The 144,179-nt window shown below is 40.3% G+C and overlaps 2 protein-coding genes across 10 annotated transcripts; one reads left to right on the forward strand and one right to left on the reverse strand.

Moving 5' to 3' along the window:
* The first annotated feature begins 7,931 nt into the window (after positions 1-7,931).
* Positions 7,932-68,447, forward strand: SLC6A2 (solute carrier family 6 member 2). The gene is made up of 14 exons (XM_038148293.1): positions 7,932-8,426; positions 29,426-29,557; positions 33,301-33,538; positions 41,067-41,205; positions 41,937-42,071; positions 45,792-45,895; positions 46,602-46,726; positions 47,460-47,572; positions 50,121-50,249; positions 52,958-53,057; positions 56,411-56,511; positions 58,487-58,654; positions 60,382-60,453; positions 62,038-68,447. Exons 1-14 carry the CDS (start codon positions 8,117-8,119, stop codon positions 62,059-62,061), a joined length of 1,890 nt encoding a protein of 629 aa, XP_038004221.1. The 5' UTR covers positions 7,932-8,116; the 3' UTR covers positions 62,062-68,447.
* A 28,986-nt stretch (positions 68,448-97,433) lies between these two features.
* SLC12A4 (solute carrier family 12 member 4) lies at positions 97,434-143,526 on the reverse strand. Of its 9 annotated transcripts, none has more exons than XM_038147969.1 (26): positions 142,408-142,846; positions 126,529-126,804; positions 123,119-123,213; positions 121,675-121,806; positions 115,822-115,968; positions 115,189-115,243; positions 114,726-114,856; positions 114,071-114,312; positions 112,018-112,232; positions 110,933-111,097; positions 110,755-110,853; positions 109,093-109,150; positions 108,322-108,496; positions 107,818-107,936; positions 107,242-107,340; positions 106,801-106,920; positions 105,952-106,056; positions 104,820-104,988; positions 104,167-104,362; positions 103,317-103,486; positions 103,009-103,140; positions 102,805-102,912; positions 101,947-102,131; positions 101,207-101,221; positions 98,898-99,031; positions 97,434-98,589 (listed from the first exon to the last, which is right to left on the reverse strand). In XM_038147969.1, exons 2-26 carry the CDS (start codon positions 126,698-126,700, stop codon positions 98,498-98,500), a joined length of 3,330 nt encoding a protein of 1,109 aa, XP_038003897.1. In that variant the 5' UTR covers positions 126,701-126,804; positions 142,408-142,846; the 3' UTR covers positions 97,434-98,497. The 9 variants fall into 9 exon arrangements, with proteins under 9 accessions (XP_038003897.1, XP_038003900.1, XP_038003896.1 ...); XM_038147972.1 differs by lacking the exon at positions 126,529-126,804 and adding an exon at positions 141,382-141,510 and having other exon boundaries at positions 142,408-142,845; XM_038147968.1 differs by lacking the exon at positions 142,408-142,846 and adding an exon at positions 141,382-142,179.
* Between the last annotated feature and the right edge of the window lie 653 nt (positions 143,527-144,179).

Here is a 144,179-nt window from a genome sequence, read left to right on the forward strand (position 1 = left end):
GGAGAAATTGAATTAGGAGTTAAGTGAGTCACAACAGGGGGATCCTGTCTTCTACTACCCTGCAGTATTTCCAGCTTTATTAAATACATACACATGTTTATTTGAAGTTGCTTGCACCTTGTAAAGTTTTCCTCTGACTTTTAAAAAGACACTTTTAACTACAAAAGTACATTGTTCTTCATTTGACAGCCTCCTCCTCCAGTACCTCTGCATTTGTTAATGTTCAGGCACTGGGTGTCTCCAGAAGGAATTTAGTGTCTCCTACGTTACTGGCCAACATTTTGGGATTGCCTGCTTCTTTGAACACACATGCACGCACACACTGCACTCCAAAAACCTCACCAGCTGGGTGAAATGTGGTTTTTACACTGCAGCCATCCCTTTGAATCCTTGAGCTGAACAACAGACAGATACAGGTACATGTGAGCAGTCCCTGTGGGTCACCTGTGGTTTTCAGTGATAAATGACTGTAGATGCACAAATTAACACAGAGGAGGTTAATTATAATTTTCTGCTTCTCACATAGACAATGCAACCCCTCCTTCATGTCCCCCAACACTCCCCAGGGCTTTGCTGATTTGAAAATTTGTAGCCACTGTGCCTAGAGAAATCAAGTGTCCATAGACCCTACCATATTTAGGACATAAAAGTTAACTTGTTTTACTTAGAGTTGCTTTTTTCCAAGTCCACCTTCCTTCAATTCAGCTTCTTGCTTCTAACCTTTCAGCTTATCAGCATTGATTTATTTAATATAAAGTAGTGAGGTTACCTTAGATCAATTATACCTTTTTTTCTGTGCAATTTCCAATGCTTAATACATCTGTTACTGCTCAGCCGCAGGGACAACTTGTCCAGCTGGATCCTAAATTATTTCAATCCTTAATTCAATTGTATTTTTGCCACAGCCCAGCCAATGAGCATAATTCTTTTATGGCTAAGAAGCCTCTTTAGAAATAATCCAATAGCCCATATTAAAATATAGGTCATTGTGAAAACTGCCAAGTGCCTGACTTGTCATAACTTTGAGGATAGGCTCTGAGTCTCCTTTGGCATTGCTGATTCTTTCAGTGCTTGGAGGCTTAATTTTAAAACAATCAGCTCAACAAAAACAATTTACTTAGAACTGTCCAAACTACTCAATGTTAGTTGGAAAGCTAAATTGCTACTTGGTTCTGCACTTGGACAAATGCTACAACTAAGGGCAACTGGAGGTTTCCAAGCACTAAATCAGTTCACAGCTTGATGTGCCTGTTGCTGTAGAACTGCGAAGGTTTTGGACAGTAAAAGCAAGTAAAACCCACTCAAACCTATACATGAGATGAAGACACCTGTAAGATGAATGTGTAAACTTTCAGAAGGCAAAACATATGAAAGGTTCTTAAGCTTTGGGGAGAAACTGTTTTTTGCTCTTCAGCTAATACCCATTATGAGACTTGAATCCTTTCAAAAGTTTACACTTTTAGAGATTCACTTTCTTCTTAAGACAAATAAATTGGTCTTTTCAGTGTTTTTGAGGAGACTATTTTTAATTAGCTGCTAGATTTTTGCTTTTCTGTCTCAAAGACATGGAATGACAGTATCAAAAGCTTAAGGAAATTAGTTGCCTTAGGACCACTAACAGCCACAATGGTCTTTTAAGTAACAGCAATGGAAAGCTCACTGCTTCTGAGTAGATTAGGTGAATCTAACTTTTTTCTGTCCTTGTGGATGTCCACCACCTAGCTCAACAGAATTCTGATTTGGATATAGCCATAGTGCAAACCTTGGGCAACTGTGGTGTGAACCTCTGCTTGCACACATTCTCTTAGTGAAAAAGCAACTTTAACTTTATTTAGCATAATTTGATTGTTTCTGAGTATTTTTAGAAAATGAGATTTCTCAAAAATGAGAAACAGAACTGAGATAAGTGAGGCTTTTATTTCCACATATCATTCTCACTGGCCACAGAGGGTCTGGTTCTGCACTAAAGGAAGAAATTTGATCCCAAATATTTGGCCCAGTAGAAAGCACCAACCATTAGTAATTGAAATGTTTTCACTCTTTATTTGGACTTTATTCTAATCAATGAAATTGGCTGCTTTGCATTTGGAAAAAGAATTTATCCTATTGGGCCTTCAGATACAGGTGCATGATCCCTCTTAAGCTGAATGAGGCTACATGAAGATTGGCCTTGAATGTTCAATGATCAGTACAGTACACAATACAGTACTTAAAATCAGTAGCCTGTATTAAGGTACTTATTTTTAGTTAAACAAGATATCAAGCTCATTCTCAGTTTTTTGGGTTTTTTTTGCAGCCTGCACAATTGGACATATTTTATTTGCTGTACAAGCAGCAATATCAGCAAGAGACTGGCAGCAAAAGAAAGGAGAGGTCCTCCCAGCAAGTAAGAACAGATTGCTTCTGGCTTTTTGTTTAGTCTTTTCAACAGGAGGAAAATAATACCCAGCACCTTGCCATCAGCAGTGCAGTTTAAAATCACCTTAGGATCATATGAAATTCAGCAAATTTTTATATCTCTGGATATTTTGGGTAATCTCCCAGCCTAGCTTTGGACATTAAGCGAGGTGTCTTGTTCAGGGTCTGCAGATGACAGAAATGATGAAGCATCTCACAAAAACCTTGATTTAGGCAGATGCAAATAATGCTATAACCACATGGAGCTCCCAAGTTAAAACACTTTTCACCAATTCTACCCACAGGTGTATAAGCACAGAAAACTCCTACATGCGAAACCAGCTTCCCAAAGGAAGACAGATTAATCTGGTGCCTTTTTCTCATAACTGCCTTTTATAAAAGCAAGGAAAACGGGGTAGATATTAATCTATCACGACTTTACAAAAAGTAGCTGTTACAATGACATTTGTAATTGTTAGTCTGAGCAGAAGACATGGAGATAAGTAGAATTGTTAAGACAGGAAAGGAACTGACTAAAGAGGATATAATACTATGTTGTGCTGTAAGGATAATTACAGGCTTGGAGTGAGATTACCCATCTTGAAAGATCTGTTAGTGGGAATGATTTTATTAAATATTTGCATTAATAATATGCACCCCAAAGTTTGTGTTTGCTAATGAAATTTGGAGATGATGAGGTTGGCAGGCAACATTTAATCAGTGAAGAATGAGACTCACACAGGGAAAAAAAGGAAACCTAGTATAACAGAGATGGGATGGAAGCAAACAGAATAAAATGGTAAATCTGATCTTGAAGCATTAGAGAAGTGACAGAGAAGAATGACTTGGGTGTTTATAGCCTGTCTGTGGACAGACATTTAGTACAGATGTGAAAAAGGCAAGTGAGATCTCCTTCTCATTAAAATCTTTGCTGATAGTCCTGGGAATTATTATTATTATTTCACTAAAGTTTGGTAAGACTTCATCTAAAATCTAGGCCATTTTTGCTCAAGAAAGGTTTATTCCAATCAGAAAAGAGAAAGATTACACAGATATATAACCTGGTGAACCTAGAGGAAGGACTACAGCACTGGTTCACCTACTGTTCAAAGCAGAGACGAGGTCAGTGTGTGCCCTTGCTCCCTTTTGGACCCTTGCACCCTTTGGGCCTTGCACCCTGCACTTCTCTCTTGCACAAGCCAAGATAAGGGAGGAGTGCCCCTCATGCACAGTCAGACTGAAACTGGGAGTGCTCCCAGTTCCACCTCACTTATGTGCAGCTTTGCAAATTGCTCTCATACAACTGTCTCTGAGACAGAAATGAGCCTGGTGCTAAAGCAGCAGCAGGAGCTAGAGACCCAAAACAGGTAGCAAGAAAGAATATGCTGAAGCTGAAACTTAACTACTGTGTGAAATATTCCAAACGAGATTTAAATCTTTAAAAGACACTGAGTGCTAGCAAACTGGAAAGAGGTCAAAGGGAAGTGAAAAAGTTATGCCTATGGAGAAGGAGCGGTGGTGTAATTATGAGGGATAAAAACTCCTGGACTTGAACGTGAGCCTCTCCACACACACATATTCTATACATTAGAAAATGAAGACGCCACGGGACAGCTTGCTTTGGTGACACTGATGGTCTCATGAAGGTCATCTGGTGCTGGAGGTGCTGGTAGGTAAAAGGTGCTTTGAAGGTGTGTATTTGTGACAATCTCAAGCAATTTGATAAGGAAGTTACAAAAGCTGCTATCATGAGAAACAGGGAGAAGCCTTGTCTTCCCCTAGAACTTGGCATTCTTGCATGAACAGAATACCAAAATACTGTGAAGTGTTTCTGTAATATTTCTTTTCAGTCTGAAGACAGTTTGTAACATGACAGACACTGTCAAAATGCGGGGTAGGACCAACCCAAACAAGCCCTTCTCAGTGAAAGAGATGCATTTCTTTAGCTCTAGGGAAGAGATACTATGATAGCAGCCTGCAAACAGTAAAACACAGAAGTCTTAAATACTAAATAAACATTACATTTAGAATGGCATTGTGATTTTAGAGACACTGTGAAGCAAACCTGCCCAACCCACTCTTTAAAAGTCCAAGAAGCTGGGGCTGATATATCTCCTGTCATTAAAAGGTGCCCAGTAAAGTCCACGGCATGGCATCCTTTACCTGCTAACCTAGAAAGATGGGCACCCCTGCCATGTTCCTATCACTGTGAAATCCTTTTACCATTGATTTAGTCAGAAGGCTTTGTTCCCTGTTCCCGCAGCAACTGCCTATTCCTCAAGTTTCTTCTATTACAGGATAACCAAACCTAACTTCATTCAACTCATGCACTTTGTTTGAAAAATGCTTAGTCTTTTTAGTGCTGCTGAGCCTCAAGGCCAGAACAGGTTTCTATGGATTTACCAGGACATGGAATTAAATACTCGATGTATATATCCATTGTCCCTTTTACTTTTTTCACTGTATCTTGGATTATAATCAGAAACTGATGCCCCGAGTCTTCAAGTCCGAACCAACTTTGTCATACAAATCTACTCATAAAAAAAATATCCCAAACCCCAAGTCTTTAGTTCCCATTGCATTCACTGCTTTGATAGCTAGAACTCTTTTCATTTTCCCACTAAATTTATTGTGATTCTTTTGGTTTAAATAGTGGTGGGGTTTTTTTCTGTGACATTTACCTCAATTTACTTGCAAAACAATTATATCCTCTCTCAGTTACTGTTTTGCTTGGCTCAACTGCCAAGCTCTTGCACCAAGTGTATCAGACACTTCATGAAGCAAGACTCTTACAGATGCACCAACAGTAAAGTGCAAGTTCCAGCGTATTTGAACACTGTTTGTTTGGTACCACCCTTTGTTCTCTGAAGATGTTCCTAGGTTCATGGGAAGGACTGTAGGCAGCTCCTCTAGTTCTGTAGAGTCAGTGGCAGAGGGCTGTGCTGCCAGCACTGGAGAATTCAAGCCCTGCTGCCAACAAGCACAGTGAGCCTTCACACCACCAGCAAATGGAGCTCTGAAAGCACACACAGAATTGTTGTTCATTGGGCTTCTTTTTCTCACTAGACACTAATGTGTGAGTGGCAGCCTCAGTTCACTGTTACAGCACTCAGTATATTCTCCCATACATGGCAAGGAATGACAGACAAGAATTTGAATAATTGATTACCAACCTATCAATACCTGACTGTTTTCTGAAGTAAATTACAACCTGCTTCCCAGCCAAAAGTGGCATATTGCTAACACCCTGCCATCTTGCCTGGCCCCATTGAGGCTTCTAAATACAATAGTCTCTTCGCTGACTTCAACTCTACCTACTGTCAGGCTACATTAGGCATAACAAGATCCAGACAGATTCAAGATTAAGCAACTTTTTCATAAAATCCAATTGAGGACTTTCTTACCTTGAGGGTGCAGTGGATATTACATTAACCAGATTGTGCACACTTTCCACGCAAGAACTAAAGGCATATATATGTGTGTGTATATATATATGTGTGTGTGTGTATATATATATATATATATATATATATATATATATATATATATATATATATATATATATGCAGAGTGACTTAATTCTCTTAGGAAATGAGCGGGGGCTTTCTAGATTCCTCCCACCACAGACATCATGATCAAGCTCAGCTAATTGAGACCTTGTGGGGAAAAGGGTGTTCCTTAGCAAGGCCCTATTTTTCCAGAAGCAATACGGGAGTGCTGCTGCCTAGCGTAGGAAGTCTGTGCAGATCATCAAGGCAGTAATAGTCACGTGGAGAGAGGGGAACCAGGTTTAAAAAGCTCCTTACTGGCTAGGATGCATCTTCAGCTCCCAGAGAGACTGCAGTCCCTGAGTGGTGGAACCAAGAAGGAGCAATCCCCCCTTCACTCATCTTCCCCCTCCCAGGGGGAACCATAGGTACCGGGGAATGGGACAGAGGCACCCCCAGTGCTATCTGGTGAGTTTGTCAACAAAATGCCTTCAGGGCTGTGCAGCTGAGAGCAGAGGCTGCCTTGGTGTCTGAAACAGAGCGTGTCCTTTATTTGCTGTGGGAGAAGGGAGGGTGCAGACTCAAACTCAGGTGAGCCGGGCATATCTGGGGGCAGTGCATGGCACAGGGTCTGTATTTGGTGTATTTGGTGCATGTGGTGGAGTGGCTGATGGGTGGTGCAGGGAGGAGGCAGCTGCGCACTAGCACGATCCCGTGGGCTGCACTGCTCAGGAAAACAGCAACTGCTCAGAGGGCACCATGGGACAGTCATAGAGACATACAGCACGTATGGCATGGAGTGTCAAAAAGCAGAGAAAGTCTTGTGTGGTGTATTGGAAAGAGATGAGGATAGGAAATCACAGAGTGACCAAAAGAGAACGTATGAGCTGCATGGTCTAAGCATCTAAGTGCTCTGGAACTGGATAGCCACTGCTCACATACTTCTCCCAAATGAAAGCTTTAGGATTCAAGTCAGAGCTTGGATGTTGGAGCTTGAAGCAAGTGCTTTTTGTGAAGGCATAAAATTTGTATATTGTAGCTGTCTTGCTAGCATCTTTTTAGTCTGTGACCTAAAGAAAGATGGGGAGGATACCAATATGTGACTTTTAACTCTGAGGTGATATTCCTTTTCACATTCCAAGTTTGCAGACAAACCTGACGTTCTTCATGAACTCTGACTAGCGCCTCTTTATGTATTACAATATATGTAATAGTGTTTTATCAGCCCTAGCAGAATAAATAAGTATGGTAGGCTACTAACACCTGCAAGAATCCTCTGTGACTTGACCTGCTCTCACTGATGCCAGGCAGAAGGGAAACTATTTAATACTGGGGAGGGAAAGCTGTTTTCTGTTTTTTGTGGGCAAATTTTATTCCCTTAACTGACACGGAATGTAGAATTACTCTTCACAGCTGTAACAAGAAGAGTCCCCGAAAACCCCTTACTGCAGCTGTATTTAGCCAACTTCTGGCACCAATCACTGTTCTGCCAGATAATTCTTTGTCCATTTTACATGCAAAAGACTCGGGTTCCGTCTGGAATAGCAGCAAATAGCTAATGTCCCACAAATGCCTCGACCTGACAACTGAATTCTACCAGCCTCATATTTGCCATGAAAGAAGCTGGGCATCCATCAGCCCCAGCACAGGAGCATTAGCAGTGCCCAGCTCTGCCGTGCAGCCCGCATCCCTCCGGGTTCTGATGTCAAAAGCCAAAAATCCTGCTGTTTAACTAAAGCCTCACTAGCGGACAGGGGTGATCAGCCGAGAAAGAAGGGAAGTGGGCGATCCAAGCAGGCTCTACCTGTTGCCCGCTAACGGCAATTCCAGCTGCCTGGACTAGGGATGCGCGGTTTGCCTGGCGGGAAGCAGCAGCTCCGGGCGCGCCGTAGTCTACGGCAGGACGGAGCCGACCCGAGTAACTCGGCGGGGAACCAGGGGCCGTGCGGGGCTCCGGGCGGTGCGGGGCGCGGGTCGGGGCCGGGCGGCGGCCCCAGGTGCGGCCGCTCCCCGCGGCAGGAGGCGCGGGCAGCCCCGCTCCCCGGGGGCGCCCCGGCGGGCGCGGGCGCCGCGGTCCCCCCTCTCCCGCCTCATTTGCATGGCTCTTATTACGGCCGTGCCTCGCTCCCGCCGCGCTGACACCGCCGGGCTGAGCGCGGAGTCGCCTCCAGCGGGAAGCGCGCTTCCGTTATCTGCGCGCCCGCGCCCCCTCCTCAGCTCGCTCTCTCTGGATGTTTAAGGCGAGGATGAACAAACAGGTCCAGCCCGAGCGCAAAGTGTCGGTGGTGGCCCCCTTGCCGGACCGCGCGGGGCCGCCGCCGCCGCCGAAGAAGGACGTGGAGCTGATCCTGGTGAAGGAGCACAACGGGGTGCAGTACACCAGCAGCAGCCTCCTGCCCGCCGCCCCCGCGCCGCGCTACGGCACCCAGGACAGGGAGACCTGGGGCAAGAAGATCGACTTCCTCCTCTCCGTCATCGGCTTCGCCGTGGACCTGGCCAACGTCTGGCGATTTCCATACCTCTGCTACAAAAATGGAGGGGGTAAGAGAACCGCTTGCGAGGTGTTTTTCCCCGGCCCCACCGCCGCCAGAGCGGCATCCCGCTCTCGCTGGCGGAGTTTCTGCGGGAAGCCGGGAGCCGGGGCTCACCCCGCGGTGCCCGATGGCCAAGGAGGAGCGGCGGCACCGCCGCGCTCCCCGGCGCTCCCCGCTCCTCCCGGGCAGCCGGGACACGCCGCGGCCCCCAGGGCACCGCTCAGCCCCTTCCCGGGAACGATTGCTCGCACACTCCTCGAAGTTTAACTTAGTTTTTGAGTACAGGCGTATTTGCCTTCTGCTGCCACTCCAGGCTGCTTGACACTTGTTTTCGTTCGCAAAAAATAGCACCAAGAGGAGGGGGGGGAAAGGCCAAACTAAAAACGCTCAAGCAGAAAAACAGCATCTAGAAGAGCTAGTGCCAGGCCACTGAAATGTTTCATGGGGGCAGTTTTAATGTAGATTGTGATTTCTGCCCTCGGTTCTGGAGTGTGGGGGTTCTCCCCGCCTCCGAAGTAGGTAGGAGACTTGTTACAAACAAAACCTCACCTCCTGCGCAGTTTGGCAGTGACAGAAACAAAAAATTACACACAGTAATTATAGTTGGCTCAGATTGTCTGGCATGTCTTCAGTAAGACCTTAACTCCATCATCCTCTTTCATCTGCCTGAAGTACACTGTGTTGTCAGTGATGACTCCAGACTGTGATGGAGTAACACCATCTGCAAGCCGGGCAGGTGCCTGGGGTGCTCTCAAATCACACACAGAAAGAACAGACCCTGCCTGGCAGATGGAGAACTGTGTGTGAACGGTGAACCACACAGATAGAACCGACAGGGAGAAAAAGCACATTCTGAAAGATATTTATGTATGTATATAGTGATGGTGTGGTTGCCTGGTGATAAAGGCTAATAGGTCACACTTGTAGCATAAAATAGTTGCTTCCGGTGAAAATAGGAATGCAGGATGAATGGAAAAATCCCTATCAAATAACATGGAATTATACCTGTCCTTGGAAGTTAATAGGATATTGGTGCTAATGAAACACTCAGTCAAGCTTGGTAGCTCCAAAACTTCTGAGAGGAGTAAGAAAAACTCTCTGCTCACCACCCAGACAGACTGAAGAAAGTAGTTAGTACTGAAAAATAACCTCCATCCTTATTTCGTTATGTCCAAAAATAGCCCTAGCCATTCACACTACAGCAGCACAATGCACCAGGAGCCCAGCAGGCTCCTGCTGGGTCAGGTGCAGGTGGGGCAGCATCATTCATACCACTTAGGACAGATGCACCACTGCCACACCTCCACATCATCTGGCAATTTTCAGGAAAAGAGATTATTCTCCTATCTCACATTGCACAAGGTGACACTCAGAGTGTCTGAACTCTTTTCTATTGTAATTTGGGTCACTTAATTTCCTAACCTGCTTCCTTCATAATTCACTGCCAGCTCAGGCACAGAAGGTAACAGTCTGCAAACCCTTGCATTTTGTTTAGCCACCATGTATTATCTTATGTCAGTTCAGCTAGAAAAAACTGTGTCTTCATTAGCATCTTCTGATTCAAATACTTCCAAAGGGCCGTGAAGAGAAAGCCAACAGCTACAAGAGGCACATTTCAGTGAAAAGTTTGCAGTAATTCTTCCATATCATCAAAGGTAGAGAGGCCCTTTGCTACCAAAGTCTATAGAATGGCCAAGAACTGTTTACTGCTACAGAGACCAAACACTCTGGTATCTCAAAATTTTTCCATCCATTGCCTCTTATGTTGGACACACATATCAGTTTTAGTAGAAAATCTTACAAGAGTTTCAGGCTCTAGAAGAACTTTACTGAGTTTCAAGCCGACTCAGTCCCTTCTTTCTTTCAAACAGTGCTTGGGAGCTTGTTTGCTTTATGCATAAATTTTCCTACAAGACCAAAAAACTTAAGGCAACAGGCAGAGCTGTGGGATATTGTAGGATTTTGTTGAGATGTCTCCAGTCATAAATCATGGATATTCTTAAATATCTCACCCCCTGCCCCCCACTGCTATTGCATGAGGGAACCTTTCCAGCACCAATTTAACTTCTGCTGCCTCAAAAGGATAACAAAATGGGTTTCATATAATTGCTATGTATCCCCATGCAAAAGCTGGAATGTGGATATAGACATGGGGAAAACTTAATTTCACTATCTTAGTAGTTTTTCTGGACTGCTGAACAAATTAAAGGGTGAAATCAGAAGTTGTTTATATACTTGTCCAGACTTTTACCTATAAAAAAAAAATTACAGGATGCTCATGTAGTTTGCCTTTTGATATTTATAAGGAGCTGCTAGGTAAAGAAAAAACCAACAGAACAGATTAAACTTGAATTGGATGGTGTGCATAAAGTAAAGCAGTGGAAGATAAAAGGTTTCCTTTCCTCTTCTTCCTGCTGTTTCTCTTTGTTCTGAAAGCCTCAGCAATTACTCAGCCTCGGTGAGTAGAGCTTAACTAGAGCTGGCTTTGGACAGTCAAACCTGTGGGTTATGAACAGGTTATCAGCCTATTGATACAAAGCACTTGGTGAAACAGAAGCACAAGCAGCTTACAATGCCCTGAGTCCTGGCTCAGCACAGCTTGTGCTGCCTAACAAAAGAAATTCTGCTATCCTACCAAAAGCTACCACAAAGGTTCTACAAATGTTCTTACAATTTGAACAACAACATCAAGGACATGGAAGTGGTAGAAAATGGCATCTTCCTTTACATTAAAAAAAAAAAAAGGTAAGGTGGTTGACACATGGACTATGTCTTAAAGCTGACTGTGATTAATTCAAGATGCCTGCAGACACACTAAGGGCCTTTGCATGTTTGTAAAAGTAGGTGGCTCTCAAGAAAGCATAAAAACTTACAGGAACTGAGAAGGAAAATATAAACACACACTGTATTCCCCCATTCAAAGTTGAATTTTACAAGGACATGGATGTATATAAACCCCCTTCTTTTTACTAGCCAAGTCCTGGAGTTTCTTTCTTTGATAAACTCCAGGGAAATTTTCTGGAAAAAAAAAACCAGACATGGAGGCTTTTGGGTTGGATCTGGAAGTTCCACTTATACAAAACTGACAGTTTACTTTAGTGAGTTTTACTTACACAAGGCATACACCACCCAGTGGCAGATATACAGACTTTTTTTTTAGGTAACTTGGAGACAGCACTGGTGGTGGTAACAAAAAGAAACATTTATATTTTAACAAGCTCCCAGTAACAAAAAGCTAGAGAGTAAGAAGCATCCAGCAGAACTAAAACACTGAATGAATAGCCAGAAACATCTGTGTTTTGGGAGTAGCCTGCTGAGAGACCGCAATGGGACTTCTGCACAAAGATAGATGGCAGAATGTAACCCTTCTGTAAACAACTGTAACTTTTGGAATCATTCTTCTGCTATTAAAAAATCCCCAGTCTTTAGTAAGACCTAAAAATCTAGAGCATTTATTTTTCTATATCAGTTACCTACTTTCTTAGGACTTGCCTGCCTTACAAGGGCAGACAGATCCAGTGAATGTATTGTAATGAAATGTGCCACAGAAAGCTTACAGGACAGTTTAGTATGAACAGACTGGAGGAGTTCTTGCCCTTACTGACTTCTTGGAAGCAGGATATGTCCACTGTGTGCTCTAAAGTATTTATCAGGTGATAGGGTAGACCCTGAACAGATGGGGAAAATCTGCAAGCTCCCACTAAGTAGATATGGCAACACTCCAAAAGAGGGAATTCTCAAACATCACCTTGTCAGTCCAGCTGAAAAAAAAGACCACAGCTTACATGTATTTGACTGCTGCTTGCAGCACAGAGGAAAAGCACTGTTTGCAGCAGATGGAATACTTTTAGCGCAGTGCATTTGTCAGAATTGCAAAGGAGAAGGGCTTGTCACTGGAGAAATCATCAGCTATGGTCATTTCTACTGGTTAATCTTACAAGAGCTATATCCTTGTTATAACCTTTCTGGCAAGAGCACTTTTTAAAAATATATTTTTAAGGAAAAGATTCCCTAGCTGTTTAATTTTCTCTGTAAGTGGTCAACATCAATGTAGTCCAAAAAATTATTTACAACACAACCAACATTTTAATTGTTCCTCAGCTCTACAAGAGGCTATGGTGAATTAAAGAAGACTGCTATTAAAATTATACTCTCATCAAATTAGGGAAAGATTTACCCTGATATTTGGATAATATCTGAAATTTTACTGATGCCAAATAAAGTTGAGTAATGCCTACTATGATTAACTGATGTGCTCACAGTGGGGGAGGATGATGCTCAGTCTTAGTTAGCAAGCTATTGTAGTTTTTGTGCAAGACACTTTCAGTATTAATGTTCATTTTTTGTTTCCTGTTCCTGCATAGTCATAGGCAGAACTAATATTTCCCACTGAAATTTGGGGAAAAGGAATTTACCAACATAAAGTACTTCTTTTGTGAGCCAAAGTATTTGCAAGGTCAGTCATGTTCAGACTACTCATTAGGAAGCATGTAATTGTCGGATTAGTCACTGGAGACTTACTGTATCATAAGAATCAGATTAAGTTTTTAATGAATTTAAGAATAGCGGCAGATAAATATTTTAACTTTACTCTAGCCATCATAATGCACACTTTAATCTCCCCTGCAGCATTATTTTAAAGTGTTTTTAGACCACATTCTTTCCAGAAGAAATTGTTTGTTTCAACAGTTTGCCAGCAATCAATATACTTCAGAAGTATCTTACAATTTTTATCCTAACACTCCCTGTCCTACTCGTAGTTCCATAAGCTGTAATGCAGGAGCAATCCACAGCACAGGTACCAAAGACAGCATAAACCACGTCCAAATATCCCTGAACAGGCCCAGCACAAAGTCAGGAGCCCAGAGCTGTCACACATCGTGAAGGACACGGTGGAGCTGTCACCTCCCTCAGAGCTGGGAGCCTGGCCACCACACATTCCACTGAGAGCAAGCTCTGCTGCTGACAGCACCACCTTGTCTTTCTGCTGCTCTCTGCCTCCTCAGTTTTGCAAAGTGTCTGCCACCAAATTTAATCACTATTTTGGGGAAGAATATAACCCGGCACTTTGCAGTTCAAAGGTGGACGACCTTTGCCTTACAATATCAGAGTTTATACTTCAAAATAGCATTGATGATGATAATAATAAATCAACTTCGAAGTAATCTCACTGCAAAGCCTACGCCAAGAGTTTGACTCATCAGTCAATCAAAGCTCAGATGCAAATCTAGTGATTTTGGTTTCCTAAAAAGGGGTTTTCAATTCCCATTAGCACATCAAACCACTGACCTCAGATAGGTTAAACTGTTATTCTCATCTCTTCACCATGAGCTCTGGGTTCTCAGCCATAGTGTGACATTAGGGACAATGCTCAGTTGTGCAGCGTGGCAATACCTCCTTTCCCAGATCCGGAGTCAGTGTCCAGCTCACAGATGCTCTCTTCCCTTTCCCACTCCATCTCTTTTCTTTCCCTTCCTTGATCAGGCACTAATCACCTGCTGCATGCAGGGCATGGATTCACACAGACTCATCAGCACTGGAGCTCACATGCCAGTTGCCAGCTGCTCCTCTGAAATTCCCTGTTCTGCTCTGCATGTCTTGTTGGCTCCACAAAATAAATCTTCAGAACAAGAATTTCTGCAGGGTTATAAGCTACTGCATCATACACCTACGACACATGAAGTATTAAGAATAGCTGAGAGGGAAGGACTGAATCTCTCAGCCAAATTGTTCATCAATTGTAAATTTCTTGTTTCTGACTCTGAGGTATTCTACCATAAAATAGTGTATAAATGGCACACTGTATAGACCCTCAGCTAAACACTTGCCTGTGCAGAGATTTTATTTGTCCCTGAACAATTCTAGCAACTCCTAGCTTGACAAACTTACAAAGCTCTAGAGATACACTAGCATAGAAAGGTTGTAGATGAGATCTATAATGTTTAGCTTGATGTTACACATTAAGAGGACCATCCTGTGGCTGATGCACGGCAAGTATTGAGAACTGATCTAAAGGGTGCTGCAATCAATTACCAAAACTGATTTCTCAGCTTTACTGACAGTAAAAGAGCTGGTGTGGACCAGCTGACAAAAGCAAAGGTACATCTTTCCAAGTACAGCGGGTGCACATTTGAGTACCACTTGGAGTACTTTATTCTAAATTAAGAGTCAGAAAATACTTCAAGAACTAAACTTAGGTCTGTTTTTAAAAATTTAGGATCTTCCCATCCCCTGCCTCCCCCTCAAGCCCTCTTCATTCCTGTAGACCCTTCTCAATTTTGCCAAGGAATGGAAGTACTGAAATATCCCTAGTAAGCCATTTCTGCACAAGTAAATTCTGCAAGTCACATCAGGGAGCCTTCAAAGCTCACATTAACTCCTACTGAAACAAATACAGGACTTTCTTACAGTTTGACATGGAGACCTGGGTTTGGATACTCCTTCAAACTGAAATAGCAGGGACCTGAGCTTTGTGTGTCTGCTTTCTCACTCACATCATCCTAAGCTCTGGGAGAAATAGAAAAGAGAAAGGCCAGCCTAGGAGTGCAGCAGCCAACAATCCTTCTTTACTGAAGAAACCAAAATATCTCTAAAGACACTGAGACATGGTCTACATGGTTTGGAGATAGAATTTCACTTTCATTTTTAGGCAAAATACTACAAACCTGTCTGTCAGTTCGGTGAATATGTGAATACAGCTCCAGCAGTCTAAATATGTTATTTCCAGACAGATAATTCTTCCCCATGTTTAGACCAATATTAAACAGAATGTTAATACAACTACTTACACATAAGATCAGGAGGAACATACATCTTTAGTGAGAGTTTAGATACGCTGTGAGGGCAACGATGGATTAAAATCAGGCCATAAATTACTGAACCTCTTGCTGTGTATTAAAATGGAAATGAATGGTTTAAAGAATTTTGAGTACTTCTGAGAAGCAACATCAAATAGTCCATGTCTTCATTTTTGCTATGTCTGATGGTAAGCACATCAGCACCCCCCAGTTGTAAAGCCTTTGTCCCAGTTTAACCAATTGATTAAATATTGAAGAACTGTAGTATGGTTCTCTGATATCAGTCTGTACTGTAAACTCCATAACATTTACATGTATTGCAGTTATTACATATAGTTTTTATTAGACACTGTTTTGCCCAACTGCTCTCAACATCATTACAAAACAGTAAATCACAACCAAATAATTCTACACTTGGAGATATACTAAAGCATTGTAATTTAGGAGTCAGAACACAAATTTAAATGATGCATCTTTGTAAAACAGTTCTGGATTTTTCACTACTACCTCACTCTTAGTACTTTCCATTTTCTTTGTACATATAGAATCATAGAATTATTTGGGTTGGAAGGGACCTTAAGGATTGTCCAACCCCTCCTGGAATCCTGCATCTGACTCTCAACTTCTTGACTTGTGGCAACAAGAAAAAAAGTCATTATTGTTATTGTTGTTCCTATAATCATCATCATCATAATTTTTAAAGTTGAAATAAATTTTATTAAGGACAAATCCACTGTCCCAACCCATTTTCAATGAAGAGTATGTAAGGAATACAGGAATATCACACTGGTTATAAACCTTGAATTTTCCTTCCTCAAGGCTTTTGGAGACAAAGGATTTGTGTTAGCAGCACATTAGCCATGTCTTGACAACCTGTGATTGCCTCCTCCAACCACAACTCCTTAACCACCTGCTTTCCTTCTCCCTACCTTCCTATTAAGTCTTGAACCATGGATGGAAAGGTTTCATCCTAATTGTGCAGATCTTACATACTGATGCCAAGTCAGAATAGTTTCAAATGCAAGGTTTTATTTACATTCAAAACTTGATTTCCTATGGATGGATATCTGAGTCCTTCAGGAAATCAGCACCAAAAGTGCCTAGATCCCCAGGACTGTTGAGTAATTCCTGTTCTCATGGAAATCCTGGGTAACTGTAGTATAATCCAGCATCTTAATTTCTGTATACATTCAACATACTTAATTTTAGCCACAGAGCTTTTGAAACTATTAATCCTTTGAGAAGGGAAAAGGAGGTGAGAGGCATGGAAGGAAAACAGCTGATTTCCTTGCTTTGTGACATATTCTTCAACAAAACCATAGGGAAGAACCTCTAAACTACTTATGAAAACTATCCTTGGTTTAATTTTCACTCCTCCTTTCCCCTATTCTCTATTCAAACAAGTTTTGCAATCTTTCCTGAAGCATGACAAAGGTGACAGCACAGAGCAGCACTTTGGGAACCAGGGTTTACCATTCAGAAGCAGAAACTATCAGCAGGGAGGTCTGGCTGTGTAAGCTACATCCTTCTCTACACTCATATTCATCTAAAGCACACTACCAACTTTTCAGTGAACAGAATTCTGTGATAACACATTGCTAACCAAAATTCAGGCAGGATCGGGCAGGCAGTTGTCTGTTGTCAGTCCATAAATGTTTTTTTATGACGAACATTCTGACTGCTGGTATGTAGTAAGACAAGCTGCCCTTATTATACAATAAGTCTTTTTATAGAAGATGGTAATTTTTCCAGTGCTCCTACTCCTTAAGGCTTTATGAACACAACCACTCACTTCCAAAAGCACAAGTGATTGCAGAAGCTGTGTTCTTAATATGGGTATTAACTGATTGCTACAGTTTGGCTATTATAATTGTCTAAGAATATATGCTAGGTGTCCAAAATAGGGTCCAACCCTCCCAGACAGGTGGTGTTAGACCACACAGACGTGAAGTCTTTCTTAGAATGCTTTGTTATACGCTGCTTCCCTAGAACAAACCCAGCATCAGGAAAGCAGTACTGGTTTGATCCCACCCCACTGAAGTACACAGGAATTGTGATTTCAACAGCAGAAGAATATTACTCCTTTTTCAGAGCTGGAGAAAGTTATTGCATCGTTTCCAAGCCCTGGGTGTCCTGTCTTGCTACAGCACTCTTGCTAGTCTGAGAAACAGCTTTTGTGGCTTTGATGTAGGGGAAGGATTGTGGCTAGGCAATTGCACAGAATCCATCTTTACTGAAGCCTGCAGGACTGTGGGAATGAGCTGATTTTCTGGCCCAAGAGCAGCATGGAAGAATGAACCCTCCCCTCTGCGACTGCCTCATTGACCATCCAAACCACTGTTTCCTTGGGCCCAGTGTATGTACTGAAAAAAGCATCTGAGTATCGTGCATCTTGGTTTTCGCCAGCTATTTTAAATTTATTCTGCACCTCCTGACCTATGTGGGTATGTGTGCACAGCACTCTCCTCTTTACTGATATTTTAATTTCTATTTTTCTCTTCTGTAATGAAAGACCTCTTGCAATGTCTACCCTGAAGCATGCTAGAGGTGACAGCACTTTACTTGCCCTTAAGATCCATATCTCGAGGGGAAATATGATCCTGATTCCAGTCAAATTCCAGTTAAATTAAAAAAGAGGAAGAGGCTGGACTTGTGCACAGCACTCTCTACAGAGAGTGCACAGCACTCTCTACAGAGTAACGGGAAGCGTTTTTCAGACCACAAGGTGGAGCAGTAGATCCTCACAGGTCTTGGGAGATCCCCACCTGATAATTAATGTCACAGCATCTATAGGAAAAAAATAATCTCATGGTGGCTCATTACTAAATACAGAGCTGCCCAGTCATAACAAATATTATTAGCAGACCATTCTGGGATTTCCCACTTTATTTTATTCATTAGGATATTATAGTGGCAGCTCTCAGTGATGCCTAATTCATGTGTAGGATCTCACTTGTCAGCATGGCCACAATGGCAGCAAGGACACAATCCATTGATAACAAGAGGTTAGCCCTGAACACACGTTTTTTGAAGAGAGTGCAACAATAAAATGGAGATACAGTCTCTTCTCCCCAAGGATTGATACAGGAGGAAACAATTTCTCAAATCCTAAATTTAGAAGGTGCTCCAAATACCCTCAAAAGATTTGCCTTTGGGAAAACAAACGAGCTCCACACAGACTTTCATGGATACTTTCATGGACTTTCTACAGTTGAAAGATTTCTTTTTTCTTCTTCAATGTTAATGTAACCCACATTTCAGGAGGTCTCAGCATCTTTCCTTCTTGGCAGAGGAATCCTTATTTCACAACACAGTAATTCCACAATTAAGCATATTGTACTTACTATGATATTAGAGAGTTCAAGGCCAAACGTTACCAAAACATCGAGTTACAGCTCAGAAGCCACTCTCAGAAGTGGCTTGACTCTTCATCATCATGCAGGGCTGTATCTGCCTACTGATGTGCAGTAAGACTGATGTTTGAAGAAAGCTCCCAGGCTCATGCCCTCTAACTGAGGGGAGCTTAGAGCTGTACAAGGCAGCTTAGTTCTACAGTTTACCACCAAACTATGGAATAGTTTGTGCTGTGCAGTGCTTTGTCTCTTTTCAGAAGAGAAATTCAGATGTGGAAATGAGATTATGAGACAGGTGTTGGTGAGAATAACAACAGCCCAGGACTTTGTTTTGGGGAAGAGTTTGATCATTTGCTTCTTTTCTACAGTTTGTTTCTCATGTATGTATGGCTGTACAGCTTTAGTTAAAATCAATAGATTCCTAAACCACATGGGAGGAATCCTGACCCAGCTGAAGTCAATGGGTGATTTTTTTCCATTGACGTCACCAGAGCCAGGATTTAAACCCAAATAACAGACGTCTCTCTTAAGGGCTCCTAAGTAGACAGAATTTCCAGACTAAGAATTATGTGAGAAGAAAAACACAGTAAAGTAATAAAAAACTATTCCGACTAAATTGATACACAAGACTTCCGCTGAGTAGTAACTGATCTTCACTCAGTGCAATAGCTCAGTACTTTACCTAAAAAGCAAACTGTCAGGATTACATAGATGATGGTGATTATTACACAAAATAGATTTACTCTGTGAGAGTTCGACTATGACCTCAGCATTCTCCTATGCCGGGCTCAAGCAATAAAAAAAAAAGTTCTATTTTAAGAAGTGCCTTTTACTCTCACAGTTTCATAGGGACAAATGATTTAGGCAAGAATCTCTTTCTAGTTTTCAAGGCTGAAAAGAAAAGCTGGGAAAGTACAAAGTAAATTCAAAACTAAAAGCAAGCAGGCAAATAAAAGGATTGTAGTCGAAGATCATGCATTTTAAAGAATTCTTGGGCCTGCTTCATGGTTTTTGAACTTTTGAAATTGGTGTCTGTAAGAATACAGTTACTCTCTGGCATAAGTTACTGTCTTGACTTTACCCAAACAGGAGTCAGAAACCAGCTGCCAGGGTCTTCCTAAACAGCCAGTTAATCCTTCATTGACTCATACAGAAGCTGATGACAAAATCACTGTATTTGACCCTAAATTATGAGATTTTAAGATCTTCAAGATCACCTATATGTTTCCTACTAAATACCATTTTACAGTCATGATGTATTATGTGTTTAAAGGAGTTTAGAAATACAAAAATAAAAAATTGCTGTGTGACAAGTTGAAAACACCAGACTCAGCCACACTGATTTATCATAAGGTCTGAGTAATCAGTGAACAAAAATGCCCTGCAATCTGCCCAAGCAAAAGTTTGCCCTGTGATGAAACAAGAAGGATTTTGCTTCAAACTGTTAGTAGGCCTCTGCTTCATCTTGGCAGGGAGCTATGATGGCCCCTGGGGTAATTTTCACATTCTTCCATGCCATATCAAGGTAGGAAGCCCTTGCAGAATGGCAGTGACAAAGCATGTACTGGACAGCTTGGACTGAGGGGAAAATTTCATTGCTTGAAGCCTATTAGGAAAACAGTCCACTAAGAACAAACATAAGGCTCAAGTTGCAAACTTTAAGAAAAACTTTTGTCTTATTAATTTCCACAGAAGAAGCTGAGTAGCTGGAGGATGAAAAATGGAAGAAGGGTGTTGCTAGCCAGAACAGGTTGTTTTATGCAGCACTCTTGTGATTTTATACTGGTCTAAATAAGACTCAGTTTACCCCTCCAAGCAAATTGATGTCAAGAGAATTAGTTCTTACAGTCCTCTTACTGCATGAAGGATGATATGGAGAGGTTTCACTTTGTGCTCACAATGCCCAAATTCTCAGAGACCCCACCTAATGGCTGGGACACAGAATATTACCAGCACCACCCTGTGCCAAGTACAGATTTTTCCCAAAGGGAAAAGATTTCTGTGAAGAACTTGGTGACAGTTTTTGTGAAATTCCTGTGTTCAGTGCGAAGAGAAAGGTACAAAGTAAAGAAGCCACACCCACTTGGAAAATACCATTGTCCAGGCCTTCAAAAATATTAGCACAATCCAACAGTAACTATAATCTTTGATAAGAGAGCAATTTCAGTTTTTCTAGGCAATTATGCAAACAGTAGCCATGACCGTAATGGTAAATTTGCCAATGTCATTGTTAATAACACCACACACAGGCATTGAAGTTTACAAATGAATTTAAATGGTGCAGCGTTTGTCTTCTCTAAGAAAATATCCTTTATGGCTAGATAACATACTACTATAAATACAGTATTCATTTCAAACATGTCTGATATCTGTACTTCATAATCTAGAAAGCATGTCTAAGAAATATCAGAAAACTGCACAAAGCAGGTTTTCAGAAAACATGGAGAATGGCTTTATAGGGTATGTAACTTTTTGCCTTCTGCTTTAAAGCCCTGTTTAAGCCTGCACTATATGTAATTTACAGTACAGTTACTCTGCTTCCTTTAGTGGAGCCAGAAAGAACATTCATCCTGAAGGCTTCATTTCTAATGACTGAGAGTAAAAGTTAGAATTCTTATAGATAGGAGTGTTGACTGTCTTACACTTCTGTAATAGAAATAACCCTTTACTGAGAAAAAGAGTTTAGGAGACTCTGTTAGGCAAGAGTTTGTGAAGATTAAGATAGCACAGAAAGTATAACACTAATAAAATAAATCTCTAATGAAGACTGGAAGGAAAAGGAGCGGTTTGCTTTTGTCTTTGAGTCCAAACATTGAAGTTACAATTTAGAATTGGATTAATCACTAAATGGTGTAAGGCAAGTTTTTAAGAGTATCACAGATTGTTGTGCTTGGTTCTTGTTTAGCAGAATGTCAAGGCATTTTCCTCCTATTGGTTTGTACATTAATCCTCTTGAAAGCTGCTTGGCACTTGTCTGGAGCTGATTTAAGATGTCTTGGCCACTTTGTTTTACCCTGGCACAGTTATGAATCTCATGCCGCCTAAAATGGTTACTGCATCCTCCCCAGAGGGTGCTTCACTTGGAAGCTGCTGGCTGGTTTTTGTTTTGACAACGTGCAAAAGAAAAGCAGTCCTTAAGAGCAACACCCTCCATCCCAGATTGCTGAGAACCAGGAATTGCCCTGCTATATGCACAGCACAAAGCGTATTTCACACAGGGGCAGTCCTGAGAATTAGAGAGAGTAGAAAGCAAGGACCAACCAATACTGCCTAAAAATGAGGGACTCAACTTCAGAGGACTCATCCCAGGCTCTTTTTCATTAGGGTGGAAAAACATTTCAGAGATATAAACTTGGCATTCCTGACTCTGAGCTGTTAAAAGCACAGCTCAGAAAGCAGGTATCATTACCGAATGTAGGTACCAAAAGTGACTGCACAGCTCTTCAACCTGCCAACACCAAAAAGTACCTGCACGGTGGCAATTTCAGATAGAGAAGCAGATATCACTATTGCACTGTAATTAGTAAGTTTAGTTCACTCCATCTCTATAGATTATAAAAAGAAGACCAACACTTGATTCAAAACAGAAACACAAACAACACAACACCAAAAAAACCCTCCAAAACAGAACAACCGAATAGTAAAGGATCTGTCTAGTATCTTCCAATCAGGTATATAGGTTTTTTCTGTCTTAAACTCTGGTCTGTGCTAGACAGCAGGTTAGATCAAAGCATCTCACAAGCCATTCTGGCATCAAATTCAGATTAATCCATTAATTTTGAAAACAATCATTTTAGTTTACAGCTGACTGGGGAAAAGAAAACCCAACACAAATGAACATACAAGTTCTCTGAGAAGATCAGAAAACTATGACTAACAGTCTACATCTGAACCAAAGTAGAACTGTAGTTGCCAAAATCTCCCTGGCACCAACTCTCCCTGCATTTAAGAGACAGCTACGCTGATGAAGTAGTATTTCCTTTTGTGTACATGATGATGTTTCACATATCACAGAAAATATCTTTTCAGTACTTAACAGTTCAAGGAAAACTTATCACAAGAGGTTATGCTGTTATGGATCTAGTGCTGGAATCTAGGAAAACCTGCTTATCTTGATCCACAAGCTCACAGAAAATACCTTCTGATATCTTAATTCAAAAGTATTTTTAGCCATGGATGTTCTGCCACCAATAAATCAGGGTACATTTTGACAGGCACCTTGCTCTTGTACATCTGAAGTACAGCCTACACCTCACCTGGGTGGTTTTGTTGATATGCAATTGCAGGTGAATATATCCTTGTGTCACCCCTAATAGCTGCAAGGTTGGAGAAAAAAAGCACGAATAGAACATTCCTATTAATCAAACACTAGAATAGTATTTTTTCCTCTTAGTTTAATATCCCTTAAGCTTCCAGTCATGTCTGTTGTGAAGCAGCTGTGTTGTCCAGGGAGGCATCTGCATGCTGACCCAGTAGTCCAGTACTACACGTCTCCCCTGACTAGGAGCTTTTGAAGAGTTTGTGAACTATAAAGTTTGCTGGTTTTGGGTCCCAACAGTGTTACCTGTTCAGGAAAGGATACTACCACTCCTACAACCCCTATTCTATTGAGCATTAGCAACAGGGATGGCATAAATAACAGAACAATCTACAAGCTGGCTCCACCGTCCAGCTCATTTACTCTCTCTTTTCTTGTTTAAGCCAGCCATGTAGTTAAAAGAGAAAAAGGGACAAAACCAAGATGGTGGATTTAGGCAGGAATGTTAGTAGCTAGGCTTTCATATTGTTACAAATTCCAAGTATTTACTTACCAAACTACAGCTAACACTCACCTTATTGCCTTGATCTAGAAACAAAAGATCCAACTGCAATAGTACCTCTGCTAAAGCAGCACAATGTTGAAAGCTATCAGTGCCACCTGTAAAGCAGATCTTTGGGTTTTCTGTGGTCACACTCATGGCAAATTATGGGAATTGCTCTTTTCCTAAGCCAGCCACAGTGAGTGTTGTGAAGGTCAGCAGCAGGAAGCCCCTGCAAATCTCCAGAGCTCCCGCTGCCCCACTGTCCATCTTGGATCAACCTGATTTATATTCTCTCATACCCACCATATCTCTTCATTTATTTCTTAATTTCCTACCAAAAAACACAGGCCTGAGTCCTGTTCTTGTATGTGCCTGCAATTATCTTTAAACTCCACATTGTTGTAAATGTGAACATTTCATTAATTTATGTAAATAGGATGGTGGCCAATGACTTGGCTGTTATTTATGAATGAATCATGCTGCTCTGAGTGGCTGGATATATTTAGCTCTCATTAATTTGTTCAAAATAGCTACTAATGGGTTTCTTTAGCTCATGACTCTTGTAACAAAAGGCAAAAGGATGATTGGATTTGCGTGGGGAGGGCCTACGTAACCCTTTCAGTTACTCATCAGTGACCCCCTTCTCAATACACTGCTCTTCAAGTTACTTCAAGTGATTTTAAGGCAGGAGCAGGTTAACAGCTCAAGACAAAAAGTGCAGGCTTCAGCTGGCCTCAGCCAACAGCACTGAACCATTTCTGGAAACTATTTGTTTTCACTTTCTTTTGAGTGAAAGGAATGCTGTTAAAATTGCGATTCTGAAAAAATGGAAGGCTCGGAGCTCAAACTGAGAGTAGTAATAAAATAAGCTCAAATCCAGCAAAAATTTGTTAGAGCGAGTAGCTAAATGTAAAGGCTTCAAGAGAAACATGCCACTCACCATGGTATAGACCCACTGGTGTTATGATTCAGAAATACTTTCCATTAAAAAAGGTTGCATACTTGGAAGATTTCCTTGTATACCTGGAGAATTTTACATGTGTAAAGTGCTGCTGAAGTTTTTATAGAATGTCATGCAATCTGTTTTGCAGAAAAATGTTATTTTTTACAACTAGAATATCTTGCTAGCTGCTGTCAACATCATCACACAGCTGCTGTTATCATCATCATCTTGTCTTTGACCTGAGGTTCCCTCATGCTCCTTTGGAGCTCTGCCATTTCTTTGCTGTACCACACAGACCCTCATTGCTTTTAATCTCAGGTCAGTAAAGTCTCAGTGCTCCATCCCTTCTTCCCAGTTGTCAGCAGCAGGCTCCAGCTCCTCTCCTTCAGAGGTGCCCTTGGAGGCTGTGCAAGCTTGGTGGCCTGTCTGCTGAAGAGCCAGATAACATCCATGTACTAGAAACAGCTGCTTTTCCAATTACCATTTCTACCCATGGTGATCTTGTACAATCTGGATTTCAAGAACTCTGCATCAGTGACTTTGTTTTTCATTCACAAGAGTCTGCACGGATCAGAGTTTCCACCCATTTTCCTTGTTGTCCAAGCAAATGTGCTACGTCCTATCAACTTTTTGTTGATATTGTTTGGATTACTATTTATTCTGAATGAAAAAAACACAGTGTTGATCAATGTTAATAGAGATATTAGCTTGTATTTCTGTTCACCATTTGGGAGATCTCTGCTTTTAGACTTTTCCTGCACAAATACTGGAAACAATCCTATTGGAAAATATACTGCCATATTTGCTCAGAGTTTGTTGTTTTAGCAGACACCCCTGCCAGTATAACATTTTGACTAGAAATAACCATGGTAACAAATGCAGAAGGCTAACAAGCACAAAGAGTTCAAAATTGTTTCAACTCTCCCTGTCCTGGCCTACTTCTTGTATATGCATCAAAAATCCTTTTAGGATAACCACAGCTGTTTAAATTCTCTTTTTTCAGCCATTAGTAAATTAATGCTTCTTCCTTTCTGGGATTTAAAAGTGAGATGAGACCTCCTGGTAGGACTGAGGACTGGTAGGACTATTTAGAGCTTTTGCTTCCCATCCCTTAGGATGCTGGGAATGCTTACGAAGAGAGGAAACACTCCATGTGAATTCTGGTATACCAAATTTAAGAAGTTGTTTTGGCACTGAATACAGGAATGCAAAGTCTGTCTTGTATTTTGTCTTTCATTAATTAAATGCAATAGTTTTTTTCAAAAAAAAAATCTGTGTAAGTTTCCACTTGAAGTTTCACATAGATGGTTCTTGTAGAAGCTGAGGGTTTGACCTAACCTAGTTCTGCATAAGACACATGCTGTCTTAACCCCATATTTGCACTGGTACCTTAAAGGGACATGTCTGGATCTTGTGAGACTGTCAGGAGAGAGATGTAGCAGTTCCCAACAGTCTGAGGCCAGCCTGTGGCTTTCGAGCTGCATGTGACTCCGTGGAGTGTCAAGTATGGCTCTTGCACCAGAGCTGTACTACAGATGTCAATGACTTCAGCTTTTTAGCTGTGGAGAGAAATTAGGAACCATTGCTGAAACCAGTGCTGCCTTGTGGGATGCAGCTGTGCTCTCACTCCGAGGGGGAGTGCAATGCCCTGGAGTGCGATCAGCGCGTTGCTGCCAAGGCAGCGATCGATCGCGCAGATTGCGCTCCCTCGGCTCGCCGAGGTAGGGAGGTCTTGGCAAGCTTGAATGAAGTGTTAGCCAAGCTCTGCTTCCTCAGAGTTCAGCTGTCTGGCCTATCCAAATGTGACACTGGATTCATGCAATTGAAGCACTGCAGTTTCTGTGGCCGGTGGCACGGGCAGGAGTGGCACACGGTGCCACCCTTCCTAACACGCTCTGCCTTCCAGACCGGGCAGGCATTAACAGCAAGTGCTCCTGCAGAGGAGGCTGGGCTGGTGCTTCAATTCACACCACTGGATCTAAAGCACGAGGACGACCAGGACTGCCTTGCCTCTGGCCCACAGAATGTTCACACAAACAGGACTGTAAAATTCTTCCAAACAACATGTCATGTTCATAGGACACTGCTCCTAAACAGCCCTAAGACAGAGCCCCTGTGCAGGCCCAGAGTGACAGTGGTCAGCTCTCACACATAGGCTGTTCACAAGCATTTGCAGACCATTTAATTATGTATCTATTTCATATGAAAATTTGAATGATATTTTGAACATAAGTTATTTTTCTTCAAAGGGGCCTTGATCCCAGAAGGCTTGAGTGAACACCGTGAAAATTGATTCTGGATATTGGCAAGGAAATTAAAAGCAAATATAAAGATACTTACGAAAGTACCTGACTTTTTGTTATTTTTTTTACTTAACCAGAAGCTGCTAAACAAGTTTCTAGAAGACTCCAAAACATTAAGTCAAACTAATATGACTAAGCACCCTTACTTTGGTATTTATCTCAATTTCAAAATACTTCAATCACTTAGCACCTGAAAAGTAACCCAGCTACGAAACCCTGCCATACTGTGTAACTGCTCTTTGATGAAAATTACACCACACCTTATTAATCCCTTGCGGGGGCAGGGCGGGGGAAGAAAAAAAAGAGAGAAACCTCCTATAACTAAAGCCTGGAATGACTGGCAGCCAAACAGATGACACTTGAGCAAGTATGCCTAAGTACAGTACACTTCACAGTTCATCTTGGGATTAGTCATACTTTTAAAAACTGTGTGTTTTAAACTAGCATTTAATACACATGTCCACTACACATCTCCAGGATTAATCTTCCCAAATACAAATTTCCCTGAACAGGCATCATGTTTTCCACAGTCTCATGACATTAATCAAACATCACTCCCTGCAAACTCCATACCTCCCAAATACAAGCCAGGTTTGTGAGTCAGCTCCACACACTGTAATACGATCAAAGCAAGACAAATATGGCACTTCAAAAGCTCACTTGCAGGAAATCTGACAGTAAAACCACCTAAAATAATTTTTCCAGATACTAGATGTAGTGAAAGCAATATATAGTATCCCAGACTGATTTTGCTGAGTATGTTTCAACATCGAACAGAGCTCAGAACTGCAGGGTATTAAGCATCTGTTGAATACAAATTTTTTTTTTTTTTTGCATAGTATTCAAACGTACAACAGTTGAACATGGCAATGATAGAAAACAGATTATTATCAACACTAAAATATTACCAAAGCCATGTATCACTGATACTGTAGTAGCTTATGCAAATACAAGTTGCATTTATATTACACTCCATCATGAAGAAGATTCTTGCCCCCAAGGTGATACATCCAATATATTTCAATTTTAATATGCATTCTCAAAGGTTTAAGCTGTTTTTTCATTCTGTTGATATACCTTGTCTGTTTCATTGCAAGGTTTCAACTTTCAAATGACTAAACTTATGACTGAATGCTGAATACATTGTCCTTACCATTATGTTACAGCACGTTACTTTTAGAAGTAGATTGGTGGTATGACTAAGAGAGTCATTTTCCATTCTATTCCCCAGTATATAGTCAAAATTCCCTTTTGGCAGTCATGCAAGGCAGCTTACACCAGTAATATCTATGAAAAGTAAGTACAAAAGGTAAAGAAACAACTATTCAGACTTTTAAAAGCATAACAATAGTTTCAAACATACTTTTTAAACATGTAATTCATTCTGCTTACTGGCACGTTTTAAAAAGCTACAGTCATGCTTCCAGATTTTTACCTCCTGTAAGTGTATAAACTTAGAAGCAATGCAAATTTACTTCCTTTTAGAAAGGAAGTTTTCAAATTACTAAATTTGAATACAAAACATTTGAAAGGTTTGCAAAAGTTTGTACTACTTGCTATTAGGAGAAGTAATCAAGCTACTGCTGTTTTTTTCCTTTTGCTGCAAAACTGAACCATGATATTCACAATCTAGTTTCCTTTTCCTAGGCAACTCCTAAGGACACTAGTCAGTTATTCAGTGTACGTAATTACTCTGTCAGCTCTCTAGTTATTGAAGCAATCCAATAATGTTTTTCACACAGGCAAGTTTAGTATTAATTGAACTCTTCTTGACCAAGCAAGCTGTGCAATATAATAAAAGCCACCCTTTGCTTGTACCACAAAGCAGAGATGTGTCAGAACCCACAGTTATTAAACATGACAGCAGCTATAATTGCTTTATAGTATCACATGTGGCCATGCACTGGGGTAATCTCTCTGTGATCTGGATCATATGAAATAGCTGAGGAATTTTCAGGTAGTTTCTACATTAGATGATCCTTTTGTATTTCAGCAGGCAATACTTTTCATGCTACAACAGCTCACACACCAGGATTTTTCCAAAGGTGAGTTTCTCAGTGACAGTACAGACTCCCAGGAGAATGCTCAGCCTTGTGAAGTGCTCCAGGAACTTCCAGCAGCCCCAGCATTGTCCTGCTGCAGTATCAAGATGCTGTGCTGGGGCTAGCAGGAACCTCCACATCCTCCACGGTATTGCCACGGGCATCACAAGGGATGGAAAGGGATGTGTTGTCTAACCCAGTTAATAAGAATAAGAACATTTATTATAGCAAAATCCAAAATACATCATGGAAGTCCAAATTCTATATAATTAGCCAGCAGTAATTAATTTTCAAGCTAGAGGTTCCTGCAGACACTTCAATAGTTGTTTAAGCTGCACTTACAGGATTTCACATTTTTCTGTTGCTGGATCTGTGCTCCCTTCTGAAAATACTACACTAAAAATAAAACCTAAAAAAATGTTTCATAGTCCCTTTCCCTTTCAGCTGTGCAAGTGTGTTCAGCTTTTTTTCCTTCTTCAGTTAGGGATTAATTTTCAGAGACACATTTGCTTTGTCTTTAAAAACTAAAAGCAGAGGGAAACATTAAGGGGAAATAGGAGTTAAAGCCTATAGCTTCTTTCAGGGATTCTGTCTCTGAGACCTTTAAAAAATGCGGAACAGGGATGAGAATACATGGCTTCTTCCTTCCTGATATTTGTATTTCCCATAAGCAGTGGTTTTATCTTTCAGCTGGTAAAAGTAAGCAATAGAGAAAGAAAAATGTGAGCAATACAAAGACTGCAGTGTCTCTTTACTGTCTTTTCAGGTGCTTTTCTCATTCCCTACATCCTCTTCTTAATCATTGCTGGAATGCCCCTGTTCTATATGGAATTAGCACTGGGACAATATAACAGAGAAGGGGCTGCCACTGTTTGGAAAATCTGTCCAGTGTTCAAAGGTGAGTGTTCCTCTGCCACCCTGAGCAGCACCTGAGGGTGCCACACAGGTGTGATCACAAACTATGTAAGGATCTCTCATCTTTCAAAGACAAGGTGGCATTTGGTGACCTTCCCCCAACCCTTGAAGTCAAAACTCTGTGTTATCCAAGGTGAAACACAAAATGGTAAAAGCCACAGAAATCATCTTCAGAATGATTGCTGGCTGGGTGTAACAGAGGACAATGAGCAGGAGCAGCTCAGCCCTGCCCTCCCTTTCCCCTGCGTACTGGGGGTTGGGAGGAACTGGGAATCTCTAGGTGGAGGGGGGGTGGTTTGCCAATCCAAACGTTGGAAATACCAAATCCCCTCCAGGTTAGTTCAGCCCTGTCTTCCCCATTGACTAAGGTAACCACTACCCCGGTCAGGGCATGGAGCTTTCTCTGCAGAAGCCAACATACCCCAGTGGCTACAACAGCAGAATGGAGTTGTGAAGACTGTGGGTTTGGCCACTAGACTTATAACAGCACAGGAGTTTTCTGTGGTATCTCTGTACCTCAGTTTTCCTGCCTGTGAAGTGGGAGCAATGATTCTGATAGTCTTTGTAAAGGGTCTTTCAGGTTTAGCAATGAAAAACACTTATTAAATCTGGACATTATTACTATTGAGTGTTTACCACTTGGATTAACTCTCCAGCGTCACTGAATAAAAGGCTGTGGAGAGTTGTTTGTGCACAGCATCAATCTGCAAGGATAAAATAGGTTAGGTGCTTCAGGGTGTTTGGCTTTGATCAGGAAATGATCAATGTGTGAAAGAAGCCATATGTGTTCTGTACATGAAACAAGTATTTGTTAAGGAACCTCAAGAATTTTTTAATCATTGCTTTCCAGCAAAAATATAATTTCCTTTATATGTATACCAGACTGCATCTAAAATCTTACACAAAAACCTTTTCAAAACAGACATATCTGAAATTAAACCAGGCAAGCTCAGCTGACCTTAGAACCTTAAAATTCAGATCATGTTCACCCTGGGACTGACAAAAGCTGAGGAGCTTAACAACAGCAATCCAAACTTGATGGATCTGCTGCCTGGATATAGGCTACACTGAGTAAATGTTAGTCTTCTTTCTCAAAATACAGCTTTCCTCTTCAAGCAGTCTAGTGCCACACAGTAAGAAATGTGGAGGGGGTTTTTCCTACCAGTCAAACCCAAAACTCACAGCAAAATCAGCAATGTAACAAAAAATAAGTAAGCGAGCTAATAAAATAATGTGCCTCAAAATTTTAAAATTAATTCATATATATTTACATAGCCTTTCTATAATCCTGTCATGGGAGATAAAATTCACCCCAGCACCCAGGTACCTGAATACCCTTGCTCAATAAAAATTCCTGTTGGTATTATTTATATACCTTTGGATGACAGTGAGGATTTTGAAAACCTAAATGCAAAAATTAGACCTTCAGGATCTCACAGCATTTCAGCCAAATACCACTGTGCTCAGAGGTATTCTGTGTTGACTTCAGGATTGAAAAAGATTATGAGAAAGGAAAATAGTACTTATTTCATGTATATTCTTGTTGACATTCCAGCTGTGTTTTTAAGCTGACATTTTCAAGGTGGACTAAACATACATTACTGTTGATTTTTAAGTTTCTTATTACAAGAATGTAGAATAGCATAAGTTATTTGATTCTCAAAAAGTAATAAGCATTGAGACATTTACAACTCAGTATAAACTCAGTACTTTTAAAGTTTTGACTAAAAACCTCTGATAACATGCAAAGACATTTTACTGCTAGGGCTTTGGAGTTGTTTCTGGGACAACTGAAATCTCTTGCTCAAAGGAAAAGTACACAGTCTACACAAATTCATAATAGCTTCTCTAAATGAACAGCACTATAGTTCTAATTTTAGCTAGGAATATTATTGTGATGAACTCTAAGCACTCTACTTCTAATGAGATGCTATCATAGCACATGCAATTACAAATATACCCTGTAACCTTTGTAACACAGTCTGTTTTCCTCTCTGCATTTTTTTCCAGAGTCTATTTTAGACTATGGGTGGTGCAGCGTTACTTTTAAGAAAACCTAGAAACATAAGAGCAAATCCATTCCTGAACATTCTTAAGATCACAGAGAAGAGCTATTTAAAACCTATTGGTTTCAGTATTTTTTAGTCTTGATATTAAACATCTCTCACCCTCCTGGACTGGAGGACTTTCAGGAATACTTTTTTAAACAACAATAATCTAATTTTAATATTTCATATATTACCAATACTTAGTGTTTTAGCATACACCTTAATTCTTAAGAATAATTCTTTTGGGGGATTCCTCCCTCCTCTCCATTCTATTGATCATGGTGTACCACTAGATTTCGAGTGTTCAAGTGCTAGATTCATTTAAGCACAAAGGATTTGAAAATACTGTTTCATCTTTACTTTCACAATTATTTCCCCATTGTTAGGGATGAGCAAACTGGTTTACAGATTAAAAGCCTCCTGCAGAGCAAAGAGTAACTTTTGTACATGCAGCAGTCTTTGTACTGCCAACTCCTTCAGGGTCAGCATCTGTTCCTTATGCAAATTTTAAACCCGGATTAATACTCACAGTGTTTGCTACTTCCTTCCTTTATAAAGAAATAAGAAAGCTTAATAATCTCCAGCTATTAGGCCTCCAATGCCAAAAATTAAACAGAAGAAAAATAGAAGTAAAGGTTTGCACTTAGTTGCTGTGACAGTACCCACTGGGACAGTGATGGCATTGATAAAATAACTCTACTCCCTACATTTTATATGCAGTACATACGACTTTGAGAGAGGATTCAGAGAACAAAGCTGCACACACAATAAGAATGATTGAAGTCAAGGCAAAGCAAGATTCCTGAACAATTCTGCCAACCAGCCTTTACTGGGCTCCAACATCTGTATCAAAACTTCCTCCCAAACTGTTAGCAAATGTCCATTTTCATGAAGAGAACGTGCACTTTCTGGGGTGCTTTTGCTAAAGAGACCCTCCAGCCACACGTCATGACATACAAAAACACAAAGCAAATGTTCAAAGTCAAAAGAGAATGCTTACACTCTGAATTCTGTAATCCTAGTAAAAGGGGTTGAATGTCACACACAGTTTAGCCTCAACCTGATATTCACCAAGCTTTACTGGCATGCCCAAAACGACCTGGAGACCTCAGTGGAGCAGCACAGACTGTTTCATGCATGATTTGGAGCCAGTTACACGCTGATGGAAGCCAATCTAGAGAGTAGTAATGGGAAAGAAACAAGAGAGGGATCAGTGTCTGTTCCAAACTAGTTCAGGGCAGGAACATGAAGCACAGGGAAACGTCATTTAAGTGTCGAGCTTTACTTTTCCAAGAGAAGTTGCCAAGGTCCCTGACGTCACAAAGATGAAGTGAGTTTCGCTCCTAACATGGGCTTGCAATCTTCTGCATTGGAAGGAAATCAGCAATGGAGTTGTACAAGGACAAATTTTGACATTGCACTGCTTAATTTCTTTTTCTGACAAACAACAGGATTTGATAAAAGCCAGTCATTTTCCAGAACCATTTCTGTAATTTTTTGTTTAGAGGTCAGGTACATCGTGTCCGCATATGTGTATGCAAATATCAAAAATTCCTTTTTATTGGTGTGAAGACCTAAAATGAATTTGCAATCATGTATCATTGAGTTTAACTCCAGTGTTTGTGTACACTGTTGCATGTCAAATGCAATGTGTAATCTGGTTTTCCTTTGTCTTTAGGTGTAGGCTATGCAGTGATACTCATAGCGCTTTACGTGGGTTTCTACTACAACGTTATCATAGCTTGGTCTCTGTATTATCTGTTTTCATCATTCACATTTGAGCTCCCCTGGACAAACTGCCACAACAGCTGGAACAGCCCAAACTGTACAGATCCAAAACTCTTCAATGCATCAGTGCTTGGCAATGGTACTAAATACTCCAAGTACAAGCTCACTCCTGCAGCTGAATTTTATGAGTAAGTGTTGACCTAACTTCACTATTTATTCAAAATTCTATGTCTAAGGGAGTTTCCTCTTGAAGGTAAAATAGTTTATATCCAGCCTCTAGAACAAGCATCAGAAGACTAAGGTTAAAATGGAGCTGTAATGTTGGTCTGTATGCCTGGGTGACTGATTTTTTTCTCTGTGATCCTTGGTTTCTCCTGTACTAATGCGCTGCTTGCTACTGAGCAAAATGGAATTGGACAAGACACAATTGTTCTCTATGTGCCACTTTAGCTTGCACCAGCTTTGCTAGGGCAAGGAAACACAGCAATATTCTGACAGAGGTGACTGCATGCCAAACTAAGATGAGTTTAAGGTTTTAAAATAACCATTTGTTCACAGATTTAGACTGCTGCTCTACTCACAAATTTTCAGAGAAACAGCAGACCCCTGTTTGTTCTACTGCTTCAATAGTTCAGTGAAGTGAGATAAAACACTGAGCAGGAGGAAAGAGCCAGGTTATAGAAAGAGAGGCTTTTACCAATGCCTAAGCAAAAGAGTGTTCTGCAACCTGGGCTGAGACAGGCAAAGGCAGGCTTAAATCAAACAGCTGGAATCAAACCCCAAAAGGTATATAAATTAAAAACTGAAATATAAAACAAAGACACCAATCTCTGTATAAATATTTTCATTATGGACTTATGGGGGAAAATGGGATTTGATTAAGAGAAAGGGGATGAGCATCAAACTATTGAATCAGCTGTTGAATTAATCTGAATAATGAATCAATTAATATTTCTGTGTTTGGAGTAGAAAGATATTAGGGCACACACCTACTAAGCAGTCAGTCCAACCTTGTAGAAACAAAGGGAAAACACTGTTACCATAAATAACCAGTAGGGATCTTGGGGTCACTGTTTATAGCTCTTGAACATTTGTGACCACTGTTTCTTCTCTGAAGACAGCACAGTGAAAGATCAGTAGTGATACACAAACTGCTGGCTGGAGTTCGGGAAAACGACACTCAGTGCTTTGAAAACAAGGTGAGGGCTTGAGTTCAAAGGAGCTTACTGAAATGGCAAATAATGACAGCTGTGAAATCTACTGCCCTTACAATAAGAGGCTTAAGTCTTAGTAAAGTAAAATGCAATTCCTACCTTCTTGCTTTGCCTTTTTATTATTTAAAATGGTTCTGAGAAACTTATGCTCTCATCTTATGCTTGGGTAATAATTTTGACTTTGTAGTGGGTGAGGCTGTGGTAGAATAAATTCATGATATTTTGATTTAGTTCCACTGATCTGGGGAACAGCTCAATTAATGATTGTCTGTACACTGAAACTTGAAATATTATGGTCCTTTCCTCATCATGAATAAGATTCAAGGTGCAATATTCAGAAAGTAAGAACAAAAAGGGAATTTGACATTTCATTATGCTTTAATCCCTGAATTTTGGGGCTGTAATTAGGTCACTAGGCCCTGTACTTATTAATGACTAGATTACATTGCAAAAATGAGAAGGGTAACCACTTAACTAAAACACTCTATAACATCTGTTTTCCCAGCTGTAAAAACAGGGAATCACAAGGGGCATTATATTCACTTATCCAGTATTTGGATGAGCTCATCAGGTCCAGCTGTACAGCTCAGGTGTCGACCCAAACTTGTACAAAGTCTCAGTGTATTCAGATCCAACCTATAAACTAAATCAGAAAGCAGCTTCTTTCTTATATCAAATAACCCAATTCATGCTCATGGTCTTCTTACAACAAGGAGAGTTGAATCTTTAGATTACAAAGTTTCGTAATTTGTACCGGAGTCACAAAAGGAAGTGGGAAGTGATACAGCTTCACCTCGGTTCTCTAGGTTGTATAGTTAGATCAGAACACTCACACACAAAGGTTTGGTCATGGTGAGCAGGCTGAGGGGGAAGCAGGGAGACCAGAAACACCAAACATTTATCTTGCAGCTGGAGAGTGACTGAAAAGAGGTACTTCCAAGACAGGACTCAAGCATGAGAGCTAGTATGATTATTCTAAAGAGACACAGACACTTTTTTTGGGACATAATTCTTCCACACTAAGCTGGCCTGACCAAGAATTTAGTGTTGATTATTTCCTAAAGCCCTGTAACTGCCAGAGCTGACTGCCTCTATCTCCACCAGCACAGGAATAAACTGTAGGAGGAAGTGGGAGTGCTGTGATGTGACAGTTCATCAAATATACAAGAAAGGTACATCAAATTCAGCAGAAATATGCTGGTTGTCACTACTCATATTGAGTGAGAAAAGGGAAAACTTGCAGTCTAGGCCAAATCTATCAGCTGTCCAGTATCTGGCCAGGAGGAAAAGCAGAGAGAAACCTCTAAGCCTCAGACTTGGAAGAAATCATTTCAAGTTGCAAATTCCATGCCAAGTCAATGACAGGAGAACCTTGAAGAACATATTTGGCTTTTGTTTTCAAGCCTCAAGAGCTGGGCAGGACTTAAGTTTAAAATGCTTCTACACTGAGGCCTTCTGGAGAGTTTCATTTTACAAAGTCTGGTTTCAGTTGTAGAGGCTTAATTCAGGCCAAGGCACCACTGATGTCATGGGGACAACTTCTAACAACAGGAAGGAGCAGGACCTCTACAATACTTCATTAAAGATGCTTAAAATCAAATATAAAGTATTTGTACACTGTAAACTTGGCAAATCAAGCTAAAATCCCATATCAACTGGTGCCTTTCTGCTAAGTAATAGCCAGTAATATTCTAGTTGGGAATAAAATGTCAACTCCACATTTCTTTAGGGATACACATTACTTTAATTCCTTCCTTCTTCAGTGGTTTGGAATTAAACATAGAAAATTAAAAGAACCTTCTATCCTTTCCACATATTAAAATAATTCAAGATAAACCTTTCTCCTTTTTTGGAAGAACAGAAGTACATCACAAATAAAGTTCCCCTATTGCTCCTATTTTAATACTTTATCTGAACACAGGCATACTTTATATTTGTTCTCTCCATTCTTGTGTGTGCAAAAAGTCTGTTACCATCCTGCTTTCATTTATGCTGACAATTAAAAAATACCAGTTTGGAGGAACAAAAGCACTACTCTTCTCAGAAGGTACTGTGCCTGCAAAAAAACACAATCTGTTGTGGAAACAAATCTTGGCAATTTTTAAAGAAAAAAACAGTGAAAATGTCAACAAACATTGAGCTTCAGCTATTTCCCTCTACCAGTACTTTTTCTCAGGCCTGTTATCCATTCTTTCTGCATGAGAAATTTCACAGGAAAATTTTCATGCCAGATTCAGTAAAGGAAATTCACAGAATTCACAAGTCTGCCCAGCTGTGAGCAATTGCAAAACCTACCTTAGAACAAGGAATAAAACCAAGATTCACTCACAGCAGTCTACATTCGTCATATTTGTGAACATCATTTTAATGAAATTTATGAGAAGTGTGTGAACCAAGAACATCCTGAAAAAAACCCTCACCCTATACAACAAAGGTTACTTTTCTAGACCAATAGGTTTGTGCTTTAGGGTACAGCTCTTCACTGGAAATGCCATCCCAGGGAAAGGCTCCACATGGTTCAGTATCACAGCAAATGGAGTGAGCAATGCTGTGGACCCCAAAGATGCAGGAACCCATCCCCATTAAACAACTGGGAAGCAACTTCTCCCAAAAGAGAAAACACCACTTCAAAAGTCAGCACAAGCAATTCTGCCTAAAAATGCTTATAAAATCTGCCTATAAATGCTTATAAAAACTTAATCAGGCAGTAAGAACTAATGAGGGTGGATAGCCCTACATTCTGCTAATCACATCTGGTCCTTCCATTCAGCTCTTCTGAAAATTTTGGAGTCATGAATGTGCTGAAGTGGGGCACAGTAGCAAAGGAAGTCAGAATTGCTAAGTTAGTGGGAGAAAAAGGTTTCCAGTGCATTGAGATAAACATTCTCTCTATTGTCATGATCCAGAAAGAAATTTCACCTGCAATGGGGCAACCCCAGATGTACAGACAGACAAGGAATGAGATCCTGGAAAGCAGTGCCCTGAAAAGGGTCCGTGGCAAGTTGATCGTGAGTCAGCAGGGCCCTGGCAGCCAGGAGGGACATCCCTGTCCTGGGGACATCAGGCCATCACGGGACCAGCTGGCACAGAGGGGATTGTCCTCCTCTGCCCTGGGGTGGCCTCACCTCAAGTGCTGGGGGCAGTTTTGGGCACCACAATATAAGAAAGATAATAAGATATTATAGAGTGTCTAAAGGAAGGCTGTGAGGATGATGAAGGGCTTTGAGCTGTGTGAGGAACAGCTGAGGCCACTTGGTCTGTTCAGCCTGGAGCAGAGACTGAGGGGAGACCTCAGCACAGTTACAGCTTCCTTGTGAGGGCAAGAGGAGAGACAGGCACTGATCTCTCTTTGTGGTGACAGTGACAGCACCCAAGGGAGTGGCCTGAAGTTATGTCACGAGAGGTTTATGTCAGATATCAGGAAAAGGTTCTTCACCCAGAGGGTGACTGGCCACTGGAACAGGCTCCCCAAGGAACTGGTCACAGCTCCAAGCCTGACAGAGTTCAAGAAGTGACTGGATAATGCTCTCAGGCATGGGAGATGTGGACATTTCTTAGAGAAGTCCTGTGCAGATGTAACAATCGCACTCAACGATCCTTGAGGGTCCCTTCCAACTTAGTATATTCTGGGGTTAAGTACAAACGATAACTTATGATAAGCCAGCCAGGATGCCACTTAGAAATTATGCAATTCCCAAAATCTAGCTTGCAGTCCATTACACAGCTCCATTCTCCAACACAAGAGGGAGCTGAAATATCTAGAGAAGTACCCAGATGCTGCCGCATCCCCCTGACATCCCCCTGGATTGTGCCCAGCACTCCAGGGTGGGGGTGAGGCACACAGGGCACAAGCACTGCACCTCAAATGGCTCAGCTGCTCTCCTGTGCTCTGGGCTGTAGGACAGCACTGTCCCAGAGCCAGGATACCCTTCAGCATTGCAGCTGTGCTAGTCAGAGCTCTTTACAAAGCATCCAGAGACACCCAAGCAGCTCAGAGAGCAGCCCTGGGTGTGGCAGAGCTGGGCCTGAGCCAGGCTACCCCTGTGGCACTTCATGAGAGCCACTCTGCTCTCTCTGCACTGCACCCCCAACCCAGTTACAGACACCCTGGTGTCCAGCCTGCATGCAGCCAGCTCAGCTCTACAGGTTTTCTCCCACAAGCTCTGCCTCACTGCTGTGTGGGCACAAACTGCCATGAAAACCACAGGTGAATGCAAGCTGAATATGAGCAGTGCTATTTGTGAAATAAAAATACCTGGAGCCTGGCAAACTCTGCAAAGAGGGCTCTATCCACACCATGCAGATATAGCCTAACCTTCCACGGGTAAAGGAAAACCACATTTCATGCTCTGAAGGAAACTGGCAGCAATGATGACTGAACTGTGGCTGCCCAAATGTATAACACAGAAGATGCATGTAGAAGAGCTTTCTAATTGAGCACAATTATCATGCTTCAAATTGCCTTCTAAATTGAGGATGCAATTCAATTTCTATAGATTGCACATTGTATACACTGACAGTTCTTTTAGCATCTTCAGTCTACAATTTGCATTAAGTTTTAAATCATAAAAACATCATCTAACTACCAGATTAGGGAATATAGCCTGGGACACCTGATCCATTTTGCTGATTCCCAGTTTATGCAAGTCATTTGGGTTTGATCTCACAAATATGATTACTAATTTTTAGAAGTACTTAGGTGTTCCTAGAAGTGCTTATTAACTAACAAATACATATGTTAGTTAACATAGTAATTTACTGATAAGTGATGACATTATTGAATTCTGAGTCAACCTGATCCAACATATCTAAAATTTAGATGAATGACACCTGTCTATTGAGCACACTAAATTTAGACAAGTAACTTTTGCCTCCAATCAAAAGAGAAATAATGAGCTTATAGAGCTGGGTAAACATATTTGGAGAGAAAATGAAAATTATGATGGATTTTAGATTGAAAAAAAGAGGCCTACTCCAAGACCTTAAACTTGATCTATTTATGCAAAATTTTCTAAATTTCTAGAAGACAATCACATAAAACTGTCCAGGGATGAATAATACATAAAGCTGCCTAGAAAGTACCAGTCTGACAAAAACATTCCAGAGAATTCTACACCTAAAACACTTAAATCCTATTTTCTGGCTATAGCTTAAATGTGTTGGAGTGAAAATTATAGAGTAATTTTCAGATCACAACCCTTGGCATTTCTTTATTTCCTGGTTTGGTTCCCTGTTTATGAGCAAATATTCACCACTTCCATAATAAATATGTTGTGACTTGCTCAGAGTAGAGACAAAGCACACATTTTACAGATGGGAAAGCCGAGACACAGAAGAATTTATTGGTTCCCACATTTCCTGTTATTAAAACTATGACTGGGTCCTTCATTTATTGAGTCCTACGGAGCAGCTGCCCCACTGCCTCTGCAATAATTTGTTTTTAGTAGGGTTTATGTGTGAGTACCAAGCAGCTGAGCTGCCTGTTGGCTGTTCAGGGTCTGATGCCAAATTAAAGGGAACCCGAGTGCTGCACAAAGACTAAACAGAGTCAGTGATACTAACAAACAAATCACTCTTGGCAGATTTCTGTGCAGGTTTCCCTTTAGCTGAATGCGCAGAGTGGAAGTAAGGCAGGGACTGTGCCAGAGTTCTTGGGTGACTAGGAGAATCTTCCCAGAAGAGAGCACAGGGAAGGAGAGAATGAGAAGAAATTTCCCTTGGGAGGAACCAGAATGTCTGAACGCAGCTTCAAATTGAGAGCCCTTCACATTCTGCCCCTCCTGCAGATAGATGGACAGACTCTGGGAACCAGGGTGTACCATCTCAAAGTCATTGCACATGCAATTTACCCTCCCTTACATGGGATGCAGTCTTACAATAAACCAAGTTCCTTTGCACAAATCCCTGATTTCTAGTGCAAGTAGTTTGACTCTTGATACTGTTTTAATGAAATATTTCTAGAGCTCTGACTAGACTATCAGAAAGCTTAAACAATTTGTTTCTCTTGCATTTTGTCCAGCCTAATAAAATAGATCCCTATTCTACTGTCAGCTCCATCTGTTCATGTTGGTTCTCAGTCTTTCCCCCCACAATATTCTCGTCTCATTTTTGTACGTATTTCTCATCTACTTTCATTCTTTTCTCAATAACAACAATCTGCAAGCAAAACACTCATTCTAGTTGTCTTACTACCAATGGTTTTCCCTTTCTTTTTGACTCATTTGAATTCTGAGAGTTTATTTTGTAAGCAGAATTGGACAAACATCTCTCTATTTACAAAGCAAGGATTGCTTTCAGAAACTTTTACTTAAGACATGGTTTGGACATAGTTTGAAGGAGTTGGTGGAGAACAGAGGCTTCACAAAGCACCTCCACTGACTGCCAGCGATGCCAGCAGGGCTTCTAGTGCTGCCATTCCCATTCCTGCTGCCCACAGCATGAGAAGTGCAAAAGCCTTTTTCCCCCAGTGACTTCACTTTGTTTCTGTCTATCTGGTGTGTAGGCGAGGAGTTCTGCACCTACACGAGAGCCGTGGAATCCATGACCTTGGCTTGCCTCGCTGGCAACTCTCCCTCTGCCTCTTGGTGGTGGTAATCATTCTTTTCTTTAGTCTGTGGAAAGGCGTGAAGACTTCAGGAAAGGTAGAGCTAATATTGTCCTTCTGTCCTGACTACATTCTTTTTCTACTTTAAGAAGCCTCCTAATTTTAGAAAGCAAGAAAATAAATCACTGATTTTGAGGCCTCCTCAGGGACCAAACTATCACATTTCCTGAGTAATGTTCCAACTGAAAATTTTATAAATGTATTATTTTCAATTCAACATTGGTGGTTGCATCCAGAAAATGTCTTTAAATAAACAAAATTGTCTTAAATGTGCATCTTCTTCTTAGCCAAATGTACTAATACTTCAATGGTATAAGAGGCCTTGGTTTTATTATATAAAATGCCATGTCAAGAGAAATATCTGATGAAAGTAAATTGAAATCACTGTTTGACATCCCTCACAAAATATCTCAACAGAAATTCTACAGTTGGATACATCTGAGAGCTTTTTGTACATTTTCATGAAAGTATCACATAACATCAGGCAATGACTGCACTTTTTAGTAAACAACAGAGAGATAATGAGTAATCAGCAGTGTAAGACACACTGACACTGTCTTCTGTTTGTCAAAACTGTCTCCTGCTGGTATCTGTAAACTTACATATGAAAAGATTCATGACATGTAACAGCATTTCCCCTCATGTCCTAAAATGAGCTTCTCCATCGAACTGAATGGACTAAACCAAGAAAATGCCAGCTGTACTTATTACATATTCTTTAATCTTCTGTAGCAGCTGATTAACCTTTGGGATCTCTGTTGTCTGCAGGTTGTTTGGATAACAGCCACTTTGCCTTATGTTGTATTATTTGTCTTATTAATACATGGAATAACCCTGCCTGGTGCATACAACGGAATAAACGCATACCTGCATATAGATTTCAGAAGATTAAAAGAAGCCACAGTAAGTGTATTCTTCTGTTCTCATTCCCTAATTGTTAAACCTATCGCCCTTGCTATTGGAACTGAAAATATTACAACTAACCTGAAATTAAATAGCCATGCTTCTGCCTAAGCACTGGTCCCCTTTCTCTGACAGTTTAACTTTCCAATACTCTCCAAAACAGAACTATCTCACACTGAACCCAAACAATGCAGATCACAAAACACCTCTGTGAAGGCACTTCAGATGTAGCAGACCCCTAAAAAACTCCATGCTTTGCCTGTGCACCCAGTAAACTGCAATATCCTTTATACAGGAAATTGGAGTCATGCAAAAATTTAGTTCTCAAAAGGCTAGGAATTTCCTCAAGAAGAAAATCTTGCTTTCTGAATCACTAGCTTAAATATTAACCTAGAAAACAAAAATCCTGGCCTATGCAAACCTTGCTAAACATACAAAATCAGGACTAACTCACCTAATCAAACCATGGTTCTTCATATAAATAAGATTTTCAAAAGCATGATGTTCTTATATTGCTATTGAAAGTGATGTACGTTTCACTCTATCGTTGAAATTATACAAACCAACCCAATTTGAGGAGTAACTTGGAACTAAGACTTATTTCATACATTACAAAGCAAAATCTACACCTACAGTCACTGATACATGAAATTGGCAGCATTTTAGACCTACAAAGACTACAGAGACATTTACTCCCCTCTACTAAACCAAAACCAGCATAAAATATTTATAAGACAGTAGTATCTCTATGGATGGGTCACAAGGCCATTCCAATGGTTATAAATCTGAAGAGAGGCGACATCATTTTACTAGAAGGAAATGCATCATCTTGAAAAATCACAGCTTTCAGAAATGTCTGCAGTCTGCCCATAGTTCCACTGTACCTTTCCTATAAATCCTATCTTGGTTTTTCTGTTTTTTTTAAGAGTGTTACAATACAGACATATTTTTAATATTCTTAGCCAAAAAATACATTTCTGGCTTTGTAATACTAAATTTGAAGGCAGGCATTTCTTCAAAAACAGACCCAGAAGCCATGTCTGCTTTGGAATAATCCAATCAAACTTCAAATATGGGATTTTCACCCACCTGTGTCACAAGGCAGTAGCCACCCCAGTAATTCACATTTATGCATGCACATAAATACAAAGATGTCAAGATGAACAAAGCTGGTGCTTATATTTTTCTTATGTATTTTAAGTGCTGTTTGGAAATAAATATCACAATTTCAACTAGATGTCTATGGAGCTGTACTAGCTGTACCAGGCCTCCATAATCGTATCTACCTTCTGCTTCTGGAAGGACATTCTGTGTGCTGCCCTTTCTTGGCTTAATATTTCTGCAGCTGCTATTTAGATGACCCTAAAGTTATACCTAAGACTAAATTTTTCAGACAACAGAAAAAGTTACACTAGAATAATAAAAGACTAAAGATCACTTATGCTGAGAAGTGTCACTAACTGCTTTGTCATGTCAGCTCTTCCCCCTTGGAGACTGATCCTTGCTGCTGCAATAGCCTTGTGGGTTTAATCTTTGTCCTCAGGCTCCAAAGAATAGAATCCCACTTCGTTTCAATGTCAGTGCATCCCTGCATGCCATACACGATTTTATTTCTTCCAAATGAAGAATCTGACGAAGAAACATCCTAAGTCACAAACAGTGATGACCCACAGAGGTCTCTGCCAGGGCTCTTCTAAGAGCCCTTAGAGTACCCTGACCACTGTCAAGGTGGGGCCCATTTTGTGGAGCCACAAACTGCACTGCACAGAAGTTATAACAGCATAAACACTGAAGAAGGCTAGAAAGACTGATGACTATCTACTGTAAAATGTTCCTATCTGTAGATCTCTAATACAAACAAAAACAATGTTCTATCATAAAATATATTAGATCACACATTGATCAGAAGCTGTGAAAATGACAAACATGAGCATGAACTGCAGAACAAGCCCTGCTCTCTTACATCCTGCTTGGTTAGAACAAAGAGAATATTTTGCATTTAATCTTGATTGTAAAGGAATTTCTGGTTTCTGCTCTTCTTTCCCTTCACCTTGATCTTCTCAATTTGTTTCCTAACCAGCTGCTATGAGCCAAGACTCTTACTCAACAGCTACTTCAGCATGTGCTTAAATCTTTTGGGGGGCAGCAGGTGCTAATCTCTAAGCAGTGTACAGATCTGGTTAGAGTTCAACAAAATCCATTAACAAGAAAAGTTATCTGAATTTTTCAAAACACAAGAACAAACATAGGAGACTGCATCCCTCTTTCTGCATTCCTTGTCACATAAATGCTCTTCAGAGAGAACAACCCCATATGACCTCAACCTTTGTGTGAAAATAGAATATTAAGATCTAACTAGTATATCAAAAGAATGAGTAAGGAATTAAGGTTACAGGATTGTTTTGTTATTCATTGAAAGAAATTCATAAAACCCTGCCTGAACTACAGTTTGAGAAAATCATATCCTCATCCACTGGCTAGCAATAAACACTCCATAGACTGCTCTTCATGTTATCTTTTAAGTAATCAGCTCTCCACTGTTCATAAAATCAAGTTTTTCTACAAGCCCAGAGCACCCAGAGTACCATAAGTGGCTCAGAGTGTCCAGCAGGCAGCAGTTGAAAGCATCTATCATCTATGTTGAGAAAAAAAGACATCACCAGCCTAAGTGCTTTCATATATCATGTCAGCATGGGAGAAGGCACTCTCTTCCTTTCCACTAGGCCAAATATAAAAGTGTAGCACTCAACTCCCAATGCAGAGAGAGCTCATAAGCTGCTTAGATCTGTTAGAAAGCTCCTGCTGAATAGATAGATTAGATCTGATTTTGTAGAGATGGATGAATGATGAAATCCAGTGCTTTTCATAGCTCTTTCAGAGTTCTTGGCAGATTTAATCAAACGTTGCAGATCTCATTTGGAGAAATGTTGAGTATTATTCACACCACTGACTTCACTACTTCTGTTGAAGATTTTCATTTAAAAATCTGTGTAACAACAGAAGAGGGTTAACCAAGGCTATTTTCAGGGAACCAGGACTGTGGCATTGTTCCTGACTGGATATTGGTAGAAGTGACACTTTAGAAAATATTATACTTTTAAGATGTTTTCCCTGGTGGACAAGCCTTAAAATTATCAAGCTGCATCTAAACTGAAATTTAATGACTATCACAGAAATAACTCTTTCTCCAACTAAGTGAGAAAGCTGAGATAAATCTGCATGCTTCTGTTCACAGCACATCAGTCATGTTTCAGCTCCTGAACCAAAAATGTATCATGTAGAGTGCAGCAACAGTCACACAAAGGAAGCTCTGGTATGGGAAAGAAAATGTCCTGTAACTCTTGACCCATTAACTATTTTTAGATTTCTGGTTGTACATTCCAAACTAACTTGGAACAAGAGCTGTTGGAAGAGTATTTCTGTCACTCAGGAGAAAAATCCTGCAATCATTTCAGTGCTGGGTAGAACCCCAGCAGTTCCCTGTCCCACTGCACAGCCCACCAGGACAGCAGTGTGTGCGTGCTCTGAGGACTTTTCCCCTGCTCCTGCTCCCCCCTCACCACCTCAGGTGAGGCCATTCCAGACCAGGGCCATGCTCCATGTGGCACTTACACTCCTCTTGGCATGAACACCAGCTGTTTTCCAAAAGCCCTTCCTTGCTTTTGTGCTGCTGTGTCCCTGTGGCTGAACTGACCTGGCACTGTTGGTGTCATTATGCAGGTATGGATTGATGCAGCCACTCAGATATTTTACTCCTTAGGAGCTGGGTTTGGAGTTTTAATTGCATTTGCCAGTTACAATAAGTTTGACAACAACTGCTACAGGTAAGAGCCTATTCTTCCATTACTGCTGCAAAATGGTTTTATTTTACTCTGACTGCAGCTGAAAGAAGTTTTAAGCTCTCTTTTTATCTTCAGTCATATATTAATGATGGTGAGTTTTGTGTAGACATAGCAACCAACCCAAATCTTGAAATACTGTCTTCCTGAGTGAAATTTTAGTAACAGGAACCTGCCAAGATATCTGCTGCTCTCCAAAGCAGAATGGGATTAGGTTTGGACTTTAGACAGCTGTGTAAACTGTGCTGGTGTTTGCCTTTCAAAAGTACCATTAAGCGCAACAGTGAACACAGGATGAAACCTTATTGGTGCAGGAACTAAAAGCAGAAAGATTCCAGCTTCCAGAAGTGTTTCTGTGCTTTGGGATTATATTTCTGATATTTTACATCACACTCCAGTTAAGAATGCACTTTAAATCAAGTCAGTTTGTAAGTGTTTTGCTGAATCACCACCATGGAAATTCAACTAGAATCACTCTGCACCTTCTGAGAAATTCCAACATTTAGATGTTTTGTTAACATTAAATTTTGGAATAAAAACAAGCATCACTTTTCCAATTAAATATAAATTCAGCAAGTACATATGTTATAAACGCATTGTGAACTGAAGGATGGGAGGAAAAGGTTAAAGAAAATCCCCATCTAGTTCTTAACATTTTTTCTCACTGGGCTGTTCTTCTCTCCATGTTTAGGGATGCTTTGTTGACTAGCACCATTAACTGTGTCACAAGCTTCATCTCAGGATTTGCAATTTTCTCCATATTGGGGTACATGGCTCATGAGCACAAAGTTAAAATTGAGGATGTAGCTACTGAAGGTAGGAAGCTAATGCTATATTAATTCTCCCTCACCATTTCTCTGCAAATATGCTTATATTTGTTTCCAACAAGTGTGTGATAATCTCATGGAAGTGAACTGCATTAACTTACTTGGAATTAGAGCTCTGTGTTTAAATCCCTTGTTGAAATGTGAACTCTAAATATTATTGCTTCACCTCACCTCTACTGAATCGAGATTCCCCAGAATCTTGCCCCAAAGGTTTTTTCCATTCAACAAACAGGTGTTAACCACTGGACAGAATCTTACAAAAGTACTGCTGTTCAGTGCCCCAGGTGACTGGTTTTGATGGTTTTGCTGAGCTCAGCTCTATAGTCCTTCCACTGGGAGCAGGTCACCCATGGTCTCAGCTCCCGCACCTCTCATCACATCCAAGAGTTCTCTTGCCAAACAGAGGCAATGCATGCACATAATTCCTTCTCCACTACATAGCTGAAAAAATAACTAGTAAGGTTGCAAATCCAATAAAATATTATTCAAAGTGGAAAACAATGGGATAGGATTTTTTCAATACCAAACAGTCATGAGTAAGTAAATAAAGCATTTTAGATATATTTTGGTATAATGCAAATTTTGTTTTAACAATACTCAGAGCATGACAAGGACTGAAATGAAAGTCAACTTAGTCATAATTTATCTTATTAAAATGAGCACTTTTGTGAAGATAAGAAACATAATAAAGTGACACCTCCTTTTCCCCTTTTCTATTCCAGGAGCTGGTTTAGTTTTCATCCTGTACCCAGAGGCAATTTCCACTCTTTCAGGATCTACATTTTGGGCTGTGGTGTTCTTCATCATGCTCCTTACACTTGGCATTGACAGTTCTGTAAGTATTTTTTCCTTCTAGCCTTGACATTGTTCTTTTCCTGTAATATTCTGTAACTAAAGAGGCATTTGCATTTAGCAGGAGGTTACATTTCAAGTAAACATTCTGTACATTTCCTAAATATGTTTCCACAGTCATTGACAGCATAGCAATACTATTACTCACTGTATTATAAAGACTATCCATCATTAAGAGGTTTAGGAAAAGATTAAATCTTTGACAAGACAGTAAATATTTATTCCCTGCTACTTTTTTATGACTTTACAGAGGGGCTGTTCATCAACAGTTATTATTATGTAAAGGTCCAACAACTACTACTGCTATGAACCTGCAAAAAGGTTTTGGAACCCTGCTTGCTAAACACAAATAAGACATTCAGTAGAGTGGTTTCTAGAAGGGATTCTTTTATGTGCTGAAATCCACTAATCTGCTCTAGACAGACAATGCCTGCAGGTACTTCCATTGTTTTTCTACAAGCCATAATACAGAATTTCCTGTAAATTTAATCACAATTTAAAAATCATGCCAGAATATTTCCATAGTGGTTTCATTTTCCTATATTCTTACTGTAAAATGTCTGGTCTAACAAGTGTATTTGCTCTTTGATAAGTTTTACAACATGATATTCAGGATCACAGAAACTTCATCCCAGAAAATATTCCAAGTCTCAAACAACTTTTGTACTGCTTTTTTTCTGCCAAAGAGGTCTCAAGGCATCCTGTTATATTTAGCTTAAATGTTGATAAATTTCTGCAGAACCAAATAGGGTTTTTAAGGAACAGTGAATCATGGACAAACTTTCATTCTCTTTAGTAGGGTAGGGGATTCTTACTATTCCAAAGCATAGAAGTTTCTTTTGAAATTTAGAAGGTACAAAGTTGATCCAGGAATTTCTTGCTGGAAATGGCAAAGCACTGTTTCCATTGCTTACAACTTCAGGAAAATTCATTCATTTTCAAGGGCAAGAAAGGGAAAGAATGAATTGATATGGAAAAGAGCAAAACTGAAAAAAATAAAAAAAAGGGGGGCAGGAGGTTGCAGCACGAAGCTTGGATAATCATTGGCAAATAGCTGAATGAGATCTGGTGGAGTGAAGGCTGAGCTGTAAAGGTCAGATTCAGGTCTAAATATTTCCAGAGTGTTTGGATTTTTGGATTCCAGCTGAGGCCCAATGAAGTTTGTCTATATAGACTAAGATCTGCATCTGTAGATGAAAGCTTGAGGGAAGATTATATCTGGGATTGTAGCTTGGCCATTTTTCAATGGTAAGCAAATAAAAAGGATTGAAATGAAGGGTTTATCACAGTGAAAGGACATCAATGACCAGTAGGAAAAGGATGAAGAATGAAAAGAATGAAGAAGAAAATTTATGCTCAGAAGCGTCTAGATCCAAACCAGTTAACTTTGCAGCAGCAGTAAATGTAGGGCAATGTAAAGAAACACAGAAGTGACAAAGACACTTTAGATAGCAGAGCATACACTTTTCCTACAAAGAGAGAAAAGTCTTTCTGCTGGGGCTAATTAAAATACAGTCAACTAGTTAACTGTGGCCAAGTTTGGTTCTTTCCTTCAAAAGGGGGAAGGATTTACTGGCTCAAGATTTGTCATGATTTCCCAAAGAAAACTTAAGTCCTGCAGTACTTTTTATGGTGATAATTCTCTCTGATTTCAACCAGGAATATTTTAATCAAAGGCTTATAGGAAAGGAACTGGCTATGTCAGCACCTGCTAGCCAACTATTGTATTGCACCAGGCACTTCAGGTCTTGCCTTGGTCTTTTAGCATCACAAAAAGCATAGAATTAAGCCTTTCCAAAATATTAAATAAATTTGTTTACTATGATAAAGTATTGAAATTTATTTTCATAGCTTTTTGTTGGAATTTGAGGGCAAAATGTTTTCATTAATGGAAAGAAATTAAAATTCATAACCACCTACATAATCCAGCAATTTAAATGAAAATTTGGAAAGTACCTTTCCTGTATTGCAAAACAATGGCTAATGTTCCTTATTACCTTCTAGAAAGCAAAGAAAAATTCTTTCATGTCGTGAACAAAAAAAATTACATCAAGCTTCCTTTGTAGTAATTCTTCCAAACTGGATTTCAATCCAAAACTGGATTTCATTAATCAATGGCTAATGCAAATCTTTGTTCAGTACATTTCCTTTAGGTGCTTGTCGTGCCTGTCTTTATTTAAGAAATATCTTAAGAAGCTTAGCTACTAAAGCTAGCAGTTTTTGCCCCAGAGTATATTCAAATGCATATTATTTTCCCCAAAGCACTGTCTGCTTATTGTTCTGTTGAGTCAGCTAAGAGTCCTCCGAGGATACAGCTATGGAGGTGGCAACCTCCCCTCTTGATGTCCAGTTCCCTGACCCAGTCCTTTACCAGAAGGAAATAAATTCTCATATCACCAGTGACTTACAGGGGAAATATCAGAAATCACAGAGTGGTTGGGTATTATTTTCACAAACTGCTTTACATTCTTCAGTCTGTATTTCCAACAGCCAGAAGTGTTTCACCAGAGTTTTTTCCTTCCCCTTCTCAGATGGGTGGGATGGAGGCTGTCATCACTGGCTTGGCAGATGATTTCCACCTTCTGAAGCAGCACAGAAAGCTCTTCACCTTTGGTGTTTCTTTTGGCACTTTCCTACTTGCTCTTTTTTGCATTACCAATGTAAGTACAACAGAAGTTTCCATCAAAACATTACCTAAAATACGCCATTAACCTTGTTGGATGAAATATGGATAGGTTCAGATGACTATATTGCATTATAAATTTTAGTTCTCAAACAACTTCTGTTCAGAACATCACTTTTAACCTAACATATGAAGCTTTTCTGGTTTTTGGCACAAGATCATTTGCTATCAACCAAGCCTATAAGTCTTTGTTCCAACCAACTCTCTCTGCTGCTGCTGGGTTTACTTGGTTCTGTGTGCTTTCCTTTGCATTTGTTTGGGGTTTTTTTTTGTTTGGTTTGGTTTTGGATTTTTTAGTCACATTACATGGAATTGTGTAGAGCCCTTATTCCTCTATGAGGAACTAAGTATTTCAAGTGACCAGACCATCTGGCTGTTCTCTTCTGAAGAAAGTAAAAGACACTCACTTCTTGTGGAAAGAGTGTAGAATGACCTCCTCCTCTCCCCACCTTGTTTCTTCATGTACATGCACAGATCTTGACATCTTTTACTGTTAACACCACATAAAGCACCAAAAAAACCTTATCCTGAACACTTAGTAACCCGTATTTATCACTACCAGCAGGCTGAATGTTTTGTCTCATCTGGCTTTTTACAACTAATTAAATAATGAGAATCACCGTGTTCTAGGCAGGAGAGAATTTTCTTCTTTTTTGGCCATAAAAATAGACAAAGGAGACCTGTGAACTAAGATGCCAAAACTCTCAGAAAACAACTGAAACTTCAGGAAACCACATGAAAACAGACGTGCTGAACCTCTCTCCATCCCTAGAAATGGTTTCCACATCTATTATTAAGATTACTGAAATGGCATAAGTTTATAAATAACAAACTTTTTTACATTAAAAACCCCAATATTTTCACTCCAGTTTCCTCAAACTGAGAAATATTTGAGACTCTAAAAATATTTAAAATATCTATCCTTTTAATACTGTGCTATTTCTATTGATACCTAAAAACTGAACATGCTCCTGTTTATTCAAAGTTGCAACTGGAATAAAATTTCCTGAAGTACAATATCAGAAGAAATTCAGTGTTAAGAACCAGAACAGGTGCTAGTGGGTGCAACTCCACTGCCTCCAAGTGAGCTGAAGCTATTCAAGATAACGACCTAACTCTAGTTTTTAAATAATGGCCCCTATTTAGGCTGAAGTTCACCCCTCCAGCTGGAATTCACAAGCTGTCCAGAGTAGCCCAAATGTATTGGTTCGTGTAACCAAAGAACAACACTTCTGATGTATAAAAAATAAAAAGGAAAACCCTTGTGAGAACATCACATGAAATTGTTTGATTTTTCCCCCTGAATTTTTAAGGCTTTATTTTCAAAAGTAGCTGTATCTGAAACAAGCATGTTTCTTACAAACCATATTAGTAATTCACTTTGCTAAGTTTGATTGCAAATGCATTCATTTGGAGCAGGTGTAGAGCAAAAACAAGAGGTCAAACTCAAATGTCATCCAATAAGTAACATTTTCTAACACAACAACCAAACTTCATTCCATTTCCAGACAAGTCCCCACAGAATTAAAAACCTACATGAGGCCTGAGTACTGCTCTCCCTATTTTTGTAAATATGCACAGCTGTTTCAGAAAAAACATCTTTTAAAAAAATAAAAGGCAACTGATTACAGAGACTAAAATCACCTGCAGGTTTAAACAATACAAGTGCTCTTTATACCATTGGTGGTAAAAACACAGAAAATAATTCCTTTGTTCCCCCCCTTCTGAACAGGCATAATCAGATTAGGTTGGTTGTAAAAAGATATTTTAACAAAAATTTACTGCAACTGCAAACACTTCAGTTGTTTATGAGTGACAAAGAGTTTCCTTGATCTGGGTTCATTTTGAAACAAATCTGGATCTCATGGTTTTCCATTCCTCTTTAGCTGAAACTCAGAAAAACGAGCAGTAATTTGCACAAACACACCCCATTGTAAAACACAGCAAAAAGTAGTCAAATTGCAGCTAAAAAAAAGAAAGAAAAAAAAAAAACAAGACTTCAGTCAATGCATTTCCTGTTCTCAGTAATAAACCACTGAAGCACAAAATGTGCTGTTGTGAAGGAAGACAAGGTTTGTTGTCTCCACTGAGCAAAGGTTTGCAAATACCACAGCCCAGAGACTGAACAGGGCACAGCAGCTTCTCACTGAGCTGGTGACAGAATTAATGTCACCTTCTGCCTTAGGAGGAGCAGTGGGTGAGAGATGCAGGCAGCCAGGGAAAAGGGAAATCAGACCAACACTTCAGACTCACTGGCCTGCAGAGCAAGTGGCATTAGGATAAAGTGAGCCTATGGAAACTCTTGGAGTGCTCCATTCCTGCCATTAATTTAGGAAGTTCTTCATTAACTGCTGCAGACAGGCCCTGCCCTACAAGCTGCTGATCATTTCCCCAAAGCTCCACTGAACAGGAGTGCCAAGAGATCCCATTAATCGCAGCTGAGGTTTCTGTTTCCCAGTGAAGTGAGGACATAGGTGAAAAACAGCCTCTCTAGAAGAGTTGCAAGTCTGACTGACTATTTTGTATGCAAATACGAACCTGTGTCTGATGCATCAGATCCATACTAAAATACTTGGCTTAAGATAATGCTTCAAGTAAAGCAGGTTTCTGTTAAGTGGATACTAAACTCTGAGATGATTTTATTTGTGATTTCATGTCCTTGCATCTTTCAACTCCCTGTTGCAGGGTGGAATTTATGTGCTCACACTTCTGGACACATTTGCAGCTGGGACTTCAATATTGTTTGCTGTTCTAATGGAGGCAATTGGAGTTTCCTGGTTTTATGGTAAGCTCCTCCTTCTGCATGTGCAAAAGCTTTTCTGAAATTCCAAGTGCCCGTGACAGGCTTACACATCATTTTAAGGGAAAACAGCATAGCCTTGTATACACAAAACCATGACAAGTCAGGTTTCATAGACTGATTTGCATTCCTGTCACTGCTCATAAATCAAAGGACATTCGGTGGACCAAGCTTTGAGACCCTGCATAAAGCCAAAGCAAACAGACTTGTGAAAGGGACTGTGATGGGATGGAAAAGTTACTCCTTTTGCCAGTATTTTATAACTCTTGGTATTGCTGATGACTTGCAGCAGCAGATTTAGACTTAGCACTTTCAAAGCAAGTAGATGAGCCTAAATACAGACTCACCTGTTTTCACTTTTCATTAGTCCCCCAGGGCCAATCTCAAGCACTCTCCACACAGCACAAATAAAGGTGGTGCTTAGAGAGTTACAATAATTCTTACATCAATCCCTTTTGTTTGTGACAATATTCTACTTCATTATGAAACACTAGCAGTTTATTTTATTTCATAGAATGGTATAAAATACCCAACATACTAGATACCAGAAATTATATTTCTAATATTTGATACAAATTTATGCCACCAAAAGGGACTAGTGATTTACTTTGGCCCAAATATGTCAATCTTTAGGAGTATTTAGTTGACCTCTGGCACTAGACTGAAATCACTCTATGCCAATCAGAGTACAGTGATATGCCATAACCACCTAAAAAAATGGCCTTTTCTTTTCCTTCTTAATCTTATTCTCATGCTTTAGTTCCTGGCTGATCACAACTCTTTTCACTATTACCAGGTTTCAATGTCATAGCAGCCTGCAAATCATCTTCCCTTTAGGTCTGTATTGAATGAGTTGCCCTGACTCCCAGTAAGACTGTTCTTCCTCTGAAAGCCCTCTTCATTTTTATTCAGACATAGTGTTCACAGCTAATGCATGATGCAGAGGGTTCTTAGAGATTGTGATTCTTATGGCTATTTACCTCACTCAGTACCTTATTTATCCATCCATTCTGCATTAGCATGTTCTTCTATTCTAACAAACTTTATCTTGCAGTTAAAGAACTGTTGGAGAGTGAGTGGAGTGAAAGAATGGCATCCATGCATAAAGCTCTTCAGTCTATCAAAGGAATAGTTTCTAGTTTTAATGCACTAATTCTGCCACCCAACATCAGCATGGAGCAAGCAGCACATAGGCTGTTGTCTCTCAAAACAACGGAGTCACTTTATTTCACAGACAGCTGTCTTCAATCCCTGTAAAAGAGCTGAATGTGGACCAGTGATCACAGCTTAGCTTGGAAGCAGAGGCTTCTTTTGTTTCTAAGGGCAAGTTACTTCCTGCTACTATTAAAACAGGATTACTGCACTTTACAGTAGCTAAGCTTTATAGGTGGTTCACAAACCAGCCCAAAGTTAGTAAAATTTTATTTTACACCCTCTGCCTTGAACATTTTTTCCTTTCTTCCTGCAGCCTCCCCATAATTGGGAAAATATCTTTTCATTTTTCTTGAGCAGCTGACAGATGCTTCTAGTGACACAGCATGACCTGTTGCTTTATAAAGAACTTATTACAGCCCCAGGTGCTATTTAAACTTATTAAATCTGGCGTGATCTTGTCTGCCTCTTTTTTCTGATAGACCCCTCTTGCCTTAATGACCTAGCTGAATATTAAGCCAGCCTGAAGGCAAGCATTGACATTTTGGCACAGACTAAAAACACAGAAATTTAGTTCAAATTGCATCTATGACAATTTACTGTGAAGTTTTTTCTTGCAAAGGCCAACTGTGTATGTAAGACAAGGGAGAGCTAGTTTGCTTGACTGTGCTGTTGTACCTTAGTTATGACAGCTAAGTTGTTACCAATTTTCCTCGTGTGCAACCCTGATATCATCTTTCTGGTGAATATTCTATTTTGGGTATTTAACCAGCTCCTGATAATAAATTCTAAGTATCACTGAAACCAAGCCCAGGTACCATCATCTGTAGCTATAGATGTGTTCTACTTAAAAGTTGATTCTTAGAACAATTATTTGATGACAGTACTGAAAAAGCAAATTGTGGAAAAGTGCAGTCTGAGAGCATGGCCTAGTCATCCCCCATCTCCAGCAGAAATTGAGCACCAAGCACTGTCTGAGCTCCAAGTGCATCTGTCTGGAAACATATGAATAAAATTCTGATATACGTAGACCTTGTCTTTGACCTTCTCCACAATGATAAATTTCAGTCAGTGTTCATAGCAGTTAAAATTCAGTCACTTTAAAGTTCACAGAAAGCACTGCAAATAGAATCAGATTAAGTTTAAAGAGCATTCGCAGATCCTTCTTGGCTATTTCTCTTCACCTGGACATAATATTGGGGCTGGAAATTGTTTTGAGACATTTACACTCAAGTTCCACACCCTGAAAATATTATGTACAATGGACTAATTCAAGCTACCCCAATTATTTACATTAAATGAATTGTGCTGAACTGATCCACATAAAGAGAAACAATCTTTCTGGAAAGCTACATATGCTCTCTAATAAACAAATATTCATAGAAAAAAGCTGCATTTCTACTGTTTACGTAATGGGTTCATGATTATAAGTAAACTTTCTGAACACATTGAGCAAAATAAATTATAAACAAATAGTCTGACATGACAGAATACACAGAGACATCATGTAAAGTCAGATTGCTTTCTTTTTACAGAAAACAGAGAAGGATACTTTTTTCCCCTATTTTATATCAGTGTTAATCATCCCATTCTAAAGTGGTGTCATTTTGTATATATTTACAATAAACAGAAGAAGAATTGCCCGAGTTTTCTGCAAAAGTCATAAATATGAAATTATATTTGTATAATTGTGAAATTATATTTGTGATTGAACATTCTGTGGTGTTCAATAAAACACTGAAAAGTAAGTATGCCTTAAGTGGAACAAAGAAATCTCCTTTGATAAATTAAGAATCACATGAATCTACCTCATTATCAGCAGGCAGTTTGTGTGAGTAAGGATCTACATTTTCCTGCAGTGTACTCATAATAACAGAGGAATTAGGTTACAATAATCCCTAAATATTTTTAAAATTGTGTCCTATTTACAACTTAAATTCTAGATATTTGTGAAATGCCTCTCTTCAGTGGTAATGCTGTTGTCTGCAACAGGACTTAAGTCAGATACAGTGATGTCAAAGACACATCTAGACATTGAAAAGAGATTAATGCTGTTATTTCTTATGTCTTCTAATTTAGAAGTCATTCATGTCTGGTTTCTGAAAAAGATACTTTGGGTGTGCCAGCATCTCATCAGTTTAGACTGAAGTCAGTCTCATGCTTGCAACTGTTCACATCCATTCTAGGTGTGGACAGGTTCAGTGAAGACATCCAACAAATGATGGGCTTCAAACCAGGCCTCTACTGGAGACTGTGCTGGAAGTTTGTTAGTCCTGCTTTTTTATTGGTAAGTGTTGATAATTATTCCATCATGAAGAGAATACCAGTGCACTGCTTCCCAGAATATACAATAGATACCAAGAGCAAGATACCTATTGCTGCACCAGATATTGTTGGGACATTCCAGTTTAATTGTTTTTTCTCCTTGAAATTATACATTGGGTGTATTTTTTATAACACATTTCAGTTGTGGGAGAGAAGCTAATGGTGGTTGTGGTCTTCTGTTCCTTCCTTTTAGCAGGATTTTAAGAAGGCAGCTTCTCTTAGGGAACACTTGGGCAGTGTCCTCCCTGTCCCTGCAGCATTGCAGCATATTAAACACAAAACGTTCCCTTGGGAAAATAAGCTAGCCAGGGACAAGAGATTGTGTTAGCAAAAATATATTTTTGATTGGAGGATACCAGGATCTCCAATTTGTGAAATGACACCATAATAAAATTAATATACAACTGCAACTGTAGTTAGCTGTGTGAAACACTGAAGAATTGCTTAAAACACACCTTGTAAGCTGCCTGTTGGAAGAAACAAGTGTTCCATTGCATGAGGGAAAAAAAAATCCCAAAGTGTGAATTTAGTTGCTTTGTGTAAAGGTTAGATTCAGTACTAACCTCGAGCTTTATATTGGAATCTCTTCCTATGCATATTTGTAAATCAAAAAGTCAGGATAATAATACAGAAATTTGATCTTGTTGTGATTTTAGGAGACAATAATTGCATTAAAGCTGTGCAATCTTAAAGCATTTCTGGTATTGCAAATACACACTGGGTAGGCTTTTAGAACAGGTCCACATTTCTGTAAATATAAAAGCTATGACCCCAATTCATCCCTAAGCACCTACAAAGCCTGTATTAATTATCCTTTTAAACACAGTTCTATAAAGCAACTTTTATGGAACTATATCCTGCAGCACTTTAAGCAGGCTGACTCGAGCAGAATGGGAAAATTCTGGAGCAAGCATCCTTTGATTTTGCACACAAGGAGCCAGTTGAAAATTTACATTTTATCCTGAGTGTTGTAACAATCTAGCTAAAGGTGAAGATCCCACCAGTTCAACCTTCAAGTAGTTTAAGATGTCTTGGTGAAAGAGCCTCAATACCTTCCTAGAAAAGCCTCAAAACATAAGGGTCAGAATAAATCTGTAAATAACATCTCTCGGCCATCAAAATGCACACTTCTTTTTTTCCATCTGGAAGTTCTTGAAGCTCTTTCTCCATGTTGTCTGCAGCAATGAACATAATCCCAAGAAAATTCACAAAACAGAATTAGTATTTTTCTAACCAGATTCTACACTATGATCTCCCTTTAACCCACACTATCCTGGTGTAGTCTTTGAAACCCTAAGCTCAAAATATTTTCATTGAGAATTGAAATATAGAGCAGAATATAGCCCCAAAGAACCAAATCAAGGATATCTGCATGTTATACAACCCACATGGATTTAACAGGACAGAAGTAGGGTGGTACACCACTCTTTCCTTCTTGCATCTGGCCCTGGTCAGGGAAGCACAGGAAGAAAAAAGCAACTTTGTTTTCCAGGCCATAGGGCTGCTCTACCTTTCCTCAGTACATGTATCATGCTGAAAAATGGGTACAAAGCTCTTAAAGGAACTTGAATATTCCTGGAAAACAAAGAAAGTAAAAACAATAGATTCTGCAGAGTTTTTTCTTGACTACAGAATCCCTTTTCTACATCTGAAACACTAGTTTAAATGAGGCAGTAATGGACAGTCACCTGATCTTCCCATCAAAATTTCCAATAATCTCCATCCACAGTAGCTAAAATGAGCTGTTAATACTGGGAAACACATCAAGAACTTCAACAGCTTAAGCAGTAAGAGGCACAAAGTAAACAGGCTGAAGGTAAAGCATAAAGCTGGTTTGAAATATGCTTTAGGGTGGCTGCCTAATAGAACACCTGGAATCACTTCCAGTAAGGTTCTTCATCTTAAACCTCTGGTTCATTTTATACTTTCTTCTCTAGTTTGTTGTGATAGTCAGCATAATAAATTTCAAACCTCTGACCTATGATGACTACACCTTCCCTCTGTGGGCAAACCGCATTGGCTGGGGAATAGCATTATCCTCCATGATCCTTGTGCCTGCCTATATCATCTATAAATTTATGAATGTGCGTGGGACCTTTAAAGAAGTAAGTGCAACGCTAATCAAATGTCATGAAATGTTGCTGGGAAATGAAATGGCTGGGTCTAGGTTGGCAGTTTATTTCTCTCCCAAAACTTATTACTTATGAGTGACCTTTTGAATCTGTCAGGTGGATCTGTGGTTTGAGGTAGGATTACTGCATTCTGTTTGAGCCCCTAGACAGAAATTAGGTTTCCAGACAGCAGCATAATAATTGTGAAAAGATATTTTTAATGCATGCAATTGATCCAATTGATGAGATTAGCTTTTGGTTTATTGACAAAGACTGTACAAACTATGCTATCTCCATATTCAGCTATGAGGTGTGGTCTCCAAACTGTTCTGTACTTTTCTTGATTTATCAGTTCAAAATGGCACATGATTAAGGTTGACTAGCCAATCAATCATTTTTACCATCCTGTTCACTTTACTTTCACTGTCTATATACTCTCACTATTGTCTGTAGTCCTAAAACCTCTAACAATGCTCAGAAGCCTCCTTACCATTATACAGCACCGATTTTTTCCCATCACATCATAATTTTATAACCTTATCTAGACCCACTGACTTACACCTAGCTCTACTGCTCTCCTTTCCTACAGCTACACTTACACAATGGTGTAACAAGATTTTGGTGCTCTGAGGCAAATCACTGAACCAACACCACACACAGAATTAAGCAGAAAATAGGACCTCAACCTTTACATACATAGGTCACATCCCCCTCACACTGACCCAGCAAACTCAAAGGAACAAATTGTTTCTGAATAATTACAGTCATCTCGTGTAACATTCACCTCAGAAAGGTGCCCCAAAGATGGAACCCCTCAGCTGCCCTGTTTTCTTCAGCTCTGATACCTCCCTGTTGTGCACAATTTCTCGATCTCATTTCCAGCAATTCTATAAACCCTTTGTTTTGTTCCATCCTGGGGAGGGCTATAAACACATTTTTCTAGGAGAATTTAAGTCTCAAAGAATCATTTGTACTGGCCCATCAGGCTTTTGCCCTCTTGCTCAGGTTTACTGACAGGGGGATGCAGAAGCCTCAAGCCAAAACCACATTCTCTCACTCATCTGCATTGTTAGCAAGCTCTGGTTTGTCTCTTAGTGCTCCTGCAAAGAGCAGCTCCCCAGTTTCCCCACGAGCATTATGGCAAAAGGATAATACATGACATCCAAGTCACTAGCTCCAATATGATGCCCCAAATTGAGGCTCTTAAGGGATGGGGAAAGGTACGAACCTAATCTAATGGGAACTCCTTAAATTGGTTGAAAGTTCATAATAAACCAAAATCTACATTGATCTCAAAGGGCACAGCACAGGGTAGACAAGGGAGATGAGCTGAGAAATACCAATTCCTCCTTCCTCTCCCACTCTGGGACTGGCCAACCCTCTTACAGCACTAACAGAAAAACAGGAATTTAGGGGATCTAAGGCCTGTGATACCAACTTGTTCCTGATATTTTTTTTCTATATGCACTCACTAAATATTTGGACTTACTATTTGCATAAACTTTCTACTGTTGCTTCTTATATTAAAGGCTAACACCCAAGGGCTTATAATAGGCTTATTCTCTCAGTGACTGAGCAAAGGCACATGATGCAGTGATATTAAAGATTTAAGTTACCATTTTAAATAAAGTTCATGCTACTTGCCCACTATAGGTTGGGGATTACATAGATAATCCCACTTCATATGGCTGACTTTTTCCTCTTCTTCCTGTCTGGTTCAGAGACTAGCTTACTGCATCACACCTGAAAATGAGCACCAACTCGTGGCCCAAGGAAATGTCAGGCAGTTTAAGGTTAGTACAACTTTCACATGCTTCTTCCGCTGATACCAACCCTGTCTTCAGCAACAACTACAGTTTTGCACCCATCTCCCCATGCTGAATGCCTTAACAGGTCTGTAGTTCTTTATTCCTTCTAGCATGACAAGACACAGGAGGCTCAGTACCACATGCATCAATCCTTTTGGAAAGCTTTTGGGACCTTCCTCCTTTGATTAAGGAGAGCTCTCAATTTTACAGATCACCTGAATCTCATATTTTAGGTTGTGTTTAAATACAGTGATATGTCACCAATAAACAAAGGAATTTCCAAACCAATAAACAAAGGAATTTCCAAACTATCATGTGCATTTGAAGAGGTCATGGCCGGTCACTCAGCGACTGCACAGCAAGCTGAAGTCATGTTTCTGAAACTGCAATTCTGTCCCACAAAACATAGTAAACAGCAAAAAAATATCCAGTGTCAGAGATTGCCTATAAAGTCATGAAATTATGTACCAGGTTACACAGAATTGGCTTTCCCCACAGGACTAGAGTTGATTGAAAACTCTGCTGGAGAAAGGAAAAATGTGCCATAGGTTTCCAAATACTGCTTTCCTTTTAGCAAATAAAATTAGCTGATTGAAATAAACTCCTTTATGTAGAAGATTAAAAGGATGCAAATGTGAAGCTTGTTACACTTATCAGCATTCAAGCTGGACCACTTTCTGTCTTCAAAGTTGAGAGCAACTAGAATTATGCACACCTCCACAGAATGTGACCCAGATTTTATAGTGGTGTTTTGTGTGAAGATACTTAAAAAATAAATCTGGCTTTTGCTTATTCTGAAAGATATTGTTTGAAGTAAATTTTGGCTTTTAAAGGAAGTAATCTGTGTAGATTTATGGGATGCAGAATGAAAGCACAAATAGGCTTCCTTTTTCATGACCACAATTTATTTGATGTGGCCAAGAATATAAAATAGCACAACACCTCTTCCTGCCTTCTCTTTCTTCTGTTTCTGCCCCCAGTTGTCAGGCGATTTACTGCTCCTGCTGTTACTCAGTGTTTCCAGGGGCAGATGTTCCTGTGTGAAAGGGCTATAAACAGCCACTCCACAGTGCTGGTCTTCTGAACACAAATCTATGACCAAAAGTCAGCAAATTAACTTCACATAAATTAATAAAGGCTGTCCTCAGAAGGAAACTACCAAAGTTACCTCAAACCACGCTAAATATAAGAGCATTTTAATTTGCTGCCATCTTCAATGAACAGGTAGGCATGTCTTCGTTAGTGCTAAAGCAGACTTAGTGATTTGCTCACAATGTTTAAGAATATTAAAAACACTGCCGACTGTAACCAAACAAATACAAATATTTTATTCCCATATATGTCTGGCAGTTCTGAACTCATAAAACTGAATTGAGATCTCACTGAGTAGCCTTTACATTCAGCACATTTCTCACTGCAAACTGTAACTAAATTTCTATGTGGTCTAGAGTGGATATCCATCCACTATTTTGAAACATTTTTTGACAAATCCAGAATTACAAAGGAATCTGTCAGAATCATAATTTGAATCAATGATGTAATTTAAGAACCACTTCTGTTTCCTTTCAGCTCCAACACTGGCTAACAATATGACAACCAAGAGACCAAGGAAAAAGCCCACGTTCAGCTAAACTGAGAAAACAGAAAAGTCAAGTTCAAAGCTCCCTCACTTCTGTTTGGACCAGGCTGGCCCAGAGCTTACCTACTGACTCTATGAGGGAAGACATCTGCTCTCTGTTGTCAATGCCTCCCTTCTATTACTTGGCTTCAAATGATCTTTAAAGACTCCATTTAAGTTTTCTTGCATCCTTTGGTGCCATGAGATCCCTACATGACCAAAACTTGTGAGTTTTGCTATAGGCGGAAGTGGAGGTGGGGGGAGCAGAGGAAAAGAACAATCAGCCTAAGTTAAGTGCTTTTTTATTGTGAAGAAGTGAATTAAACTTTTCTGACACTAATAACTTCTTCAGATATTCATGCCACAACCTATTTTAAACCAACAACACCTGAGCACTCTTAGATCTAAGGAAAGAGTACACCTCCATTAAGACAAAAGAGCAATTTTAACTATGCCCTCATATCATTAGCTTTCTTGCCATACTGTCCTTTGGGATGTGAGCTTGCATCCTTCTGAAGTGAAGACTCAGTGCTTCATTTTCAGTGGTTTGTTATTAGTTCCTTCTCTTGGTGAAGAACATTGTCTTTGCTGTAGATGTCCATGCCATTTTCTGAGCAGTTTAATTCCACTGAAGCGGAAGAGCAGCAGGAAGAGAATTCCTGTTACAGTTACTAGTGCAGAACAGAGCTTAATATCACAGTGTACTTCATGAAAGAGATATTCCCTTATATCAACAGTTGGAATGGCTTTATCATATGATCCACACTCTGCAGACTTTTCCAGCTAAGCATGAAAGTTACATCCAAATAGACTTTCATCTTTTTTGTTGTATTTTGTTCCAAATAAAGAATGTAAAATACATAAGGGACAATTTAAAAATTGTATAATTACCATGTGGCACAAAAAAACAATCTGGCTTTATTCCCCTGCTGTGAACATATTATAATTTAACCATGATTCACCTACCAACACATAATAAGATTGTTAAATAATTTAAAAGTATATCTTAGCTCTCTAAACCTATTCCAGCTCTGTTCTCTAGTGGTATTATGCAAAGTAGGAGATAGAGAACAAACTCTGCATTTGGGTGCTGTTCTTATTCTGTGGTCACTTGTCACTGTAGTACCTTTCAAGTGATCACTACATTCAGTAGCTTTGAGTTAGTTCTTGTGATTATTTATCACTAGGTCTACAGTAATTTGCAGAGGCAATAGCTTCTCTGGTGGATCCAAGCCAGAGCTACCTCTGGACATTACCTCTGATTTTTGTCTCTATACATTCAGTTGAGCTTGTCTTTTAAATGTATGTAGTGCTTCCTCTTTAAAAAAAAAAAAAAAAGTCCTTTTAAATAGATGGGCCTTTTTTTTATTTCTAAAACAATTCTTGTTGAGTTGTTTTCTTTTTTAAAATAGCCAAGTTCTAAAGTGCCAAGTGCTTTTGGGCTTTTTCTATTTAACATTGATTTCTGTTCAAAATAATGAAAGGGAAATTTCTCTCCTTATTCATTCTCTTCCTCCAACATATTCAATACTTCAGAACAAATCAAGTGTCGTCCTTCTCTTGAAGAATCTCTGTGACAAACAGTTTTATTTAAATAGGGATTTAAACCCAAAGAATACTTTCTTCTAATTAGAAAGGAAGTCTTATTTTCTGGCTCAGCTGATGGCCAATAGCTGCTTAAACCCTGTTATTAAATATATTTCAATAATAAAGGAACTCCAAATGTTGCAGTTCTAATGCTGTAATTACACAAGAGGCTAAATATGTTGAAAATACATTGAAGGCTTCAAAAAAGTAATCCCACCAACTTCTCAGTTAATCTCATTTTTATTGTTTGCCAAACTTGATGAGAATCCATTGTTTTAAATCCTATATTTCAACAATACAGCTGCTTCAGTCACTGTCTTGGCATGGCTCAATAGCTTCTCAGCATAGATGTAACTATCAAGTTTAGAAACTTCTAGGGGCTGTTTAAGGTGGAGCTTTAATAGGTTATCACTTTACACATCGTTTGGTTGGTTCATGATTGGAAATGCTAAAAACCTCCGCCAATGTTCAGTTGTGATACAGTCCATCAGCACCATTCCATCCAGGAAAAGTTACATTTCCTCACCACTCTGCTCTGACACAGGAGCAAAGCTACCATACGAGGGAATAGATCAGCTTTAGCCAGTGTGTTCGGGGTTGATTGTATTTTTAATACTGACTCCCAAGACAATTACCTACTGCATTATTTTTATTTCTGTTACTGTATAACTTCTTGGGTTTAATGTAGTATTTATAGCTCAGGACTACATTGCACTATTGCCACCTTTTTCTGAGGTTTTCTAGGTAAAGAACTTCTTGCAATCTACACAGAAGACAAAAGTCTTACCAAAGGAAGTAGGGATCTTATCACCAGAATTAGCCTGAATGAAAAAGACAATACACAGTGCATGACTGCATAGGTAGACTTTAAACTCAAGATGTTGCCCAAAGAAAGTCTCTTCCCAAATAATGACTTCTGTCCTAGAGATAAATGTCTTCAATTCTCCACAGAATAAGATAATGAACTACCTCATGCCTCTCAGATGATGAATGATGCCATTAGACACAAACTAGCATCTATACAAATGACAAATAGTTCTGCAAAGACCAGGTTATGTTCATTTCCTCCACTCAGTGATATGGTACAGACAGTCCAATAAGAAGCCATAGCATGGGCACTCACCTCCTCTTACCCACCTGTTTTGGGCTCCAAGTACATTTTCAATATGGAAAATATCAAACGCCATGAAGATACTCACCTCCCTTCAGCTAAAACACTTGTATTTAAAAAACAAGACCAAAGCTTCCAGTCATGTCTTTATCATCCATGTCAGTTAACTGCAAGTCTTCCCCTAACTCTATGTTGACTTTTCAACCCAGCAGCTCACCCTGCCCTCAGCTGCACCTGTTTCAAGAGCAGACCCTTGGGGAATTCTCTGGGGAATGCCACTCTCCCAGATGTCCCCATGGAACTGTGTGTATATTCTGTCTGAATAGGCAGCCCACTTTTTAAAGAAGAAAATTGTTGGTACAAGTAGCAGAATTATCTGCTTGCTAATTATGTTGGCTGTTTGGGTAACAAGCCCATGGGAAGAATTCAGTGAAGCAGTTAAAGAGCTCACTTGACAGTTCTAGAAAATATTTCCTCAAAAGCCTTTTCTTAATCTGATAAAGGAAGCAACTGTCATATATCAGTACCTGTCTTCTGACCTTTCTTTTGATCAGGGAAAAAGACCTGCCTGTGATCCATAATGTTTCATCAATTGGCAGAAAGTCAGTTAGCACCAAGGAAAGAGACCCTCCATTATCTCTTTGTACCTTTCCCTGCCATCATTCAGCCAGATAATTCTTCATATCCTTGGAACTACTCTAAAGCTACATTACTAAAACTCCACAGATGTAAATTTCTGGAAGAAAGAGTGGGCCTTTCAAGGCAATAGCCCAAAAAGCACTAGTACTATTTATTATTGGGCCCCTGTTGGACGAATCTCTTCTTTATCAGTCCTCCTTCTGTTCAATCATGACCTGAGATATACACCCTGGCAACACTTGAAAGACATCTTACCATACTGAGGGATTCTGCAGGATATCCAAGATCAAACACAATATTTTAAATTTAGAATGCAGGAGAATTACTTGGCTGTTACTACTGTGCATGTTCCCTGACAGCACGTGCAATGTGTGTTGTATGTACTTTTCCCAGAGGAAATTTCCTGTACTTGGTCATTTCTTCTCAGCAAAATACCATTTAAGTGTTATTATTTAAAAAGGGCAAGCCCAAACATTTTGTATATACATTTACTTCTCATGCTATTGTTTTGACATGAATTAAGTTTATTTTGTACTGTTAGGTTGTAGGAGGCCACATCAAAGTTATTTTGCTGTTAATGTCTCTTTTCCAGTTCTTTCAATTCATGCAGTATTAATTAGCAGATATTTGCTTTTTTGGGAGTAGATAGCTTTCATTCATATCCTGGACTGCTTCACTAAATTTCATGAGGAATTGGCAAATGTTTAAGAACTTCTTTCCTAAGAACCAAATTAAAACTATAGTTCAACAATTTCAAGAGGTGAGACTTAAAAATATTTCATTTGCAGTGTCATGTTAAAACATTTTAAAATGAGCCTGAAGGACCCAGACATTAGAAACCTATTACACTTCAACAAATGTCAATATATAGCCCTACCTGCAGAAATTGTGTGAACGCTGAGCCTCTTGGAGCAGTAAACTAGGAGTTTTTTGTTCTAACACACTTTATTTTCTCAATACTAGGAATATTTGTGGTCCACAGACCACCTCATGTAATAACCCAATTTTCTTAATGTGAAGGCTAACATGATGTTTCAGATTAGACCCCTGAACTGCTTGTGAGGCTTTCTCAGCTACCTTCCTCTGATTCACATCCACAACCCTGTGGGTGATCGTGAGCTTACCTAATCAGTGGAAAGTGATTAATTTGTACAGTGGTACTGGTCAAATTCAGACCAAATTTAGGTGCATCTAAAATCAGAGACTACAACAGAGAGCTACATGGGCAATAAAAACATTCAGTCAGTAAAACATAACAGGGTGATACAGTCACTTTTAAGTACAGCATTTGATTGGTTTCCATCACCATTAAAAACCAGAATGTGCTTCGGCAGATTGCAGTCACTGTGTGGCCAAGGAGCAGAAGCAGCCAAGGAACTGAAGACACCAGAAGAACATAAATGACACAGATATGATTGTGCTCAGTGAAATTGTGCTCTTAGAAGGACATGGAGGTCTCTAGGTCTGAGTGTCTGGGAAGAGCAGGGGATAAATGGAGAGGTTCAACCCTTGTGTACATTAAATATGACTGCATTAATTCCCATAAGAACAGGGGGCCTTTCCTGCCCAACCACTCACAGCAAGATTGAGTCATCCAGGTGCTTTGCTTTCCTCCTTTAAGGTGTTTCTTTAGTTGCTCTACTAAACATGAGTTGCCTAATTTCATTTTAAGGAAACAGAATAAATTCAGTGAATTAAGAGAATTACTAAGCCTTAAGCTGGCTTTCTTTTGAAGGTGTGATGTTGTTTCTTGGTCGCTGCCAAGAGGCATTAAGCTTGAAGGTGACCTGCATTTGTAATTTACCTTGCACTCTCTGTGAACCTTTCTGCAAGACTTAGCTCTCCTTTGCTATGGGCAATATCAGTTACAAAGGGAGAACCTCCAAACAATACATTTTGAAAATAAATCCTAATAGGTCTGAAGAAGATTTGCCTTACAAATAAAAGCTTTACAGTGAGCATTTACTTGGTTTACACCAGTGTTTTACTTAATTTTTAATGCCTTTTTATAGCAGTGACTAGAATTTAACTTAGATAAAGGTACCTCTGTATAGGAAATATTTTAATATTTTTACCAGTTTTTTTAATTTTCATAGAATATATGTATATTGTAAGGCGAGAAATTCAACTTTGATGTAACAAGGTTATCACAGGAGACCTATCTCTTCATTATAAGATTTTGTAGTCAGCCAGTCTAGTTCAATAATATGTTGGCCTTTGATTATAAGTGTAAAAATGTGATACAGGAGAATAGAACATTACCTACAGCTAATGCACATTGTAGCACAATATTCTCCATTGCTGCCTTAATTTCACAGAATGAAGTCATGTGTTTTTAATTTATAATATAAAAGAAAACCAAAAAATCCAGAACACCTTTTGGCTGCAATTTTATGTTGTTAGATGACTTAACACTGAACCAAATGTGTTAGTGTCCAGTAGATCTACTTCCAAAGCAAGAGAACACTTTGCAGTTTTCAGAAATAAGTCTTCATAGGAGCTCAAAACTTGCCACAAGTAAAAATACTCTCCAAAGTGCCCCAGTGACCAAAAGTGTCCACACACAGCCACCATGTTTCCATGCCTGATTCCATTAATTGTGCAATCTGCAGGTGAATTTTGCCTTTTTTTAAGTCTTTGGTTATCTGGGGGAAATGGCATTTCAAATTTTTTCCATTAATTTTTGTTTTTTTCAAAGGGAGACACCTACATGCCCATGTGTATAATTAGAAACAACTACATTTCTTATAAATATGGATATGGATGTGTGTGATGTGTGCTGGTTATCTATACTTAAAATGCTGATAAAGATGGTGAATGTAAAGTATTTGTCCTCATACCTCTGTCTTTCTGTGATCAGTGTAAATAAGAACTGTTTTAAGCTGTGCATTAATGTAACAGATTATCCCAATATTGTCTATAAAATTATTTAAATAAAATCTGAAAAATATGCACATAAAGAGTATAAAGAAAAGGATTATGTACCAAGAATTTACTTCTGTCAATTAAAAGCTGAAATGAAATTTTTGGGTTTTGTCAATATTATTTGAGTTAAAGATTTGCAGGGGCAGCTGGTCCATGGTTCAGCAGACAGCTGAAAACAAAAACCCAAAAGCTGGAAACCTACACAGCTCAACCTCCAGGAGATTGTTCACATCCTTTCAGTGTCCAGTGGATGCAGTGGGCAGGTTAATTTCTACATTTGAACTCCTTTCAGCAAAATAATTACAGTAATGCAACGAAGCTTTCACAACCACACTTTGAAAGGAAATAATGAAGATCTTCTAGGAATTTAATCAAGATGCATAGCACAGATAGCCTAATTCTCCAAGGCTACATTGTTCTTCTTTTTATAAGATATTCCTTTTGCCTTGTTAATTTTGCCATAAGCACATTATTCTTAATTTACAGATCAACCAGGAAAAAGTGACCCTTAACCCAACATAAATGAAGAATAGTTAAATAATAACTTTTTTTTTACCAGAACTAAAACCACTTTCTTCTATTTCCACATCAATAATGAAAATCACTATTTCCAAAGGTACATTTTGTTAGACTATCTCATTTGTCTCCACACAAATTTTATACTTTGAATATACAGAACTTAATGACCTTCCTTGGTGCTTTTTTTCTTTAAGCAAATCTCAGTATTACTAAAGTACAGCCTTCAATTTTTTATATTTCTCTACTGCTTTCAAGTAAGAAATGCATGGTTTAAACTATTTTAATACATCTGAAAGACTAAATAACAATTTTCACATGCCAGCTTTTATTCATGTGAAACATTCAAACCCACTAATTACTATTAAAACAATTACAAGTTGAATAATTCCAAGATACTTCAAAAAAATTTCTGTGAAACACTGAATCTGTTCTAATGTTCAACAACAGCCCGTTTACAAAATTTTCATTCTACCACTACTCTTCATTCTCCCATCAACTGCTTTAACCAAGCTTTAGTCAATTGGCAAGTCTTCAGGAATCATTAACTCAGCATTAACAGATTATTATGGAAGAAAAACTAGATAGAGATTACTTAAAATAACAGTCATTCTGTCCTCTTGGAAGAATTATTGAAACCAAATTTTCTATCTATTTTTGGACACTCATGTTATCTCTTCTGATAGCTCCCCAATTCACTCTAAAAGCAGGAATTGAAGTAGCACCATATTTCAACACCCAAAGCAGAAGAGGCAGATGAGGTACTGGATGCTACCAGTAGATCCAACAACTGTGTCAGCATCTCAGACTTCTACAAGTAAACATGAAATTTCAATTTGCTTTCGTACCTAAACTGATATTTATAACCTAAGATAATTTAAAATGCAAAAACAAAACAAAAATTATCTTTGAAAAGAAAATTGAAGGCTTGGAAAAGTCAGAAAACATCCGGTTCTTTTTTCATTAAAAGACAAATCAACAAAGCTGCCAAAATCCTGAAATATTACATTCTTGTACAAGCAAAAAGAAGGAAGAGAAAACTGATATGATGTGTTTAAAAGTGTAACTAAAGTAACAAGAACCTCTAAGAGTTCCACAAGAAACCAGTGTTAAAAACTAAGAGTGAACTGCTAGAATTGAAAGAGATCCAGAAATGTCTACTTGCATAATCCACCAATGTGTAATTCCAGCAATAAATCAAAAGCCATTCCTAGAGAACAGGAAGGGCCTCTCTTTCCTCAGCTGTACAAACAGTGATAACACTGCTAATCTTCATGAAGTTTAGAAGTGTCTGGGACAGACCAGAGCAATGGCACTACACAGGCCAGATATTGGAGCCCTCCACTCCTACAATTATTAAAACTCTTTAAACAGCTTGTCCCCTTCGTGTGGTTTGCAAAAAAGATCTAAAATAAGTCAATTTTCTTCCTAGATGTCTACAAAGTGTATGTGGAAACATTTACACATTTTAATGAAAGCTGTTCCACATTACATAAATCCACTTGGGACCAAACTGGAAAGTTCAACATCTACCAGTCTTGGTTACTCCTTATGCACACAAGCAGACTCAAAGTTCAGCCACCCATTAATTATTTTCTGCAGGGTCATGTTACAATCAAATTGTGAAATTTCATTTAATTTCAAGCGAAAATGTATGATCAAACCATAGAGTTCTCTTCCAGCAAAGATTTAGTTCTCAACTTACACAGAGAGAAATCGACTTCAACCAAAATTTGACACCGCATACATTTGCGGAAGGCACCAGCATCAGGGGTTTATGTTTTTTAGTTACTGAGACTCAGAAAAAAAAACCACATAATTTAAGATACTTGCATGCCACTGAAACATTTTAAAGTGAAAATCCATTTTTTAATTTCCTTTCTCTCTGCCAAAGCCAGAAAACAATCAGGCAGGCAATATTGTTGGTCAATACTGTTTTTCTAAATCCCAGATCCCAAATTTTCTAAAGGCAGGATTGGGAAACACTTGAAGTTCAAGTTGTCTTAACTAATTGACACATAGTATGATATCCGATAAATTCGTGAGATTCATGCTCAGAATTGTGTGTTCAGTTCTATCAAAAAGAAGCATTTGCTTCCCACAAATACCCAAGTGAAAGTTATTGCATCCATATCAATTTCTGCAAGCAGCACTTTGCAACAATATTAACCAATGTGAGCATGACAGTTCACAAACAGAACAAAATTGTCAAGTGATTTCACTCATTACCTTTTCACAAAACCTTCAAGAACCACTACAGAAAAAATAAAGCACATGTAGGTAGTGAAAAAAAAGTTGTAATTTCTGGCAGAGAAAAGTTCTACCACCTTTCAAAGAAGAGGCGCTTGGCACCTCATTCAGTGGTGCTCGTGAAAGCAAATCTTTAAAGAAATTCGATATTTTGACACAAACCATGACCAGAAATTATGACAGTTGTAGCTATTTTATTGCAAAATTGAAAGTATCATAATCACTATTCCATTTTTTGCCCACTTCTTTAACTTGTAAAAGTGAAAAAAATTTATAGACAGGAAACATTCTGCTGACTCAGAATGACTCTGGTGGAAAGGGAGTCGTGTTCAGGTGCAATTTCCTGACCCTCACTTCCTGCCCATTTCTTCTCTCCTCTTGCTTGGCCCCACCAAGCAGAGCCTGCTCCATGCTCTGACCCGTCCTGCAGGTGACAAACATTGAGGACGTCCCCCTCAGTCACCTTCTAAGGCAACCAAGGCTAATTCTTCCCTCCCCAAGAAGGGAAGTTTATCCTAAATCACACTTTAAGGTAAATATGGGTGATTTGCTTGCAACCAAATGTACATTTATCTAAACTATTTCCTGACTTCTTTCCAGAACACACATTAAAGGAGCCACAGACCAGAATTTTGAGCCTGAGGTGAAACAGACACTGAATGCCAGATAATAGATCTTGTCCTGGCTTTAGTTCCTAGAACTGATTTATTTTTCTGTCTCCATTAGAACTCTGGTCCTGAGTTGAACAACATTCAGCCTTCCATGTTCTGAGGTCCCTGGCAGCTTTCCTTAAGCCTCTGCTTTCAAACTTCAAAGTTAATTAAACCTGATTGTAAAGAGTATATAGGTTGAACTTTACAGCCAATTTTGAATTCTTCCATCACGTGGCTTTCACCATCAGTAATGGCAAATCTGAAGGGGACAAAGGCTGTGTGGTGAAAAGCAGAGATCACCAGGAGCTTCACAAAGCAAAAGGAGAGCCCTCTAAAGGAACTCTTGGCATTAATGCAGTAAGGCCATGGCACACATGGGCTGGCATCAGCTCTGCCAGGTGACTCCAATGCTGTCCCCAAGCTGCTGTCCCCATCTCCACGTGGCAGGTTTCTGCCTTGCCTCAGGTTTGCCACCTACACAACCTGTGCATGGGTTTCCTGGTCCTCTTCACTCAAAACAACTCAAGTCCAATAGGGCTTTGAAACCATCTGCTGTTCATTTGGTGTAGGCCAAGCAATAAACATACAGAAGTTGTGAAAGAAATAGGAAACCCACAAGCCTTTTAAAAGGACAGAATGAAGCATTAAGTTTTCCATAAACATTCTATACTCTAAGAAAACATAGGTAAGAGTCTGTAGCTGAAGACTGAATTTTTAATGTTAGAAAGAGCTGGATTTATATTATTTACTTAGTAAATACTACATTTTGCTTCCTGTTTTGCTGGGCTTCAATGCCCCCTCTTCTATTGGGATAGTAAATAAGGCTGAGAATTAACTGTGTAAGAACTTTGATTTCCCATTTTTGGAAAAGAACAAATTTGCTTTCAGTTTATAATAGTCTCATCCAAAACAATGGCAAGAAAAGCTTGAGTGCTGGTTGAGTGCCAGGGCAACCACCTAGAAAGGACAGAAGCCCATATCAGCCTTGCTTCTAGTTTGAAATACTTAGGCAGCCTAGGAATTTCAAAATGTATTTTTAAATTACTATTTTGCTCTTTTGCTATTTCTTAAGTATGTTGCATTTACCTACTGAACTGACCCTGAAACCCCTAGCTATTTTGTTCTTTGTTCTTAAATCTGCTTTATTCAAAAATTCAACCTGAAATATTATTCTCCCTCCTAGGCATAGAGAATATTATTTCTTATTCAAGAACAAAATTACTTGTTTTCTACTCATCTGATTTGATGGTTTTGTCCTTGTAATATGCCAGTTCAGTAGTTCACATTTTCCATTGACTTTTCAATGCTTTCTGAACCCAAAATGACATTACCCTTTAAGCACATGAGGCTGTTGCCATCAAGAAAGAGGCAGCACAGAAAAGTCACTGTATACAAAGCTAAGACACAATTAAGCAACTAAAAAGAGGAAAAACAAATTATCAACAATTTCTGCTCCCATTCACCCTGTCCACGCAGAGCCCACCGGGAGACACATCAGCTCTGACATTCCTCACAGTACAAATGAAGGAGCAGGCAAGTTCAGGTCAGGAAGAGTTCAGTTCAGGCTTCCTTCCTGCTGTGGGTTGCTCTTTTATTTGGGGTTTTTTTTAGGGGAGGTTGATTCAGACACAGGAGTCCCACGTGTGACAAAACATCTCACCACCTCTTACAGATGTTTTGATGTAAGTAACAGCCCTTGAAAGACCCTTTTAGGCACTATGCAGGACCTGACCTAAAGAATTCTGAGACATTTCAGCTTCCTGTACTCTAAAGACATAGCTCATTCTCCCCTGAATTATGTTCTAGATAACAACCAAGTGATCAGTGCCATCCATTTGCCATCATTCACCTATCAGCAACACCAGCCTGGCTTCCAGGAATATCTTCCACTCCCCTGCACAGACAATGGCTACACCAGAATAGACTTTTTGGACTACTTTTTAACAACCTCTGTGCAAATGACTATCTCAATCCAACAGAAAGCTTATGAGATAAATATTTTGTAAAAGACACTATTTTTAGGTAAGAAGTTAGAACTTCTGTCAAAAAACCTAAGCTAACTCTTCCAGTATTCTGTCTCAGAAAATTTATTTCTACAAAGCAGGGGAGATATTTACTGCTTTGTTCTTCATAGCACTTTGCTACAATTTCAGAACAATATTATCCTTTTATCTCTATTGAATAGGTAACTTTTGCTCAGCTATTTACTAAGACCAAAACATGTTTTACAGAATAAACACAGATGATAGAGAAAGTTAGACAATTTTGACTGGATCCTGAGCTCCTTTACCTCATGCTATATTCCCCTTTCAGGGCCAAATACAAAATTATGACCCATAAGGATATCTAGTGGATTGAAGACACAAAACACTGTTCCATGCACAACATCAGTTGAAAGTTATTGCTATTACCTTCACTGATTTTTCTGTTACTTGTATTGGGCTTGAAAAAATTCTGTACTCACAAAGTAGGTTTGCAAAATCCTCATTTAAATCTCTACCTGCTATACTTCCTTTTTGAGACAAAATCCTAGATAAGAATGCCACAGAGATTGTCAGACATTCCCAGGGATTTTCTTCCTTTATTTATGATATATTCTTTCCTTTCTTTATTTCTGATATTTATGTTGTGCATGCAAGCAGAATAAGCCATTATTACCTGGCTAGAAAAAATATGCATCAGGGTGGTAACAAACACCACCCAGTTTTTCTTTATTTCCAAGACTTCATTGCCAACACAAAAATTTAAAAACTGATATGAACCAAACACTAAAAATTGGAGAAATATCTTTTAGAATTATTCAAGAGGTTTCAAAGGTTCTCTGGAGTTTTAGTATAATCCATTCTCATATCATATTCTTGGGCAAATCTAGCTTTTCAACAGCTCTTTAGCCAGCTGATTTCCTTCCAAACACCTGCTGCTATCTGGTGTGACAAAAGGCCAAACTTAAAAAATTCCTAAAAATTTATTTCAATAATGAAAGTCAGTAAACTTCCCATAAACCACAGCATAATTGCTGTGACTATGACAGTTTAATCCAATTCAAGAGAAAAAAAACCCACTTTGGTTAGATGTCTGGTAACAAACTCATTCAGACAATTTGGACTCTAATCTAATTCACAAAACATTAATCTGTCTGGTTCCTGATCTAAAAGCTACCATTCTCAAAAACTTCCATCTGCTCCTATTTGAATGTTTTCAAGATGTATAAAAACATGTCAAACATCTTCCAGCAGTAAAAATTATAATCAATCACACGATTTTGATCCTTGAACAAGTCTTTTCTATGACTTACAAATATTACACATTAAATATCACACCAAATTTCAGGCAGTTAAATATTCAAGCAAGAAAATTTATTCCTGATGCTAGAGTTCCTACTGTGTTTCTCCTACATATAATTATTAATAGAGCTTATATTATATAATGTATTATATCCCATACATAATTATTAATAGATCCTATATATGTTATTTGGCATACAACATACCAAAAAAGAGTAGCCTGAAGTCAAGCAATGCAATGCTCTGATCTGTAAGAAATGTCTTTGTGAGAGGACTTCCATAAAAAAATGGCTTCATAAATAAATCTCAGCTGCTGCTCCAGCTGTCTCCAGCTCTTGGAAGACACTTTATTCCAATTCTATCTCTATTGGGATTCAAGTGTGTAGAGTAAGACAAGCCCCTTAGTTCTTGTTTATTTACTTTCTGTGCCCAACCAGATTGATGCATGATTCTAGATTGATTCATGTTTCTGCCAAGAGAAAAATCCTGTATTAAACCTGGTCATAATAAACTGTAAACCCAAATCCATCAATTGTAGTTTGTATAATCCCAAAGAGGGCACTTCCATCATTTCTAACAGTTTCCACAGCAGCGATAATCTCATTTACTATCAGCCCAGGGATATGTCCAGATTCAAGTGTGTGAGAATACCTGGATTTGTCTGGTGCAGGCATTCAGAGGATCTGCAGAAAATTCTCAGTTTGGCCATTCCCCAAACAGCCAATCTCCCTGAAAGAGTCACACAGACAAATAAAATGAGGGCAGAGGAAATGCAAGAAAACATCTTGCATGAATATCCATTGGAATTCAACATGCAATTTTGGACTTATAAACCTCTGCAAAAATGAAAGTTGGGAGTTTTTGGCTCAAAGACTAGAAAAAGGCCCCGAGGGGAGAACTTCCTTTCTACCAATGACATATCTTCCAGACCTACAGAATAATATAGGACCACCAAAGAAAAAGCACATATGAACTCCCAGAAAATGTCTCCTGGTCTATACAAGCACCAGGTTATTGACATATAATCGTGGTAACAAATAGATGGAAGCTTTTTATTAGTTTTTGATTAAGTGCTTTTTTTGGTGGGGTTTTTTTCCCTCTCATTTAATCTGTAACAGCACTATTAGAATTCTAAAAGGAAGCTTTCCTTTCCCCATCTTAGCAATGTTAGACTGCATTCTCTAAGAAGAAAGCCTCAACCATTTATAAATTAGGTTTACAATGGACAATGCAATATATTTTCTAAAAATAGTGCTTTTCTTGTCAAATATGTATCAAAATTTATTACCAAAACACTATTAATTGTTCCCAAGTCAACAGATTAAAATGTCTAAAGGGTTTAGAAACACAGAAAGAAAATGTACTCCTTCTATACATGGGCAAAGAATTTCAAGCCTCTGACCTGGCAAGCAAACCTGAAGCACAAGAACAACTAAAACCTGTAAAAGTGACCAATCTCCTCTGGATAAATAAGACTTTTATGCAGACATGAAGACAACTGAACTATTAAGGGCTGCCCTGAGCAGCAGAATTGTTTTACTGCCCCAAAAAAAGGAGCACTAGCAGTAATCCTGTCTTTGAAGTCAGATGCTGTCACAAGCTCTTGTGGGGCACAGCTGGCATGGCAAGAAGGAAGAAAAGCAGTAACTTGGGGCTGCTGCTAAACCCAGTCTCACAATACCTCTTGATCCCTGGATGTTGATGTGCAAGGTACACAAACATTGTGACTTCTGCCTCCTGAGACACAGCAGCACAGCTGTGTAAGAAACATCCACATGGCAAAAATAACACCAGAGACAGCTCTACTTGAGCTCATACATCTTTTTCTCCATGTTTTTCCAGGCCACACATTATTTCTTACACAGCAAAATATTTTTAAAAGCTGCAGCTGCACCACAGAGAAGGATTCCCAAAAGAAAAAATCATTGCTGAAAAGTTGGTGTTTATGCTAGGGGTAAGCTGTTAGGCACATGCTTTTGGTGCATAACATGACAATAAACAAAGCCTGCTCTATATATTTTCTGGCCCACAGACAAATACCATGCAATTAAATGTCAAATTAACTTGTGCAGCAGCTGCTAATAGTTTTCACATATTTGGAAAATAGAGCATTGGTTGTCTGTTACAAATTATTTAAGGCTGACTCATTTTGAAGGTTCCTAAGCACCATAGGGTTCCACAGCTTTTTGTGACATTGGCTGGCTTTCATGAAAATAACAGCCAAGAAATTTTAGGAGTAATGATAATAAACAAGCCTGACATGACCTACTGGATTTTTTTTATTACAGAAACTATTTAGACAACAATATCTAGAGGCAAAGAGTTTTTGAGCAATAAAAAATAAGTACTTTTCCCCTTAGTCCACTCCTTTCTAACATACCCCAGCCATACCAAAATCAGGTGGTAAATAAAACTCAAATACCTAACAATAACAAGACTTGAATTTTTTTTTTAACATGGTGTAATTATTATGCCATTTTTAGTCCATATCACCACCATCCAAAATGTTACTAGAAGGAACATTCAGGCTCATGGTATAGCTTTAGGTAATCCTGCTATATCTTATTCTTCACCTATAAAGCAAACGCTGTCATATTTAATTCCCTAACAGAAATCAGCATATTCATAGAAGATATATGAAACCTCCAAATGAAAAAAATCCCATGAATTTAATACAACTTTAGTTTTTTCTGATAAATATGCTGTACACAGCTGCTATTCTTGATTCATTTCAGTTGCAGTCTTCTACTTGGGTAACACTGCTCTTCTCTCACATACAATTGAAGGTGATAAACCTAGTATTTTCCATATACTTGCAAATATATTAACCTGTAAGAAGTTGTTCAAGCTCATTCAAATACCAAAGATTAAAAAGGAAAAGGATGTACACACTTGATGTCTCTGAACTTCGAGGTGTTCAGTAAAGAATCAGTGTTCATCACCCCACCCAGATCTAACATTCCTGCAGCACAGCTTCCCCTTGTGTGCACAAGCCTCTACTGCTTAGCATGGTCCCTTGGTGGGCCTGAAACAGGGGACAGTTTAATGTATTCAAAAGCTAGCACTATAAATCGTTTTTCCCAGTGATTCAGACATCTCACTTAAGGTATAAATGAGGTACAAAAAGTGTGCGTGTCTACAAATAAATAATTTTAGACTGAAAGTTGCCATAGAGACACACTGCTTACTGTTGACCAGAATGACAGCTGCTGTGGAAGAGAACAGAGCTGAGAAAACAACAAGATAATAGACCACTGGATTTAAAAACTAAAGTTGTGTTAATCTACCTTTTAAATACAACTCAGTTACACAGAAATTTAATTTTGTGCTGAATGTTCCTGTGGACTGTTGTAACTCACTGACTTCAATGAAGTCACCTCATGGGTGAATTTTCCTCTCAGTTGTAATGAGTTCCTCAATCCCTGATAAAGCTTATCTGCCAGTGCCAAGCTGACCAGGAGGACTGGTCAACAGGATGGTATCTCCCAACTTAAACTATGGGAACAGCTCTTCTGGCCTTAACAGGGCCTCAGAACATGTCCCCACAAACCTCATTGACAAAGCTGCTAAAAATTAAGTGGGTGTCAGAGCTCCTTTGAGTTCTGACATTTTAAATGCCCCTTGCAATTCAGCAGATAATTTTGCGTTCAAACAGAAAAAGTTTTTTTTACAAGCTTCAACTCCTACCTTCCAGTTCTTCACTATGCCTTTTTACACAAGATTATTCTAGTATCTTACCAGTGCCTTTCTCTTGGTGGATTATTCAAAAGCCCTCCTCTACCCAGCATTGCTGACACCCTTACCAGGCTGGGAACAGTGCATCTTCAGGAAAAGAGACCAGGATCATTCTATTCAATGTGATGCCTCTAACAATGCAAAATGTCAAAGCCCAAAGCACCAGGAAGACACTTTACCATCATCTGAAAAGTTTAATATGGTTGGGTTTAGACCAGTTAAGTCCCTCATATTTTAGGAAGGGATGTACTGACATCCAAGACAAGAGCTTGTTCAGGTAGGAAAGCTTCTACTTCAGTCTATTTTAAAATTATTAGAGCACAAGACCCATTTTCTAAAAGCCAAACCACAGGTATTCCTGCTGGCTCCAGGTGAAATGATTCCCCAAACAACTGTGACTTCAAAACAGAGCTGTACTTCTTACCAAACAGATCACAATTGGGCTGTCTGTTCACTCAACTTTGTGCCCACTACCTGGGCAAAAAGTATTCAGACTAATACCAGACACCCAGCAGTGTAATCAGCAGAAGATAGTTGTGAGAGGACAGGAGCAAGCAAGGAAATGCTTTTAGATGTCTGCAATCTTGCTACAGGAATTTCCTCCCATCCCCCATGATTTTGAAGTCTTCACAACTAAATGTTTTATATAACAGACAAATTCTCATATGTTGCAGTTATCAAGAAAAGAAGCCACAGCACCAGTCACAAAAATACAGTATTTAGTTTTGAAAAGAACTTTAACAATATATCCATAAAGGCAGACAAAATCTAATCAAGTGATCTTACAAGACTTGCAGACACATGATGTCTTTAAATGGAAACAGTCTGTATCCTTCAAATGTTTTGTAATAATTTTGAGTGAAGAAAGGATTTTAAAACAAATAAGACTAATTTTAATGTGGAGATAAGCACTCTGCACCGAACAAATTAGATGGCTATAAAAATGCACATAAAGCTAAGCAAAAACCTTCCTACTTCAGACTGATTATATCTAAACTAATGTCAAAAAACTTATAATGCAAAAAGATATGACTTTAAAGAAGACAATTGTGCTGAGAATGATAACACCTTTTCAACATTTAGTCCCTTTATACCAAAATCTCCTGAGTTCTATGAGTCTTTATGAGCACAACTTTGGCTCTAGAGGGTTTGGTCTGATTCAGGCTTTTTAAAAATGTAGGAGTCCATTACAGCTGCTGTATTCACTTTCTGGCTGGGGGATTGGGCTGGCTCTCCCTTTTCCCTGTAATCAGTAGGTTATGTTGGCACTAATGCCACCAGGAGCTTTGCTTCAAGAAGATCTTATTGCTCTCCTTCTAGATTTTACAACCAAAGACAAAAAGGATCCACCCTAGCAGTAGCAATAATGTTCCAACACCAAGTCCCTACTGAAAACTGCCTCACATTGAAGACATTGCCATAAAAGGACACCATTTTAGCCCCTCTGCATTGCTGAGAAGTCACTGCACTATTTGCAGGATCCTGCAGGAAGATAATTGCTCATTAAAAACAAAAAAGCTGGAGAGCAAGCTTATCTACCAATTCCAAAAGTCATCATGGGGCACATGAGGCCAGCCTCTACTCTTACGTCATGAGTCTCAGAGCATTAATCTTTCCATGACACAGACTGAAGCTGCTGGGAAAACCTGCAGGCACCACAGCGTCTCCAGCAGCATTTCAAGGCCACTCACACAGCACAATTACTCTGTGAGCAAAAGCATGCTCCATGGAAGTTATTTAAGTCCATCTATATGTGTTCCTTTTCTAACCCTGTACTCACACCTACAGTGCAACACAACTGCACTGGCTTCCCAACAGTTTGGAAAGGTGAGGGATAGCATCAGCAAGGAAGGGACAGACTGAGCAGGTTCAGTTACAGTTTTTCCTGGGGAGATGGTTGTGAATGACCTTCCTCTCCTGACATTGTTCACAGAGACAGCCCCTTGCTCATCCCTGACTGTCTCTGCCAGCTGCTCTTCCCCCTGAGGTGTGTGCAGGGGCCATGCCACAAGCTCTTATTCTCCTTTAAGAAAGAGGCAGACTAATTGAGTTTGCCAGAAAGACACACAAAAGTTCCACAGTTTTCACTTCAGGGATCTTATGGCCAGTTACATACATTCTCGTGCCATGTCATAATTCTAGTTCTGTTTGCAATGGTATCTATAGACTTCTAAGATTATTTTAGAGCCAGAGGCCACCATGTTTACAGCTGCACGGAAGGGTAGGGAAGGTACAAACTCTGCTTCCCTTCTCTTCTGAAGAAATTAAAGGATGGATGCCAAGATTTGTTTCTGATGCCTTACACTATTTCACTTGGGGAGGTGATTCCCCTTCAGAGTGATGCTACCCTGCACATGCAGCTGGCCACATCAGTCACTGACACTCATCTAATGCTCACACAGATCTTCTCAATAGCCTCCTCTGAAGATGGGACATTGGTGCCCCACCTCAGTTCTCACCTCACTTTCCTCAGCCCTTTCATGATTTGTGTGTAAATACCATCCATTTGTCTACTGCTATACTAATTTTGCTTTCCCATTCAGATCTCTTGATTACATTTTTCTTCTCCTCCACCATATTCTACCACACACAAACCCCTCTGTTTTGGCAATCACTTTCAGCACTCTTGTGAAACACTCAACTTCCAGAGATGCATCTTCTCTCTATTATCCCTGTCTCTAGACAAGAATTCAGGCACCAGAATACTTCTCCAGTGAGATCATTTAGTAGGACCTATAGGAAATACCTCATTTTGATCCCAGTTACATAAACGAGAGCATTACATAAGTGTTCACATCTCTGAACATTTTGGGGTTTTGGTCACCAAATGAAGACTTTTCATACTGAACTATTTATATCAGAAGGCTGTAAATTCTTTTATATAATTAGTACTGGGAACCAGTTACATGCCCATTTCCTATCCCAACAGCAAAGAAACTATGCCAAGACAAAGGATTTTTAATTCTTATCTTGTAACTTACCAGACAAAACCAAGAAGTCTTCAAAACACAGATATTCATCTATGCATCAAAGTTGGGTAAATGCTGCTTTAAAGTCATCATCACAGCTGAGTCAGAGATAATAGCCTTTCATGTGGTATCTTAACTCACAAAAGATTATTTCAAGAACTATGCCCATAAATGTGCACGTATATCTTATTAATGCCAACTGAAATTATATTTGTGGAATACAGATCTTTGAATCCTTAACCTTGAATCAAAATTACAAGTCATATCATTTACAAGACCAACTTTTAAAAAATCTTAATGCATTTAATTTGGCAGAACAGGAAGATAGAAAGAAAACACCAAACTGGGTTTTGGTAAGATCTTTCATTGTACATAACAGCTCTCTACATCAGGATAAGACCACAGTAAAGTAAGCCAAACTATTTCTTGCCCCTTTCTTACATAATCATCTCATATTGCACCTGGTATTTTGCAGGGCCAAAATCATCAGCAATTATTAATTTTATTACCATTCTGCCATAGCCAATGCATTTGGGTTCGGTAGAATGTTTGGCCCTGATGACAGAAAAGAAATAAAGATCTCAAAACAAATGGGTGGTACTGCTCAGACCAGCCCGGCCTCCAGAAGCACAATGCTTCCATTTTCCTTAGAGCTCCTCTACCTCGAAGTGGCAGAAGAGAGGAGACTGAACCAGTCTTTCATAGCACTGAATGGAATCCAGGAACTGGTTCAACATTTTGGGTTCCAAGAGCTTCTCCTGGGTCTGAGTAGGAAAACAGACACAGCTGCTGCCCTTCAGTGTCTGCTCCCATTTGCTAGCAGCATCCAATAGTGAAATTGAACCACCAGGTTTAATTCATCAGTCACACACCTTTGAATTTGAGTCATTTGTGCAATGTTTAAGATATGCAGTAAAATGATACCCAGAGAATAGAAATCAAAAAAAAACCTTCTGTCCATGAAAATAGAGACAGGTTTGGCACAGGCCCCTCATTGAATAGGTTTTACCTCATAGGGTAAAAAAGCATCACCTTAAATTTCATGAGGGATTTCCTTCTAAAGACTGATATATTGCAAGATCCAATATAAACCTATTTGTTGAGCACAATTAAAGAACCTTACTCATCTTTGCAGGTACAGAAGCCAGAAAATCCCCACCACATATTCCACTTAAGTGAAGCAAATAAGGTCATTTGGCAGTGTCCCAGTGAGGACTCCCAATGCCTTAGCAAGCTCTGAATAAAACTCTAAACCATAACAAAAGTGATAAAATCTCCAGAAAATGTTTCTTTAAAAAAAAAATCACATTTAAGAAAAACCACAAATGCTTAAATTTAAATTTAGCATGTTGGAAGTTATGAGTGGAATCTAATTGGTTTCTCATACTAGTTCTACATCAATGAACTTTCAACAGGAATTTTTAAATTAAAGACAGATTTGCCATTATCAGCTTTTGTCCTGCTGTAATGACAAATTTTTGGATTAAAAACTCTTCAACACTGTAGCACAGGGTCACAAAACACTTTTATAAACAGCAGTAATAGCTTATGTTGTTTCTTTTATGAACAAAGCCAAGAATAACAACAACCTAAATACACCATGCATTCACAGAAATTCCTCATTCTACAGAAAAAGCTGCAAGCCAGCAGAATTTCATGGAGAATAAGTATATTTTGGCAAGCCATGCTATGCTGTTTTCCTCAGCCAAAAGGCATTCACATGTACTTGTTTCACTTCACCCTATGAAACTGCAGATGGGGATTCCTTTTACTGTGCACAGGGTGTAGATGTGAAACTTTGTGAATGGATCCTCACGCCAGACATTTTACTTAGTTCAGCTACAACAACCACACAGGAAATACTGCAGAAACTGTACAAGTAGTATATGCAAAACAAACATATGCATTGGAAGTGAGAAAGGGAGACACAAAAATAATTAATTTGGTGCCAAACACAAGGGTTAGCTAAGTGTCATAGTACAAGACCATAATACAGAAAAACTTTAAATTTAAGCCCTTCATTAGTGCTCATAATCTATATTCAGTTATTCAGTGTTTTAAGTGCTCAATAGGGAAACCACAGCTGTCGTCTTTTAAAATAGCTTGAGAGGACTCTACAGTCTCAATAAACACCATTAATTTTTCCCTATCACTGATGTCAAGATGCATTTTAAAGATCATTAAAGAGAGGTTTTCATCCCCATCACATTTCCAGGGAAGAAAAAAATATTACCTCTTGCTCAATTCTCCTACCTGCCCAGAGCAAAATGCAAATGCAAGCAGTAGGAAATGAGTGCCCATCATTGGCTGACCTCATTTCACTGAGTAGAACCAAAATTAAGAGCTCTGTTTCCCCAATAGCTCTAGTCCTAAAAGAGGATGCCACTTCTCAGAGATGACCAGATTACCAATAATTATCTAAAAGAATTTAAGTGAGGCATTTACAACAAATAAAAGCTCAAATGGTCACTATTAAAATGTCAGAACTTCCTTGGTAAACACCAAAGCTATTGACACTTTAAGTGTCAATTATTTTGTATTTTCAATCCTATAAGGAAAGCCCTTTATCATTTAAAAGGTACTGTCCATTTTTTAAAATTTATTTGTGGAATTTCTTTTTAATTTTCATCAGTTCATTCAGGACAATATTTCCTACTTAATTCAGGCATATATGTCCCAAACAGATTATTTCAGTCCACCTTTTATGGTAGCCAGAACAAATGACTGCAGAGCCTTTTTGGTACCTTTTCTTACACTGCCACTGCCTGCCTTCCTTCTATGTAGAACACATCACTGCTAATGTGCAGAATTCCAACTGTGCATGACTAATACCAGGATGCTAATAATCTCACCAATTCCTGGGGCAGTGATATTTCCAGAGGATTAATTCCAAACTCAGCCTCTGTTTTCCTTCAGGTTGTTTTAATGAGAAACAGAGGACAATGCTGACTATGCTGGGGTGGAATGAACAGGGCTAGTAAAGCAGCTTGTTATCTCTGCATCCTTGCTCAGTCTCTATAGCCCACATTGTTAAATACCTTAAATACCCCAAAAGTGACAGTGACTGTAGTTGGTCACTACTAAAAAAAACCAGATGCTTTCCTATTGGCTGTATTGCCTTTGATTTTAGCTGTCACTTCTGTAATCTTCCAAGTGTGGAGCTTAAATATTAAAATTATTTAAACAGCTTAAAGGTTGGATGTTTTAAGAGTTTTGCTTCTGCAACAGGGACATGATCTGTTACAGCTGAATCAATGTTTCTATTAACAGCCTTCCTTTATGGAGAAGACTTTATCAGAATATGAACATTCCCATGGCTCTAAACACAAAGCATTCATGTTCTGTACACCACCTTGGTTTTACCCACAGTAGGAGGACAGCTACTTTAAAAGTTTCAAACTTTTAAAACTCAAGATGCTGACCAGCAGCAGGAAATGGAGAATTTATCCATTCACTGATTTTTCAAGGTCTTCCCAGAAGCAGAACTTCAATCCCACCCTTGATTTTAATGCCCAGTGAGCAGAGTCCACATTAACACACTGTGACTGAGTCCCAAACAGATCAGCATGTATTGCTAATGAATAAAAGCCTCCAATTCAGCAATCCACCATACACCTCATGTACATTTTCACATATACAACCTGTGAATCCTGTTATTTTCTGAAGCATATGCTCATTTCCAGTCTTTGGTAAGTAGTGCTGGCTTGTATCCAAGATGTGGAAGGCCATGAGTTATGCTTCAAATGTTTCACCTCTCAGAGCTGAGAGATCAGCAGCTGGAAGAAGAAAAACTCACCTTTTTGTGGCCACCAGAAACAGACCTGCTGTGCTTCAGCAGACTGAATTCAAAAGACCACAGAACCATAGAATGCTTTGGGTTGGAAGGGACCTTTGAAGCTCATCTGGTTCCAAGCCCCCTGCAATGAGCAGGAATATCTTCAACTACATCAGGTTCCTCAGAACCCCATGCAACCTGACTTTGAATTTTCCCAACTACAGCTTCTCTTAACAATCTGTAGGGACCCCTTTATGCAAGTCAGCAGGCCTCCATATTTCTCTCCTGTGACATGTAGCAATGGTTAATTCACAAAGAGCCTTCTCTAGAAAGATTTTGTCCTGCTGTAGATTTTGATGTCAATTTTGCATCTTCTGAAAGATCTCCAAGGAATTATCATTGGATCTATTTGGGGCCATTTCCCATTTCAGAGAAATGTAGACACACAGGATTCTGTAACTATTTTTCATGTTCCTTTAGACAAAACTTGAATTTTACGTAACTAGAAGAACCTTTTTAATATCTTCTGGTATAAGTCAAGCAACAGACCAGTAGGCACACCTTCATTATTTCCAAAAAAACCATCCCAGTTGCCACCACCCCGGTTATCATAAAAATCTGGGGTACCAAATTAAACACAACACAAATCTCAAATGGAGACCAAACATGCACAGCCTGACCACATTTAGAACTGGATCTGACAAGGTCTGAAGTGAGTGAAAGGGGAAATTCTCAAGTTTACAGTGCTGGACTTCTCCAGCTCACAGTGCTGGACTGGGACCAAAGCCAGGAAACACTTTCAGATCTCACCATCACCATCCCCTTCTGACCTTCAAATGGCTATAAAAGGAGAGCCTTCCAGTAGGCCAGGTTCCATATAGGAGCTCCCATTGCAAGAAAGATTTTCAAGAGATGGTAAACATGATTAGATGCTGGCTCAAAATCTCTGGTGGGTCATCTGCATGCATAAAATTAAATATCATCTCCCTGTTAAAATATGATCTCCCTGCCAGGTCTGGTTTGTCAGAATGCTTCATGCTGTAAGCTTCAGATGTTCTCATTACGCATTTGGAGCTTTGCATAGCACAGTGGAACTAAGATTTATTAGGGCTTCTGGCCATAATACACAAAATGATTCCAAATAAACTCCCTTTCCCCCTTCAAGTGGTTCTCTTACTTCACTGACAATACAACCCCAGGAGAGAGGTAACAGACAAAGGAGAACAAACTCAAAAATATTTGCCTTAGTCTTTCAAAGCAGTGACCAGTGTCCCACTGTTTTCATAATCTTTGCTATGTCAAAGGCCACTTATGTTTAACTAATTAAAAGTAAAGCCAAGAAAGAGCAAACCAGCGGGGTAAAAGAAAATGAGAAAAATAAAATAGATTTAGGAAGTACAAATAAAATAGACTAAATGTGAAAAAGAAAGGGCTAACATGACTCAACAGTAGAGCTCCCAGATGGCATAAGGAGACATTTTTGGACAGAAACATATGAATGAATCACATTAAACAAATATTACCCTTGACATTTCTCACTCATCATTTTACACCTTTTCCTGGAATTTTCCATAGCAGCCCAATTCAGTAGCTCAAGTATACCAGCAATTTGAAAAAAGTTGAAATTTTTTGGAAGTAAAATATATTCCTGGTAAGAGTAACTAATTGCCCAATTAATTGTGTTTAGTAATGTTACTTCTAAGTAAACTTTATTTCTACATATCCAAATATGAATTTGAAACAAGCATTTAAAACAAAACTTCAAAAAGTTCATAAAAGTTTGATATTTAAAGAACAATCAACTCCTTTGCAGGATCATGATGAGTATTAGAAAATCTATTGCTGCCAACAAAAACTATTGATACCACTTGAGAGAGAGCAGAGAATGCAAGAGATTAATTTATTTCAATAGACAAACTGCTGCCCAGATGAAATGGTAACAGTAAAATCAGCACAGCAAATAATGTCATAGACCAGTGCCTGTAATGGGAATACACAAAGAGAGCTAACACTACTTGAAAAAACACTACAGCAGAAGATACCCACACTTCTCCTAAATCAACATATCCCAGCAGTCTGAACTGAAGCAAAAGCTGCCACAGACATCACACAGTCAGAGGATTTGTTTCTTCCCACTAAGCTCTGTCATCTATTTTTCTATTTTTTTGCTGTAGGAGGATTTCTGTTTTCTTGTAACCATCTAATTCACATGTTCCTAACCACACTGCAATTCAGAGGAGGGCTTTCCTCTAAACCAAACTTCTGCACCTTCCTGCATGGAGTTCCACAGACAGGAAAGACTTTAACTCTACTTCCACAGGGAGTTAAAGTATTTGCTTGTTTGGATTGAGAACACAAGTGACACCCTTTGGAGATTTTGCTGTGCCTTCTTGCTATAGCTGTAGTCATAACAAGGATAACTTTATTCAGTGCCTTAGAACAAACAAAAAAGCTGCCCTGTGAACATTTCCATCAGTGCCCAGCAGGGAATCCAGGCCACATGCCAGCATTTGTTATTTCTGCAGAGGCAGCTCGCAGGTCATTGTCTCACACATCCTCCACAGATGCAGCTCTCCAACAATTTCAGTTCTTTGACTCTGACAACTTTAGGGGTCTAGCTTCAAGACTGCTTCCAGAAAACTAGCCTCAATTGAAAACTACAGCAGTAGGGACATGAAGGAGTGGGAAACTGCAACCCACGAGGGGAGTGGAACCATGGCAGCATTTCACAATCCACTCCTCCGAATTATCAAACTTACCACAACACAACAGGAATTTAGGAAAAAAATAACCCAAGCCACTAAAAGAAGCTTCTGTAATACTTCTGATTAATCTGGATGTTGTAGCACATACCACAGTTGAGATGGCCACAACACACAGAAAATCACCATACTGTTTCAGAAGGCTTTAAGCATTCCCCCCAAAAAAAATAACACCTTACCACATCAGAAGGCTTCAGGCAGCTATCCACGCAGAGCAACACCACACCTTCAGAAGGCTGCAAGCATCTGCCCTTCCTGTTGTTCAGCCCAAGCTTTTATACCCTCACGTTAATGCACTGCACCTGTGAGCCCTCTGCTGCCTTTGGTGGTTGCTCAGTGCACCTGGGCACTCCAGGGCTGATTGCTGCCAATGCTGCTCACCTGCTGCTCACAGCTGGAGCCCATTGGGGATGAGGCTGGGCCAGCCCCACACCCAATTACCACAGACTGCCTACATCTGGTCACTCCAGAAATCACTTTACAGTACCAAAAATAGCACACTGTGATGTAGACTAACTATTTAACATAAGTTTTTCACAGCACACAGCTTGTGTTTGAAGCCACATAATATTTCAGATGAGCTTATCTGGAATTCCTGTGCCATAAAAAATGATAGATAAAGGTTTTGAGCTCAATTATTCAACTGTGGTGAAACTTCCAAACACTAATATTAGCTAAATAAAGGCCTAGTGACACAAGCCTGTGCATTGTCAGCACGCAGAACACACGGGGGCACCCATGTTCAACGGGACACAAAATGCTGTCCTCAAAGGAGCTGCTTTGGTAGCAGGTCTTGAGTCCCTCCATCTCCTTTCCTGAGAAAAACATAATAGCTTTGTTGTATTTTATAATTTTATGCCCACTTCAAAGGCTTTATAGTTAAGCAAAGCCACTACAAGAAGTTTTTCTATAAACCATAATACTGTCACAATGTCATACTTAAAAGTTTTAGATCCAGATTTTAAAGAGACTTAAATAGTCAAGAAAATAAGAGCTGAGACTGTCAACAGCAATCCCTTTAATTCACCTGTTCACCTGCTTTCAACAGCTGTAGCCCATTCCCAGTTACCACAAACTGTGTACCTACACGTGTGAACAGCTAGAACTAAAACAAAGTCTGCATTTGCTGGGGAGGCTTTTGTGTTTAGTCTCAAAACATATTTTGTGATAAAATATGACAAGTGTTCTTAAAGAATGAACGTTGCAAGAAAAATTGAGGTTGAATTTATTCCTACATAGCTATCTTTTAATTTGGTTGTTCTTTGGAAAAGCTTTTTTAGAAAGTCTGCAGCCAGCAGAGCCACAGTTACACACAAGCTGTCAGAGTGATTAAAGCTCTGTGCTCAGAGGGCACCATAGAGCACCTACACACGGACAATCCTTTTTACAGTGTCACATGGATATTCACACCAACTTGTTCAAGCAAGCTACGCCCAAACTCAAACATTGCTTCCTGACATGCTGACAACTTGTTGTTCTCTTCTGAAACTATGGAACAGTTTTGCTTCCACACATCACAAAAGGAAATACTTTGTCTGTCCAATAAGCAGCAGAAACAAGGCATGGCCACTGGGCATGGCCTGTAGACAGGCAGCACATTCAAGAGTGCATAGCTTACCACTTTTATTAACCTTGAGATTAGCTTTCTAATTGCTGGGAAATTCCATAGAGGAAGTGTAGTTTTGTTGGGTTCTTCTAGAATTTATGTTCAATTCATGAGATCTACTTCATAGGAGTGCTTAGAATAGCAATTAAAGTCCCTTTAGCTCACCACGAATAGAGAATATGACATTGTAAGAGGAAGTAATACCAAATTATAACTGATACATTCTGCAGTTTCCCCTTTTCTTGCAGGCACATTGAGAAGCTTGAGTCTTCTGCTTCTGAAGTAGATCTTTCCCTGTGCTTTTCATCTGCTCTGCTTCAGCTGAGGGAATTGAGCTCCATTTTCTTTTAATCACATGCACAAAGGACAAACAAGAATGTTTACACAGTTTACTCACTGTTGGAAAAGCAATTGGAGCTTGTTTGTTGTTGTAGTGTTTTTTAAGACAAACTAGAATTTGAGTATTTAACCAGAAGTTGCTGCCTTTTACTTCCTAAGTGTTGCACATGGTCCAACACGGGAACAGATTATGCAATAACTGTTTGGAAGTCAGTCAAGCAAAGGACTGCTGGTTACCACATTATCAAATGATAGGGCCTGTTGTAGGAATTGAAAGCAGCAATTTCCTGTTCTATATTTGTTTCCTTCTAGACTTGCTGTGTGAGTTCAATCATCTTTAACTCAGCAGATACTTCTTGTGATCCTGGTTGCTGAAGAAGTCACAAAAGAGTCAGCTAGACAACTGGGATAGCACATCTCTAAGCAGCAGCTGTCAGCTGAAAGCACTGTTAGCAGCACCCACAGTTTGAAAGACAGGTGTCTGCCAAGGAAGGCAGGAACTTCCCTTGCAAAAGGAAGTATGACCCCCCCCTTCCCTCTGAATTATTGTCACTTCAAAATTACAGGGCTTTCAGGCAAAGGTATGGGAAAAAGAATAACAATTTTTGCTTATATATATATATATATATATATATATATGTATATGTATAACAAGGCAGACAAACAACAAACAGAATCAGAAACCCAGTTACAGCCTTCTCTCAGCCCCTGGCGCCTTCCCCTTTGGTGTAATAATATAAAATACAAGGTGGACTCATAGACTGTTACTGTCTGCTTTGTTTTCCATTGTAAAACAAGCAGTACCAAGTATCAAGTAACAAGCAAGATGGTGTACTTGTGCTGCCAAGTGAACTTTCTAATTGTGGTGAGGAGTTCAAACAAGAAAAACTCCAGTGCCTTCCTTTGATTTAAAAGTGGTACCTGTGCACTGTCAGGGTTTCTTTTTGTTTGTTTATTTTGTTTGTGGTACAAATAACCTATGAAGAGTACCCCAATTTTCATCCAAGTTCCATTTTAGTCCAATAACTCAGACTCACAGTATTGCATTTGGGGTAATTTTTGATTTTAAGCTGATCATCAAGTGTTCATTTCAAAATCCAACATTTAACTGAAAAGTTGACCCAGACTAGGATGATGACACCCGAGCTTTGTATCCTGAGTTCTGTGAACTACCTCCAAGAAATGTATAGATGTCACAGAGCAGGTACCTGAATGCAGTAGTTTGCAGCTGGAGTCTCTTTGTGTTTGACATGGCTTTGACGATGCCAGTATACAAAATGACTTGGTCATCTGGGGTTGAAGTGTGTCTAATTCTTTAGTTACAAAGGTGAGATCAATTTCCTGGCTAATTTTAGTACCTTAAAGCAAAAGAAATGTCAGCATCAACAGAAGGTCAACCTTGCTAAAATATGTGAACTTTTTCCTTTGTGCATCTTATCTGTGGGACTATCGACTTCTACATTTTTTATTTTCTAAGTTGCCTTCTCTGCTTCTTAGAAGATTTGCCACCGTATGCCCAATTTAAAGACACTATTGAGTTTCCCTAAAAATACTGACAGACAAGTTGCAGTACCCAGGATTTGATTGTGGGCATATGGTTAGTAATGACATTCTAATTAGATTTTGATACTTAAGCCTGGTGTGAGGAGGGTCAGTCTCTTAATCGTGTTAGACTTTGAAGAGATTATGAGTGACTTTTTCCTCCTTACAGACTCTGCACTAAAAGTTGCCTCTCTTTAACTGGATTGCAACACTAAATGTAACTTGATAAAATATTGGCACATTGCTGTATTAGCTAAAAAATCATACAGGCAAATTTAGTCATTTCATAACCCCACAACACTGAATTGCAATATGAAAAGACACCCCACACATAGTCCTGCTGAAATAAACTTGGCATAATCACAGATGTCCAGTTGAACAACTACTGTGAATTCTAACAGGATTTGTTCTCTCTGCAGCCTTCACTGACAGAGGTGAATTAACACAGAAATAAGACTGTCTCTAGCTTCAGTCTCCCAGCAAGTTTTCTGTAACTTGTTCCTTCTCTGTAGGTGAGAAATAATAGTAAAGAGCATCTCTGTCACTTCCACTGCCTTTTTTGTTTTGACTTGGTGCAAAACTGGGGCAAAACAGAGGCCAGTCTTCTAATTAGAGGAAAGCTAAAGGGGAGATGTAAATGGGGAGACATAAATGCAATGCTTTAGAGTGCACATGGTCTAGAACTTATGACTTGGTATTCTTATATCACATACCTATCCTTCTTCCACTTCCTCTCCAAAAATACTCATGCTTGCAGACACATTTCAACTAACTAGATCTGAAAGTCTGAAGGTTTTGTGCATGAGACCCATGGCAGAAGATGCAAACATCAGAATTGGACTTCGCCCCTTGAGGCTGTCCTGAGTTCCAAGACAACATTATCCACTCTCAGTGTGCTTTCTTAGGCTGCATGGCCTGACTGTAGAGACACTGAAGTAAAATACTTCTGTTTTCTCCAATGATGTGGGGCTTATGCCAGTTTTCATTAATTACTGACACTACAGGTGGCAGAAAGAACAAACTAGATGAAAGGTAGGTTCTGTCTCCAGACACAAGAAGTAAATCAGGCCTGTTTGAAATAGCTGATTTTAAAATCTGAGAATTAAAAAAAACCCAGTATTGTAGAAATGATGCACTACTCTGATAATAACATACCTGCTAAGATTTGCTCACAGCAGAGTCTTACACAGCTTTAACTTTAGTATGTTAAAAACTGGGCATGAGAGATAAACAGAATCACCTAAGAGGCAGGCTAGAGTAAAGCCAGTCTCTCTCTTTCTCTCTGCTTTTTATTTTCAGTTTGTTCATTTAGTTCACTGACCACATTTTAGCTCGCTGACCACTTCAAGAGGCTCTTTTGAGGTGAGAAACATCTCCATAAATGCAAGCAATTTGTTGAAAATGGTAACGAGTAGAGCCCAACTAAACGCACTGTCATGAAAAACAGAGCTGAAGCCACTCTGACAAGAGTTGTGCTAGTTTAAAGTCCATAAACAATAAGCAGGGCCACACTTCACCCCAGCACAGCTGGCCTCTGAGGAGGCTGATTGTACTTGTCCTTGAAAGAGAAAAGAGCAGATAAGCCACAAAGAGTTATATTGTGGGGACAGCTTGTGTGGATCCTGGTGAAGGACATGAAAGCAGCCACATAAAAATATATTCAATCCTGATTGCAGCCAGCTTATTTTGATGGGAATTATTTACATATTCCACTTAGATCTATAATGTTCCTGTAGTGAATTTCTTTTTTTTTTTTAGCCTCAGCAATTGATTTCTTATTTGGGGAGAGGGAGCTGTTCGTTTCGGAGAAAGCAAATCAAAAATTTAATCATAACTGTAAATTTAAGAGCAGGATCAAATTAATTGCTAAATTTAGCAAATTGTTTCAGACATGTAACAGAAAAATCTTATGTCTTTGGATATGTAGAGGAGGCAAGTTTGACAAATACTGCCTTTATGGACTTACTACCTTGTTACCTGTAAAAAGTCTCGAATTTAGAATTTTAAGCTGTGATTCTTATAATCCTTGATGATTGCAGATTGAGAGTGGGTCTTCTGTAGAAGTAAATGCACGACCCAAGCAAAACTGAACTCTCAAAAACCAACTACAAGAAACTGAGTAGCAATAACAGAGTTGTCCATAAGCTTCTTGACTCTGGGTTATTTCTTTTTTTATTTCCACAAACTATTTTATATTCACATGCTTTGCTGGCTACTGGTTTTTCCTCTTGTTTACACACAGTGCAGAGGACTGAATTGTCAGAGAGGAACTGCTCATCTTTAGCACAGACCACATCAAATACATCATAAGCATGTGTGATATAAATCACAGTCTGTACAATACAGACACTCATATGAAGGCACATGGAAATCAGCATTTGTTGAAGGAGGCTCACCTCAACTGTTAAATACTATTTCAGTTTGCTGAAGAGAAGAGCTTTTCAAAGGTACTGCTTTTTGGAACTCAGATGTCTGGGTTGTGTTGGACTTTCAGTCAGATTCACTGCCCTGACCTCCTGCAGACATACCAAGGACAGGCCAATTCCATCTTACAAAATACAAAGCTGGCGTTTCCCTTGAATCCTCCCTCGGAGTGTTCCATCCCCTGCACTATGACAGCTGTGGTTCAAATCCTTCCAATATTTTGCTGTGTTTGTTCTTTATGTCTGGAGGTGTATGGACAATATTGGCTTCTCCTAGCAGTAGTATTTTATTGGCAAGAAAAGAAGTTACATTAAAAGGACATGCCTCAGCTTGGAGCTGGCAAGCAAAATATGTGCTGTATTGTCTCTTTGGTTCTTAAAAAGTATCAGTTTATGAGGACTGACTTTGCCAAACATTTAAGTTCTATCTCACATCCAGCGCTGCAGTTTAAATAGGCAAAACTTGACCCTGCAGCCAAGAAGCATGGCCTCCTCCATGGCTAAGTGGCTGGACAGCTGCTTGTGCCAGCACGACACGGGCAGGGGCTTAGAGGAAGAGATGTGCCCTTAATGATGCTGCTCCCAGCAGCAAGAGCCTTACCTGCACTAGTTCAAGAGTGGAGAGAGAATTTTGGACAGATGTTGCCAACCACAGACTCCATTTTAGTCAGCAGTCCACGAGCAGGGTGTATTCTGTTCAGAGAGCTTGGAGTACAGACTGTGACTCCAATGGGGAATTTTCTTCCAAAACCCACCACGTGCTCTGGGTCTGCCTATGCTGCCTGACACGGGAAATCCAGAGCAAGGGGGAACCACTCCCCGGGGAAAAGCAGCACTTTGGATTGGCAGCACCTGCCTATAGATGCCCCATCTGACCCGAGCCGGTGGCTCTGCAGGGGGATAATTACTCCAGAACGGAATGAGAACCTCCGACCTCCCAGCACAGCGTGAGGCACTTTGTCCCTTCCCAGGGGAGCCGCTGAAGAAGCAAACATTATTACGGATGACGCAGATGAGAAAATGGGAAACGGGGACGGGGGAGGAGGAGAGTGGAAGCGGAACTCTTCTAACCGCGCACGTTTCTTGGCTAGCAGCGCACGCAGAGCGCGGGCAGCGCTCCCGGAGCGGGGCTGTCCGCACACGCGGAACGCGGGCAGCGCTCCCGGAGCGGGGCTGTCCGCACACGCGGAACGCGGGCAGCGCTCCCGGAGCCGGGCCGTCCGCACACGCGGAACGCGGGCAGCGCTCCCGGAGCGGGGCTATCCGCACACGCGGAACGCGGGCAGCGCTCCCGGAGCCGGGCTGTCCGCACACGCGGAACGCGGGCAGCGCTCCGGGAGCGGGGCTGTCCGCACACGCGGGGATCCCGGCCGGAGCCGCTCCGGGAGCGCCACGGGCGGCAGCCAGCGCCCCCTGGCGGGCACGGCAGAGGCACGCCGCGGGGCCGCGCGGGGTGAGCGCTTCCCGGAGAGGAACGCGCAGGAAAGGGAGCGCTCACACTGCAAAGGGATCGCTCACACTGCAAAGGGATCGCTCACACTGCAAAGGGATCGCTCACACTGCAGAAGGGTCGCTCACACTGCAGAAGGGTCGCTCACACTGCAAAGGGAGCGCTCACTGCAGAGCGATCTCTCACACTGCAGAGCGATCTCTCACACTGCAAAGGGATCACTCACACTGCAAAGGGATCTCCGTGCTTCCACAGGAATGTTTGTAATGACTCACTAACTATTAAAGCTGCAGCCTTCATGTTTTAAGTGCAATTCCCTATAGAGAGAATTGTTTAAATTCTGAGTTTAAATAAGCTCTGCCACACTGTATTTTATTCATTTCCTTAACAAAAACGGTCCTAGCAGAGGAACAAAAATGGAAGATGACAATTCAGGTATCCTCACACAAGATGATTCAGGCAGAAATTACCTTTTTCCAGTGATCTTCTCTTGCACAACCTTTTCCATGCTATTTTGTTTTCAGTGCTGTGAACAAAGTCTCAGAGGAACTTATCATGAACCTTCTTTTGGGTGTAATGAAGGCTTACAGAAGTGGAACTTATAAAATCCTTAGGGTCCCCACAATGCTGAATTAATGAGAAGGTTTTTAGTCCCCAAGGTCTGTAATCACCTCTGAAAACCCAGTCTACTGTATTTGTAAAGAGATTCACTTGGTTGCTTTGATGTTAAAACACAATGAGCCACAAACAGATAACTTGGGTCAGGTAACAGATGACACTGAAATCCTTTTGTGAGGTGCATCCAATTGCATAAAATTTCATAAGGAAAAGGTGTTTCTATTTCTCAGAGTGCTTGAATGAGATCACACTTGGTGAAAGTCTGAGGAACAAAAGATTTTCTATTATTACTCCTATAAAAGAATGTTTGCAAATAGGTATTAACTATCAAAATTGCTGTACACTTGCACTCAGTGCTCTGAAGATGGAAGAATAATCTGTACAAATAGCACAGTATTTGCAAATAAGAAGGCTTTATTCTTTCCATTGGTTTGAAAGCGTGACATTAATTTTGGCTTTCAAAAATCAAAAAAGCTAGGACTTGCTAAAATAAAAAAATACCCAATAGAGAGCACACCCCAGAGGTATTCCCTGACTGTTGTCTCAAAGGGATCCTAGCACAGATGAATACCATCCTGATCCCATCAGGTATGTCCTTTACAGAGAGAACAAACAGGCTTTAACTATAAAACTCCTATGAACAGCATTTTTATTAAGTTATTCAAGATAAAAGCCTGGATAATTTTTCAGATTTGCATCTCTCAGACAAATGGTCACGCTGGGATCAGTGAAACACCCAGGAGTTACACCACAGCAGAATTAGCACAGCACCTAGCTAGAACCCATAGGACAAAAATGGGTCAACCTACCTTTCTTCCAGGTCCTGGGATGTTAGCTCACAGCTGCCCCTGGTTTGGATCACCACTCTCCCAGACACAGAAATCTTGAGGGGCCACCAGCTTGTGTGTGTTCCACAGTCTACAGGGGCAGAGTTCTGTGTGGCCGGGGTTCTGGCAGTGCCAGAAGCTTCACTCCTCACACACATCCCCAGCTGCTCTGAAGTCTAAGCTGGCAGCTCCCCCATGCAGGACTTGTGCCATCTGGGTGGCCCCAGCCCCGGCCCCTGGCCCTCACCTGGTGGGTCCAGCAGTGCCAATGTTGGACCAGGGCAGGGCAGAGGCTCCTGCTGCACAACCCACCCCACACACAGAGCAGAGAGCAGGTTCAAAGTGTATGCAACGTTTTATTGAAAAAATACGAATGTTCTGTACATAAAGTACAACTTAATGGGCTTGATAAAATCTCCAGAGACTTATTGGTTAATATAGATCTTCTTTTCTTCTTTTCCCCTCTAAGGGCATAAAGCATACAATGAAGCAGCAGGTCCCTGTACTTGTGCAAGTGCAATCCCATCACTGTGCGTGCAGCTCAGCACTGGCTCTACACGGGACTCCAACATGCCCAAAGTACTTTTGATGGATGCTCTGCAAGAAATTTAAAGCATGGAAGAACTGCACAGGACTGGTCCTTCAATCCACTGGTGATTCAGAATTTATTGTGAGATCTCTGTTCTCCTAAACAGTCTGCATCTGCATATCCAATATTTCTGACAAATAAATACAAAAATAAATAGGGATCTGGCCTCACAGAACCTGAAGTCTCAGAAGCAACAAAACTTTTAGCAAGCTACATACATAATTTCAACTATGTCAACATAATTTATTTAAATCTCTATCAATAAATGTATTAAAAGTATAAATTCTTACCCAATACTGAGAGTTTAGTTCTGGAAATAAACCCAGAAAAGGAAAGCTTTTTCAGTCCTCTCTTACTTCAGTGTGCTCTTAGAAAATGCTTTATAGCTGAACTTCAGCAGAAACTAGCTGCTATATAATGCACTTCTATCCCCCAAACCTAATATAAAAAGCTTTTTAAATCTTTTTACAGTAACTGGCTTTCATGTCCTAACTTTACATACAGTTACTAAAAATACTGCACATAGCAGTGCTGACTAAAAATAGGTTTAGTGTTAAAACTACATGCACAAATGCTGGGGTACCAAAGCAGAAACTGAATAATGTGGCAGCTTCACAATTTATGTTGCTAATTGGATGGTGTAACAAATACGGCAATCCCAAAAGATATGTATGTTGCAAATGGAAAAACAATGAACAGGACTGGATGAGGAGAAAGTTAGGCAAAACACCTTGTTTTCTTCTCTGTTTAAAACTGGAATGTCCGTAATGGCCAAGAAGGAAAATGTAGCCCAGGGTAAGAAGCTCCTAAATCAGGAGTAAATGGTGATGACTTCTCGGCCACCACCTCTCACAAGCAGTACCCTCTCCAGACCCTCAGTCAAGACTTCGAGAAACTCCATGTCTGTTTCAGTAAAGTCAAGGACAAAAAGCATCAAAACCAAAATACACAGGGGTTAGACCAGGGCCAGCTCACAGCCCTCAGCTCTGGTCTTGCTTAGTACAAGTACCCCTCTAAGAACCAAAATACTGTGAGTTTGTGGCACCTTTTCCTTTTAGCAATTACTACCTTACAGCCACAAGCCAGCACCCTCCACTCGGGAAAAACTTTGTTACATATTACAGCTCAACAGCACTGGCGGCCAAATGAATTCAAGAGAACAGATTGAAGAAAAACCTTCTGTGTGGCCCAGGCCTTGCCTGAAAGGATACAGTTTTCATCTCCATCAGTATTCTTTGGAGGACCAGGCATGTTGAGGAGCACAAGTCTGGCATCATGGGATCTATTTACAATGACTTCATTGAGCTTCACTGCTGTGTGCATCCTTCGGACATTCGACTGGTTCCTGTAGGAGAAGCACATTCAGACTCACTGTTAGAAATACACCTCTGAGCACTGAGTCGTTAAAAAGGTCCTTAAAAAGCATACTCAAATCTCCTAAATACCCTGTTAAATGTCAACTCCACACAGTGATTTCCTTCAAAGTTTATGATGAAGATACCTAAGACATTTCCCAGACTTACTCAGGTACAGCTAGTCCTCTGGTTTCAAGATCTCTGGAGTCAAGTCTGATTTAGAAAGTTACACTGCTCTTCAAAAAGCATACTTGATAAAGATGATTTAGTGTTGCATAAGAAATTGGAACACAGTTGCACGAGGGGATGTGCTCTTCAACCAGGCACAGTCGTGACTGCAGGGCCTTCCATGCGGGCAGCCCCGCCAGGAGCCCTCACCTCTGGCAGCACAGGCACCTCTCCAGACCCAGCAGCACCAAACCCTCTCAGCGGCCTGGGAACCAGCACCAAACTCTCACAGTGGCCTGGGAAGCAGCACCAAACCCTCTCAGCGGCCTGGGAACCAGCACCAAACTCTCTCAGCAGCCTGGGAAGCAGCACCAAACTCTCTCAGCGGCCTGGGAAGCAGCACCAAACTCTCTCAGCGGCCTGGGAAGCAGCACCAAACTCTCTCAGCGGCCTGGGAAGCAGCACCAAACTCTCTCAGCGGCCTGGGAACCAGCACCAAACTCTCTCAGCGGCCTGGGAACCAGCAGGAGCCTGGCACCACGGTGCTCAGCCACACTTGCCAGGAGCACACTTCCCTCCTGGTGCTGAACAGCAGTTGGCATCTCCAGAGAAAGGCTGGGCCACTACAGGCTGCAGTCACATAATGGGGAAACAGGAGGGCAGCCCAGAAGAGGCTGGAGGTAAGGGGCTTTTCTGGAGGATTATAAGGATGTTAAGCTCTCCTTCAAGACACTAATCAACCTCTCTGCCTGGCTGTTTACAAGAAAAACTTTTACCCAGGTGTCTTTAAAATCTCAATCATACTGTCAAACTTGAGTAGCCATTTAGTTCAAAAGTTAGGGGAGAAAAGGGAAATAGGTGCAGCATAATCTCATACACCTCTGCTCCATAAGAATCCAGGCTAAGAGAGGTAAAAGCATTAATTATTTGGAATATATTAACACAAAATAACATCAACTCATGCAGGAACAAAACTCAAAAGTAACCTTTGGGGATTTCAAGCCAGGGAATGCTTCCTTCTTACAAGAAATCAACCATTAGTTTGGTAACATAAAAGGAATACAGAAATAAATAAACTTATCAAAGTTTATATATTAGAATATATTTATACTTCTGAGGCTTTTCCACTTGAATTTTTGTCTTCATTTTAATGTAATAAAAATAAGTATTAGTAGAAACAACTGAAATATGAATCTGTGCTTTCATTGATTCAGCTCTGCATGCTAAGTGAAACTCTTTAATAACCTTGGTGCTCTTCTGAATATTCAGATTTGCAAAGAAATCATTTATATGCACAGAAAGAAGACAACGTGGTGGGAAGATCCATGTTTACTATGCTAACAGAATAATTTACCCACTGTGAATTACCTCTCTGATACTTCATGTTCTCATTTAATTTGGAGCAAGGACACCCTCTGTCTTCACCACATCAGCTTCAGAAAGTCAGGGACAACACTGAGGCCAGATTATGTTTACAGGAAGTGAGGAAAAAACCAGCAGCAGGAATGTAGCAGTTGCTAGCTATGTATAGTTTTGGAAAGGAAGCTGAAAACTAAACGTGTGGTTTTCTCTAAGGTGATATTTAAAACTGGCATCTCCCCAGTGATTTGAAGGTGTAGGCTACAAGAAAGGGCTTGTTTAGTGCCCAGAAACTGCCAGAACTAACATCCTAGCAGTGTTGTGCAATGAGAGCTTCTCTAAATGAGTAATGTTTCCTCCTGCTTGTGTCATACTCTGCTCAGGAAAATAGGTTCAGACTGGAATTGTTTTCTATCCTTAGTTCTTGTCAGGACAACTCTTGCAGTTTGTTACATCCTACTTATAATGATACTTAGCTTAAGTAGCTAATCCTGCTCCCTTTAAAACATTGCTAAGACTGCCCAACCCTAGTGCCTTTTCTTCCACCAGTACACACAATTTTCCTGCTTTTATCTGAGAATATTAAGTCTTTCCTCTCAACCATCTTAATGTACTTCTAATTTAAATAACAAACTTACACGATTTCCCACCCTCTGAAAGCATGGAAGAGGAAAAAGTACAGGTAGTTAACACCAAATTCAGCAGAATTTCTACAGTATGATTCAGCCTAAAACAGATTGGAATTCTAATTTATGAGGGGGAAAAAAATCTGGAACTTTGCCAAGTATGCAAAACTGACTGAGCTCTTCATGTGAGATGTAGAACATCAAAGAAGTCACAGGAGAGTCACACAGTTTTACACAAAGCCAAAATAGACCTTTACTTCTCACTCTTCAGTGGTAGTACCCCAGCTGTTGGTACATGCCAGCGCTCCTGCAGCAGCAAGTCTCAGGGGGTTTATCACACACAGATGCTGCTCCAAGTCATTCATCACCATCTCCACAGCTTCTTCCTTTATGGGTTAAACATCCACACTACACACTAGACAGTGAAATTATCATCTTTTCTTTTAAGTTCTGATCAGATCAGTGAAATTATCAGTGTGTTTTATTGAGGAATTTGGGAGACAGTAGGGAGGTTGTCACAGGATTTAACAGTTCCAATTTAGCATTTGGCTATACCAAGGGAAATATTGAGGGATGTGTGCACATTTGATTGGTTAGAGGTTTCTGGGGAGACTAACTGCTGTCTTTTTATAGCCAGGTCTCAATGTTTATAGCACAAGTCCAAACCAAGGATTAGGAAACAAGAGATAATTAAAAGCACAGCACATGTAGAGCTTCAAGAGATGCAAAGTGTAGACTTAGACAAGACTCACGGCTTAATGCTGATGAGATCTCTAAAGCTCCCCACAGCACTGCCTCGGTTCCGCTTCTCAGCATCACATTTCTCTTTTGTCCAGGTCATCTGGATATTCTCAGGAACAGGGTCTGCCTCATCTTCCTCATCTGAGTAGAGGCTCTCCAGACGTGCTATTGAATGTCTGTCCTTGACAAGCTGAGCCTGGAGGGCACATGAGTGACCAGGTGAACTCAGAGACTTCATTTTATGTTCTCTGGTGCTCTTTAAATAATTATAGACGTTTTGTTCCATTGTATCTTTTATTTTGCTCACTCAATTTAGCCTTCAGGAGAGTTGTGATACCAGGCATCTGCCCTAGCCAAAAGTCTTACATACCAAACTGACTTTCAACAGTTTTGATGGGTGTAAGCCAAGTAGAATTTGGAGACTGACAGAAGCCTGTATCTATACAAGAAAAAAATGTCAGTCCAGCTCACATCATGATATGGTCAGGAACAGCAGACAAGACCAGCCCAAAAAAAAAGTTTTTTAGTTTTGACAACTAAAAAAAAAAGCTTCACAAACCCATGCAGAAAAGATGGATCATCTTTCATAGCTACATGTCATAGACATCATAGTCATATGTCCTATAAGTCCAAACTGGAAAGACATCTTCAGGAGGAAAACAGGATATGCTATAAATTGAGACAAATACCGGATATAAAGAAAAAAACCAAGAACTACATGCAATTTTGGGAAACAAAAAAAGCTACACTAGAAGAATTTCCTTACATTTTTAGAGCACAGGAGTTAAATTTAAGCAGCAGCTACATAACACACTGCTAGGTAGGCACTCTGTGTCATCCCCCACAGAGAACAACCACAAATGACATACCTCCCTTTCCCTCTCAGTTTTTGTCAGCCTCATTTGCCTCAGCATCTGAGATCTCTGCTCCATCATAAGAGTTCTCTCATAAGTATATGCTGAGATATCACTATTGTGCTGCAGAAATAAGGACAAATATTGTGTTTGTAATCAAGTCATAACCAAACATCATCATATGCATAATAAAGTGAAAAATGGGCTCAATTCCCTTACCATTTCTACCACTTCTACTTCTGCCTCTATTCGGAGCTGGTAGAGGAAAGTAGCCAAATCTTTCTTCATCTGGATGCTGTTATCATCCATCTGAGCAACAGTAAAAATTCTCATTTTGCATTTTCTCCAAACCTGGTGAGGGAACACCAACTCTCAGTTATTTGAACCAATAATACTTTGCTCTAAAAAACAGAAATTAGCAACATGTCCACTCTCATTTATCAATACAGGCTCTACAGCTGGACCATGTTTCTTTAAACTAAAGAATGCAGAAATAGGTGGGGGACATTCTGTGTGTAGCTGCTTACTTTGTGCTGTTTGAGAAGAAAAGGAAGCAACATCAACATGCCTCCATCATGTACAATCCACCACACATCAATGTTGCCTTCGTTGTAACGCTCATGGTTGCTGGGGTAGAAAGAGACATTTTTGGGAACCAGCAGAGCCAGATGAGCTGCAGTTGTGCAGCGAACAGTACCTGCCCAGGAAGGGAAGAACACAGTTATTTCCAATTCTGCAAGAGTCATTTATGGTTAGAAAAACGCTACTCACTGAGCAAGTGTCAGCAAACCATAAAAGTCAGAAAATACAGAAAAGTATGTACAGCAAGGCTTGCACAGACAGGTCAGTCCAAGTGACAAAGCCAGGATAAAGCAGACTCACAGGAACACAAGCCTTATTTCACACTGGAAAGTAAAGCAGCAACCTTCAAAGCTAAGTATGAGGAGACAGCATCTGCTCTGCTCTAATTTGATTAAGTACCTGGACCACAGTAGAAGGAGAGAGATAGAGGCAAGGAGAGTGTTATCCACTAGAGAAGGATAGGTTAGAACCACTGACAGAACAGAGATTATCTAGGAAAAAAATTATAGTTTGCCACAAAACTGGCATGTCTCAAGCCCATAATTTTTTAACCATTCATTAGACACCTGAGTTTTAGCTGCTAGATTAATCTTTGAAGATCTTTCTTAGGTCCATTACCTAAAGGAACTGGTATTTCAAACAGAGCAGCGTTGTGAGAAAATACCTACTTCTCCATCAATACTAGAAAAAAAGACAAACTCAAAACCAATTTTACAAGGATTCTGTTAAAATTCCATGTGTGTAATAAACATCTCTGTTCACAACATCTGATCACATCAAACCTTTAATGCTCACCTATAAATGTCTTCCAAGACCTTGGATCTTCACTCTGCCTCCAGCCATAGGGCCACCCCAAAACCACAGTGTTGTGCTTCATGCCACCAAGTCCGCAGGACTGGATCAAGTGAGCAATTCCTTCTCGAACTTTGTTGGCTACTACTACTTGACAAAATCCTTTAACCTTCTCAATTTCCATCATATTCTTAATAGTCTGAAAGACAGACAAGGAAAAATCTCAGTTTTCTTTTCCAAAAGGAACTCCTTTACAGACAGAATATTTCTCTGTCATGAGATTACATTGCAAATTCCTGGTTCACATGTCCACAGGTAAAGCATATTACAATGCAAAGTTCTGCTCATCAGATTTCCTTCATAAAACAAAAGAGAAAACACCCACTTGTTTCTTTCCAAATATCAGCATTTCTAACTGATTAATGTATGGATATTTTGGTTTGTGGTATCATCTCTTATTCATAGTAGTAGATAGTGATATCTGTGTTACTATTTTACTTCCCATTTTCTAATCCTGTAACACTCACTTTTTTAAACCCAAGGCCAATTGACTTTATTTGGATTTCCAGTTTCAGATTCCCACGTATGATTACAAAACAAAATTTTGCATTACCTGCCCACTCACCCCTTTTTACTCCAGGATTTAGGACACTGACCTGCTCAGCAGCCTGGGCTTCTCCATAAGTTTCTAAGAAATTCCCTTGGATGACTGATCCTATGATAGTCAAACCTTTACCAGCTTTCAGCTGGGATGCAAATGTTAACAGTCTAGGGTATTTTACATGCAAATCTTCATCAAGTTTCAGAAGCACCAACAACTGAGGCCTGGAGAAAATAAAAAAGACAACGTATTTTTTAACGTAAGTTTTAACAATAACACATGTAAAAAAACTGCCTCTCATCACTTATATTGTGCTTCAATTTTAACTCTGAAACATTCCTTCTGTCTCTCACACATTCAAGGGACTTTACTTAATATTTTATTTCTCTGGGTTAAAGTAGATGTGAAACTGTGGGAATTCTGCTGCTGTATTGTGCTGACAGTAACAAAACCTGCTGATATACTCAAGTTTGAGAGGCTTGCATTAGTGTTTTATTTACAGGTATGTTTTTCAAGGCTCTTTTAAGCACTATTGGAGCACACAGAGTGTTCATACTGTAGGGCTGTTCTCCCAGATCTATCTGGATACTTATGCCAAGAAAATAGCTGTATTCTGTCTCCAGAAACCCGGCACAGGGAAAACACAAATATTTTCATCTAAACACAGATCCCACCTGCCTGCTGTTCCTTAAGGTATTGCTACACAATCAAATCACTTTTTGTCTGAACAAGTATAAAAAAAGATTTATAAAACTCTGTCTTTGATAGATTCCTATTGCTCTTGTTCAGAGCCCAAGGGTTGTGCAATGCCCAATCAAGAAGAGGGTTCTTGCCCACTCTGCTTTCAACACTAAGAAGGGATGACATCAGAAGGAATAACGTTGGCCACTGCTCATTTCCTGGCCTCTACACCTCTGTACTCATAGACCTCCAGTTTCCCCAGGTTCCACTTCTGAATCCACCAATTTGGAGTCCAGTTAAAGATCCAAAGGGCACTAAAGGCCTGCACATATGGAGTCCACACAGTGACAGCCTGGTAGCAACAGGATAGCTTACTGCAAACTCAACACTTTTTTCAATATCCTGGGCATTTAAATTCATTCACAGATCTTGTTTAGAGTCCAGTTTAATTCCTTGAGTGCAAGCAGATAACCATGCCAGCCATTTCATCAGTCCAGGGTGCGTACCTCCAGTTCTTGGTGTGTGGAGGGCCCTCCTCCAGTCTGAGCAAAGCGTATCTGGCTGCGCTGAGCGACAGGCCCCGGATGCCATCACCCCACTCCTTCTCTGCCCTGTGAAGAACAAACACTTCAGCCAACACATGGCTCCAGAAGCACTCACCTGCACACTTACATCAGGCTACAGAGATCTGAGCACCTCACCATGAGTTAAATAACATGACATGTATGGCATCTACATTTATAATTTGGGCATGAATGGCTGCGATATCACAGATCACATAAGAAAAGTGAAAATGTTTCAGTAAAATATGTATGATGACCCACCATTCTGGGCTTAATTTGTAATCAACACTACAGAGAAGGCTTCCCAAGCATATATAAACATCTGGCATTTCAACACCCAATTTAGTTAATAGGCCAAATTAAGTTAGAAAGCCACACTACAGCCTGACTTCATCCAATGCTGATTTCCAGCAACCCAAGCAGCCAATTCAAATTTTCAAGGACTGTTCTAGACAGGTCTTTGCACCAAATAAATTGGAATATAATGGTTGGCATCAGCTCTTCTGGGCTTGAAGCAATCATGGTCAGTACACAGCAGATAGATCCCAACCAGTTTTCTACTTCCTGTGATTCATGTTTCATCTAACACCTTTAAAGGCTTAGCAACAAAGTATTTCAGGGGCTTTTGCTTAGCCATGACACAGTAAAATAATGAGAACAAAAATTAACTAATAAGGAAAGCCCTCCAAGTCATCTCTGGACAGTTCCTTTTCCAAATGTGAAGACTCTAGTGATAATTCATTAAAGAGATCCAGCCTCCCTCTTACCCTTTCTTATCCAGGTAATACTTACCCTTGGTATTCAATGTACTTGTAAATCATGCCTGCAATAAGCATAGCTACCAAAGCATAATACCACGATGAAATGAACATCAGTGCCAGGCAAATGCTCATGCCTAAAAATGAGAGGGCCCTAAAACAAAAAGCAAAGGTATTAATAAGTAGTGGGGCAGAAAAGCTTAAAAAACAAGTCAATTACATTCTTGCCCTTTTTTTCTTTAAACTGTCTCTGCTGAACTGGCAGTGAAAGCAAAGCCTCCACTGGATGTCCCCAGTCCCACCAGTTTCAGTATCCCGTTGTTAAAATGAAACTCTTGTGCCATGACATATCTGAGTCTGGCTCTTGTGTACAACTGATACCCAGAGCAATAAAAGGTATTCCCTGCCCTTCTGGAGGTGGAGCACCTCTCAGGTGCAGACTGCAGGCTCAGTGAGGTGCCAGCCCTCCACTCACCAGTGGTAGTATTTAAAGCGGGGCCGCCAGTTGGGGGTTCGCAGGAGTGTCTGGACTGCACATGCAAGATTAACAAAGAGGTAGCACATCAAGAAAAACCTGCAAAACAAAGTGCAAAACCTTTTAGCATGCACATTTTTAGATCCTAGCATCTATTATGATTACATGATTGATTTCAAGTCAAAACCCCACTGCCCTCTCCCATGCCCTGTACCCCTAACCCCTCTGATTTTTATTAGCCTGAACTATTAGCATAAAGTAGCTGGAACAATTTTTTAATTGGATCAAGTTAGATCTGTTCACAACATAATGCTGTCATTGTTCTGTGATTAATTTTTTTTTCAAACCAAATAAAAACATAATAAAAACTTGCTTATTCACAAAATACTCCAGAGCAGAAACAGATTTATATGTAGAGCCTGAAGTCAGAGGATTCATAGAAATTACAGAAGTGGAACCCAGGCTCTGGGAATTTGCATTACTGGTTTAAGATATAGTTCTGAAAGACAATCAAACTAACAAAACTCAAGGGTATTTCTACTCCCCTCCTGAGATAGCAACCAGGCTGTTTCTTACATTGAGAGAATTGGAGCCACCATGTCAAGCGAAGCAATAAGGATTCCCAGCTCAGCAATTAATGCTGTTAACAGAAGAGCCCACGTTGGTTCACCATTCGCTTTTCCATGACCAAAGATCTGAAGAAACAGAAACATTAAGCATATCTTCCAGGTATTTCATATGGTTGCAATGGGAAAAAAGAAAACTATATTTTTTAAAATCAACAGTAATTCTCCTGTGTACTTCCTTCTCTAGAGCAAGGAGTCAAATTATTCTAATGGCTTGCCATGCTTCACAGAATTAGATGTTCGACTTCTCGATAAAATTACCCTGCAACTCTACTTAAAAATCCTTCAAAGCATTCTTTCTTTTTAACAAAACAAAAAACTCATCAACATTAAAAATACTGCCCCTCACTTCAGCGCTGGGCAAACTGGGGAGAATAAATCTGATTTTAAGGGCACGAAGTCAGTCAGGCAGCTGGGGGGAAGCAGGAGCAGAAAGCCTCTCCTAGGTACGAACCCAGAGGAAGGGGATGATGTTGTCCTTGGCGATGGCCTGCAGCAGACGGGGCGCCCCGGTGAGGCTCTGCAGCCCTGCCCCACAGGTGGAGAAGAAGGAGCCGATGACAATGACCCACGGCGAGGGCCACGACAGCGTGCCCACCACCAGGTTCTTGTTCACCGCGTCGCCGAACCTGCAGGCAGGAACACACCCAGGCTCTCATACTCTAAGGACTACTTTGAGACCCATCTTTGGGGTTTCCAGGTCAGTTTTAGCATGTCATTTAAATACTATCATTAATAATACCAAATTTTTAATATGTTATACTGTATTATTAATAATACTATATTATTTTCTTAACTAGAGAACACAAAGTAGCAAATATTCTCAGTTACTTCTGATATACAAATTGGAAGTGTCTGCAGCTTGATTTCAACCTTTCTTTTCATTACACAGATTTTTAAATTCTTGCATTATTATCACAACCTTATTTTTTACAGCTACAAAAAAAAATGCAAGAACTAAGACACAGGATGAAAAATCTGAGGGTGCCATGCCAGAAAATATCAAATGGAATGCAAGAAGATTCCAAAAACTATGCTTACAATTTACAAATATGGTTTAAAAGCAAACCAGAAGTAATTTTTTTTAATGTAAAATATAAATTAAAAATCAAAAAACAACAAGGAGAGGAGTGGGGCATGTAGAGAAAACAGGCAAGAACACACCTACACTGCAAAAAAAACCCAAAAGTAAAACAAAAGAGAGCATTAAAGCAGTAACACTTACTTATCTCTCAGGACAACACCTTCTATGCAGGCTCCAAATAATAAGACACAACTGAAGTCTGGAGGACAGAGTGTGCTAAGGAAACAGAATTTCTTTAGACATGGCAGATGAAAGTATTGGGAAAAGGACAGTATGTGCCTCCACCCTGTGGCACTTGCACTCCAGCTTGTCCACAAGTACATGGTAAAGCTGGCAGGGAAATTAATGTCTCACTGCTCACATGCATCTCCTAATGTTACACAGAAAGCTTCTTCTAAGTTTCAGTTTTTTAAAAGGGCAGGCTTAAATGCTATGATAAAGGAGAAAAAATCAAATTAATTATTCTTATACTAAAATGTCAATATAATCTGCTAGTACAGAAGCTGATATTAAAATCTCTCTTTTCTCTCTCCTTCTCCTGTGTCAGATATTTTGAACATACAGCAAACCACTACCTTGCACATTCTTTTTTTGTATCTCTGCTGGCATTTACATCACCAATAAGTCTTTGGCTATCAGGTTTGTCATTAACTGTGCTGCTTCTGCACTGGGGAGTACAAAATACCTCAGGCTTTTTGGATCTGGCATTCCAGTAATGTTTTTAATCTCGTGAATTAAGCTCACACAAATGGTTAAATCTTGAATTCTACTCCTGAAATGCAACTATAAGTTACAAACTGCAATCACAAGAGAAACATTGCTCCTGAAAGTGACAGTTTCACCCTGGTGTGGCATGAACAGGGACACATCCAGTCACCCACTGGGTGAGGCCAGAGCTGCCAGCAGAGCTGGGGGTTAAGGCTGGGACCTGTTTTAATATTCACTACATCCACAGGAAATGCTGACTTCTTGGTACAGGGTCAGTTCCCAAAGTGACAGCAGGGAAATGCTGCATTCCTAAAGAACTGGCACAAGCAAGCTGCATCCTGATTTACAGCTTGGCAAGTTTTGGCAAAAAAAAAAAACAGGAATGAAACAGCAGAATTTCCAGGAGAGTCACTGTCTCAGCCAGCTGCCCTTTGGTGAAACTGATTCAGAAAGCTCTTTTGAATTTGGTTGGTTTTTTTTTTTTTCTATGTTGATAAATTGTCCTTTAGGACATCAAGAGCTAGATAAAGCTGAAAGATCTTGGCTCATCTCTTCTTGAGCAGGAGAGCAGAGATGAAGACAGTCTTTCCTAAGCAAAGCTCCTGTTGTCCTAATCCCTGAAGAGCTGCAAAAACACTTGGGAACATTGTCTAATTTCTGACTCCAGTTTATCTTGTTCTAAAAAGTTCAGGAAAACCTATACTCCCTTAAAGTCACTCCAAAGAAAAGGCTTTTTTTTTTTAGAAAAAGGAGCTGAAATTTATGAACTCTCCCATTAAAGCCTCCCTGCATCTTAATATTTCACTGCAACCTAAAAAACAAAAAATCTCCAAGTACACCACCAGCACGAAAAGAGATCACTGTATAGCAAAGAAAAGCAATGGGAATGCAAAAGAAAAGAACCCATCACAAAAAAGGGGATGGAAAGTAACAGGATAATAATTACAATTATTTCAGCTCAAGGATTAATGTTCTGTTGTTTTGGGTTTTTTCCCCTGCTGGCCAACCATACTTGCCCTGACAATTTGGTGAGCTGAAAGCAGTTCCAGAAATCAGATACAATGTCCCAGCACTCCAGTAATTTGAAAAGGATACAGACTAGTGATGTGGTGACAATGGCAAGAATTGTTCCAACAGGGATGGACTTCTGTGCATCTTTGAGGTCCCCTGATCTGTTGGAACCAGCCATGATACCTGAAAGTAGATTTTGGTAAGATCACAGGGCAGGAGGAAGCTCAGAGCCCCAGCAGGCCCCTCATGGCAGCATTCTCACCTGTCACTGAAGGGAAGAAGATGCCAACCAGCACCATGAACGACGTGGTGATATCTGAGAGCACATACAGGTGCAGGTTGTTCTTCTGGCCTGCCACATCCACAGAGGGCTGATGTGCTCTCTCCAGTATCTCTCCTTTCTCCAAATAATTGCTCCATAAGTTATCTTCAAGGTTATTATCAGACCACAGAAAAGAAAAGCATGTTTCAGTTCAAACCTGTTCTCATTATAATGGGTTTATAACTGAGGATTACAAATGCAATTCAGTGATCAACACAGGAAAACCACAAACATGTATCAATAGTCTACAGAAGCCTAAGCAACTTAAACTTTATTATTACTAAATGTAACATTTTTTTAACCTCGTACCTACTTGAACCAAAGGAAATACACTGAATATTCTTATGAGCCACCACACAACACAGTAGCTCAGAGAATACAAAGCAATATCACCAGTTTTCTAGACAGAAATGGGTTTGTTCTTCAGTGAGTGGAAGAATTCCCAAATTATGTGTTTGGCATTTGAAATTTCACTAACAAATGCTGAGTCTTCTTGTAATCTTAGAAACTGGACTGCTAGTTTCTGTGGAAATGGGAACCTCTGGTACTCAGCACCTGCATTCAGCACCTGCTCCCTGGTGTTCATTTCAATAATGAACACTTTTCAATTATACTTCATTCGGGAGTGGGCAAAGAAGGAGACACACTATTTCTATACACATACTCTTATCTTTCAGGGGATAATCTTAACCTGTCTAAAGAAGACAGCTGTCACTATAGAGTTCTGAAAATTTTTAATAACTGATTCATGTTAGTATAACTTAAAATTACAGCTGACTTCATGCTGAAATTATGAGATGAACAAGGGAAATTTAATCAATTTTACAGGAGACAAGGACTGTATCAGGACAAAAGTTCCATCTCCTCTTTTTAAACGTTATAAGACTTTCTTTATTGAAGATCATTTTCTTCACTGTAATTACATTTCTTCTTTCTTTTTTTCTTAACCAGCAGGGAAGAGTTTGACCCATTTCAGCTGCTCAGCATGCCTCCCCTTGAAGGGAAAAGAAAGGGTTCTACCATACCTATTAAAATGCCACTAGCAGCTCCGGGAATTCCTGCTATCTCCGAGACATTGTTCATTAGGAAATATTCATCACAGTGCTCGGTGGTCAAGTTTGTGCTGTGGCAGAAGAGTTCCCAAAGCTTGGAGGCCACAGTCATGTTATCCTTAACTACAGTTTTGGCACAAACATCAAATTGATCTCTTGACAGAGTCCTGTTGCCCAACATGCAAATCCTGGAAGGGAAACATGAACAGCAGAGTTTTTGGATGTAAATGGGAAAATGAAATCCCCATTCACCCATACTTACTCTTTTATATCATGTGGAAACTTAAAGTGGCTCCACTGTGCTACATCATTTCTCACCTTCAAAGGATGGTGGTAGCACAACAAAGACTGTATCTGTCCTTTTAAGGGCCAGAAATATAAAGCCACTTTTTTGATTTATGGAATTGGATTTATTTATGTTAAACAATAAAAGGGAACAACTAGGACAACTTTTGGGTTTTTTTGTTGTTTAGTGTTGGTTTCTCTTTTTTTTATTAAACAGAACTACTGGAGTGGAAGAAATGTGAAGAATACTACAATTCAAATTACTAGATATTTAGAATATCTAAAGATATTTGGAACCTCATTAGCCCAGTTTCTACATTGCAACTCTTGAACTGCAATATAGACATTTTAGATTCAGAATTAGGAACATATATTAAAATCACAATAAGCAAAGGTTCTTCTTGTCAGCAGATACTGTCCTTAATTGCTAAAATCCTCCACTGCCTGTTGTTTCATTTAACCACAAACACCATTTGTTTCAGCACTGAAAAATTTTTAATCCACTTGTCTAAAGACAATTCCACCAGACAGTGACGTAATGTAACAGCTTCCTGCTCCTAAAAGTTCATTTAGCTTTTCTTCCCACTGTTAGAAAACACCCACAGGAAAATAAAGCTTCTTTAATTTTAATCATAATTAATTTTAATTAATTGTAATTCCATTTTAGTTGTTTCACAGGTCCTACTGATCACTGAAGACAGGAAAATTAAAAACACAGGGCTGTTTTTGCACAGTTTGCAAGCCTGTGAAGAGTAACTTCCAAGAAGCCTTCCCCTACAAAATTAAAAATAAAAACACTATCTTGGTACTTCAGGAAAAAAAAAAGGATTACACTCCAAGAAGAAAGATTCCAAGGGAAAACATTCAAGAACAATCTAAGAGATAACGAGGGGGATGTAGAGACATTGTTTTACTTTTATTGCTGTTAACCTTCACTGTTGTAAAACTCTATAATCATTGGGCCCTAAATATCCAAAGGGAACACTTCAGGGCTGCAAGTACTTAGTTATGGTCAAAGCATTTCAAGATGTGAATAATTATGCAGCTCCAACTCCCTTATTTCCATTCCATTCATCTCTTGTCAGCAGCATCAGAAAACAGTTTGCATTCCTGGTGAAACACATCCATCCACATTGCTGCTGCTCCAGCTCTGAGTTGAAGAAGCTGATTCCCTGTTGAGCTGCCAGCATGCCAAGGAGCTCATGCTGGGTGCAGGGCAGGCTCCTCACAGAGCAGGGAAAGCTTCTGTGGAGCCCCACACAGCCCCACAGACTCCCAAGAGGTGCCCAGTTTCTCAGCAAGGAGTTGACCACACCACGAATTTCCAGCCACGAAAAGTGTGTGGTGTCTGACTGGCTGGGGAAAAGGGACCTGCCAAACTGCTCCCTAAGAACTCACCAATAACCCAGCAACACCATCACTCAAATCCCAACAGCTGCAGGCCAAGGCACTGGACTGGCTCTGCAGGAAGCAGAGCAGTGTTCAGCCTCCATCAGCCTCACCACGAGACTTCCTTCTACCAAGTTTAAGGTAGTGTAATATTATGTTCATTTTAGCCTAAGAAAATTCAGTTCTATGAGCTCTGCACACTGTCATTATACACAGCTAAAAATATTGGAAGTAATTCTCAAAAAAAGGAGCTTCAACAATGTATCAGGCACAAGCTTCAAGTAACCTCCATTAAAGCCCAACTTCCAGACCCACAGGCAAAGCTACAACCCCCACCAGAAACGTTACTCACGGAAATTCAGGTGGATCAAAGATGGACTTGATAGCTCCAGCATAAATGGACAGGATGGATATCACCACACAGGCCAAGAAGAGGGAAGCAAATTTGTTCACATACTTCACACCCACAAACACCACCACTGCCATCAGGATGAGGAACACGGTGCCATAGACCCTCATGTTGTTCAGCATGGCACTGGATGCATCGTGGGCACCAGAGGGATGAAAAATTGCTGCTTGTGGCACAATATATGTCTGAAACAAGAGAAAGCAAAAGTGAGCTGGAGGAACACCAGCACAGGACTCTGTCTGTACTAGAAATGTAAATCACTTTGCATTCTGCAGCATGCTCTTCACTGGGAATCTTCTACAGAAAAAGTCATGAGATAACAGCCCTTTCTATGTCAGCAGTGCAACCTTTATCAAAGATGAGCCTGAGTCCTGGATTAAGTCACACTTTCATCTGTCTTGTCAGAAGACCTCCCAGTCTGCACACTCAGAGTGTGCAGCTCCCAAAGGGAAGCACTAGAGGTAAAAAACTGGACACCAAGGAACTGGAGACCTTCCAGTCTCTTCCTGTAATGTGTATGCAAACATGGGACAAGAGTACTGGGGCACTTTCTATACGATATTTGTATTTAAAGCAGGATTACTCTGGTACTACTCACCAATAAAATCTCAATGGCACCAAGGATATACATGGCTCCTGCAAATGTTGTTCCCAAATAAAAACACAGCCCTACAGCTCCACCAAACTCTGGGCCCAATGACCTAGATATCATGAAATAGGAGCCACCAGCTGTGAAACAAGAAAAGTGAGAGTAAAATTATAATTTATAGCTATAAATGTTTAAAGATTCACAAAAAGAATACAACAGAATTATATACAGTGTATCTGCTATTTTGAGGTTCAACTGAAGTATCATTTTTGCTAGCACACAGGTAAAAACCAAATTAATTTATCTTTAGCCTGATTGATAACGAGAAATATTAGATATTAATTCAGGCTTTGTATTCTGGATTAAGCAAATTTCTCTAGAATAAAACCACGTTAACAGCTTACAGCAACTTAGGTTTTGAGGTTTTTTTTACCTTTTTAACACAACTGAGACACTTGCTAACTACACTTACCTGGAACAACACCGTTCGTGGCAATTGCACTCATTGATATGGTTGTCAACATAGTCTGGGGAAAACAGGGAAAAGGAAGCAATTGTGTCAACAACATTTTTTAAAACATAACTTATTTCTTGATAAAACAAAGCTGCCACTGCATATATGATAGAGCATTTCTATTTATTCTGCCTCTCATTATCTAAAAGAAAACAAGGGCAGCAGGAATTTAATCACTGAGCTGCTGAGACTTCTGTTTGAAAGATGGCCCCTGCTTTATCAGCTCCAACAGTGGGTGTCTGCAGACAAAGCAAGATAAGGGAATGCAGGTGCTCCTCCATCTGCAGAGCTGCCATTCCAACCAAGGCTGGTCCAGCAAAGCAGGCAGCCCACACCTGGGGCAGGCATGGAAAACAGCTATTTGCTGAACAAACACTATTTATAAGACTGTATTTACACTACAGTTTGCCAGCTTAGAAGTAACAGTAAAAAAAAAAAAAAATTTAAAAAATCCTGCAGCTACAAACATGGCAAAAGTGCCTGGCTTAAATCTGACTTTTCTTTACACAAGCACCTACAATGCTGCCTCCCCAAGTTTCCCAGTAGTTTCACAGAGTTTTGTCACATGCATTATTGTACCTAAGTACTTACACAACAGCAGCAAAGCAATACAATCAGGAAGGACTGAAGAACTCCAGCCATTCCCACCATCCAAGTCAGCCGAAGGAAGAGAATAACCCCGAAGATATTCTGCATGCATGGCAAATACACCCCCATCAGGGTGCCCATGCTGGGTGACTGGAAAAAAAAATAGTTGATATTCATTATCTGAAATTATTCAAAGCAGAGGTAACCAAAAAGGCCTTGAGGTTCATTTTTTAAAAGGGTAGAAACATTCAAATACTGTTGTGCCGGACTTCCACAAAATACAATATAAACTCCAAAATCATGAATTTCTGAACCAAATGCTGTCCCTGTCACATACTTAACTAATTAACCTCAATATTTAATACTGACTAGTAACAACAGGAGATACATTTATTTGGTTTTTTTTAGACCCATAGAACTTTTAGTATGAAATGTGTCAAGTGCTGCAGACCCCAAGATAGATCCTTACCCTACTGCCCAGAGTTCACAAATCAGTTTCAAGGAAGACATACTTTTGTCATGTTACAGCTAGAAGAGATTTGGAAGCAATCTGGAGACATGGATAATGTATTTTCTTCCATTTATACATTTCATATAAACTAATGGTTCTACCCTTTCTTTCTTAAGTTCAATGTCAGCATCAGACTCCGAATTGCTTTTGACAGTGACTGAGAAAACACAAGTTACATGACTTCACAGAACTGCACATGACTGGCCTTCAACATAGCATCTGCAGAATAATCATCCAAAATAACGGCATCAAAATGCCACTGGTGAGGGTTTTATTCCAAGGAATATAAAAATATTTGTTGCACTGGTGCACCTGGCACCAGCAGCATTTCAGAGTCCCAAATCTCTGTGGTTTCCTGCCAAGACATTCCATTGTTTCTGCTTTTTAAGGCTTCCTTTTGCACTTAAAATTAGACTTAATTCTAAAACACAGGGGAAATAGAATGTCACTTCTGAAAGGCTCATCCCTTTTCATACTCCCTTCTATAAATAAACATGAATTCCAAAACACATTAGGCAGCATTTAAAGAAGCCCTTGAACAATCATTCAAATGAGAAGGATATTAAAGGGAGATGACCAAACTTGTTCAAATTTGACTCCACACAGGATTAACTAGGTACAAAAATAAATAGCACCTTTATAGACAAATGAAGTCATGAACCAAAAGCAACAGTAAAGACAAGCAATAAAATGTGTGCCAAAAACTTTACATAAGGTAATTCAAGAGTGTATTTCATACACAAAGCAAAACCCTTAAAGAATCACATGTTTAAGATCACCAGGTCAAAAGCAACCAAGGAATTTAGTGCTTCAACTTGCAATTACATGTTACAATCCAGAATTTCCTCATCTGCACTAGAAACCTGCCCTGCCAGACATGAAACAGAACCGTGCCCAAGAACATGATCTGAACTGTTCTTCGTTAGAGGTGCCAGGAGCTGCTGACTGGATTTTTTGAAGTCAGCTTTGAATTCTTTAACTAAAGCTGAAACAAATCAACCAGACTTTTCTCATACACATTACAGCTCAGGTGAACTTCCTGAAGGAAAGTGGATGACAAAATCATGTGCTGAGGGTTTGCAGGGGAGTTACCCTATGAGACCTGCAAGCAGGGGGCCAGAGTGGTTCCTCAGCTGTTCCAGTGCCACAGTACTAGAACAGATTAATTCTCTAAACAATCATCAGCCATTTTATACAAATTACCATCCTAAATATCTAACCTGATCAGCTTTGCCAGGATATGTATGAGGACAAAATTAACTGTTGTCAGAAATTATACTCAGAAAGGACTAAATAGATATTGCCCAGCACAGGGGCTTCCCACTGTCACATTAATGCACACTTTGCCTCTCAGGGACACTTTCCACATAATTTTATTATCATCTATCTGTCCATTCATCCATCAGTCCCTCCCTCACAACATATCAGAGCCCATCAAGTGAATTTATCAGCTGTGTGGGTATCTCAGGATAAAGGAGTTAAAGAGTTTGTCAAAACTGGCATCTGGGAAAAGAAGCCCATCCTGTTGCTGCTACACAGGAGAAGTAAATGGACCATGGTTTTTGTGTTTTCTACGTGACAGTTCCCCGCACACTATGAACGCAGGTGAGATTTCAGCCTGCCCTTTACAACCTCCCAACACCTGCTTCCTTTGCATAAGAATCCACTTCAGCTCAGCTCTTTGCTACCTTCTGCCCTATGTGGTCCCTGCAGCTTTGCTCCACTGTTCCATTATCTTCTCCCCCACCCTCCTAAATGGCCTCTTAAGCCTATCAAGTTACAAGCTCACTTCCACCACAGAGGAAGAGAAATTGTGCATTAGTTGTACACTTGTGAGACCCCTGCAGAGCAGAGCAGCCTAGGAAATGCCCAGGTGTCTGCCCAAAGTATTACTAAGTGTATCTCAGGCCTAAGAGTTTAGTTTGGGTTATTTTACTCTGTGGAAAAAAATTACTCATAAGAAAATGATTTACAAATATTACTTGAACCAGCTTGTTCACAGAAATATTGAACACCAGTAATCTGCAGTGACTTGATTCTTTTTTTCATCACTAAGTGATACTAAACCAGTGCTGAAGTTTCAACAGAATGTGACCTTAAACAAGGGTATTATTATGTTCAGCCTCAACAGCAACCACACGAAAAAATGTAACACCCCATGCTGCATAAAGGAAATAAAAGAGACATTTTGAAGAACACCACTTTAGAACAACCCAGAAGGGACAGAAAAATCTCAAAAACAGTCTCAATTTCAGTGATGTAGATCATGTTTCTGTTCACTCTCATCAGCTGCAGACACATAATTTATGTAAATATTGATCTGAGTCTGAAGGACACTATTTCCATTGTGCCAGTGTGATGGGTTATTAAAGCACTTGGCTGCAGGGCTGAGGGACATTGATCAGCAATGACAGCTCTCACGGGTGCTCTGTAGCATGAGGACAGACAGCAGCACAGAAATTAACTGCCTTGCTAAAGATACATGAACAAAAACAGTTTATCTAATTTTTTCCATCATGAGAAGGGGCTATTTCTATAGCACCATGACTGTTAAGTGCTTTATTGCAAGACTGTGCTTAGAAAAGAAAAAGCAACCCAATTTCCACCTTATTACATTGGAGTTGTGTCAATTTTACCTGATGTGTGCCTAACAGAGAATGCTACTACCGAAAGTATTTAGTGGGATTTCTGAAACAAGACATGTTCTTATCAAGATGTCTTGCACTGGAATGAAATGAGTTTGAAAGGATGTGATTTGGCAGGCAGGGCTGTTCTAGGTCCCAAAAGGTCCTCGCTGAGAGACCTGTCTTACCTGCTCAGAGAATTACAGTCACTTACTGAAAGGATTTCTTTCCTTAGTTCATTTTTAAATATCAGATCTAGAGCCTGCTCATCTGCCTTGCTCCAGCTCTTGCCTATGAGATGCCAATTCCAGCAAGTGACAGGCAGGTCACTCTTTGTCACACCAGCTGAACACACCCAGTGCAGCACCCACCAAGGGAGGGTTAACAGGGGTTTATCCACTTAAAACAGACCTGCAGGTGCTGGAATGGGCTGCCTGACTCCTGTTCTCATGCTCAGATGGGAAGGATAAAGTAACAGCAGCACGGAGATTTACACTTCAAAGGTGACTAAAAAGAAGTATGTAGAAGAATCCTGTTTGCACTGTTTCTGAATACCTTCAATCCATACCCTTGACCAGTTACTGCTTTTAAATTTCCTGGGTTTAATGGTTATAATTATTGGCCAAGGTTTTCAGTCGTCTTATATTCTGCATGATGTTTAAAATTTTATATTGGTCATGGCAAGAGATGGAGAAGAAATTCAAGCTGCAGTTATGATATTGCAGCTGATGAAATTTATCCCAGAGACAGACATGCAGACAAAGGTTTGCCTAAGGAAACTGCAGTGTTTACACAGAAAACACTGAGATATTAATACAGCATGATACTGTCACTTTTGGAAAGGTCACCAAGCCCATCCTACAAAAAACATCTGAGAAGTCTGTGAACACACATTTTTGGGACATGGGAAAGCATAATTCAGGAAAACACAGTTATTAAACCTGAACTCCATTTTGCCATAGAAACAAAGCTTTAATAAAGATAATAGTCCTTTTTAATGGCAGTAAACTGCTTGAAAATATGCAAGCATGAATCATACCTAAATGTAGAAATATTAACAGCACACCATGCATGGTACTCTACCAGGAATTGGAAACAAGTTCTCAGTTTTCTGGTATTTGCCCCATTTTTACCTTGTGAAGTTTTATATACATTTGCTTTAACCAACTGTATGCTACAGTCCAATTGCCAAATTCTCCCAATCCTCTTTCCATCCTTTTTCCCAATCCCTTCTCCAGGGAAGCAAGGGATTCCAGATCCCTAGCTTCCAGATTGCTCTGCATCTTACCTGGTATTCTGGTCAGGCAATTAATAAGGAAATAAAGAACAAAAGTGATCAGAACTTCCTCAAAATCACAGCAACTGTATCTATTGTACCCTCCACCACTCTGCTTTTGTCAGGGAAATAATCAATCTGCTTCTGACAGCAAGAGGATGAAAATTATTTTAGATTATGCAATAATAATATATTAGCAGCTGATGCCTGACATTATTCCCACCAAAAGCATGCTAAAACAGAGATGCAGCTGACATTCCTCATTAGTACTGTGAAGGTAAAAACTATGGAAAAGACTCAGCCATTAGTATAATAGCAAATACCACACAAAAGAAAATCATAATTAAAATGTTTAAATTACTTTTTTAATGTCAGCTTATAGGACCAGAATGCAGCTACTTCACCCAGGTGACCTTAGCTCAGTCCTGTCATGATGTAAAATTAACCACAATATTGCAGCACTTTTAGTGGATGTGGTCTCAAATAAAATTGAGTTTTAAGCTTCATGTTGACAAAACAATTTTGTTATCCCCAATGTAAAACTGCAGAGTAAGGAACTGGAGTGTGAGTAAGGGAGTAAGGGCATTCAGCATGGGGTAACCTGCTTGTTCCTTGAGAGCACTTTTGGTTTGCAGCATTATCACTGCCATCTCTTTCTGAAATGGCTCAAACTTCGTAGGGCAGTGCCAGAAAACCTGCAGAATTCAAGTGCTATCTTAGCTTTTTTGGAAACCTTTCTTTCGACAGAACTTGTAAACAAACTGACAGGCCTGCAAGCCATAAAATGCAAGCACGCCACTTGCAGGTGCAGCAGTAACCACAGCACCTGTGGCTCTGCCAGAGGAGAGAGGAGCAGTTAAACACTGCCCTCCTGATAGAAATCAACTACCAACAACCCAGCCTCACCTGCTACAGCCACTCCAGGGCCAGCCCGATGGGCCAACCACCTAAACGCAGGTGCTTTGGGGCAGAATTCAGTTGCCTAAGTGTCTGACACCAGAGTGACTCCTGAGCTGCCCCAGGGTGTCAAATCTGACCTCCACCCTCCACTCTAGATGGGTGTTGTCTGCTGCAAGCCCCGTGTCATCACCTACCAGCCTTGTAAAGATGTGTCAGATAGCACTGGGCAGCTAGAACAGCACTGGGAAAAAGCTGAGGGGTTGTTTAGTTTTTATTTGCAGCCCACTAAAAGCCTTCTTATCCAAATCCACACCAAGCATAGGGAATTGCACTGCAGTGCACAGTTTCAACCCCACATCTGCCCCAGTTCCTGTAACAGCTGGCTCCCTACAGCTTCCACGGCATTTCTTTGCAAGATTGTCATTGTCATGTCTTAACCTCCTGAGAGAGGTTAAGAACAAGCAGAAGGGAGGCCAGTTCCCCAAAAATCACACAGGGAATCATCCCATTCATCAGTTTTGGCTATGGAGAGAATCTTTACTTACTTTTGATACTTTCTTCTTCGATCCATCAGTACTTTCTGCTTCTTCATGTTCCTTGACACCTTGAGTAAGATTTGTGTAGTTGACCAACTTGCCAAGCAGAGATGACACTTTTGGTCGTATATCAAGTTCCTCCTGTGGAAGAAGACAACAAGTCAACTTCTGCAGTTGACAGCATTTCTGAAGAGTGGCTGGGATCACACCTTCCTGGGCATGCCTGAGGCTACCAGGGAACACACCAGAAAAATCATCCAGGAAATGACAGAGTATTTCACCGTGCCTCAACCACAGGTGAGAGGTTTTAATTTTCTGAAAGGAGGGCAACTCTGATAGGAAAAGGCCAAAATGTCTGCACCATGTGAATCATTCTCCTTAGGTGCTGCAAAGCACAATTACAGCAATGAAGAAGTCTGAGCCTTAGAACTGTGAGAAAATGAATGTGTACCTTGCATGTATCTCTAACGTCAACTTACATCAACAGACACACTTTTAAAAAGGTCAAGCTGCCAAACAAATCAGAGATTTAGTGATTAAACTCTGCTTATTGTAGACATGTATGCACTCTGATGATTTTATTACACTTGCCAAACTATGTTATCTAATTCATGTGGATCTAGACAAAATTCCCAAAAGCCACATGTATGGAGGCTTTATGTATAAAGGCTCCCACCTTTATACTCATCCCATCCAATTTCTGTTTCTGGGTTGGGGCAGGGGGGGGATGAAAAAAGCCCCAGACCAAAATCATCCCCTTTCTCTTTAAAATTAGTCTTGCATGTCTGATAGCACAATAAGGAATTGCATGGTAAAGAGAAGCAGCACAGGAAATAAAAACCAATTGAGAAAGATTCCACTGCCTGCAGCTTTCTCATATCTTTAGGTATCACCTTGAACAGCTTCTGGTGGGATCAGTAGCATTATGTGCTTTGTACATGATGCAGAAATGGATCCCAAATGGGGTCAACCCCTAAAGGGATGAGCCAAGCACCCCTTTTCTTATTCCTTCTTGTGATCTGACCTGCAGCTGATCTGACCTACAGTTTAAAAATCTGACTACAATTCCTTCCAGAAAGGGGCTGAGACAACATGTACCTCCTGTTCAGCACAGCAGCACGGCCTTTGGGATCCTGGTGCATCCTCCCTCTCCTTAGTGCCACAGAAGAGCCTGCACACCTGGAGTGGTCCTGTGCTTATGGAAAAGGCTCCAGTGTCTGCCCCTCCTTAATTCCAGATGTTTACATTTATACAGAGTTATAACTCTGCCTCACAGACTCAGCTGTCACCACACCTGAGCTCTGTCACCACACAGGATCTCCCTGCCTACTGATGCCCCGACAACAGACGGACACCCACAAAAAGGCACGTGAGGGAGAAAGAGGTGCTCAATCCCTCCCATCATGGAAGACCACAAATCACATTAGAAGTACAAAAACCAGCTAGAAATTACCTCAAACAAGGCCAGATTTCTGTCATAGTAATCACCTCCCTTGCCAGCTTCTGAACTGTTGAGGAAAGGACTGTTTTCCTTATGGTTGCCATGACCTGTGAAGAAAAAAAAGAAGCAGGTTTTGATAAGCAGACTCATTTGGTTAATTGAACATGTTTCTTTTTAGTATCTCAAGTCATACAATGTTAACAATATCAAGGTGTTACTCTCAAGGTAGAGTTATTTCTATTTCTACTCCTCTGTTTCATTAAAATAGAATAAAAAGTCACCTCAAAGTAAAATTTACAAGTAGGGTCACAGCTACAATGCTCTATATGCCTTGTGTGTGCTCACTTCTGTAACTGTTTTTATGTAGAACAGTGACAAGCACTGGGACAGCTCCTGTGCATTTAGAAATGACTGTTAATGATAACAGCAGCCTTTGAGCTGTGTGTCCAACCCAACCAAACACATTTAGCAAGAATGAACACTTCAAAGACTAGATTCTGTCATGACAATACAGGTAAACAGTTCCCAAAGCACCTTTTCAGTTCTTAAATGCTGTTGGTTATTCACTATGCCCACTAATCCCCAGCCATTCAACACTCTTACTGTGTTCTGAACATTTAAGCTGTGCATACTTCAGGCTCCTTTTATACTCCTATATTAAAACCTAATATAATATACATTAAAATCAGAGCATTCCCAATGTTAAAAAAAAATCAGGAAGATCAGTAGAGTTTTCTGTAGCAAGTAGTAACAAAAAAGCACAAAAAACCCCAAAAAAAAACACAAAAACACAAAGCAAACCAAGGGCACTACAGTTTAAAACAACCTCTGAGGGGGAAAAAAATTAAATTTCTTTCCATCTTCACAATAAGTTCTTGGACCTATGTCTCCCATTACCCTCTGCTCAACAAACAAAAATTCTTCTTTTTTGCCTGTACCTCTTCACTCCCTGCTCTCCCAGCCAATACAAATGAATTATTTCCAAGAGCATCTCCTTAAGAAAGGATCAATCCAAGGAATACCTTTTTCTATTTACAAAAGATGTAACCACTACAAAAATTAAAAAGGAAAGAAAAAGACATTATTATCTCAAATGAAAATACTACAAGTTAAAATACTCTACACTGAATACACCAAAAGCAAGAAATTAAACATCTGGATGTTTGGGTGCCTGTTTTCAATGATTACAGTAAGCAATTCAATAAGGCTACACTAAATTATTGTAATACAATTCAAGTGAAAATCTCTCTGCATTTTGAAATTTGAATCAACTTACAAAATTAACCTAACAGCAAAGAGGAGAGTCCTCCCCTACACACAGTGATCAGCACAAACCACACTGTTACAAAAGTAATTGTTTTAAACCAAAAGATTATGAGAACATTCAGTGCTACTCTTACTGAGGGGAAGGCATGCAAGGGAAGCAGCACAATTTTCTGGAAATTGCTGACAGGTGCTTTGAACAAAACTGTTGGAAAAACAATATTCACAAAGAACAGAGGATTTTTTAAGCTTCTGTAAGTACATACTTAGCTGATAAAAAATATATGAAAAGGGCAGCCTATTGTGTTTGTGTGCCTAGTGCCCTTCTCACAGCTCTGACAACTAACCCCAAAATGTTAATGAGCAGCTGCCTTGAACAAGGGGGCTCAGCTTATTTGCTGACCTCACCTACATATAAGAGATGCTCACTTTGCTGTAATTGTAGAATTTTTTACATTACTAGGAAAACATCAGTAAGCTTAAAAACACAGCATCAAAATCAAACAGTTATCAAATTTAGCAAAGGTTACAATCTGCAAAAACTGCTTGCTTGCTGTATTTGTTATGCCTGTACTGGAATATACCAGATCAATTTTGCTGCAGTGTGTGCTGCAGTCCCCCCATCCTGTTGTGGTTGAAGTACAATTACAATTTTTGCTGAGGAAATGGAGTTATATGCCCTACACCTCTTACTCATTAAATTGGACACGGATGATGGTGCAAATTATGACATCAACAGAAATACTGCTTGATTCTTCAAGGCTCTGGTCTCTGCACTATCTTCTCCATTACATTTATTAAACACAGCAAGGTCACGAGCAATTTTGGTTTGTTTCCTCAATTCCTATATTATGCACTATATAGGAAATCATATATACTGGCTCTGGTGACAATGTTTGAAATATCAGCCTGTTTTTTTTAATCACTGAGTGATTTTTAAAGGAATTCTTTGCTTCCTTAGTTTTCCTTCTTCCATTGGGAACCCTACCTTATCACTGCCTCAAGTCAGCAGAATGGGTGTTCTTTTACTTATAACACTTGGAGAAACTCTCAACCATTTTATGAACAAAATCCCACTGTTGCCAAAATACATTCATACATTCAATCTCCGTTTTTTAAAACAAGATGATAATTCTTTTGCTCTTTCAAAATGCCCTTGTTACCATAATCCACATAACCTCTCCTTAGTCAAGAAAGATTACTTCATACCATCTCCTTGAGCCTGACAAAGACCAGTGACTTAAGATGCATCTTCAACTTGATTGCTATTGTTTTTTAGATGCATCTTCATTTTACCACCAGTGAATTTTTCACAATTGATTTATTCAGAAGATCTCTCTTTCTCTCTATAAAGAGCTTCCATCTTCTCTCTCATTCTCCGTTTATATGTTCAATCATCACTCAGATCCTCCCCATTAGACTGTCCTTCCAAATTTGACCCCTTGGCATGCTGGCTTTATACACCATCCTGCACACAGGAAGCCCAAACCAAATAGAAAATTCAGTAGAACGAGTGACTGGAAATATAGTATTGATTTTGCAATTGCTGGGGCACATTTTCTTCTCGATGGTTCAGATGATAGAGAAGTACAACTGGCTTTTTACCACATTCACAGCTCCATTGTCCTGAAATAACATGCATATGAATTACTGCAGACAATGCAAAAATAAAAGTGAACTTTCCTGCTGATCTACTGAAGGGCCACTTTAAAGTCCCTCTCAAACACTGTACACTTACCACAGGAAATGAAGGAGTGTAGGTTTATATGCAAGCTCTTTCCAATGACATCCCAGTTCCACATCACCAATAAGCAGAACTGGTGCTGCAGAGATGTGTGCCAATTCAAGACTAATACACTGCTAACTTCAATAGAGCTAATTAAACAACAGCCAAAAATCACCCTCACCACAGCTGCACGTTCAATGCAATCCCTTCTTTATAGACATGCTCTAAATCAAAGCATTCCTCTCACTTTCTCTCTTCTCATATTGTGTTTCCATTTCAGGAGTAAAACCTCCAGCAAATGACCATTTCCTCAACAACAATCACAACTGTACTTTGACAAACCACACCAGACTGCAGCACAGTGCAGAAAAAAAATTTCTCCAGTATATTCCCTCTGCCAGCGAGCAAGAGCAGCAGCTTCAAAGAGACTTACTTGCATGGGAAGAGCGCGTTATCTCCATCAGTTTGGGGAGGGAGTGGGTGTGACCTCGGAAAGCTACTCTGGGGAATTCTTGCCCCAGCTTCACCCGGGGACAGTTTACATCCTGAAGCACGGAGTCTCCTGGGCAAGCACCATCCTGTGACATGCGCACACTTTTCCACATCCTTAGTTATCAAGCCTTTGGTCCTGGCCAGTAGCTATGGTGTTAGTTTTCATCATGTAAGATTGATTTGCAAGGAACATTGCTCAAAGAGGGAGCTAAATACTCTGCAACAGAGAATAATTTATTTGCCTTAGTCCCTAATTAATCTCAAATTTTGAGGTATTCAAGCTGCATTCCAAGTAGGTTAATGTTTCCTCTTCACTTGTTTCATTGCTTCTCAGTCTTCATTATCTTTCAATAATTAAGGCATTTTATTTCTGAATGCTACCAGTTCTCTTACAAACCAGATAATTCTAATTGCAAACACCATATCAACCATACAGTTTATCTAAACATCTCCAGCTTAGTTTCCTGAACATTCTACTCCCCTACTCAGATATGGGCACAGGTCCAGAGAACAAGCTCCTCATCCTGTGGATCACCTGAGTTCCTTAAAACATCAGAGATGATCCATGCAACAAAACCTAAAACACTCAAGTGTGCATGCTCCCACACGTGCAAACACACAAGCTCAGGAAACAGAATAAAAGCAATAAATGGATGTCCAAACTTCTGCGTCACAGCCAAGAAAAAACACTGTGACTAAACTGTGGAGCTATTCTACTGACTGGTTTTACTTTGTTGTTCTCCAAAAGGCTAATGCTGTCTTTACTAAAAAAAAAAAAAAATTAAAAAGTATTAAGAAGAGGGAGGACACTATTCATGCTACTGCTTTCCTTCTGGAAGAGGATTAGGCCAGACAGACAGTTTCGCTGCCTGAGCATGCTGAATGCAAGCCTTTCGTGCAAGCCATTGTGTTTTCTTAAGAAACTAAGGGATGAAGTCCAGAATTTAGAGAGAATTACAAACAAAAGACATACATGAAAGTAACTAAAAGACAGATTAGCGAGGACAAATGAAAGCTGAACAATTAGGCACAGTGGTACATACTTTACACAGTATTGTAAAGAAACAACCAGGAAGCTTCACAATGATAAAGCCTACTCTGCCAGACTAAATTAATCATTGAGAAGGTTGCAAGAACAGTTGCATGACTTGACTTGTCGAGGTTTTATTTTTCTCTACTGCCAGTTTCTAAACTCCCTTACAAAAAACCACCACTCCTCTACTTCATCACATTCAGATAAAGAAGTGGAAATTAGTACATCTTAAAAAAACTACAGATTCTTCCATCAGGACATGACTAACCCAGAGATGCTCACCTACTTCTTATGGAAACTTCATCTACCTGGCAAGAAGGCACAGATGGACAGAGCCTGACCAGCTTAGGTCTGACCCACACAGATAACAAAGTGAACACAGCAATGCCAATTAAGCTACAGCAAGGTTAAAACATCAAAGAAAAAGCAAATTCTGAAGAGGGCTGCACTTTGATAAGAAACTTCTGCCACTTTGCTTCTCCAGGCACACCATAGCTGAGCTCATGCCAGCTGGCAGAGGCACACACAGCCTGCTCCCAGCATCTCAGGAGGAACACAGCCTCCAACACGCTCCGGAGGCAGGAAAGCTGCACAAAGCTCCAGACACTGCTGGGACAGGTGAGGGTGGCATGCAGGACTGCCACAATCCTCCCCGCCTCAAGTACCAAGTCTTAAGTGAGGGACTAAATTTCTTCAGATAATTTCAGTGAGAATCAGAGTTCAAGTCAGAGCTGGAACTGAAATGCCCAGCTTGACCAAGAAACACCTTGGTTTATTTACCCCTTTATAACCAACAAACAGCAGGTATTTCCAAGAAAACCAGCTCAAAGGACAGCCCAATACTCCTTCCCTCAATGTAATTTAATTTCTGGAGCAGTGTAAGAGTTAGTATCTCACTTGTAATTGTACTAGGCATGTACAGGCTCCTTTGTGTCCACCACAGCAACAAACACTGTGATGAAATAGCCTGTCTAGCAGCTAACACCACATTTTGCTGTTATTCAGACACTATTTCACAAGTATCACTGGCCACAAAACCTGTGATAGTTAAGGGCACAAACTGAGCCATTTTCATGCACAGGGAACACTACTTGATCTGACTTTTTTTTTTTTTTAGTTACAACCAAAAATATTCATACTTACAATATTTCATTTACCAGTAACACTGGAATCTAAGATTAATATCAGAGCTGATACCCAAGTAGTTGCTGCAGGTTTCCCTTAATATGAGCAATCTAACAGCAGGCTGTTAAAGCCAACTAATCACACAGGCTCACTTCTCACTCAGAAGGAGATGGCTCAATTAGCTGACCCCTGGAGTGCCTCTCCTGTGCATGCACCTTGACATGCTCCAAATTACCTCTAAAGAGAGCCTGACCTAAATAAAACCTTGATTTATAGATATTTTAGGACAGGCAAAATGTATCTCACTTTGGAAAGCAAGTTAGTTCTGTGTGATTTATTTGTGTTTTCTCGGATTTTCATGTGTGAGTATGTTCTGCAAATTTCTACACAAGTGGCAATTAAGACACAATTTACTTCGATTTTTGACCACAAAATCAAAATAGGTTTGTTACACTTAACTGTTCTCACAAGACCTAGAAGCAAATGAATACACCCAAAGCAGGTACTCTACTGGGGAAAAAAAAATGGAGAAACAATGGGATTGCTCCAAACAGAAATTATTGCATAATCAGGTTTTTTTAGTCAGATTATTTTGAGGGCATTTGTTCACAGCCTTACGGATAAAGTTTTAATATTAAAAGCTGTCCATGTCCATTTTTATCACACTTTGGGGGTTTGGCTTGTTTTTAACAGCTCTTGAGACACCATTTCCCAGATGTCAAAGAGGACCATGCTCACGCTGCTCCTCCCAAAGGCTGTGTGATGTTCAGAGTGTTCTGCTCATCACTCACAGGCTGTCAGGACCTGCAGGTCTGAGTACTGCTGAGAAACAGAAAACCCTCAACAAGCTTGCTGGACTTTGCCAGCAGCCCAAGAACCCTGGTGTCTCCATATCTCAGCAGCCAAGCACTCAGGAGTACTGCTGAAGTAAACCAAAAGACTGTCATTCCAGGATAACCTAAGAAACATGCAGACAACAATTTGATTTCAAATACATTCCAAGTCTGCTTCTATTCGTGTGCTTCCTCGCATGTGGCTGGACTAAGCAAAACTCATTCATTCTCAGAACTGTTATGGAATATTTTTCTTGGTTCATTAGTGAGACTATAGCAAATAATTCGATGCACAATTATGCTTTTGCAGATATCACTACCTTGACATTTCATTAACAGAAATCAGACATTCTTCTTTTCTTAAATTATTTTCAACAATTTAGCAGAATTCCTAATCCAACATCAGCAGCAGTCCAAAATAAAGATAACTTTAAGCAAAAATAAAAAAGACAGCCCATTAGAAATACTTGTTTCTCCATGGACAACATACAACTAGCCAGAAACACAAAGAATTTCTAAAATGAAAATTGTGGTTACAAACTCATTTATGGCAGCAGAACAGGCAGCAGACATCATGAGATCTGATAATGAGAAATACTTATTTTCCCTTTAGCTACAAAGTAGTCAGTAGTATCCAAAGCACTTTTTTCATGAAAAAACAGAAAGTCATGATTTAACTTTTGTATTTTTAAGAACTGAAAACAATAATTTCTTTATTTTGCAGTAGGAAAATGACAAAAGTAGCAAAGTGACATTCCAAGCTCAGTAAAAAACATTTCTCAAAATGTTTTGAAAACTCAACTAAGTTCTTGTTTTGAGGTTTGTTTTGGGGCTGGTTTAGGCGTGGAGGTTTTTTTAATAGGATTGTTGTATTTACACCAGAAATAGGAGAAACAGGAAATAACCACTGTTGCATCTAGTTAGACAAAACTCATTCACACTACAAACTAGGCATTGCTAATGAAATAACCAATTGAAATCTGTTAATGCCAGTTCACACAAGACCTTGGGCTACCAGGTCATTTTCACTGAAGGTGGCAGAAAGCACAAGCTGTAAAATCCCAGATGACCCAGTATTTCATAAAATAAAGGCCGAAGTCACACTAGATAAGAACCCACGCAAGAATGAGGCTTATGAGAGGAAAGCACAGCAGAATGAAAGGACAGATCTTTCCCTGGAGAGCTTTGAAACCCTCTGTACTTGAAACACAGGCTCAAACAGTCAGTTTCACTGGCAACACTGAACACTCACATATCTGCTCCAGACGCACATTGCCATCAGAAACTGCAGCTGAAACTCCAAACTACTGCCATCCATGCTCATGTTAATAGTATATGCTGTTCATTCACTATTATAACACAATTATGCTATGTAATAACATTATTTACTTCACTGTTAATTGACACTGTCAATATAGTCTTGAGTTTTCTGTCCAGTAAATCCAGTCTTGATTTTACCCAACTAGCAAAGCTGTGATTCTGGAGACTTATTGCATACTACATTGCAGTACACATTTATCATCAGCACCCATAAAAGTGACACAAACAAAGCATGACTGTACCCAAAAACTAAAATAAAAAGCTGTATTATTGATAATATAGTCATTCCTCTGAACCAATTCAGAGTTTAAAAGATGGCACTTGCTTGTGCTCTGCTTGAAAGGAACAGCCAAAACTTTCCCAGACAATATCCTATGCAACAGACAGGCTGGAGCAGAGTACAAAATTAAGCATACAATTAAGCACAAATCTTGGATTTATCCCTAAATAAAGACCTGTGAAGACGTCTACTGCACTTTTCAAAACTAGATTAGAGAACAGCCTTACCCACCAAGTTGTCTGACCCTACACAACTCGAAGGATTAAACAATTTAATAACCCTGTGTTTCAGAAAGCATTATGACTTTATTTTTCAGCTAAGATACACTGATAATTTCAGAACACTCACAATTCTTTGTAAATGCTAATATCAACATAAAATACTCACCCTTTAGCAATAGCTCTTTGACATTTTCAGTAACTTGGTTCACCATTATTCTTCTTCCAGCTCTTAGCACATGCTGTAGAAAATGCTTCCTCTGTGAAGTCTTGAGGATTGGACAACTTTAAAAATATTGTATTTCCAAAAGAATGGTTTCTACCTGCTCTGACAAAGTGCTGGCTGCAATGTTGAATTGGACTGATCTCTTCCAAGAAGCAAGAGGTCCTACAGAAAGTTAAGCTGACACTGATATAATCCTGGCATTATAATCCTTTCAACACCAAGAAAACAGAAATGTCAGGATCTTGGAGAAAATGCTACTTGTGACATCCAAGCCCAGCCACATTGAAGAGGCACAGTGCAGTGGTTTGCACACTTAGAAAAGTGTGCCACAAATCTGCTGCTTGCTGAGTGTGGAACCAGACAGGGTTTTAAACCTGCTAGTGCCACAGAAAGTGTAGCTCTGTGACGTTAGCCCTGCAGGCAGTTCAGCTTTCAAGTGAAAACAGTGATCTGTTTCTTTCCATCCTCAATACATTAGAATAGGATGACCCATTAATGGATGAACCACATGTGAGATCACAAAAAAAAACCTAGCAAGAGCAGGATGAAATGGGAGATTTATGTAAGATACACAAGAAATACTAACTTACTGATTCTAAGCACTTCATAATTATCAGAGCTCCCACCATTCTGCTCATGCACAAGGAGATCCTCTGCATACCAGCACACACCTCACTAACACTTACCTACACAATGAGGTAAGTGCAGTCACCAGGAATACCTGTGTAATTAAAGATGCCAAGCCACTTTTGAGAAATTGGATTTAGGAACTCACATCATTTGGGAGCTTTCATAATATAACCTGTCACTGCCAGATGAAAAAAAATCCACTATAAAAACAACCTTTATTTCACTGTAATCCACTTCAGAGGTTCTTTCATGTGGAATGACTCCAAAACCATTTCTCACTATTATCCTCCCCAAAACTCCATCCCTTCACATGCATGAAGGCACCTCAGATACAGCACACCTTCTATCAAAATATAGCAAGCAGCATTCTGGTATTCTCTCTGCCTCAGGAAAAGCCTCTTGTCTTGCTACAAAATCTTCTTGCTTTCTCTGAAAGATGCAACATCCATCTATGAGACCAGTATGCAGACTCCATGCAGTATTCAATTCAAATTCACCTTTCTTTTTGAGACCAATTTCAGAAACTTCTTTTCAGCCCTATACATGTGCAACTGACCGTGGCTTCACAGCACAAAAGAGAGAACAACAAAAAAAAAAGCCCAAAAATCACACACTACTGTTTTGGATGTACCTGTTCCCTCCTCCAGCTCCACACAGGCCAAAGAAACAATTGTACAGGCACAAACCTTGGAGTGAGAGAAAGCAGGTGGGAACAGTGACCACTAAAAAGGCCAGTATTGCCACTAACTCAAAAAACTTCCTACAGGGAACAAGTGGAAAGAAATAAGGTAAGAGCCAGGATGCTAAATATGCTCCAGACAGGCAGAAAATGACAGAAGAAAGGAGATTTAATTACTTTGAACATTTCAATGTATGTACATTCTGCGCATTGCATACTACACAATGTACATTTACAGACATCTATCTGCTATCCATTCCTGGAAGACAGCAGAAAGACATTGTAGCCACTTACAAGCTGATTGTGAAACCCTGGATGCCATTAGTTTTCAGTCAGTTAACTCATACTGAAAGTGCTGAACATCAGATATTTCTTACATTTGAGAAGTACTGTATTCCATGTGGAAACAAACTTCATGAGAGATATGGTATTTTTTAAGCTAACTTCATGAGAGATATGGTATTTTTTAAGCTAACTTCATAAGAGATATGGTATTTTTTAAGCCAAGGAAAAAGGAAAGGGGGAGGGTGTTTCAAGGAGAAGGGGAAAAAAATGTTAAGCAAATCCAAGGATGACCTTTCAGTGTGAAGTGCTACAAACAGCCAAAACTCACTCTAACTCTGGTCATAATACTTAGAGAAATTGCAAGTCAGCATGATACTTCTCCAAGCAAAGGGAGTCACTCCTTCTTCCCACTAACCATCTCAGGGGGTGGAGAGAGCTCTGACATTGCACATGATAAAGAGAAAACCACTGTTCTTCTAAAATACAAATATTTTGACACACATTTACAAAGAGCCCACAAGTCTCCCAAAACAGCACAAAACATTTCCCACGGTACAACACAGCACAGACCAAGATGAAGTCAGATATCTGGAGAAGCTTTTACCTTCATTTCACAGAAAGTTCATTTGTTTGCAAGAGCATCAGAGCAAGGTGGGTACAACACAATAGATTAGAGAAACTCTTCAAAGAGCAATCAACAACATTAGATCACTTTTCTGCTTCACCAGTCAGGAATTAGGCAGCTGGAACACAATCTAAGTCAGAAAACACTCCAAGATGTATAATAGTGGGTTTGCTCCTACTAAATATATGCTTCTACCAAAAAGTCTACAATATAGTGTCTTAAAAGGGCAAAGGCAAAATACTGCAATTAAATAATTCTCTTTGTGTTGCCTCAAGTTACAGCTTTAAAGCTCCTTGCATGTGTGCTAAAAGGCATTTTAACACAAGGCAGATAATCATCCCACTGTCTGGTTACACAGAACTGGGATTTACCAAACATGACTCAACTATACCTCCTTTCATGATTGGCTACCATGTGTCAGAAATTAATCCCTGACATTGTCACCAGATTTCCTGGAACACAGAAACATATCAAGAGTGAGTGGTTTGTGCTGGCCTAGACAAAGACAAGATAAAAGTTCTACGCAGGAGCTGAAGCAAGGGTTGGTTTGTGATGCTCTCTAAGCAGCCATGCCCCAGCACAGGGTGCAGAACACAAACAGGAATCAAAAGAAAGGAAGGGATGCTGTTGAGGGGATGGGAGTGGTCAAGTGGTACTACAGCCAAACACTTCACATCGTGAAATCACAGACTGGACAGCTGAAACCTTAGCAGAACAAAGCCAAAAAGATACAGGAGCAGTACGTTCTAAAATCAGATCTGCAAGACAATTAACAAACTTCTACCCTTGTGTCAGCTCTGGACACAAATATATACTACAGCAAGTAGTAGAAAAAAGCAAGATCAATTGTACTATTCAGAAGAGGATCAGCAAGACAAAGCTCCTGAATGCAAAGGGACGGCAGAAGAGAAACAGTAATGTGCTGTCCTCCATCAGAGACAGCAGCAGCTATGCCATCCTCTTCAATTACTCCTAGTCCTGACTCAGATCTGACCTCCTACATGGAAATCCAGAGGCGGACTTTGCACACAGTAACTAAGCTCAGGGCTACTCAGCTAGCAAACAGAGACAGCGTCATAAAACAAAGTAGCATTGCTATAGATAATTTTATGGAAAACAATTATACTGCAGGGCATAAAAACTGTGTTTAACTGCAGCAATCAGCACCGTAAAGTATGCAAGAGCAAGTCTCAACAAGTTTGCCCTTCTTAACTCAGCAAATGAGCAGCTTCTAATGGTACACCATAAAAATCCTTCTTTCCCTTTGACATGGAAGTGAAAGTCAGAAGGTTGTATGGTCTGCTTCATGATAAGAGGGTAAATGCAGTGATTAAATGATGTTCTAAATCCCTCAGATAAACAGAAGAAATTGCTGGCTACTGGTAGGAGATGAAACTGAAGGCTGGTAATTAGACTGCAGGGAAAAAAAACATGCAGTCTTGTTGAGGCATAATTACCTTGAACCTCTCCATAGCACAGAGTGCCTCTGCCCTACACACAGCTCTGAGCTGCTCCTCTGCCAGGATGTGGTTACACAACCCCTGCAAGCCAGCCTCCAACAGCAGCTCACAGCTTTGATTCTCCTTTCTAAAGCAATCGATGGGCTGCATCCTCATGACAGTACAGACCATGTGCCAATCAATGAAAGAGCTGGGCTTCTAGGACAATGCAGGTCACTTGGGTGGAGAGAAAGGAGCAAATTAAGCATTCTGCATTCAAAAACCCAGGAAACATTAGGCAAACCCAAAATGTGAATACCTGTGGAAATGCTGGCAGCCATGCCTTACACAGAGGAGCTGCCTGGAGCAGCACCGTGACCATCACACAGAGGTGGGATGATGACACCTTTCACCACCCCCAGCCACCTCCTCCCTCACCCCTTGCCCAGCCCTGCCTGGCACTGGCCTCTCATCTTCCGCTCAGCAAAATGCCATTTCATTTATATTTCCAATAAGTCTAAAGCTGCATCCAGCCAGCAGAGCATAACTGCCAAGTTACCAAACTTCCCTCTTCATCCATAAGGTAATTGAGTAAAAGCTTTTTGGGGCAATTAGCACTTTATTCTGCATGTCAAATTCCATCTCTCTGTCCTACAGAGCACAAAGAAGATCAAAAGATGATTAAGAAAGAACTCCACCTGGTACCTTAAACAGCAACAAAAATTTGAGAAAATGTATTCCTAGAACTGTTCTGACCTGTAGCTCTGCTGCTCAGACATGATTTAACACTGCTGGAGAGTAAACAACCTTCTTTTCCAAGCCATACCTAGAACCCACCACAAAACCTAAAGCCCTACTAAAAGCCTCTTAGGAAAAAAACGCCACCCCATTCACTCCAGGAACTTCTTTTTATGATTCAGAAGTGACAGCTTGAAACTTGTGAAACAATGTTTAAAATAAAAGCTATAGGGAACAAAGAGGCAGGAAACAGGCTACAAAATAACCTCCGGACATAGTTACATATATATATATATATATAGATATGCAGTTGCAGTATACAAAATGTTGTCATATTCAAATTCTAGAGAGGTTTACCCTACATGCACTGTAAGGCTGTATTTTTGTGTAGACCTTTTAAATTTAAAGACAGATATATTAACTGTCACATACTTGAGTCTGTGAAAAGGCTAGGTTTTTTGTGTATGTATTTTATGTTGCTTGCTTATAACAAAGCTATTGTTTGCTTGGCAATTGCTACAGCAGCCACTGTGAAAGATGCTCAGTCCTCCATGCATGACAAAATCCAAGTATGCTGAAAGAAATCATCCAAAGCAGCTCCACTGAAAGAACAAGAACAGTACTACTCATTGCTAAGAGATCACTTGGCAGCATTTAAACAGTTGCCTATTGAAAACTAATAATTAAGAAAGAGGTTTTACTAAATCAAAAAAAAAAAAAAAAAAGAAACTTTATTATCTGAGAATAAAAATCAGCTTAGTACAATTAAGAGATGCAAAATTTCCAATTCAGAGGTTACTGAAGACAAAGGAAACACCCCTAAAATGGAATTCAAATAGGCTTTAAACCATGTCTTAAAAGGGTGCATTTTTTTTTCTCTGTAATTCAGGCCACAGAACTAAGTATTTAAAGAGCAACCTTGAACCAACAAGTTGAAGACATAGACTTTTTGATCAAAGAAATCTTGCTCCACATATTGGTGCTAATAGCAATTCTTCTGTATTTAAAGAAGTCTGCACATTATTTGTTGCATCACAATAAAAAACAGATGTAAATCCCTAACTTGGTCTTGGAAGGGGAAAGTCACCAAATGCAGCTTTCCTCTCCTTATGGCACTGGGTATCCACCCTCCTCCACCATCCTGTTACTTGCACTTCAGAACAAGGCAGTGATCACTAACTCTGATCTTTCTCAAGGTGGTTGTTCCAACCTCAGCCAACAGCATTTATTAGGCTACATTCTTAGGTTTGGCTACATTTACAAGGCTAAATGTATTAAGTTTGGCTACATTTCCTAGTCAATGAGACTGCAAACTACCTGAGTCTTCATTCTACACAGAAGTTTAGAGCAAAAGCCAAATTAAATTTTACATTGAAAAGCATGCAAAAACTTATGCTTTAATTTTGTTGCAGCAGGGAAAAGAAAGCAGACATCACTATTTTCTTTGAGGAAGTGAAACACTGAAGAAATTTGTAAGCAGAAATTGAATAACGCACACAGATCAATTTTATACATGAGAGAGATGTAATACAAACACAAGACACCCAGAAATGTACTTAAAATTCTTAAGAAAAGTTCAGAGATTGTATAGAAGATACAGCATTACTAAAATAAAAATAAAAATAAAATAAAAATAAAATAAAAATTAAAACTTCACCATTATTAAAATATTCCCAAACTTAGACTCAACTCAAGTTTGGAAAGGCAGCTTAGTAGCAAGCACAGTCAAAGAGAATTAGGTAGAAAATCCATGTCTTTCATGTACAACTGCTTAGCCTTCTAATGCAGGTGTTCTCCAAAACACCAAAAATCTGCAGCTGCAAATGACCAACAGAGGGTTGTTTGGGTTTTTTCAACAATCTTCCCTCAGTTTTTTGCACCATGCAGACCCACACACACACGGGTACGGGAGCTGCTTTCACATCATCCAGACGTATCACAAAGATTCTTCCCAGAGCTTTTTCAAATAACTGAAATACCAGAGAACCCACAAAAAGGCCCATGTTTTCCTATATTTAGCTAAGTCTCCTGTTCACCAGCAGCTGGCACCACGATCCCCTTGGTACTGGACAGCTGCAGCCTCTCCAGCTCAGTCCTAATCGCGGCACAAATTGGTACAAGTAGGAGACTTGCTTAGCAAAAGTAGCAGTTTATGCAGCAACAAGAACTTTTTTGTTTTCCTAGACAAGCATTTTAACAAATTAAACCTTACTACACTACAAGCCAATAAAATAAAATAGAGGTATCGACCATGGGCTCCAGGAAAATGAGCTCCTGAGAAAAAATTCCTTTGGTTACAGGGTATAAAGAAGTATATATCACCTCCTTCACCCACCCAGCTATTATAAACAGCTAACTATGTCACAAAGCACTTTTCCACTCTCATTTTTCACATGCCAAACTCTTATCTTTCCTTATCTGAAGCAAGAGTCCACTTCTCTATGCACCTGTATTGCTGAGAAAAGCATTCTGGAATTTAGCACTGCAATCATGGCTGTGCTAATTGCTGATTGCTCAAACAGAAAGAAAAAGAACTGGAAAAAAAGAAAAAGGAAAGAAAAGGAAAAAAGCCCTAAAAACAAAAAACCTTCCAGGATTTCTAAAGGATGACCCTGCTGCTAAGACCCCTTTCAGGATCTGCATTGAAAATCATAATTATTGCTGTGGATCCCATAAGTACTCTTTCTGAAAATAAATAAATAGACATATTTAGCACTGACAGGACACCTTTAATATCTCCAAATTCACACATCATACTTTCCAGAGAGGGGAAACCAGATGCCAGCAGAACAGAAAATAAACCCTTCCCATCAAAATGCCACTACACTGAAAAAGGTGCAGTCTCCATTCCATTTTCAGTAAGAGAACAGTTAACAAATCACCAGAAAAGACAGCTCACTGACATCAGTATTGCTATTCTCAGGTTACTTTCTTTTCTCTGAAACAGTTCAGAGGTTCTGCCTCAACTCCACTCCAGGCTGCCTCCTCTATGACCTCTTTCTGCAGCTTTTAGGCAACACAAAAAATGCTGAAGACGCTTGTGCTACAGAGGTTATGCAAAAATATTCCACTATGACCACCATAACTGCTGCCAGCAAAAGTTCTTAAGATAACTTAAATGAAATTTGGACATGTATCTGTTATCCTATTTAGTCTTACTGTCTAATTTATTACGTGACTAATTTTATCTTATCTCTGAACTTGGCCAAAACACCTACATGTAAGAATTAGGCACTTTGAAGAAGAATTTTTGAATGATTTATGTGTCCCCATTACAAGTATCTTCAGACACATCTCATGTGAGCTTAGTTTCAAGTCCTGCAAAAGACTGAAAACCTTTACTAGTAAGTTACCACACATTAAAGCAGTGAACCAGGAAGTTTTTCTGGCGCTATCACACCAGAACTTTACCCACATTTTCCAAAGCAGCTCACTGCAAGTGAGCAGCACAATCTGCTGCTGCACAAGAACACTGAACACACTGACATAGAATGTAAGCTCGAGGTAAAGGTCTCAAGTCTAGTTAGAGAACTCTGGGCTTGGGAGGAAGCCATGTGATAAATGGAACATAAGCAGAGCAATTCCTTGGCAAAACCAAGGGTGGCAGCTGACCAAAGCTAGTTAGTGACACCAAGCTGATTAGTGTCTCATTTCCACACAAAAGTCAAGGGAAGATAAATAACTTCCCACAGGACACATGACATTGCCACACTTTGGTTAACTGGGTGCACAATGACTGTGAAGCTGAGATTTCTACTAAAGCAAAGTGTATTTGGTTTTTTAAACACTATTCAGACCCCACTGTCCCTCTTTTTGCCCTGTGTACTCAACCTAATATGCTGGCTTTATTTCAAAGACAGAGGGGATGCCAAATTCACATTTCTCATCCCTGACGATCCATAAAGAAGGGCTCACGTGTTTATCATAGGATCACAGGATAATTCTTTGTACTTCTTTTTCTAAATGAAAGATGTCAAAGTCTATTACAAGCAGTGGCAGCCGGTGGAACCTACTTAGAAATAAAAGGCTGATTTTATTCATAAGCCAGCACTGGAACTATCTGACAAGGCTAAATTATAGCACACTGACTAATGTCTTCTTATGGAAATGGTTGACAAGAAATTCTGTTGCAGAACAGTTTCGCATCTGCAGATGTGAAACTTGATGTCCTAAAAAAAGCAAAATTCAGGAAAAAAAACCCTTCAAAACCAGAGATATGACAAATGAAGGCGCGGTAAAAAGATCAAACCAAAAAAAGAATCCACCAGAATCATAAGCAAGAGCCTAAGATATTGTGCAAGGAGTACTGCACAACACAGCCTGCAGACTGTTACAGAGCAGCTATAAACAGTTACAGTGCCATGGCCACACTCTGGAAGGGCCACATCCTTACTGAGTCACCTCAACCAATCCAACCAAACTGAGCAATCCAAACAAGTCCTGAAATCAGGTTCTGAACAGCAAGCTGACAAAATAAAATCTTCCCAGCAGAAGGTTCACCAGAACAATGTCAACCAGTTTCTCACACTGCCTGTGGTGGGGCTACTTTATGGCACAGAGAGCCTGGACCACGGGCGCTGCTCAGGCAGCTCTGTGTGCATCCATGTGTCAGCATCAACTGTGTGCACTTTGGTAAGGCCACAACCTACAACTTGAACTCTGCACTCAAGTCAAACAGTTTATCTTATCTCGAATCAGGGGCATCCCCAACACCAACAAATCCCTCCATGAGCCCTGCAATCAGCTGCCACAGAAGGCTCTGCAGGGTCATCCTCTTGCCTCCAGGCTGCAGGCTCCAGCCAGTGCTGAACAGCTCTGAGATATTCTGCCTTCAACAGGAGCTGCCACCTCTGCTGTGTCATATCATCAACATCCCCTGTGTGAGAGGCCAGGGTAACTGCACAGGATGTAGAAACCAGCACCAAAACCGAAAGGAACAACACAAGATTGAGTTCAGATTCCCCTCTATGGAGCTACAAACCCAAGAAACCTAGGGAAAAACAGAAAAGGCTAGTGGGGAAGAACATGCTTGTCAGGACAGGTAGGCAAGACACGTATCTATACACACACCCCGAGGATATGAAACAATACTTAATTACTGTGAAAGTAAATTAAAAAATGGAAGGCAGTTAGAGTTCAAACAAAAACAGAACTAGCTACCATATATTAGTAGAGAAATTACTAGATATTTATCAGCTTTAAAATAGAGAGACTCAGCTAACTTCCAGCAGCATGGTTGTGCACTGAAGTAGGGACAGCAGCATGTCAGAGGCCACAGCCTGCCAGTGACTGATGGACTGACAGGAACCGAGTGGGTATCCTGAAGTGGGTTGGTTGCACACATCCTACAGGCAGCCTCATACCTAAGTAAGAGGTGGTTTGAGCTGGCCTTCCTTTATCCACCATGGCAGTAGCTTCCACATGCCACACTTACCAACCCATGGCCAAAGCTAGCTACTGGAAAAAGCATTCCACGAGGGGTCCACCTTAACCTGCCGAAATGGGTAAAAAACACCTGTTACTTTCATACACACTAGGACTGCATGGTAATTAGCCTGAGAGTAAAACAGACCTTTTTTACAAAACAAATTAAAGGCCCTGCACAGCCTCTAGGGCTAGTGCCTCAAACTGTCTGTAGTAACAGCCTGGGAAAAGCACCTCCCTTTCATCACCCTAAAACACCCACACCAGGCATGGAAAGAACAGGCATTAGGGCTATGTAAGCTACTTCATATTCAAAATCTAAAATTTCCTTGAAAATGATACAAAGAAAGAAAGAAACTCCCAATGCACATATATTGGAGATTGAAAAGCATGTTCTCAGTGAAATGAGCAAGTTAACAAGGCAGGAACTGAACTTTGTTCTTATGACAGTTGAGTGTCACTCAGCAAAATAAGCCTGTTGCTTCCTTAAGCACAGGCCTGAGCAGTGCAGGCTCCCTTCAGGGATTACTGTACATCCAGTAACATTTGCAGTCTGAGAAGTTTGACTGCACGGGCAAGGAAGATCAGGTCAGGTGTTTACTACTTTTTCTTTTGTTGCCTAGAGTCACTCATGATTCACAAAGGGTAAGTCAGATTCATCAGATGAGCCCATGGGAAGATCCTCTTCCTAAAGGTTACAGAAAGCTAAACATAACCCAGGCAGAAAAAAAAAAAAAAAAAAAAAAAAAAGAACAGATTGCACAAAGAGCTAAAACGACCTTGTACCAGGACTACACTACTGCCCAAATCTAAGTGTCCTTCACATTCCCACTAGAAACACTCACTGTATTTAAAGTGATTTATAGCTAAAAGTCACAGCAAAACACCAAGACAGGCTGAGCACTCACATCAGCTGCCTAGTTAAAGAACATACTTCTCACGACCCAAAATCCCCTCCTACTTACGTGATCTTCTTCTGAAATTGGAATAAATTAACCCCCCAAAAAAGCAGCTCTGCCTGGCAGGAGCAGTTGACAGAGCCACAGAGGCACAGGACAGTTGCTGTAGTATTCAAGGGCCCGGTTTGCGAGAGACAGACCCTGCTGGGCAGCCGCGTTTTTTAAGACGATATAAACAAGTAAAGCAGACACCGTTAAATTCGGCTAATTTAACTGAATCCTCTATCACCCGTTTATTTTCAGTGGAGCACTGAAAACATCTGAGCCTATCTCCACGTTCTCTTATCACCTCTGGAGAAGGCAGCCTGTGGGAGCACCGATAAGAGCTATACCCCGGGCCAGCCCCGCTCCCCGCCGCACCCCGGGCTATCACCAAGCGGCTCGGGGGGCGGAGGGAACCCCGGGCTGGCTCCCGTGCGTTCCGGGGAACCCCGTGTCCAGGGCATCCCCGGGTGCGCCGGGCGGGCTGCGCTGCCCCCGCTCGGCCCGGCCCGGCCCGGCCCGGCGAGCTGACACGGGCGGCAGCGCTGCCCCGGCGCGCCGGGCTCCGCGTCCCGGCCGTGGCAACAGCGGAGCCGCCGCCCGCCCGGCGCACCCGGGGGGCTCCTCCCCCGGGCGCGGCGCCCCGAGCAGCCCGGCAGCCACCGCCAGCGCCCCCGCCTTTGTCTCTGCCGCAGCCGGCGGCAGCGGGGCGGGGAGCCGGGCGGCCCGAGCCCCCGGAGCGTGGGCACCGCCGCCCCCCGCCCCGGCCGTGCCCGCTCACCGTCGGAGCTGACGGTGTCGTAGGAATCGCCGGGGGCGGGCGCCGCGGCCGGCTCCCGGTAGTCCACCCAGCTGAGCCCTTCTACGCTGTCGTACTCGGCGCGGGGCTTGTCCTCCACCGGCACCACGGTGAAGTGCGGCATGGCTGGCGGGGCGGAGAGGGCTCCCCGCGGCACCGCGGCGAGGCAGGCGGGACGCGGCGCGGAGCCGGCGGCGCATTCCTGCCCCGTGCGGTCACTTCCTCTCAGGAAACCGCGCTCCTCAACTCCACCCATTCCAGTGCGAGCGCCGGGGCGGTGCGGATCCCGCCGCCCCCGGGGCCGCCGGGCGAGCACCGGGCGCGGGGGCGGGGGTCGCTCCGCCGGGCGGCCGCGCTCAGCAGCGGGGGCGCGGAGGAGGGGCCGGAGGCGGCGAGGCCGGCGAGGGGAAGGGGGAGCCTTCCTCCCGCATTCATCGTGACAGCAGCCGGGCCCGGGGGCGGGGCGGGCGCCCTCCGCCCGCCGCCCTCCCTTGCGGGCGCTGCCGGGCCGCCTCGGGGAGGAAATTTCCCCTCCATCGCGGCCCGGGCTCCCTCCCCTGCTGCCGCCGCCGCCGCCATTTGCTAGGCGGGAGCGATGCGCGGAGAGCGGCGGTGGAGATGGAGCCGGGTGGTCCCGGGACTCCCGGAGGGACAGATTGGTGCGGGCAAGCATCCCCAAGCGAGGCCCGGGCAGGGGACCCGACAGCCCCGCCGGACCGAGCAGCGAGAGTACTAGTTAGGGATATCACGGCTAGTTATCCCTAGTTAGGGATATCAGGGCTCCCAGCAGCCGGTTCCAGCCCGGCGTGGGGCTGGCGAACAGGCGGAAGGCGCAGGGGCGCCCCGAGAGCCGGCTGTGTGCCGGGGGCCGGTACCGGCTGTGTGCCGCTGTCCCCGCTTCTTGTGCCTACGGCGGCAGCGCCGTGGTTTCCCTTGTGCTCGCTCCGGCTCCGGCCACACGAAACCCTCGGCAGGGACGTGGCAAGCGGAGCGAGCC

Source organism: Motacilla alba, chromosome 11, assembly GCF_015832195.1.
Source record: "Motacilla alba alba isolate MOTALB_02 chromosome 11, Motacilla_alba_V1.0_pri, whole genome shotgun sequence".
Taxonomy (NCBI): Eukaryota; Metazoa; Chordata; class Aves; order Passeriformes; family Motacillidae; genus Motacilla; species Motacilla alba.

Coding starts and splice junctions, on each gene's coding strand:
- SLC6A2 (XM_038148293.1), top strand. CDS start 8,117: ATGTTTAAGGCGAGGATGAACAAACAGGTCCAGCCCGAGCGCAAAGTG. Junction 50,250..52,957: donor CTCTTTTTTGCATTACCAAT/GTAAGTACAACA, acceptor TCCCTGTTGCAG/GGTGGAATTTATGTGCTCAC. Junction 60,454..62,037: donor GAAATGTCAGGCAGTTTAAG/GTTAGTACAACT, acceptor GTTTCCTTTCAG/CTCCAACACTGGCTAACAAT.
- SLC12A4 (XM_038147965.1), bottom strand. CDS start 143,438: ATGGGTGGAGTTGAGGAGCGCGGTTTCCTGAGAGGAAGTGACCGCACG. Junction 107,937..108,321: donor ACATCATCCCCTTCCTCTGG/GTTCGTACCTAG, acceptor CTGTTTCTTCAG/ATCTTTGGTCATGGAAAAGC. Junction 104,989..105,951: donor CCACACACCAAGAACTGGAG/GTACGCACCCTG, acceptor TATTTTCTCCAG/GCCTCAGTTGTTGGTGCTTC.